The sequence below is a fragment of the Lepidothrix coronata genome, unplaced genomic scaffold (genome assembly GCF_001604755.1).
Source record: "Lepidothrix coronata isolate B3197 unplaced genomic scaffold, Lepidothrix_coronata-1.0 Scaffold2, whole genome shotgun sequence".
Lineage (NCBI taxonomy): Eukaryota > Metazoa > Chordata > Aves > Passeriformes > Pipridae > Lepidothrix > Lepidothrix coronata.
Window position 1 is genome coordinate 10642822 of NW_016690182.1, and position 144179 is coordinate 10787000.

The 144179-nt window shown below is 37.5% G+C and overlaps 1 protein-coding gene across 2 annotated transcripts; it reads right to left on the reverse strand.

The window, feature by feature from the left end:
* Window positions 1-30210: 30210 nt before the first annotated feature.
* On the reverse strand, window positions 30211-106465 carry KLHL4 (kelch like family member 4). 2 transcript variants are annotated; one of them, XM_017819871.1, is made up of 12 exons: window positions 106375-106465; window positions 66660-67074; window positions 47976-48146; window positions 47400-47536; window positions 46685-46881; window positions 43668-43880; window positions 42485-42671; window positions 39016-39240; window positions 37000-37162; window positions 33979-34191; window positions 32515-32686; window positions 30211-31829 (listed from the first exon to the last, which is right to left on the reverse strand). In XM_017819871.1, exons 2-12 carry the CDS (start codon window positions 66695-66697, stop codon window positions 31770-31772), a joined length of 1776 nt encoding a protein of 591 aa, XP_017675360.1. In that variant the 5' UTR covers window positions 66698-67074; window positions 106375-106465; the 3' UTR covers window positions 30211-31769. The 2 variants fall into 2 exon arrangements, with proteins under 2 accessions (XP_017675360.1, XP_017675351.1); XM_017819862.1 differs by lacking the exon at window positions 106375-106465 and adding an exon at window positions 67715-67833.
* Window positions 106466-144179: the final 37714 nt, after the last annotated feature.

Sequence of the window (144179 nt, forward strand, 5' to 3'; positions counted from 1 at the left end):
TATGGAAGAAAGAAAAATGTGAAAAAGCTCTTCTGACAAAAAGTCATAGGCCCTATTCTGAACATGACTCTGGCATGTCTTTCCAAATATTAAGGAAGACTTACACAGAGCAGAAGTGTTTGGTATAATTTTAGAGAGTGGATGCTACAAAGCTCTCTCTGGTGTCACCCCAAGCTGTAGGACTGATGAGAGAATGCAGGTACCATGGCAAGTGACAGTATTGCAATTACTCCTACTCAGCTGAAAAATTTAAGATGTGACCTTTGCTATGATGTCATCTGAACCAGCAAATATTTATTGTGCTTTGGACAGGCAGCAAGCAGAAACACATTGCAAATTTTAATATGTTAAGGATCATTAAGTTGATTGTGTCAATTTGTTAAAGTGCCAAGTAATGATTTTACAGGTAATTAGACTTTAACAGGCAGAAACAAATTTATGTCCTTCTTGCTTTTATGATGTATGCAATGATAGATATACTATCAAACAAGCTGTTGTTTTTAGGTACACAACATTTCTTAATGTCCTAAAGCAAATGAAATATTACGTGTCAGGAACTGATCAGTGACTGTATAAAACACATTAGCAGCTTTTCTTCTTTTAGCTCCTTTTAGTCGAACTTCATTCATCATGTCATAGAAAGATGGAATGTCTCAGGTTATTCCTGCTGCATGGAGAAATGGCAGTGAACCTTTAAGGTCAAGAGAAGAAGACAATAGTTGCAGGTTATTACAATTGTTTATCTATGGCTGATCCTCACGAGGCTATGGCAAATTTTATTGGGTTTATTTCTCCGTGTGAATAGGGAAAAACACATCTCAGGACTGAGCTGGAAAAGGAGTTTGTGATTTAGTTGTGTTTCCACAGCAGTTTGTGTATTTGCTGTTTTCTGGCCTTTGTGTACCAGAACCACAAAAAACCACTGTTTTTTTTTAAAATAGCATTTATGATGGTAGTAACAATTAGGGCCTTTTTCTTTCACAGTTGCAACACCCCAAGTGATGATCACAGCTCCTTAGCTCTGGAAATCAAACTCACAGTAATTATTAACCAGTAGTAACCAAGGAATAAATCTGTATGTGCAGATTCCTTTGCAGTTTCTCCTGGACCCAGGAATAGTAGCTCTCAAAAAATGTACTGTAGAAACTGGCCAATTTTTACTCTTTTGTGGAACATTTCAGACTTGATGTTCATTAAATATGGGGCAATAAGCTTTGGCTTTCAACTATGTTACTACTTTTTCCTACAGGAAGACAACATGAGGGGAGTGTAGATGGTTCTTATATTTTTCATGGCTTAGAGAAAATAAGGTTTTTGTTATGTTTTGGTTTTAATAGCATAAAGCTTCCTGTCAATCAGCTCTATTGTTAGTTGAATTGATTACTACTAAAATATAGAGCTGTAGTCTGCGTGATGCTGCCTGTTGTCTGACACTTCAGAAATTAGATGTTTACTTCAGTGAATTCTTATATGTAATTACAGTGTGGCTGTTCAGGACAGTGCAGTTAAAAATATGTCACACCATTGAAAGAGCTATTTTACATGGTAAAAACTAGAATGACGATTTATCTGTGACCAAAATTAAGTAAAAGTATCATCTTGGTGCCCTCCCTGTGACAGCTACAAGAACACCCCCCCTCTTTTTCCTTTGTGAATTCAGAAGACAGTGACTGTTTACCTGAGCCTGGAAAAAATACAGTCCAACAGTCTGTCTGCAAATAGAGTTTTTGTGTTTCAGCCCTTAATAGATCTGCATTTTGCTAGAAAACTTTACCTCTCATCTCTTTATAGGGACCTGATTTAGTTGTGCTTTACCATTAAGTTGGAATCCAGTGGTGTAAGCAGTCCTGATACTTCTTTAGTAGAGTCTGTTTTGGAAAAACCTCTTAATGTCCAACATAGACATAGCACTGCTCATTTTAGAGGTGGTTTGGGTTTTGTTTGGGTTTTTTTTGGTAATACACTTTAAATAAAGCAGTGAAAAATAAATTCAATTTAGGTTAAATTCAGCTTCAGCCTGTGTATATCCAGTTACAAACAAGTGTGAGCTGAGCTGTGGCTGTGGTCAGGGAGTTGGTTTTATTTTAAATAAAAAATCTGGGAATAGAGCCTGTTCTATATTAGATACTAAGTAAACTTGTGCAAAATATGGGTTTCATTATTTGCTTTGCCAAATTGAGGCTTTTGGCCATTTCTCTCTTTTTAGCTGTGCAAATTTCTCTTGAAGTTGCCCTATCAAACAGCTTTTTCAGAAAATAAGAACTGAATTCAGATCTTCTATTCACTTGAACAAGGAGATATGCTGAAAAGTATAGAAATAACTGATGTTTTGTTTAAACTTTTTCTTGGCAACAGAGGATGGTGGAAGTATTCTCATTATTCATAATACTGAAACAGAAGCAAGTGTATGATAAGCTGTTTACAAATAGTAATTGAGGTACTGTTTGTCTCCATTACCCTTAATTTGGACACTACTTTTGTCCACAAGAAAGGACTTACATTCCACCTTAGGGGAAAAAAAAGTGCCATTTTTGCCACGTATGCTTAAATGTACCAACTGACTTGTAGTGCATTTTCAATTTTGAAATGCAGGAAAAGAGCAGAACTAGACAGAATTTTTTCTAGGGCTCCATTATGAGTAATTATCTCTGGGATCAGAGCCTACAGCTAAATTCTGCAACCAAATATTACTCAAATCTTCTTGAACATGTTATTTTTACTGTTTTGAGTCTACTCAAGCGAGTCTGTCTCCTAAATAAAATAATGTAACTCTGCTTTTGATCATGCTGATGTCACCTGATTATTTCATGAAACTAAAACGAATGATATTATTAGCTGTGATCACAGCAGAATGTTGAATATTTTACTCTGTAAACATTGATGCTTGCATGGGTTCACAAATAACCAGGGGGACTGTCCACAGCCCTGCTCTTCACTTATTTGTCAGGCAATATTACTTGAAGTTTACAAATACCAATTGTTTGGCACTAGATAAAATATTTGCATTATATGAATTACATTAGCTTGTAACTAGCACTGTGTTATTCACAAATTAAAATGTAGTATCTGGAGCAATTACAGAAACATCTGTCACTGAAGGTATGGTTAAAATCTGCATCCTCAGAGATATTCTGAATTCCTGAAAAACTTGGTCCAACTTTGGATCTACCTGAAATTGCTTTAAATAAGTACAGGACCCAAACCTACCTAAAGTGTTCTCTCATTGTAAGTAAATAAAAGCAAAAAAATTCCCATTAAATTGGAGGAGAGGTGTTAATATCCACAAAAAAGGCTGCTTATTTAAATGCAGTTATTTTATCTGCTGTCTTCCACACTGCCCAGACACCAAATACCACTAACAACCTAAATTAAATCTAGAGGTATTTGAAAAGTGGTTTAGATCTCTAATTTTAAAAATCGTTGACACTGCTGCTCTAGAAATGTAATTAGATTAGTTTAAGATTATAAAAACATAATTCCACGTGAATCCAGCTCAAAACAATTGGTTTGACCCCAACATCCTTTGCAACCTCTCTAGTGTCCCTAAAAAAAACCTGCTGTCACCAAAGGAAGCTGAAGTGCACTGTTATTTTAACTTTTACTTTTGTCTGTACTATTACCCTGTAGCAATTTCCAACAGCAGGTCTGAAAGGCTGCTGCTTTCAATTACTCATGATTTGAGTGAGAACATGACACCAAAATGGTTTAGTTTAAAACAAAACAAAACTAAAAAAACTCAAGCCTGCTCCAGCCATTTGCTGACTGTTGCTGTACTTATAATTTTTCCTATCTGGTTTATCACGAACAAATTACATTTTCTTATGGTGATTACTTTATTTTTTGAATAGGTTGTTTCAATATACCAGCCTATTTATGCTGTTAATGCTCTTAACAACATTAACATGTCTGGACTTCTATGTAGCAAAGATCTTGACTACCGCATATAATCATGAGTTCTTTTTCTTTGCAAACATTGAGAAGCAAACTTTGTTAGGTTGTTTTCTGGCTTCTTTTCTTTTTCTATCTTTTATCCAGTCACAATCAAATAATTCATAGTCCTATAACTTCCCATTATTCAACAATGTGTAATGTACATCTTCCTAGGATTACAGAAGAGAAAGTGCTTTGAGTAGTTACAATGAGATTTGTACTTTTCTGGTCATAAATGGTTGTATTTAAGTAATACTTGGGCAGTTATTTTTATAACTTAGAAACTCCTGTGTTCAGAGACACTGTTGCAGTGTGTTGTGTGTATCAATTAATTTATATAAAGTTCCAATAAATTTTGCCAAGTCAATGCCAGATTCTTGCTTATCCCTTTTTTAAACTATGAGAGAGTCAGTGTAAACTGGCTTTCACTACTCCATTCTTATCAAGTTGGTTGCTTCTGCAAATTGCATTTTGAGGATACAACCCTTAGCCTTTCATAGTTCAGAAATAGTTTCAAAATCCTGAGAGAATGTGGTAATTTCATATTCTTGGTGGTGGGAAGTGGGAAGACTCTTCAAATGACGATCCCCTCGCACACACGTCAAGATGCAGCGAGAATCGGCATTTGGAGAGCAGATGCCTCTAAAAGCTACAGCCTGGTTTTCATAGTCAATTTAGCTAAAAAAAGAGGCAAAAGGAGGAAAAAGCCTGCTGCCTTTGGTCACAAGTGCAGTCAGGCAACAAAATGTAAGGAGGCTGTGATATCTTGCTTTAATTTATGGCTTTTAAGTTTAATGGGTTTGTGAATGTGTGTTTAGCATTTTGCTGGAACATAAAGTGGTCCAATATCTTTTCTTACATACTTGACCTTTGGGCTAACAATGAAGCATTGCATGAACTCACTGCCTTTATCTGACAGGTCTGACTTATTTTCTCCTTCAATATTCTTTTCTTCTCGCTGTTACAAATTGTTGCGTGTCCTGGGAACAGTCTGGGTTCCTGGCGCTTAGATTTTAATCAGTCCCTTCTCCCTTTTCCTGACAGCACCATTAAGGGAAGATATTCTTCCACCTCTGTGTTAATGCTGCCCTTTTTAAATGTTCTTTGTTTACCGAGTGGGAAAAAAACAGTGACCTGTGTTTTTAATTGAGCTGACACTTGGTAGGTGTAACAGCTCCTACAGCCTCAGTTCCTCACCGACAGGCCAGTGCTCCTTGGCAAGAAGTTTAATTTGTAAGTTGGTACACACAAGGGCTTGCAGTTTCCTCCTGGTTTGGGAAGATGATAAAATGCATAGATACATTTTTTGTGATTTAAAATAAAATTTTTGATGTTTTATTTCTTGTATTTTAAGACATTTTGCTCAGTAATGATTAATCTTATTCTTTATCATTTCCACCAAGCAAGGCCTTTCTTAGGCACAGTGCAATCAAAACACCCTGTGGTTAAGAGTTTTTAATGATACAGAGCTTCGATTTACTAAAGAAATCAGCCACTTATTTTAATTTTTAAATTTAAGAAATCTACAGTTCAAGGAAATCTGAATTTTGAAAAAGTAATTTTTATGGAATCCTCTCTGATTTACCCATATTTTCATATTAGTCAGGTTCAGCCTCTGCTTGCTATTTTAGATAGTAAAAATGTTTGGTGAAAAAGACAGTCTGTAAGGAAATTTTCTGTATTTAATTTCTGCTTCTACAATAACTAAGACAGCTGAGGAAGGGGGAAGGGATGGACTGTTACAGAAGCCTTTCTTCACAGCACATTTCTTTGTAGGGAATGTGAGGGATAAACAGTTGTAACAACTACTGTTGGGTTGCTTTTACACATGTACAATGTACTCATGTTCTGCTTTGTGTGATATAAAACTTGAAAATTAACTGGAGACTGTGGAGAGTGGGAAAGGCTTGTGTCAAATATCCCATAATCAGTGGGATTGTGGCACTCTCCAGCAGCACCAGCAGGGTGGTGTGTGAACAGACCCTGAGTAGCCGTGGTTATTTGCAGTGTTATAACTGCACCAATTTTCAGTCCACAATCAGGGCTTTATTTTTCTAGTTCCACCAAGTAATCAGCAGTAAAAGGTCTTAGCAACTGGTGATGTGTTACAGGAAATGAAGAGAAAGAAGCACAAGGCAATATTTCTATAGTTAATTTTAAAAAGGGCAGAAGAACCTTTAACAGTGGGTTCTACTCAAAGACAGAAATCCTTTGCATATAAATGCAGATGTTATGAAATGTAGAGGAAAAGCATGTTTTACTCAGGAAGTAAATTGCTTGATATTGGAAGATTTGTTCACTAAACATCAGGGGAAACACATTCTGGGGCAAAAAAAGATATAGAGTTACTTATAGTCATCTTTCAAAGGTATCACACACAAGGTGATAGGTACCAGATGCTAAATAAGGTTACTACTACTTCCACCATAGGTACCAGAAACTTCCATGTCCAGCAGAAATGGCTGTTACCACCTCTAGCAAAACAATCGTTCACAAGAGACCTTTATGTCCACTTTAGAAATATTATTTCTTTCCTTAAGCTTGTGGTTTATGAGAGGAAAGATTCTATGTGGTTAAACAGATACATCGAGAACATAATCAGAGAATGATCCAATGTTTTGCTGTCTGAGATTCCTGACTTTCCCTATTCCCTTCATTTAGGGCTTTCAGAGTCTTGGACTTCAGCTTAAGCTCCCATCCAAAGCTGGGGGTTTTGTTTTCTCCAAGCCCAACATAAGAATCTGCAGCTGTTTCTCTTTGCTAAATCTCCCAGAAAGGGTTGTTAAAAGGATTATGATTCATAGTCCCTCTGCTGTGCTTCGTGGACTCACCACTGATTTCCAATAAAGAGAAGGATGGGCAAGGGAATATTCTGGAAAGGGATTGCTGTTGTGTGTTTTAATTAGTGACAGAAGAGTGGGAAGAAAAGGTAGAGCTGGAACCAAAGAATTCCTAGAGGTTATTTTCAATGTTGTGATTTGAATTTGTAAATTCTTTTTGATTTTGTAGCTGTTATGCAATTAACCAAGGCACTTCACAAGCTCAGCACATGGAAATTGTCTGCAGTTCTCACTGTCTATGGAGAGAATCACTGTGTTTTCAGAGGGAAACCATAATAGCTCAGAGAGCATATAATGATTTCTCCATAATGCTTCCAAAGGATAACTGATTTCAGATTTGCAAATTAGAAGTTATCTTCTGGATTGCCCTACTGAATGTGAAAATAAGCTGATTTTAAGCATTTCATGTCACTAAATTCATCATGATTACAGCTCTTACTAACTGACTGCGTGTTTGGTTAAATGAGTTATTTGTTATATTTGACTGAAATTAGCATCAAATTGTGACCCACTCGGTATAAAAGGAAAGCTGCCTGCCAGGAAGGTGCTCACATGCCAACTGCATCTCAAATGCAGGTTCTGCATATGAAATTTAAGCTTTGATCCATTCTGTAATGCAGCTTCAGCAATTTGTGTTCACTGTGGAACTGGTCTGAATTGATTAGAGATAAATCCATAGGTTGTCTACTCACTGAGTAAATCATCACCTCAGTGGCCTGGTAGGTAGATCCCAAAGACCTTCTACTGCTTCTCATGGTACCAACAGCACTGATTTTACAGCAACTGTACAAAACAAGTTTCAAGGTATTTTAAAGAATTTTTATCTGGGCTTTTTGCCTGAATGTTAAAAGAGAAAGCAGGGAAATTCAGTCCATTATAGAACACTCAAAGATAATTAGATATTATAAAGGAAAACAGGGATAGACTTATTTACAGGAAGTTATTTAGAAGAAACAACTTCTTAGGTAGAGGCATGAGGGATGGAACAGGAGTGTGGTAGGCATTTGAGATTAAGGCTATTCAAGATTACTGAAAACATTAATGTCGCTGTCCTGCTCTTAGAGGTAGCTGAGATTGTTCACACAGAGCATTCTAGCAGAAATTATTTGGAATAAACCATTCTGTGTTTATCACTTGCTAATGCAATATACATTTAAATAATTAGAGAACACTTTGTCTCAAAGAAAAATGTAAATAGGCACTAGTTATCAGTTAAACTTGTTGAGAGAGAAACAAGAGATGATTCATGCAGAAACTTTTGTAGGTGTTTCATTTTGTAGCCGTTCCTGTTGCTGGAATTTCGGAGAACGTAGAGTTTTGTTGGCAGAAAAAAGATGAAGTGAAGAGTTTGTACACATGGTAAATGTGTAGATCAGGGAACACACCACAGAAATAAAGCCTGTTTGTCACTGAAACCTTGTGCAAATCTGCACACAGGAGCAAGACATATACTGTCCAGGAAACAAAACGTGTCCTCTTTTAAATGTGGTTGTTATCTCCAAGGGAAAGTGAGTTATGGTGTAACCAGGGGATTTCAACTAAAGGCATGAAGTCACTGTATAAGCTAAAGCACATTAAAGTTCTTCACGGTGCAAGGGCAAGCAGTAATCCCCAAAGAGTACTTCCAAAGAACTGCAATATCCATTACTTTAGAGCAGTCTCCCTTCCATAAAAACAGATTTATAAAGTGAAATGTCATTTCTTTGTGTAATTCTTTTAAAATATATTTTAAAACAGTCAACTCCTAACAAGTCACGCTCTCAGCATAATTAACAAGTCACCTTATTTAGCATCTGACTGTTGCAGACCTGCTGCATTAAATCCAGTTTGATACGTGCTTTTCTGACAACAGAAGTGGAAATGTAGGGGTTGTATAACCACAGAATGTGGGGCTGAGGGAAATCTTGGGAATCATTTATGCCTGAACTCTCAGTGCCACGTAGCCCTCGATATTTCCCAGCCTTTAGCAAAACTTCTCACAGATTACATCACAACTGACCTGGAGATCCTTCAGGAAAGAGAGACCTGTATCTGCAAAGCGTCTCAAAATGACTGGGTGGATACATTTCTGCAGGGAATCTTTGTGATAATGCTTAAAAACAATTGATCTTTTTCATCTGGGTCATATATTAAGCAAAGCATGGGGAAAACTATTAAATCAGGCATTTACTAAAAGGCCCCCAGAATTAGTTTAAAAATTGAGTAATTAGACCCATGCTGCGATGGCATTACTTGGCTGATATTGCTTCCAAATGCAGCCCAGTTTCACTGCAGCACTTTCATTAGTTGCTCTATGAAAATTAGCTGGGAAAGAATGCCACATGTTTTCAATTATATTTTAATAGAAAAGAACAAGTTATTTTCTTCAAGACTGTAAGAGTTAGAAGGAGAATATGTAGCGTGCATAAAATCAGCTTTGCAATCATTTTCGTCTGCAGAAGATTGGTTTGCAATAATTTATCTTTGTGAAGGGTTTATAATCAGCCAGATTTTGGATTTACATAAGATTAGAGTTATTTTTAAAAGTACCTGTAATACAAAGTACATCCTAGCACCTTTTGATGAGCACTATTAGCTAAATTCTGTACCCTGGATGGGAGATGCAAAGAGGCTCTAATGAGAAAGATACTATAAAAACAAATTAACTGATGTCAGTGACTGACAGCAGCTAAAAAAGATTTCATCTTAAATATATTTACTTTGGTACCACCTGAAATATTGAAAGACATAGCAGTTAAATTGTGTTAATATTCAAATTTTTAAAAATAAAACTAACAAAAAATCCTACGGAAAAATAACCAATTACCAGAAATACTTGTGAGTTCTTAGCTGTCTAGGGAGGTTTAAATAAAAAAAAAATTATATTTCTTTATTTATAAGTGTTAAATGACTGTTTTGTGGATTTTCTTAATTAGATTGGGAAGTGTTCAATTTCTAATGTGATTTACTGTCTGTTATTCTATCCAATTTCAAATCATTACCCTGTTCCTTTTCTATACCTGTTTGCAATACAGGAGCTAGATGAGATTTGGAGTTAGACAACAAGTTAAAAGCTGATCCTGTCCAGGCTGTATCCACATGAACTTTGATAGGTCTCTACCCTTTCATAACAAGTTCATGAAATTTAGTGTCAGCACTGGAATGCACATGACTCCTATGAGTGGCAGGCCAGTGGTGAGTCTGTAAAATTTGACAGCATTACCTGCAGATGTTTGTCCCATCCCACAGCTGACCTAACAGCAGGATCATTTCTATACAACCACAGTATTATTTTATATTTTCATATATAACGTGAAATTCAGTTGTGTATCGAAAAGAATTCAGTGGATAACCTTTATACTACCTCATTTCCAATAGTTATCACCTCTTGTTCTCTATTTCTCTGCATTAAAAATTTCTGTAATCCTTTCTGGTTGGCGGCATCAGAACAGTAGAAATGTTTTCTCACTCTTAAGCACTCAGATAGAAATATTGCCATTTCAAAGGAATTGTGCATTCTGTGTCCAGAAATTGTGCCGTACCACTTGAATTAATGGTGAAAAGTGGTTGCTTGATTATCCCATTATTAACAAAAGGGAAAAAGAGAGAAAAATGCAGCACTTACTCAGGAGGAATCACTGGAATACACAGGGAGATGCAGCCACCTTTTACTTTATTGAAGCCCTTGTGTCAAAACATCCAAGGATAATAAACTCTCAGCACTTAAGTAAAGTTGACAGATTACACATTTCTGTTGGCACTCAGATGCTGCAGAGCATCCATTGACCTGGGAAAAGTGTGTGTGGGGAAAGAGCACCCCCTGCAAAATGAAATGGGAAGGACAGAGTTTAATGGCTGCAGCATCAGAAAAGACAATGATATTTTTTCAACTTGAAGAATTATTAGATGTCAAAATAGAAGTATAAGATTGGTCATTTACTGGAGATAGGAATCTGTTGTTTTAAGAGGAAAGCAGACAGGCTCACTTGCTCAAAACATAACTGGGCAAAATCTTCTGATTTCAGGACAAGGAGAAATAAATCCAAGTACTGCAGAGCCTTAAAACCAAAGAAGAAATGGACAAATAATTTCACTTTTGAAATCTTTTTGATAACTTCAGTGGTTTGGACTTACCTGGAAAGATCTTCGAGCTAACAAATATTCACGTTGTTTTGTTTTAAGAGACATGTTTCTGTAATGTACAACTAGCCTAGATAAAAAAGAAATTTAAAAAACTGGTTTTTCCAGGGACAAATCAAAAGTATAGATATTTGTGTGTGTTTGTGTGTGTGTGCCAACACACAGACACACATATCACAATTAATAATAATGTTCTATCATTTCTGTTCTCCAGCAGCTGTTGCTGCTCCAGTAATTATTCCATAACTGCCTTTGTTACAAGGTGGTGTATTTTGAAAAAGTACCTGTGATTGTTAGTGCTGGTTGTAAATTAGCCTCTTTAGCATGGCTTTGCCAGAGAAGCAAAGGCATATTTGGGCTTTTCCTTGCTGCCCCACGAGCTTCTGCTCCTCAGTTTTGGGCTCCTGTGTGGCCACCACCCCTCAGTGTGGGTAGAGCTGACACAGCTCGATGTGCTGAGTGTCCAACACTGCCCCTCCCAGCAGCCTGTTCCCACCTTTTCCCCTCCATCCTCCCCACCCAAATGGCCATCCCTGCCCAAGGTGATCCTGTGGGGTGGCACCTTCTCACTTCCATGGCTTTCACTAACTTATTCCAATTAACAATTTAAAAATATGTAGATATCAAATCATTTAATTCCACCACCATTTAGTAACTTCTTTTCAGGAAGTCTCGTCCTCTAAAGTGAATATCTGCAAAAAATATGTAGTGAAACCTCAGGGATGGAAGAAGGTGATTACTGATAATAACTTTGTCTGGTTCCCTGTCAACATTTAAGTATTTCATCAGAAACTTGCTGGAATTTTGTTAGCTCTAACTTGAAATAACTCAATGGATCTTTTTCCCTTGTGGACTGTTGAGGAAGAATTCCACACTATAGAAAGTCAAACATACCCTTTTTGTTTAATGTCACTGAATACATGAACATGTCTGTAAATATTTCCCAGCTTGGAAAGTCTTTAAAACACTTCCACTGTTGTCATTGTATTTTTGTTCATTATTAACTTTTAAAGGAGTTCAGAATTTTCTTTCATAATTATCTTTATTGCTCCCTCACTGTGGGCTTTTTTTTTTTTTGCAATTCTTCCCAGTGCATGTCTTGTTTTCTTTTTTTATTTGTAGATTTCTTAGTTGTTTGAAAATTTCAAATGTATTTACTTTAAAACTACTGAAAAAATTCCACCATAATCCTTCTCTGTAAGCACTGACATTATAATTACTCCTCTCAATGCTGTTAATCAGAATATAAATGCAGACTTGTATGCATCTACATGTATATATAGGTAAAAGGAGGTGTTTGGAAGAAATTTTAAGAACTAGTTAAATATTACTGATTTGATTCTTTCTAAATGGACATACCTTTCCTTTCATGTTTAGATTTTATATCCTGGAAAACATTACAATAATCCCGTGAGATTATTTTGTGGAGTTGTAAAGGTGCCTTGCCTTTAGGGATCCTTTTACGTGTTTGGGGGCATGTGTGTCTTATTTCTTAACTTGTATATGGGCATAACTGAGAAAAGGCTTTTGATTTTAAATTCGAATAGTTCTGCAGTCATCACCTTCCTTTGGAAGTGACTTCTGCACTGGAAGTCTGGCAGTAAAAGTTCTTTCTTTCATGGTTGTAATTAATTTTCTTAGGTAATTCCATGAAGCAAGATCTGGAGCTGCTTGAAGCTTTGAAGATATTGATATTAGGAAATTTTGAGCCTGAATACTGTCAGAGAGGGCACTTCCTGCATAGTTGCAGTGCTGTGCCTTGCTGACAGTGCCCAGTGTTTTAGTGCCTGCTCATATCACCTTTTCTTCAATGTTCTTTGGAGTTAAGCATTAGTACAGTTTTTGCTGTGAGTGACAGAGACAATGGATGGGCTTCGTTCCTGTTCCCTTTGGCCACCAGGTAACAGGAGAGAGCACAGAGGTGCCCTCCAGTTATTAGATCCTTCTCTTCTTTCTGATGGATACTCTGACAAATGGTGGTAAACTCTGAAAGCTCATTTTATCTCTGCTTACATCTCGCCTTGTTCCACCTAGGCAGCACTTATTTAATTCCAGAGCCAATTTTGCCTTAATATTGGGCAAACCTTAAAGGATTCTTTGTGCTCTCACCTAATAGAGCTGCTGGGACAGGTGCTGACGGAGGGTTGTTGTTGCTCCAGTCTCACCAAATCTATCAGTTCCTTCCCAATTGCTACGAGTCCGAAATGAAGAACAGCAAATTGCTTTTGTTCCTCTCGCTGTTTCTTGGTATTGGAACAGGAATGATTTATGAACCTCAGTGTGTAACGCTATGGAGCAAATACCTGCAGAAAAGTTCTTTAGTTGCTGCTGTTGTTGTTCCTTTGGCCTGTGATGGAGCCTCAGGGTCTATTGTGTCCCGTCCTGCTAATGCCTAAATCCAAGCTAACAGTGGTATTGCTCTTTCTTAATTATTATTTCTGAATTAAATACTTTAAATTAATAACAAACTGAATAATCAGGAGTTTTAAAAGCGAAGGCTTTTTCAGTCAGTAGAATTGCAACATAAAATATTATATCAAAAAACATGAAAATTTATATTTGATAAAACAAAATAAAATGCACCTTTCTCTCCAAATTTAAAAAAACTAAACAAAGACAACAGTTGGAATAAAAAGAACAAAGCAGAAAGAATCCTGGTACCAGGTAAAATATCTGAAGTCTTAGTAAAAACAAAACCTGTAGTTTTATCAGTGTTGCCATCGTTTTACCGAATACTTTAGTATTTTAGCTTATGCCACCATCTACTGGTCACAAGCTGAAAGTGTTCAGTTCACTCTCCTGCAGATTCCACAAGGTTCTCACGTCTGTTTCAGGTCTGTTCTTGACCTGAGCTTTAGGAATAGATTTTTAAAACTTCATTTTGCATTGACGTAAAAGTGAAAATTGGAAAGAGTTACAAAAATTGTTTCTTGATCAGGCAGGTGCTTCTGAAAACTTCAGCCACTAATATTTCCCATATGCAATTTGGGAGCTGGTGGTTGTCACCTGTTGCTGGACACTTTGATGGTAATTTTGAAAGTTTTAATTAGTGTCCTGAGTGTGTATTGCAGGTTGATAATTCATAGGAATTATACTTTGGCATTAAATCACATACTGAAAATGCCACATCTAAAGAACAGGGTTCTGGTGTTAACAATTTATTTTGCCCTTACCTTCTGGGTTTTCAATAAAATGAAACAGAGAAATGCCAAAACATAAATCTTAGAGATAAATTTCTGCAGAATTTCCAATCCATTACTATGAATTTGTGTGTTTGGCAAGCATTTTCACTCACTGCATGTGAGAAATTGGATGATACAGTAGCAAGTTCTGCACGACTGGGGAGGGAATTAGGTAATTCTGGTGATGTATGGATGTATTTCTTGTAAGCTCTGAAGCTCACACACACATACACACACCCCCATGCAAATATAAGTGCCTGTGATGCAGTGTCACTTCATCCTTTTGACTGGTGGCCCAGAGAGTCTTCCCCAGTTTTGGCTGTTTGGCTTTCCTTTTCCTCCCTTCCAGAGACAGACCTTCCTTTCCAGAAGGAGAAACAGAATGAAAGCAGTAATCAGCCTTCTGGAAAATCTCCACCAGCAAAGCAGTTTGTTAGCCAGAATGAGGTACTAATTGTGGAAGGAATTTCTCTGTAAAATTTGCCTTCCTGTACTGCTTCTCCATGGGTTCAGCACGATCAGAGGATGTTCCTTTGCCCAGCACAAGTCCTGGGTGCTATTCCTGTGTACAGCCTTGGACATTTGTCCTGTAGACTCTGATATTCCTGAAGAGTTTGAGCACTAGGCTTGAGTTTGAAACAGCCCCTTCCCTTCTCATGAGACGATGTGAGCAGCTTTACAGCTCTCCCTGGAGTTCAAGAGTGGGTTAAATTGCCACCACACACAGAACCACTCTGGCTTCAGAAGGCCCTCTTGAACTTGAGTCAGTAATTCATTAAAGGAAATGGAAGCCTTTATTACAGACTTTAATTTCCATGCAGCTCTAACCACAAATGAGTGTGTGAGAGTCCATTCAGGACCACGCATGAGTGGCTCCTCCGCCTCTCGCGGCTCCGTCCCTTGGCCTGTGCCCTGGCAATTTGTGAAGTGACAGCAGCCCACGAGCCTGTTATCACTGTGGCAGCCTCCCATAATAGTTTCTATAGTGATAACTTCAGGGCTCCATGGTAATGGACACAGCCAATTAATTTCCTGTCTATCCTTTTTCCTTGCTTAGTTTTCCTAATGCCAAAACTAAATGTCAAGTAGGAAAATCTGTTTTGTCCCTCTAGCCTAGAAACAGTAGAAAAGCAGAAAATCTAAGCCAAACATTACATCTCTGGAGATTTCACATATGACTAATTACAATTTGGAAGCATATATGCTTTTAATTAAGCTCCATTTTTTAACAGACAGAGCACACTGAGCAGTGCAGTGGTGAGAACCCTTAGGATGTCAGGCTGTGAATTCCACTGTAGAAGTTGATCTGATGAAAGTGGAGAAGGGATATTTCCTCCGTGCTGTCTTTTGCAGGCTTTACCTCGGGGAGAAAATAATCTGGTGTCACGTCTTTAAGGAGCTGGAGGACATTCCTGCAGTCACACACCTTGCTGGCAATTTGTCCTGTGGCGAGTCATGAAGATTTGGCATGATAATGTCCTGTCCAGTAACAATTCTGAGATTCTGCAGTGGGAAATCAAATCAGTCTGATGCTGAGCCAGATTTGTAGCTGAATTGTTATTCCTTGTGATAACTGCTATTGCTTCCTATTTGTCACTGCACAGGGCTGTCCATGCATCACTCTGACAGGTGCTCTTTATGGCAGTGTGTCTGGAACTAGGTCAAGGAGGTTGATGGGTAATTTGTGCTTGGAAGACCAGAAAGCAGGATAATGGGAAGGGAGGTGATTTTGAGTGGTTCTGTCCAACAGTTCATTGATCTTCTGGTGGGGATTATGATAAAACATTTTCACAGGCACAAAGCTGCCAGCCCCACTTACAGTGGTTTTTGTAAAAAATCCCTATTCATGACTTCAAAATAATATCTTTTTTTTAAACTTTCTTTCAAAGAAAATTCAATACTGAATATAGAAAGCTGTTGAGATTTTTAATCACTTGGTTAAGTTCAAGGATGTTTTTTCTGAAAAAGGCATCAAGATATATTAAAAAAAAAAAAAGAATATTGCTTCATTATTATGAATTTAAGCATTCATTATGGCTACAATAAAAGTAGAGAGATCAGGGAGTATGTGGAAACGGCATTAATGACCCTTAGCAGGGTCTGCCCTATCAGGCTGATTTATATGTGTGAATGATTTGCATATAAGTGACAGTCAATAAAATGATAATTGTTCACTAGTAATTTTGGAATGAAATTAGCAGTATTCATACAATTAAAGCTTTAAGTATGCAGTTGATGAAGTGGGATCAGTTTGCAAAGCCCTCTTGTTTAAAGTGATCAGATCTGAAGAACGAAATCTTTCATCAAATGATTAGTGGGATCATTTGGAATGGCAGCAGAGGTGACTGGAATTTGCAGTGGGAAGCAATGAAATGCAGGTTTAGGAGCTGATGGATACTCTCAAACACTGCCTTGCCTGGAGGGCTGCCCAGTGACCAGCCATGGCTTTGTTTACATAATACCTTTGCTGCCACCCAGGCCCTAATCCCCAGGAAGCCTTGGGTAAATACACAGGGCTCTCCTAAAACTTCAGTCACTGACCTTCAGCCCTCGGGGCAGACAGTGAGGGCACCCTGCATTTAAATGATATGGACCTAAAAGGAGCCATTCTTTACACTCTAGCAGGAGCAGCAGCTGATTTTGTGCTTATTCCTGGGAAAGTCAATGAAGCAGAAATTCACTGGCCTGTCACTTCTTGCAGGGCTGGGCATCAACACAGACAGTGGGTTTAACTGTTCACAAAAAGCTCCTCTCCTTTCCTATTTCTTTTTCCCACCTCAGGTTGTGAATTAAAAATTCTACAGGTCAGAAGATGGTCTTACATGTGGACCAATATCTTGTACTAAGAGTGATTAAAATTCAGAGTGATTCATGAAGATAAAAGAAGCAAATACTTTTTGTCCCCAGCAGGCTTTTAAATTTTCTTTTTCTTTCATTGGCTGACACAGTAATGAAGTGTTTTTACCAAGCAAATAAGACAAACAACCCTGAAACACTGCTAATGAATTTCTAAATACATAAAGAACTTGATCAAAAGTGTGCTATAAATATAAAGAAACATTCTATGAAGATTTTGTTTTGTCTTTCATGCTGCATTTTTGCTCCTGGGGAAACTCTAGACAGAAGAAAAGCACAAAATCCTCAGAATCCTCAGAGGCTCCCAGTGTGCAGGAATGGATTGAACCAGGATTTGCTCTGTTATTGTCGTGTGTCATCGCTCTGTTGGGAGCTTCAGAGTCCAGGTGTGCTTCCCAGCCCCACTGCAACGTGACAAAAGGTGGCAGGGTGTTTGCTGGAGGTGCCTATTCCTCTTTGGAGCCCTTTCCCAAATAGCCTTTGCAATCTTCTGCGAGCAGATGACATTTAACCTGGAGGTGGGTTTGAAAAACACGAGGCTAGAAACCTGTTAGGCAGTCCCAGACCCAGGCTTTAGGGATGCCCCCTCTGTAAGAACTGAGTGCTAGAATAGTTCATGCTCATCTCTATCACCTGAAAAGTTTTAAGATTGAAGGTAAATATATCTATTCTAAATGGGGGCTTGCACTAATGAAACAACATGAGAGCAGATAAAATGCATTAACAGACTGGCACTGAAAAAGTCTCTTAGGCTGCTTTCACATCTTGGTTTATTTGCATTCACCTTTCTGCAGGTTAAACTTAAATCTCCTCTCGGTTTTCTAGTGTTCAAAGCATCTTTTTTCAACAGAAAAGAAGAGATAGGTGTATGGAGCAGAAATAATGATGCATCTTTTGAGCTGACCTGACCCGGAATGCACCAGCTACTCACTTTACAACTATAAAATCTTCCTCCCTCTTTCCTCCAGATCTCTGCTTCAAGACAGTCATGTCCTTTTCCTGTCTTCTAGGAGATCTTTGATTACCATGTCCAGTTTGTTTAACATATCCAGACAGGTGGTTTTGGTTTGGGGTTGTTTCTTCTCTTCTCTTTCACAGGTTTTCAGAAATACATAGGTAGAACTAACTAATAACACCCTTGTACTGACTCTTCTCAGAATCACACAAAGACCAAAGATAAGATCATAAATGTTGACATTTTTCTTCTGAGAGATTTCCTTCCTCTCCTCTACATGCTTTTAAATATTTAATTACCCCAAACAGTCCTTTTGTACCATGCCTGCGAGGCTGTCACACACATGGAAGTGCAAACTTTCAAAGTGTCATGAAAATAATCACAAAAAAAAAAGAAATTTCCTTGTGTTTTGGTTAAAAAACTTGTGTCTTTTTAAGACATATTAAGGGTAGCTTGCTAATTATCTCATGCTGTGTTTTGGTACAAGAGAAACGAATTCATGAATTATTTTTTTTCACGTTAAATTCACAAAACTATCAGTAAAAGACAGAGTTGGGGAGCAATTGGTCAAATAGTATTATCCCCCTTCCCAGAAAATTACCTAGACATTCCCAGATTCTGAAAAAAATGGATATCCTGAATTATTATTACATCATCTACAGATGCATTTTTATCAGAAATTAGAAGTTATTATAAGTTTAGAATAGCTCATGGAAAATTAAAAAGGAAAATTGTGTTACACAAGATTTTTTTTTCAATTGTCTTCTAAGTACATTTGTACATATATATTTCTTTTTGTGTCTCTATCAAGTGTCGGTTCACTGAACCGTGATTTATTTGTATGTATTTTCACTTGAGATAATCTAATCTAATAAATCTTTCAGAAGTGTTGGAATTAGAAGTAATCAAAGGTTTCATTTTCAATCTTAACATAAACTTTTCCTTTTAATCACCAAGAGTTTCAGATTCATGGTTATCCTTTGAACAGAATCAACATTTCCCAAAAGAAAAGCTTCAGAAATTATTATGAAGGAACCATAGGGCATATTCTGAATAAGGTAAGTGGAATGAATTAATCTCTCTCAAACTTTGGTGACCAGAAACTATTTTATTATAACTAAGACACATAGTATAATGCCTGTCAGAACAGAACATAAATTCCCTTGACACAAAATTACAGTGTTTAATGAAAATAAGCTACAGATGGATGGAAACTTCTACTGAATCCTCTGTCAACCCCTGGCAATTCTGAGAATAGCTGGCACAATAAATACAGAGAAAAAGTGAAGAACTCTTACTCAATTTTACACATCATTTACTGTTCCTACACCAATTTCCTTTTAAAAATGGACATTTTCCAATGTCACATGCAGTGGTTTGGAGGAAAAAAGTTAGTTTGTGAGCTGTCCAAAGTGAGCAGCTTGGGCAATACTGGGCCCACCAATCAATAGCTTATCTTCTCCAATACATGAGCATTGATATCATTTATTTTCACCCATATTATTTATTACAGGACACATATGGAAACCTTCTGTTTCATAGAGCAACTCAATAAATAGCCTTCATTTTATTTGTCACATAAAGATTTTACCAGTGAGACAAAGCTTGTGCCCAGCTTGGCTCATTTTAAAAACATGTATCTTATAAGGAAATGTCAGGTAGTTTTTGAGTACATGAAGTATGTTTTTGTGTGTCTGCTAAATCTTCCTTTCATAGGCACAATCTTTAGACACTCACTCCCCTGTTAGAGCTACTGGTGTGTTAACCACCTGCTAGTTCCCAGAGTGCTTGAGGTGTATTCCTAAATATAATTCCATATTTATAGTATAGCTGGTTGAATCCTATTATGTGGGAAGGAAAGCCAAAAGTCTGACTTTCATATGTCTACATTTTTCAGAGCCATAAAATTAAATGTATATGAGAATATACTCATATATAATGAGTATACTGGGTTTTTCACCCAGACTGCTTGGGGTGAGGACTCAAAGACAGCATTTTACAAAGCAGCTAGATGCATTTCATTGCTTCTAATAGAAGACATTTGGAATGTCTTAATACTGAAATCATCTCCATTTTCCACTTTTTATCTCTTAAGGTCAAAATGTCAGGGGAAAAAGAAGGAAGGTCTTAATCTGGGTGCATATTAATCACCTGTATTGTGTTCTAGTTCTCATAGAACTGCTTGAAGCTTTCCTGAGATGTTGATATTTGTATTTCAACTCATTTAGTATATTTTTATTCTTTTAAAAGTTCCAGTAATGCCAACTTGATATGTGTATCAGTATATACTTTGTGAAATCGTTGAGCAGTCTTGGTATTCTGAGCTTGAGAAAAATCCTCTGCCATGTCTGTCTTTGTGGAGGGACATGTGGGTCAATAATTATTGAAAACAAAATCAAACTGCTGCTGACAGGTGGACTTTGAAAAGCAATGTTGGTGATAAATATAAACATCAATAGATATCTCACCATTGATTCACAGAGTCTTTGTTAGCAGCAAAACACCTTTGCATGAAGCCCAAGAGGATTTTTTTACAGCTTGGCTTTGTCAGGTTGCAAAATATATTTACATATGACATTTATTTGAAGATTTAGAAAGCTGAGAAAGGTGAAATATTCTTTTGGATTTAGCTTACTTTCTGTTTGTTGATTAGATTTCCGTTTCTGTAGTACATTTTTGGGCAGCAGAGGGGGGAGGGTAAGGGGGTTTTAATAGTTATTCATTTTTTCACTATCTCCTCCTTTTTAAAGTGCCAAAACAACTGCAATTTAGATTGTAGAAATATAAATATTGTAGAAAAATGCATGATTACCAAATCACCTTACTGTTTGGTGACCAGAGCATGTTAATATGTCACAACCTAGAATTTAAATCTCTACAGAACACTTGGAATATTTTGAGAGCAGAACTGATTTTAAGTCTTCTCACTGCCCAGATCATTCCTTTAGTAACCAACACACCTGCTACAGACACAGATCTACTATGGAAGTTTCTTTTATCTATTTAGTTATTTTGCCACTCAACGTTTTCTTGGATTTTTTTCCGTCCCCTCTTTTTTTTTTTCTCTTCTTCCTCCCATATGATTTTGCAAGTGAATTACTCTGGAAGCTCAAAATCAAATTAGTTTTCTTGCTTCAAGATGTTTAATTGATTGTTGTTGGGGAGGTTTATTAAAAATTTAAAAATCGTATGAAAATTTGTTTGTATGAAAATTTGTTTGTATGAAAATTTGTTTGCATGAAAATTTGTTTGTATGAAAATTTGTTTTTACGAGTGTTTCCAAAATACTTGATGAATTGATGACAGATTTTAATTCACAGATTACATGTGCACATCATATTTACAGCATCAGGCTCTTGGATAGGCAATATTGCACGTTGCCCAACTGATTTTGTTCATCAACGTGTGTTCATGAGACCCGCCAACATCAAGGTTTTTGGTTCATTTATGTTCCTAAGAAAGGAACAGTGGAACTGAATCATGGTTTTGTCTTTCAGAAAAATAGCAAATTTAAAGCAGTTGACTGAGTTTCATTCTCAGTGTGCAGTTCCACAGAGGACTGAGACTGGAATTCCAAAGCACGGTTGTTTCTGTGACTTTTCAAAAATTTGCCATGAAGGAGGGAAGCATTAGCTGAGCACTGAGATTCTGACTGTGCTGTAATTTATGCCACTAGAAGGTCTGCAGGAGCATCAGTGAGCTACTGCTAAGTGCTAAGGTCAGTTGTGCATTTCATACTTCAGCTGCAGAGGCAGAATTTTATTGCTTTTCATAGTCATGGTGCACTGAAAATGTGCTTTATGATGCCACAGCCAATTAATTGAGGTACATTACCTAGAAACTAAAAAGGTCACACGTGGAACATAATTGACACCTCATAACCCCTATTAATGATTACAGAAATGCAAATTAGTGCCTTTCAGTACCCAACGAGTAGCATAACCCTTCTCCAGCTTTGAATTATGCTTCCATTTGCTTACAATCTTTACTGTTTAAAATGTTTAATTTACCTTTTTTTAAAAGTAACCTAAGGCTACGTTAAAAGTTATACACTGTATAAATTATGCTATTCATAGGAAGTCTATTAAGCTGCAATTATTTTTCTGTGTAATAGGCAGAAAGAACTGATACAAATCACTCGTGCAATGCTTCAGTAACCTCCCTTCAAGGCTACGTGTGCTAAAACCTTTATGGGTTTGCAGAAAACTCCTTGTCCTTATGAAGACAGACTTGTAAATCTAACAAAATTCCATGTGCTAAATGATAAATTATAGGTTTTTTTAGAGGTGTTGTTATGTTATTACTGTGTACAAAAGGAGAAATCCCAACACAGATTATGGGGAGGTATTGACTTAGTTGCTGAGCTTGCTCCATTCTTTATGTCCAGTTATATGTGGCCACTTATAAGGTTGGTGCACCAGAGGTCAGATCCTACTGTTTTTACTCTAATATTGTGGTTTATTGGTACTTTCTGGGGTTTGTATTAAAACCTGTATCATCACAGCATGACATCATGATATGTCACCACTGAACTGTGAGGTTTCCTTCCCTTGTAGGCTGTAACATTTTTAGAGCTGACCAAGACCAAAGAAACGTTCTTTGTGGAGTGTGAAAATTCTTTGCAATAGAGTTTCATTTTAATTTTTTTAATATCTTGCTGTTGTTCCATCTGAATCTTAGAACCTCTGCTGCTTTCCTGAAGTAAAGACTCTGAAAGAGTAAGAATAGAGGACTTTAGTTTTGCTTGGGCCAGTTTTGTCTGGTGTATCTTTGTGTCTTTCACAGGCAGTGCAGGTTTGATTCCTTTTCTCCTGCATTCCCAGTGACGCCATTAAACTCCAGCAGACCTAAATGCAGTCCCCAAGCACCTTTATTATGGGCCTGTTGGCACTGCAGACACAGTGAAACAAATGTAAAGACCAATGTGGCCTTTCCTGAACTTTCTCAATATTTCCCAAGAGCCTCTAAGGACCAATCATCCCCATCCAGCTCTCCAGCCTGACTTCACTCTCAGTAATTAAAGAATATGGATTATAGACTGACCAAATTATTCAGAGAATTTAAAAAAGACAAGCATATTTTTTGTGTTGAAACACATTTAACTCTTTCTGAACAGTGCTCTGCTGGTTCCACATGTGGTAAGAACTCACTGCACCAGCTCTTCAGTTCCAGTGTACTGAATAACCAACAGTGCTGAGAAAATCCCCCATTGGGACTGTAAAGATCATCTTCAGCAGTTGCTGACCTTTCCAAATTTTACCTTGCAGAAGCATTTCAGAACAAGGCCATTGATTTATTCTCTTTTGCCAGATGACTGGTATGTTGATTTATAAAGTCATTTGATGGAAGAATTTTTTTCTAAGTGGGTCTAAACTGCAGGGTTGTGCTGGAAAGAATTTGTTGGTTGGAGTTTTAAAAATTGCATGTATATTTAAGAGTTTAAAGCAGGCATAGAGTTTTTAGCCTTCCTTGGTAGTTGTCTATCTTCGAATGCAGTCTGAATATTGGAGGTGAACGATGCAGAACTCTCAAGTGTTGGTAAACAGGCTGAAACTCCACCATAGCTCATTTGTCATTTGATTCATTGTGTTGTTTCCCCTCTTATTTAAAAGCCATGAAAACATGAAAGTGTCATGAAAGCATCAGTTAAGGTCTTTCAATCTTCTGTTGCTAAATGAAATAAAAAACTCTTGGCATTTAGTCACTCTGCGTCTTAACTCCATTGCTATGTCTGCGTGTTAGACAATTGAAATGTGAATATATATACAATTTTCATCTCTAAGGTACCAAGTATAAGGTGAAACACATTTCAAACACCACGTTGCTTCCTGATCTGACAAAATGATTTAGTTGGCAGGAAGAAAGCAAGAAAAAGTCTATAGCAAATACTCCTGTATATACTTAGAGCTTCATTGCTTCTATATTCCTTCATGGTCCTTTTTACTTCTTGTAGTAAATCATTGAATGAGATTTTTATATTGTATTTTATTGTATTTAAAAGATGAAATGAAATTTGACAAGTTCCTCGGAGAATTTCTAATCCATCCACTCTAGTTTATTTTTGTTTCTGTTTTTTTTTTACCTACTCTGTACTGTCTCTTTTGGCTCTCGACCTCTTCTCCACAGTCTTTCTCAGTTTTACAGAATATTGTTAATGAAGTGTGTACAACACTGCTTGGGAAAAATGTGCCATAGTGATTTTTCTTTATTTTTGCAGCATGTTTGATTCCATCTAGCAGCTGCAGGCCCCGGTTTTCACAAAAGAACCTGATTACTGAGCCTGATTAAAATGAATTTTTCTTTATATGGCACAGTGTTTTCCCCAACTGAATCATTCCAGCACATGTTTTTCTGAGTGTCATGTAATACTTAAGGGTGTAAAGACACAGTCATCACAAGACTTTTTATTTACTATTGTTCAATACAAACAGTGTAGAGTGAAAGAAACTAATGAGGTCTTTGATAATCAATTCTTATCAGAAACGCCTTGGGCAGAATGTGGTTTTTCAATTATCATCAGTTGTTCAGTAGCTGTACATTGGCTTTTTTTTTATTTTCATCTAGAAGTGCTGATTTTATCTTTATTTTAAGAAAGATTAACTTACATTTGAATGCTTGAAATTAAAACTGCTCCTAGTTGGACTGATTTCTTGACAACTGGAATTATTTTCTCATGCATGGTTTCACATGTGAGGAGCGTAACATAACCATTGAGCTAAAGCTGTAGGAGGAAAACTCCAAGATAGGAAAGGCAAGTCATTATTGTGTAGGGGTTTGGGGAATCTGAGGGCAGGTTTTTTGTTTTTAAGATATTTTTGTATGTATTCTTTGAGAATAAAGGAGTGGGTAATGCACAGAATAGTCCCTAGGGAAAGGATGCTTCCAAATTTTAGAAGAAAGCTCCTGTTTAGTGATGGGAGGGAGGGAAGGACTGGTTATGTAAAGAGCTGCATCCAAATATTCTTTCCAGCTTTTGAAAGGGACCAGTTGGAGACTGAGCAGTTTGGGCAGCTCAGGCAATGAATCCATTTGGATTTTTGATTCTCTTTCCATCTCTACCTCAGAAATAAAGAGGTTTGCTTTAGGTGTTTCTTTTGCCCCACAGTTGTAATTACTGAGACAATGTCTCTGGTGGGAGGTAGGTGTCCTGAAAAAGCAAAACCAAACTTTGCCATGTAATACTGGTAGTTTATAACAGATTATTGATATGTTTGTGGTGTTTTAGCTTCTCTAGATAGAGGCAAAACTCTCTGAGCTCAGACTTACCCTGAGTTGACAGAAATCAGTCAGGAACAATTATCCCTTCAATTAAAGTATGCAGAGGAAAGGGCTGGTTTCAAGTGATGTAATACTTCACTTTCCCCAGCGTTTTTAAAATTATTATGTATATTTAGATCTGTCTTATAAACTGCATAAAGCTGGTTGTAAACTGCTCTCTATTTTCTGTAAGAAATGATTCATAAGCTGTAATTTTGTAATGTTGTGCTTCAGAACCTCTTTCTGAATTCTGGAAGCAGTATCACTAGACTTTATATTAACTTGAGGTGACAGGGACAAGTATATATGAAAGCAAGTTGCATCTCAGTGTTTTACAGAGAGATGAGATGAGACTGTTGAAGCCTGGAAAAGTTGCATTCAGTATCTGGGAGGAGTCCCTGCTGCAGAGGAAAGATGATGTCCTGCTTTTTTTTCTTATAGAAAAAAATGTTAGGATTGTATGAAGTTTCACTGTATTTCGTGTAAAGCTTGTTGGTTTTATTTCTAGCTCCTTTTCATAACTATCCTAATATGGAAAATGGGGAAACAGAAGAAAAAACACGTTATATTTACGGTCTTAACATCCATGTAGGTATCTTGTACCTTTTCTAAAAGGCAGAGTTTTATAGATTATACCCCATGTCAGGGACTGCATCTTAAATATGTCTGGGTGGTCAGGGGAGGGTGGTTGGGCTAATTGATGGGGCTAATGAACCAGTTGGAAAATACAGCTTTCTCTTCCACCATCTGCCCCTATATTTGGTTTTTCACCCTGAGCCTCTGCAGCCAAAGGAAAGGGTTTCATGATTTGCACTCAGGGAGATGAAAAAAAAGCAATTTTTGATTTCAATGTGCCAAAACCCCAGGACAGGCACGGGACTAGTGATAACAACTGTGGTTTTGGGAATATTTACAGAAGGATTTTTGCTGTAACTCAGTAACTTTGATCCCAAAACTGTTCTTAGGAGGTCAGCAGTGTCTGTGTTTGTGCACGTGGTGAAAATTTACGTAAGGCAGTTCCACTAACAAGTGTAGTGGGCTCCTGAGAGTAATAAACAGTTGATTTATATTTCAGAGATAAATATTACTACAAGGTAGACCCGTGTTCTCTTAGAAAGAGCCAGGATTCTCTAAAAATTGTCACATAGCACCACCTTCTGAGCAGCCCCCGAATGGCAGCTGAGCTCATGGGTTTCACTGTACACTCAAGCAATAGGAGCAAGCTTCGGTGCTCCAAACCTGACTTTCCAAGCACTACATGATGAGAAAAGTTGTATCCAACTTGCTGAGGAAGAGCACTCGGATTATTAAGATGTGGATCTGTGTTTAAGAGGTTCATTTCTGCCTTGACTGAAAAGTTCATGGGCAAACCTCAATTAACCCTGAGGGAACTCGCAATGAGAAATCCTATGTAGAAAATGTAGTGGGTGTGATCCTCTCAATAAAATGATCTCATGTTACTGCACCAAGTAAAGAAACGTTGGACAAGTTCCAATAATATTGAATATAGGACATTCGACCCTTGGTTTATGCAGTTCTAAAATATCTACCACTGATCAGTTGAGACTGTAGTTTAGCAAAAAACTGCTTTATGCAAGAAATTAAAAATTATACTCTATATTTTTGCCTATTTTATTTTTGTTCCTCTTCTATGCATTAATTTTATTATTAAAAAATGTTTTCTGGGTAATGTCTTTGGTGATACCTTTGGCAATACCTTACAGGGATATTGCAGTTTTGCATAAATTATTTGGTCTAAACCTTAGAGTATTTTCTTACAATTCATGTAAACTGAGGCTTTATTGGACCTTGACTTAGATTAAAACAGATTTTCTCTCACCAAAAAGAAGAAGGTGAACAAAAAGTTTCTTATATTAAACTTCCTGCTGGAATAACACACAAACACTTTCAGATATAATTTTTTTAATATTAACTGTGAAAGATGAATCTATACTTAAAATAGCATATTGAAAAGATCATTCCTGGACAATCATTCCCAAGTGAGTAGTCCAAGCAATAAGTGATGGATATATTTTCTTAGTCATTTGTGGTTGGCTGGTGACGTTAGCACCGTCCTCTCCTCTACATTCCATAAGTATTCATGTACAAGAGGACAAGTTTTTTAGTTATCTTTGCATATTTAGAGTTGCAATGGAGCAAAAAGTCCCCAGGGATGTAGATCTGAGGAAGAAAAGGTGTGGAGCCTTTAAGGACTCTGTGTGTGAATGATGTAGTGGAGCTTTACTGAAAAGCAGGAGTGGTTGAACACAGCACTTTGCTGTCAGGTTTCTTTGGCAGGAGAGGAGGTCAGAAGGGATTTCAGAGAGAAAAAGAATACAGCTTTACTGGGGGAAAAAAATGCAGCCCTGCCTCTTTCTGTGAGGAAGTGCAGTGGAACTATTTCTGTTCTGATAAAATTCCCCCCTTTCCTTGTAAGAAGAGATGGGGAGTAAGAGGTGAGGCTCAAATACCAACTGCAGGTACTCTCAGCATACAATCTGTTAGAAATGCTACCTCATTGTGACCACTACAGAAATTCAGTTTAACCTCTTCAGCAATTAACTGTAATCAATAAGAAAATTCACCGTGGGAAGGACTCACTCTTAAATGTACAAATAAATTCATTGCAGTTTATTTAACTGAGGTCGGAGAAACTGAGGTAATTTCAGTGAACTATTTTGCTTTTGAGGAGTCAGATACTGAAACCCAGGTATTTAGTATCTATTCAGCATCTGGAGTCTGGGGTTATGTGGGAAGCCAAGAAATGACATCGTGTGATGACATTGTACAGAAACACACATGTAGGAAGAGACAGGATTAGTCTCACGTGACACTTTACTGATTCCCTTCCAGGAAATTACCTTGGACAATCCTTCCAGACACAAAAACCAAATGTCCCTTTTCGTGTTAAAAGATTCTTTTCACTCTCAAAATTGTTAGGGTTGGAAAGGACCTTAAAGACCTCTTGTTCCAATTCAACCAATTGAGCCTGTACTGTAGAAAAGCTGGTTTTGTAAGTTCCTCAGCCAAGAAGGCAGAAAAAAGAGAAGGTAACAGCCAAAACTATTGATTGAGGTGTTCAAATATGCTTCAAATATCTATGTATCTTGTTGGCATAGTGAGAAGAGTATCCAGAACAGTCTTAGTTTATTAACTAATCTGTGTGTTGAAATAACTGGGCCCAAATCCTTCCCTAATATATTTATTCTACTGGCATCAGGGAAATAATTTATTTTTTCTGTGACAGCTGTAAATAGCTCTAGTACAGTTTTCCTGCCTTCTATCTGTGTTATGAGGAATGCTCCAGTTGCAGTGCTGAAAGTATCACTGATAAAGGGATTTTTCTGGGCTAGTTGGTTCTTATGTTCTTGCCCTAAATATTTCCTACTGGTAGATAGAGACATGACAGTGGTTAAGCTGCATCTTTAATCTTTTCTAGAACTGATTTTGCAGGTAAGTGGTGTCCCTGCTCCCCACACATCGTGTTATATAAAGTATCATTGCTGGTGCAGTTCATGTAGAGATCACCCAGACCAAAGAGGAAAAAAGGTGTTATAAGGACCAGGACTTAAAAGACAAGAAAATACAATGGGCAAAGAAGATTGGGGCTCAAATCTTCTTTGGGCCAAGATTTGGGCAAAGAAGAAATAGCACAGATAATATCATTGTTCCAGCAAGAGTCCTGATAAGAAACCCAGAGCAGTGCAAGGTTGGGGTGAGAGGGGATGGCTCCCTCTGGGAATGGGTCCCCCTGGGATTGGCTCCCTGCCACCCTGTCAAACCAGCCAGATGTGCTGCAGCTGTGAGGAATCCACTGAGCAAAGATGCTGCACAACCATAGCACCCACTCATGTTTGGAGAACCAGGAAATGGGAAGGCAGGACACCTCATCAGAGAATATCTCCAGCACTTCCTCTCACCTAATAATGTCTAAACATCTTCAAATTCTCTCCAGTTTGCTTGTTTTTCATCTCCCTGTTAGGTGTCCAATTTCCTTTTGTGGATTGCTGGTTTCCTTTCACGTGATTTTTCACTGTTGTACAAATAATATGGGAAAAAACCCCAAAATCCTTAAACAAACTTCAGTACTGAAACTACCAAGGAACTTCCTTTTGTAGAAAATTCAATCATGTCACTTTGTTACTTGAATTCAAATATCTGCTCGAATTTTATGTTTATGTTTTCTAACACTTAATACTTCATCTTGTGATAGTTCTTGTCAGGGTTTCATCCTAAAATAGATTATGTTGAATTAATTCATGTTTTGAGTGTGAAATATTCCTCTTACTCTTTACATGTTGAAATGAAGTTTAATATCAACAGCTTCAAACAGCCCGTGCACAACCTGATTCCCAGCTGGTATTTCCAGACTCCCAGTGTATATCTTGACATTAGTTGTACATTGTTTGTATAATTTGAGTTTTAGAGTCTTAAAAACGGGCATTTGATATCAGGGCTTTCCAAACAAGAGTAGAATATATGATGTTGCACTGGTTCCTGGCAGCAGGGATGTGCTCTTATAGGAGAACAGGAGAAAAGCAGGATTTAGAGCCTGAGTGACAAATAATAGTGACCCTCTCTCTCTGTCCATACAAATCCTTATTTCTATAAAAGGATACATGTGGCTGTTGCATGATTGAAGCAGGATGGCCATGAAGAGAGAAAAAATTATGGAATTTTTATTAATAATGCTAAAAGTTAATGTTTGCTGCAAAAAGGTGTTCTAAGTAGGGGGTCAGACAGGATGAGGGGGAGAGAAATTTAACATCCACCCTAAATTCCCAAAGGTCTTATTGTGCAGGTTCACTGTCAGTTTGGTGGTTGGGCCCTTGTGTTTGCTTCAGATTATTGATTTAATGGGAAATTAAAGTGCCTTCCTTCTCTGATGGGAATTCTGGAACCCATGACCCACAAGCTGGCTTAGGGTTTGTCCCCCATTTGGTCAATAGGGTTTTTTATGGATCTTTTGCTCTTTTAAAGTACAAAAAGAGATTGATCCTTCTCTGTTTCCTGGTTTTGAAAGGATGAAAAAAAACCCCACAACGTTGTTAAAATGTAGTCTAAATTTTCTTAGCAGAGAAAGTAAATTTTATTTGAATGTAGCATGCTATATATAAACATAATTCATTTTTAAAGTTAAAAATGTTCTTCCTTTTATAAATATGCTTATGACATTTCACCTTTAGAGGCATTCAATAGGCTTAATACTATAAAGTCTTTAAAATAGCATATTGCTGAATTCTGATAACACAGTATTCCATCAGGAAAGTTACTCTACACATTCAAAGATTTTTCATCTCTGTCCTGAATTTTCTGACAAAAGAACAACATAACAAACACTAAGGTGGGTACTGACCAAGTATTGTGCTTTACAGCATAGAATATCTTACATACATTCTTTTTCTAAAATACACTTTCAGCATTTGAAATTATATATATAAAAAATGAAATTAATGCAAAACAAATCAAAACCTTCCTTAGAAATTGGCACACAAAAAGAAAATATCATGCATGTGGAATATCATGTGGTGTTTTCCCGTTTAATCTTGATTCTTAGCATTCCCCTAATTTCAGATAAAACATAAACATGTTTATCTAAGTGGTATATAATGTCACACAGTGGATGTGGTTTTTTCCTTACCATATTTCTACTGTACATGAGAGAAAGCTGGTAATCTTCAGCTGAGGTCAAAGATTGTCATATCAATATGATATAAAAATTTCATTTTGTAAGTTATATTCAAGGAATGTAATTATGTGATTGTTTTAAAGTTTAATGCATGGTTATTATCCCAAGAATAGTCAAATTAGTTCAGCACATACTGACAGATGGTTGTGGGCAAAGAGAAACCCAGGAATAACCTGACACCCAGAACAGCATTAAAATATCACATATCTGTGCACTGTGAAAATAATTTTAAATTATATCAGCATTGTGTTTTGACAAAAGAGATTTCTTTCTGTTGGCACATATTTAATAGCATGAAGGTACCTTAGCCCTACTATTTCTTAACTTGCATTATTCAATTCAATATACTGCTAAAAATGGATATTTTGTACACAGTACTACCAAAGCTGAATGGTAAATTACAACCAATTCTCTGCTTCTCTGATTTGATCTTAAAGTTAATTTAGTGGTTTTATTTCTGAATATGAAATTAAGCTGCTCTGTAGAGAATATTCTGTTGCCAGTGATATTTATGAGCAAATATTTCCTTCTGTGCAGTTCTCTGCTGAATGTATTTCTTAGTCATTTTCATTTGCTTAAAATATAAAAGCTCTTTTTATAAACATTTTCATTCCTGCTAACATAGAAAGGAAAAAAGATTATGAAATCTGATACACCTGTTTCTCACTTTACTACTGCATTTTATAAATAACAGATACACTTTTTTAACAAACAGGAACCATTTAAACATGTTACTGGATTTTGTGTTAGGCATAATAAAATAATTCAGTTATGCAGGACTGTCCAATTTTTGTGATGCAGGAAGACGCTTTTGTGCTCTAATAGATGGCTCAGTTATTGTCTGTGACAGAGGGTTACTGAGATGTGTGTAGTCTGTGCTGCTCTCTGGAAATGTTTCTTCTGAAACTCCACTCACTTTAGTTTTGGGATATTTATAGTCCTCAGGGCAACTTCACCACAACAACGCATGCTCCAGCCCTTCCAATGTTGACAGGAACTTCCTAAAAATGGAAAGAGAAAAGAAAAATAAAAAGGAGGAAACATAGGACTGAAGAAGAAATTACTTCCAGGTTAATAGGAAAAAAATTGTTTATTCGAACTGATGTAATGCTAAAAAAATTAGATTTACCCAGGGCTCTAAAAAACACAATTTGGGCTTTTTGACAAAATTCAGTAGCTGCTGAGAGTTACAGGAGTGTAGAGTGGTGGTGTTGCTGTTAACATATGTAAAAGACCTTCATGTTCTATGCTCCAAAACAACAGCCTGTGTGGCTACAAAAATACCTAAAGCTACAAAAGTGTTAGATATTTCCTCCTTGTCTCAATTGTGACAATCATAAATAAAGAAATTTGAAAGTGCCTCCAGAAGACACCACTAATGACAAACACACACCAGCTCCAGCCATGGCAAATTTAAGCACTTAAAGCCCCAAACGATTTGTGCAACAGGATTCACTCACCCATGCACAGCCTCCACCCCTTAGTCCGAAAAGTTTTATCCAATTCTTTCACAAGACAGGCAATGATATTTAATTCAAGCCCAGTGTCATATTACTGCAGCCTGATATGTCATTTTTCACAGCACCAGCAATAACTTTGTGACATGGTTTTACTGATTATGTAGACAGCATTATTCCTTGCTGCAGGAGGAATTCCTACTATTTCCGAGGTGATTCTTCCCATTACCTCTGTCCACTCGTTGTTCTGGGCATCGTAGGACTCCACAGTGTCCAGGTACGCGTGGCCATCGTAGCCCCCCACAGCGTATAACCTGTCCCCCAGAGGGCAGATCCCAACTGCATCCCGAGGGACACTCAGGGGGGCCACTGTTGTCCAAGCATCTGTTTTAGGATCATACCTAGGAATGTTTGATGATCAAATGTAGAGAAATACATCATAAAAACATGTTTGAAATTTAAATTACGGTTATTTGCTTATTTTCTCCTGTATCGCAGTTCAGTTTATACTGGGAACTAGTAGAATTGTTATGTGAGTCGATATTTAATTCGGCCACTAGAGGGGTCTTCAAGCCCATGGAAAATGTCCATGTTTTCACTTTTTGCTCTGCAGTCTCTCCATTTCAATCCCATTAAGCAATCAATACATTTTAAGCATAAATGGGACCCGAGGGAATGATAACATGGCCACCAGTTGAGTCAGCGAAGTTAATTTCAATATATTATTTTTCCTTCTTCCATAAAGCTTTTGGTTTTCTCTTTCTTGTCAGAGCTAATGTTTTCAGAAAATTTCACTGCAAAATTTCACTATACACCTCGTGTAGTAGATCTAAGTTTGTCACACAAAATGCATGGCAGGATCTTACATCAGTGTGGATTTTATTTCTGATCTACTCAGTCAACTTCCAATGTCAATTGAAGTGAATTCCAGGGTAGTCCCTGTTTTACACCATCTAACTGAGAACAGAGTCCACTGTTATTCACACCAGGGGGTTGGATGCTCTCTCAGTTTTCATCTTTTGTCCCCAAATGACACAGGAGTGTCAGTGGATACCCCTGGCCCGTTGAGAGCCAGAGGAGTTGCCCTCACTCATCCTGTTCCCTTCTCACCAGGGACTCAAGTGTTCTCTATCCTCCTACAATGTGCCACGTCCCAAAGCAACATTCAAAACACAACACTTCCAAAAAGAAATGTCCAGAATTTGCATTTTTCTTAAGACTCTTCTCATCAGTCTCCTCATCAGAAAATACCTGTGTAGTGAGTACTCCCTGTTCAGCCTGTGATATTAATTTTACTGTAAAATTTACCATCAATATCAGCAAATTATTGGAGGAAAACACAACTGGAAAGCATTTAACTCTTACAATATAGGGCACACTGGGTTTAGGCTGGTTTTGGCATTTTTTATTGAGAAATAGAAAGGTCACATGTTGAATTTTTCTTAATACTTAAGTTGCCTTTGCCTGGCTCTTGGTCAGCTCAAGCAAAAGGGGGGAGTTGAGGGGAATTTGCTTCTGAGGTTTAATTCCTTTGTTCTCACTACAGTATTGGAAACCAGTCGTTCTGCTCCAAATATTGTTTTTAAAAAGCAGGATATGTTTTTTTGCACACATAGCATTCCAATTGTGAAGAGGTTTTATTCTATATTTCCTTCCTGGAATGTAAAAAAAAAAAAAAAAAAAAATTCCTTACCTTTCTACACAGTCGGAAAGTCGGGAGCAGTGGTTGGAAGCAGGTGCATCGTGACCTCCCACAGCATATAAGAACCCATTGTAGGTTGCAACACCGACTCCACCTCTTCTCTTGGACATGGGGGCACACAAACTCCACTTGTTTGTATGTGGATCAAAACATTCCATGGACTTTAGGCAGGAGCTCCCATCTCGTCCTCCAACAGCGTAGAGTCTGGGATAAAAACACACAAACAGGCAAACAGCTTTAGTCTTCAGCCTCTTATTTTAAGAGGAACTTTATTGGGTTAAATTCATTCAGAACACTTTCAAATTGTCATTATCCCCATTATTTGCTCTCCAACAGCTACGCTCTGGAACTTTCTTTGTAAAAGTTTTTTGCTATTTGAACTGAGTTATGTTCCCCATTTTCTCTGCAAATGTTCAAGCAGTCACATGTGAAAATTAAGCTTAAAAATGCATGTCAGCTTCTTTAAAAGTGAGGCATAGAAGGAACTGAATTGAAAGACACTACATATGCTTGAAATATATGGATAATATTCCTTGGCATGGGCTCACGGAGTATTTGACATCTTAGTGTCACATTAAGTGTTTTTTCTGTGCTGCTAATACATAAAAGAACTTGAACAGTAAGAATAGATCTCAAAAACATATATCAAAAATATATTAAATATGTTTTCCACAAACTTTACATTGAAGAAAAGCTGTTGGACAGGAAGTACCATCCAGGTACCATCTTGTCTGTTCAGCCCAAAGACACTTAGCAAACCACTGGAGATTTAAACAGTTGATTCCTACAACACGTAGGAATTAATTGTGGAAACCCACATTATGAAACATGGGGGGGTTGTGGCTTTCTGTCAATGAATTTTACAAGGCCTTAATTTCTTTGTGGTTTCAATGTGTCTTGGATGCTGCTGGACTGTGATAGGATGTAATAGTAGATGTGTTCAGATGTGCTGGTTTTTCTGTTCCCTTTCAAACCCTGGTTATTATTTTCTGCCATTAAATTGAATTTACTCCTTGCAACTACTTAGAGACCTGGGGAACAGTGGACTGGCCCAGAATAAGTCACCTAAACCAGATCAGCTGAATTTTCCTTCAGAAGTTCCTGTTTCGTTCCAGTGAGTGAAAAAACTTTTAAACCACTCTGCTCCATATTTTAACTAGAAGATTCTTGACCACTGCTAGAATAAAACAAAATTCCCAGCTCTCTCTCCCGATGTTCAGTTGATAAAATTGAGTTTGGTTGTGCAGTTTGTTGCCTGATCCATACAAAACTTGAGGCTTTTATTTGTTTTCTTTTCACATCATGCCATTAGATACCGACTGCTTGTTTACACAGCTTTCACAGGGAGAGGAAGTCGCTGTATATACAAACAGATTGGTTGAGTTTCTTTGTTTTCTCTAATGTGTCTATAAATATGGTATTGTTTCCCCTTCTCTAAGGAAAAGCCTAAATATAACATTATTGACTGATGTTCTCAATGAACCACTAATTGATCCAAAAGTGCTGCTCCACAGAAATGTAAAGCCTTTTCTGGTGGAGCTGAATAGAAAAAGTCTTAGGGCAACAGGAAAAGAAGCATTCTGCCTGGTTAGACCACTGAGTGATGGACATTTGATCTCCTGGTATGCCAGAAATGACATCACTAGACTAACAGACGTGATTTCAGCCAGGCTGGAGACAGCTTTGTATCGGGAATGATTGAGAACAGAGTCAAGCCTGGGCTGGATTTCCTCTTTGACAAAGAGGTTTCCTGCGTGTTGCTGTGGAAGGTACCAACAGGAGTTTCTGGTGGAGTTTCTGCTGAGAACTTTCCTCTGAGGTACAGCAGGCACTTGGAAAGGTGGTTCTGCTTCTCTTGGACTTGGGAGTTAAAGATTTGAGTCATACCCTGTTTGAATGCAGAATCCTGACCTGTATGTCAAGAGGTTTTGCATTTACAAATATCCCTTTGCTGACAACTCTGTTTCTGCTCTTTATCCTCCTCTTTCTCTGGAATTTACAGTGATCAGGGAAGCCAGTGAAAGATGTTCAAAGTAAATGCAATTCTCTGCCTGCATCTGTGGCATTCCTGACCCCTACAAACTCTCATTGCTAAGAGCTTCCCACAGATTTAAATAAGAAGGAAGGTTGGTTCAAGCCATGTTTTCTAACATAGGGGTCTTTCACAAGGCTTTTGTATTTCCAGCACAAGACTGTGCTACTGAAGAAGAAAAATAGAATTTTGATAGGCATTGATTTGGAAATTGTTCTTCCTCACTCTGAAATACAACTACATTCAAATAGGGATTTACAACAAAGTGTAACACTGTTCAGTACAGGTTGCACAGTAGATTCACACAGGTGTCTGTTCCCATACAGGAGTGCTTGAAAGGCCTTAGCATCTTAGGAGAGTGTTTAAATACATTAACACACAATTTCAGTGTATTTAACAGAGGGAAGAACAAATCTGGGTAGGATAAGACTTACAGAGAGCTGTTTATTCCATACCTAATTAATAAACTTGTCTTCCTTCCCTTAAACACACCATACAGCCTTAACATTTTAAAAATTATTCTTGACTGTGAATTTGTATCTAAAAGTTGTAGATGCGTGCAGGAGATGCGAAATGACAGAGGAATGACTTCATTTCTGTACATGTTCTTTCAAGTGGCACTTCCTTAGACACTCTGGTTTTAAAGTGTAAATATAAATTTGGAATATTTTTTAAAGTAGCTGATTCTGTATCCCCATAAGTTATGTTCTAGGTAAAACTCTGATATGCATGTAATAACATTTTCACATTGCTGTAACTTAAAAGGTCTGAAATATGTTTAAAACATGACTGCAAGTTGGAAATCAATTTACCAGGCAGCAGAGGAAAAACCTTTCCTCCCTTATTTCAGTGCATTGTGTTTTCTCTTTGTTTTCTTGAGGTCATTAATTACTATAAGATGGAAAAGCAAATTGAAGAGACTGCATTTCCAAGGAAGGAAGCGAGTGAAAATGCAAAGAGAGGCTTTCCTGTTGACATACTTGCTGTTTAATGCTGCAACCCCCACGGTGCTCCTGGGGGTCGACATGCTGGCCACGTAATTCCACTGCCGTGCCTGGGGGTCCCATCGCTCCACAGTGTTGAGGTAACTCCACCCATCGTGCCCACCAACAGCATACATCGGTCCTTCAAGCATTGCTACTCCTTAAAAGATAGAATTAGGGACAAGTTATCTCATAATTTCAGTGACCAGTAGTGTCTTCATACTTCAATCCCCTGTGTGCAGATAAGCAACTGCAGCTGGTATTAAACTATCTGAAAGCTGCCTTTTCACTTGGCAGAATAAACAAAGATAAAATACTTCATGTTTTCTAAATAACCATTATCTTTTGCCAAAAGATTAGAGGAAAGCTGCTTTAGTTCTGTTGTTCTCTTGGACTTTTATCTCTTTTGCTTCTGCTGACCTTGTTCTGAAGCAAATTTGAGACCCTAAATGAGAAACTATGCTATTCATTTAAAGAAAGGCAAAATTTGACTCAGGCAATAAAAAACATGCCCAAAACCAATGACTTGTCCTAATTCTGAGCCTGCTGAAGCTCTGTAGTCCTGCCAGCACAAAGCCTGAGTGGGTGGGTGTCTGGCTGTCCTTGCCAGCAAAAGGACCATAACACATTAATGCCTTTAAGGGGAGCACACTTTTGGATAAGAGCTGGTTGGTGTCTGCTGTCCTTGAGGCCCAGGAGAGTGAACTTGGCTGTGTCTGCAAAGCTCTGTGTGGACATATCCTGTGCCATTGTGCTTCTCCAGAGAGAAGGGCTTTGGTGCCTCCCCTTTGGGAGCTGCTGCTGCTGCCCTGCTGTTTGTTCCCTTTGTTAGGTAAAGCAAAATGTTGGAGTCTGGTTGCTTAAAAGTTTTCTAAATCTGTCTTTCAGGCCTAAATATACATGTCCTGATTTTTTCAAAAGCTCTAACTCTCCCCAGGATCACACTGAAGTTAATAGGGGCTGTGAGTGTGAGGGAGCTTTGCAAACTAGGCTGATGCACAAAGAGAAGCCAAGCTTTGGACACTCAAATTTACTGCCCTGACCTACTTGTTGAGTAGAATTTTGTCCCTGAAGTTGGTAATTGTAAAGATTTCAATGAAAATTATTTAATCTGTTTTGTCTTCTTTCCCTTTGCTACCTACTAGTATTTGGTTTTATAAATTTTGTGGACTAGCTGTTAAGAACCCTACTCTACACTTACCCCACCAAGAAGTGGAGAAGGTGATGTAGGCCACAAGGGTTTACCAAGTAATTCTGGGTTAGTCTTTCTCTATTATTCATTAAAATATTCCACGTCATTTGAACTTATCAATGATTTCTGTAAACTTTAAAAAACCTAGCTTTTTCATAAGAACTGTGATATATAAATCCTTCCGAAATCATCATCTTCCCTCCATTAGTTTCCTCAACTGTAAACTTGGCCTTATTTTTTATAGTTCCAGAAATAAATTCTAGATTTCATATTCGTGGTATTCCTTCATTCTGAATCATAATAAGGATTACTGTGCACTAAAGACCCACAGATACTAAGCCATGGCAGAGCTCCTAAAAATGTCTTGTAATTACAACATTAAAACTGGTGAAGTCGTACTTATTTCCATGCTTCAATGTTTTCTTCAGTGTGGGCAATGCCCTGACCTGAATTAAGAGGTGCTTGGTACCTATGGGCTTACCTCAAGTCATAATTGAAAAAATAATTAAAATCAGGTTGTTATTGTATTGTAAATGTATCTTTTGACCATTAAATCACGTGAAGAGTTGATTATTTTCATTATTGCTTAGCTTTTGGAGTTTTCTATAAGCAAAACTAACTCTGGAAAACCAGTGTCAGGCGAATACTAATTAATATCACTGTCATAAAATTATGATAATAGACAACCCTGTCTTTGAAAAATGTCTTTTACAAATATTTCTGCATGTTATTCAAGGCTTTAAAAAGTTATGCCAGCATTTATGGCAACCAAAATTCATTTGTATGTGCACTGTGAGGCATTTGCAAAGAGCACCTCTTACCTAGGCCATGCCTGTGTGTGGACATGGGAGGCATTATAGTCCAAGCTTTGGTGACAGGGTTGAAACATTCCACAATGTTGGAAGTTTTCAGCCCATCTCTGCCCCCCACGATATAGAGCTTGTTGTCAATCACTGCCACCCCGAACTGCAGCCGTCTGCCGTTCATGGTGCCAATTTGTATCCAGCTGTTAGTCCTGAGGTCGTATTTCTCAATTGTAGTGGTACCTGTTAGAGATAAAAGCATTATGGGATAGCCATGAGGGGAGCTGTACCCAGCAGTCAGTACAACACAAAATATGATTAAATTACAAAATATGGAAATTCTGTGTGTGGAATTTTACTGGCACTCCCTGGGAACTTCAGTTCTCATGTGAACCTAGTGAGGAAGAAGCTTTAATTGCACGCATACAAGATGGGGAAATCTGTGAGGGTATGCTGGGGCAAGAAGATGGAGAATTAAGTTATGGCAATTTTTTGTAGCATTGAAAATTTCAGAGATAAGTTAAATCTCTTATTAATTTAAATATAATGAGAGTAGGGATTTTGTGATTTGGTTTTGGGATTTTTTTAATATTCCTTATGAATATGGTATCTCACAACAGTCTACTCTTTAACCTAAGAGTTTAGGCATTTGTGCCTAAACCATTACTGATATTAGGATTAGATATTAGGAAAAAGTTCTTTACTGTGAGAGTGGCAAGAGACTGGAATAGGTGTCCCAGGAAAGTTGTGGATTACCCATTCCTGAGGGTGTTTAAGGCCAGGTTGAATTGGGGCTCTGATCTAGTGGAAGGTGTCCCTCCCCATGGCAGGAGGTTGGAAATGGGTGATCTTCAAAGTCCCTTCCAACTCAAACTATTCTGTGATTCTATGATCTCCAAACCAGAAAAGGTTTGTATCTGTCTGTCTGAGGAACTGGACATGCATCTTCAGTAATGGGTTGGGTATTTTCCCTTTGCTGATGGAGTCAGGCAGAGCTGTGTGCGAGTACACGTGTTGTTCCCACAGGTGTCCTCCCTGAGGTTCCCCTTTGCAGCAGCCCTGCAGTAGCTGCTTGTCTGCTGTAACATATAAGCTGTATTTTCCATTTCTTCAGGTCACTGAACTTCCAGTAATGCCTTCACAAGGCACCAGGTCCCTGCCATTCAGAACTGATGCTTTCCCATGCACTGGCTCCCATCATCACCCAGCAGCTGTAATTGCTCCTCTGAGAGCTGAGAGCGCCCAGCAGGGACAGGGCTGAGTCAGATCCCAGGCAAGAAAGGCAATTCCCAGGGGCATATCCAGTGCACCCTGGAGCTCAAATTCAGCTCAACCAAAGGCAACCAGACAAGGAAAATAGGTTTTCTGATTTCCTTTTCTTTGGTTGGGATTTGAGACTGGAAAAGTAGTATTTTGAAGATAACAATAGGCAGTTAGTGGCTAAGAAATTATTTATAACAACAAAACAACCATGCAATAAAGATGAAAAAAAAGGTAGTGTTTGGTTTAGAGATCTGTCAGAGATCACTTGCTAAACTCCAGAAATATCTGATATCTCATGATATCTTTTCTCTCTTCTACGTGCTTTTGCACATGCATAAACTGGAAAAGAAACTACCAGCTCCATCTGCAATAAAAGAAAGTTCTACTTTTTCCCCTTTCCTGTCATCTTTTATTCTGAGCTGCTGGATTTCTTTGACTGTTCTTTCCATCCTGTTAGTCTGTTTGCTCCTCTTCGCTTTGATTCCTTCTCATTTATTCTATGCTAATGTGAGAGTGCCCCAAAGTTCTCCACTTCAAAGGAAATATCTCACACACTAACTCAAAAACAGGAGAAATGCAGTAAGGTATAAATGTGTTCAGACATACCCTGTGGGCTGTAAATTTTACAGAGGCTGGAAGATTTGAAAGTTTCAAAACTTAATGTGGTTCAGGCACATCCACATGTTTCAAAATTCCAGCCCAAAAGTAGCTCTTTGATCTTCTTTTGATCATTTGAATTTGAGATTTGACTTCACATACCACCTGAGATAAGCACAAAGCCTGGCATTGCCTGGAACACTCAACCTGGTGTGTCTGCCTTTATCACAGACAGCGTGTTATTGCCAGAGGTGGAAGTTGCTCCTCCTCAGAGCTGTTTTTCCAGTACATCCCGGTCTCTTTAGCCGCTGTTTCCTCTATCTTACAATCCAGGACAGGCTCAAAGTGTGAGTCAGAGCTGTAGAGGACAGCAGGGAGGAGAGGAAGTGCTGTTCATCCTACCCATCAAAAGGCAAAAGTTCAAACAATTGGCTTTATTCCAAGGTAAGGAGTAAAAGAGGCACCAACAGGAAGTGCAGATGTTGACTGAAATAGCCCTTTCTTTGGGCAGCCTTAACTAAGAAAAGCCCATTAGAAAATATTACTCTTATTTTGGTAGAATTTAGCTTAAAGATTACTTTGAATTTATGGTTGTTTTATTCCTAAGTACTCAGTATCACTAATGAATCTCCACTAATTGCTCCAGTTAACTTCATTTTGCTAAATTGTCCTAGGAATTAGTGTTTTTTCTGTTGTGGTGGTTCTGAATGTGTATTTCACACTTTATTTGATTGCATGGAGATAGTGAGGCAGCTCTGCAAGATCTCAGATGGGAAAAACCAGTCGTCAGCAGCTTTTTGCAAACCATGAAATGGATTAACTTCTTTGTGATTCTATTAAAAGTGAACTCACACAGCTAAAAGTAATACTGTTCAGCAAGCTGCAAGACTTTAAACTAATTACAGGTCTCTGGCTCCAAGCTCTGGGTTTGAAGTTAAGGTTCCTGGAGAAAATTATTTAATATTCTGCCTTCTAAAGAGAATAGTTCAATGTGTGAAGCTGTAACCTGATTGCAGTTGTGAAAATCAAATCATAAAAACTGGAATACAATTATAATATTTACCTTTCAACTACAAACCTGAAAAAAAAGCTGCGTATGAAGTCTTGAAGAAAAGCTGCAAATATTGTTCCACTCATGAAAAATGCAAGTCTTTCCATTTATATTTTATAATAAGGATTGATAAGCATTAGCTGAGTTCTCTGTAGTTTAGTTATGCTTATTGGTTTTATTGTTTTTCTTCTTTAAAAGTTTTTCCAGCCTTCTAACTTTGTCATAAAATAGACCACAGGGTTCAGCACTAAATTCATCCTGAAATATTTAACTTTTCTTCTGATTCATAAAGTCAACTATATGCACAAATTCCTACAAAACTTTATTTTAAAATCACCACCTGAATCAGACTTCTCTAGTCTGCACTTCAAGATATATATACCATTTACAAACTTCAGATTCTTCCAAGGAGAAAGAACTTCTAATACTAAGAATGCTGTTGTGTGATTTGCTTTTTCCTCTTTTTCGTCCCTAAATTGCTGCTTCATGAAGGGAAATATTCAAACAATTGTCATATATTCTCTGTATGTCTGTAATACAATTAATTAATACAATGACACTAAGTCCTGAACTTACCTTTAGTGGCATCCATACCTCCCACAGCATAGAGTGCACCCACGGTAGATTTTCTAGGCTTGGTGCGAGGACTCTGCATCATGGACCGTCTTTCTGGCAGCAGATGGTACTTCATGGCCTCCATGAGAAGTTTCTGACACTCAAGGTCGTCTGCAAACATTGGACTGTTTTCTAGATCGGCCAGTAACTAAGGGGTGAAAAGTGAGGATCTTGACATAGATTAAATCATTAAAATTGCAGGTATTTCAGCAATAAAGGTATTGGTAGCTTGAAATGTTAAGTTCATCACTTGAGCTTTGCTGGAAATTCTGCTTTAATGAAGCAAAACTATATAAAGGTGGAGGGGAAAGGTCTTTGAGTATGAGGTCTTTGTTTAATTTTTTTCCTACCTCTTTCTTTTAACTTTTAAAAAGAGTTAAAATTGCAAGTGTAGTACTGCATCCTCTGAATGCAGAACTCGTCTTGGTGTGAGTAAGCAAGTCTAAGACAGAGTGCTGGGCATTTCTGTGAGTATTAGAAGATACAATTTGCATTTAAAATTAAGTGTGTATAGTACTTTTTTACTTTATCCAAAGTAGAATATTTGCAGCTTCAGTCCAACCATTTCTCCTCTCTCCAGTCATGGAGATTCATGAAGTGGCTGTAGTGACCTTACTGACAGTCTTGATATTCCTGAATGTCTTTCTGATGAGGTATAAAAATTCTTCTATGACACAGATACTTTAGTGACACCTTTCTATAAAACAGTATGTCCACCTCTGGAACTTCATTGCTGAAATGTCTCTTTCAGTCTGAAGGGACAAGTAATGTCAGTGCTCAGAATAGTCTGCAATAATTTAGGCCCTTTTACATTTGTATTGTCACTTTCTATGGCAATAAAGAAATAAGCAGTGGGTTTTATTTGTCCTGCAGTTTGATAAATCTAAATAGTTATCTTTGCATGGTATCTAAGTCGCTGTGTTATTAGAGAAAAACTATTACCATTGCTACCCAACAAAGAAAAACTGCTTTTGGAATACACTGACATTTTTTAGAGGTAATTCTGAGCCAAGTAATTACACTGGCATTGTGGGATTTCTCTTTACCTGTGTTTAAAAATTATAAATATATAGATTATGCAGTTTAAAAAAAAAAAGAGAGAAGAAAAAGGCCACCAAAAAACTCCAGCCCTTCATGTTCATACCTGGGGTGGAAGCAGGGGCAGTCTAATGTAGGAAAGAAGCATTCCCAGGTCTCGTTGCCTGTTTTCCAAGTCGTGCCTCACCCACATCATCAGTGCCTGGAATATGGCTTCTTCATCTGGCACGTTGATGTCATCACTAGACAAGAGCTTTGCAATTTCATTAGCTGGGAGCAAAAGAAATTCCTGGTTTTTTATTACTTCTATGAAGTGCTCCTAAAAATAGAAGAAGATTTCAATGCACTGATGATTTTCACACATAGAAATAGCTTTTTCTAAGATAATGTAGGCTTTGCATATATTTCATTCCTGTTCCATTTCACAGTATAGGGAAGTGTAATATATAAATGTCCTTCTACCATTTAAGGGAGATCTTGGTTGCTTTTTGCTGCCTTACTCTTGCAGAACTGAAGAATAATGTTCATTTCCACACTACCACGCTACAGTTGTGTTTGTCAGGCTTCTTGTCAGTGTGTCCTGGCTTAGGGATTTGGCACTGGCAGGTTTGTCCATCAATATGATCTTAATATGCAGCTTTTGAACATATAATGTGTATTTTAAGAATGAATGCCAAGTGGGCATTCAAAGAACTGTGTACCCTCTATCACAGATTCAAAGGATTTGGGCCAATTACACTGAAACCCTCCAATCCTTTTGGAACGAGCTGTGCCAGCTGTTGACTGTAAGATCTGCTCTTAGTAGCAGAAAATACAGCAACTTACTGTTCTAAGAGTACTATTTGGGCAATAAAATTTGGAAAAGTCCCAACAAAGACCTCTCTTAGCTAATGCTATGATAAAAGTCACCAGCTCCAGAAATGGCCACATATATTAAATTCCCAGAGTTTTCAAAGAATTATTTTTCGTAAAAACAGTATATTGTAGAGTTGAGTTACAACAATAATAGAGTTGATATTAACATTTATTAAGTGTGCTTACTTTTCTAATTCAAAGGCAAAAAAGAAATTTGGTGAAGAGATATGGCGGTTTAAGTTACTTGCAAAAAATTGAATATAGGAACTCATGTCGGAATTTCAAACATAATTTCTATTTCTGCACCTGGAATTAATATATCTTCTTTGGGAACCAGATTGAAATAGGGCAGATGAAGATATTTTAGTAATTGATAATGTGCTGTTTGTTTTCAGTGGTTTCTTTGCTTTCTGTATCTCTTCAAAGATGTAAATACAGAAGCGATTAAAGGAGATGTCAACTTTGCTCTGCTGTGCATATCCTGCTTTAATATTTTGTGACATTCAGAGGATAGGAACAGGAAGGCCAGTCCATTCTTAGTTACAAATATAGCACAAGATGTTTATCAGAACCAGCTCTATCTGCACAAAAAGAGACCAGGCAGGAAACTGTTAATACTTCGCATCAGTGGTCAAAGTGGTTGAAGGGGAAGGCCTCCATTGTGTCTGGTTTTGTTGAATGGGTCTGGTGTTTATAGCTCATCATCTTCTAAAAATGTACCAGTCTCTATATTTACAGTACAACTTTTCCTAAGGTACACATTTTCAAGTGGTTGAGGTTGACATGAGACAAAACAGAATGTTTTATTTATCCTCCTCCACAACACTTGTGTGTTTATGCATTATGATCTCTTATTCTCCAAAGTTATTTGTAATTTCGCTTCAAGGGTTTGAAAGAAAATTTTCTTTACATTTATTTCAGATTTCAGGTGCAGATTTCCTCTTCTGTCTCTAAGCTGTCAGGAGCTGCAAACTTGGTGAGTGGGCTTATGGCACACAAGGTCCTGTTTCACGGCAGCATTCTTGGTCTGTGTTGCATGAAAGGTGCAGGAGGTGGTTCTAGAGGTGGTAGAAGTTGATTTCAGGAAGAAGCAGTATAAAGCTTATGCTCAGTGCTGCTGAGTGTCATAGATTCATCCTGATCCTTCATACTAGAGAGTTCTTACAGACCCAACTGTCATTTCTGTGACACCCTGTTTCAAAGAATAGTAAAGGTTTCACTCCCAGGAAAGACTGGAGGATCCAAAGGGTTAAAAAAAATAGGAACAAAAAAGGATCTCTTATTAAGTTATTAGGTTGTTAAGTCTTAGCATATGAATTTATTTCAGCTTTGCAGAAATCTGACCCATCAATTTTAAATGTTTACAGCTGACACTCGTGCTGGGGCTGCTGGGGGAAGAGAGGCAACAGTAAAGGGGGGAAGTTTCTGATTTTGGTTGGCATAAAAAGGTGTGGAACTGCAAGGACAACACTGTTATGGACAGGCTGAGTGAACATCTATCTTAAATGCTTTTTCTCAAATTTTAAAATATAAAAAGAGAGTAGATTGCTGATAAACAAACCATTCATTACTGTGACAGGAAAGAGGACAACCAGTGCCCTCAACCCCCACACACCACTCTCACTGCAGCATGTGGACATGTACAACCTCTTGCTGGAGAGCACTGCATATTATGGAGCCTCTAAACTTGTTTTGACATACTACACTAATATTTCAAGCATAAAGCTGCCATGTGTCTCCTAACAAGTAGTTCTTTTTATATCTATTTAGCTGTGGCAGTTGCTATTCTTCTTGTGTTTGAAGCTGTGATAGCACATCTTGTTGCCCTGAATATTTATCCCTCGATTTGGTTTCACAGCAAGTTATCTCGCTTTTCTGTTTCCCACACTCTGAATATTCATTTCTTGCTTTGAGCCAGAGGAGGATTATGTTCCAGTCAAGGATGTGCTGCTTTTTAGCATTCCAAATCTTTCCAATACATTCTTTATTTTGACTTTTTTAATGTCTGTCTCACCTTAAAATCAGCTTTAGAATTTTCTTTGTGTGGAATAAAGAGCGTAAGAATGGCCCATTGCTGTTTGACTCTAGAAAATAGCCATTTTCAGGCCCCTATTACATTTTTTGGCAGAAATAGGTACCACTCATACTGCAAATTAAAGTTCGCTAAGTATGTCTTTACACAAGGCAAAATTCTGAAAAGGGAAACAACAGAAGTGAATATTTCTTTCCCTAATTATAATTGGAAAGCAACCAGCTTGTTCCCCTTACCATAGTGTACGTGTGTGCCACCTTCAGGAGCTCCGTGCAGCCCTGGGCATCTCCAAAGGAGCGGATCCCCAGGCAGTTGGAAGGATGGAGCTGCTTCATGAGGAAGTTGCAGCACACCTCAATAACCTGGGAGAGCTGGAGAAGGCACGCTGCAGACAGCAAACTTTCTATAGTGTCTTCTTTTAACTCCAGGATACCTGTGCAGTTTCCATACAGGGGAAAAAAAATGTTAAAATGTTAAGTCATTTTCCTTGTATTTTCATTATTTGAAAGTTTGTCTCTCCATGGTTCTTCTCTGGAAAGAAGTGTCCTGTGGTTCACAAATTCATTTTCCTTTCTTGCTGAAGGATTCTCTAAACATATGTTTTAACAGACTTACAGGATTTGGTGGATTTTGAATACAGCAACTGGAACTTTTTTGTTGGAATTTTAACAGTGTTAGATCTGATTTGGTTGAAAAAAAAAACTAAGCAAAAAAAAAAATAAAGGTGTGATTAGAGAAAAACCTTTCCCAAAATGGGGCTCTGAGTAATGTGGTGTAGTAGAGGGTGTCCCTGCCCACAGCAGGGCATTGGAACCAGATGATCTTTAAGATCCCTTCCAACCCAAACTATTCTATGAAAATTTGTATATTAATTCATAAAAATATGTGTAATAAGTTTGTATAACTTCAGAACCAGAAGCTGGGAGATCCCAGGGAGGGAGGCAGAATTACCAGTGTAGGCGTAGCGCACCAGAGCTTTCAGTGCCTCGGGATCCACTCCCTCCATCTTGATCTCCTCCTGCTTTGCTTCTCTCACATCGTTAGTGAACATGGCAGCAAAGTAATCAGACACTGCACTTAGAACCAGCCTGGAAATAGAGCAGTTTGAGACAGCAAATGGCATCCTAATCTCAGTAGCAGGCAGAAAATTCAGTGTTGTTATGTCATAAATAGTGCGTGCAATAGAAACATTATATTTAGCATAGTATTCAAGTCTTATAGCAGCAAGTAATAAAGTTTAAGAGAGTAATTAGTAATCTAATTTTCTCCCAAAGTGCTTGTTCAGGCAGATTTTCTTCACTGATCTTGCTGTAGTGTGACAGCAGCAAGAAGGGAGGACAGACAATGCCAGCGGTTTGTACTTGAGTTTCTTTCTATTGAAAATAAGAGGTATGAAACGTTGATTACATCAGATTGTTCCACACTAGTTGATGTCCTAATTATAGCAACTGTTCACTCATGGCTAAGCAGGGAAGGCATAAGCTGGAGATATCATGAAGCCACATCACCCATCCTGGGGGAACGTACCTGTGAGCTGGAATCTTCTGGTCGCCGGCGATGAGCAGCACGTCGCAGAGCTGCTTCTGCTGCAGGTAACTCTCCATCTTGCGGAACGTTTGCTCGGCGTGGTTCGTGCACTGGAAATACTCATCGGAGCCATTGGAGGGCATTCCCAGGGAGCTGCTGGTCGTGGACAGCCTGCCAGGGACAGAGGCACTATAAAGGCTCGTTGCATTGATTTTTGTTCAAAAGGCAGCACAGAAATCATTAAAATTATAAAACACTCCTGATTCTGGTCTTACCGCGCCTTCTTCCACCTTTTTCTGCTTCATGTCTAGAAGTTTTCATTCATAAGGCTGCACATAAACTGTAGTTTACTACACTTATCTGTAGTAGGTTGTTCCACTGACTTATTTTAACAGTTTTGCATCAATGATCCTTCACAAACAGAACACATCAAAACCAAACCTATTTTCCTGTGGTACTAAAAGCTAAAATATCTTTTGGTAGGAAATATTGGATATTACATGTCCCTGAGTCTTATTTCTCTTTCTCTTCTTACTTTGTGCATTAAATTACATTACTAAATAACAACGAATCTAAAGATAATTTCAGGAGGAGCATATAATTCTAGACAAATCACCAGACTAGAGGTTGATGGAATCATTTCATTGTATGGCCTTTAGTGTCTGAATGTAAATAATGAAGACAAAGTTCTCTGCCTTTCATGGAAATGTACAATATAAATATATTCCTCCCACTCCAGAATTCTGTTAGCTCTTCCATTTTTAAATACTCATATTATTTTTTTCCAAACACGATTCCTTACTGCCTTTTAATATGGATCAGGTTGCACATTGAAACATCTTTTTGACATTCTCTTAGAAAAATATTTCTTTTTCTATTGATCTGGTTTTTGTAAATAATGCATTTTTTATATAAATGTATATCACACATCTTGAAAATTCTGCAATATTCAACACTATTTTAGCTAAAGATTATTTAGAAAAACATGTTGTCACTTTAATATTGTTTTTAGTTCAAATGTGAAGCACTTGTATTTTTTAAATTTCCAAGCCCAACTAGGATATAATGGTAGCTGGTTGACTAAATTTCCTGGTTGTCTTTGATACTGTAAATGCAACTTCATAAATGATTAGAAAAGATCTCTTAATGAAATTAATGTATTAAATTTAGCAGAATATTGGATTACATCCACAATTGCACATCTAGTACAGAAAACAGAGAAAAAAAATGGTAAATAAAAGGGGTAAATCAGGTTGAATCAGTATTATACTTTTATTTACAAATACATTAAGATAGACCAAATCAGAGCTAGAAACTCACTGTCTTTCTTGTGAAGCTCTTTATTAGCAATTTCAAACTCATTTTATTTTACTTTATTTTTAAAGAAAAAGGGGCAAACCAAGTTCACCTATAATGTGTTTCCTTTGTAGTTTATGGCTTACAAAAATTAATTTGTCTCAGTGTGTTTAATGACTCTACTTTCTTATTTGTTTTCCTTCAATGCTTCATTGAAAATGAAGAAGCTGCAAAATTGGATTATATGCTCATTAGTTTTGCATCAGCTACTTGATGCCAAATTCATACTCTGTAACATTCTTGTTTTGCTATTTTTCTCTTAAGTTTTCTGTAATGATTCTCAGAAAATTATTTTTCTAAAAAATGTCTCTTTCAGATTGATTATATCCACTCCTAAGTGTTGTATCTAAGCCTTGATGTTTGCAGAAATCAACTAAAATAATACTCAACCATCCCTATTGCAACTAGACAGGACTAGTTGTGTGAAATCAATAATTCCCAATAGTCTGTATATATCTGAGGTTAGAGAATCATTTTCAGGGGCCTGAAAGTTTAATTATTTCATTTAGTCCTGGGTACTTTTTTCACATGTTTTGTAGAGTCACATTTAACTACAGCAGAAATACCACCAATATAATTAATTATTTCAAAGGCAATGGTCTTCAGAGACTGAAAAATACTGGAAGCAAAAGAAAGTGCTCAATTAATATTAATAGATATTAATATTATAATTGCTGGTTTATCTTCAGCAGCTGGTTCAAAATGGTAGGTAAAATATGTTATGGAAGGGGAAAATTAAACTCAAAGATAAATATTTATTCTCCTTAGTGTATGACTGTCAAACTCAAATATTGACCTTCAGAATGTGGTAGTGGGTACCAGTGAACTAAAGAAGTCAGAGATTAAAGTATCTTAAAGGAAGAAGCCAGGAAATGTATCCTTGAGTTTTTATGTTGAATTTTATTAGTGGATGTAGCACGAAGACAGGTAAGGGAGCTCCAAGTGGGCAGGTAGGAATCCCTTTGCCTGTCAGATTCTGTTCTGCCTGGGATGGATTAATGTACTCAAGGTTTCCTACTCATAAAAGGAATCGTGTGGCAGGTAGAGAAATGTCTGTTTCTATGAAACGTGTACAAGTTTGGACAAACAAAATCTGAATAAATATGAAGAATAAAAGTTTCCTACAGTACATTAGTGGTATGATGACCAAAGAATTAGTTATCCACACAATCAGGAGGGAAAATTATCAATGAATTGTTCTGAAGAATCAGGAACCTAAATTTCTTAATGTCATTTTTGCCTTAGTGTTCACTAGAACACGGAGTTGCTACAACACCATCAGCACTGGTAATAATGGCTTAAAATGTGGTTTAGCCTAGAGAGAGAAATCTATATTTAGATTATTCCAAAGTAGCCAAGTTCTATGAATTTCATTTTAGGCAGAGAGCCAAGTGAAATAATTTCGGAGTTTTCCTGTAAGGGTTTGTGAAGGATAGTGAAAATACGGTCCCATTTTTAAAAAGCAACATGGATTTTTGAAACAGATGATATAAACTGAAAACTTGAAGGGATACTCAAAAAGCATTAAGCATCTAGATGATAAGAGGGACATAAATACTAGCCAGCATGGCTGGTCGAAATGAATCATGTCAGAACATTGTAGGGTTTTTTATACAAAATACCAAAGCTTACTGGGAGAAAAAAAAGAAGTTGTCAAAAGTCATCTCGCCTTTTGGATGACTCCTGACACTATTTCACATGACATTTTCAAAATCGAGCTGGGATGGCATGTTTTAAGTGTAACAAATATAAGAGGGATGAATAACTTGTTTATCCATGCTTGAAATGTCTCAGGGATTCACTTCCAAAGGCAGACAGAGTGCTGAAAGAATTCCAGGCAAATCCTGCTCCTGATGCTGCTCCATAGTTTAATACAGAAAATCATATGATAGAAACAGAGTTTAGTTGTTACATGGATATATGATAGCAAGGCATTTAAATTCAGTGAGACATATTTGCCTTTGCCTCATTGACCTTTAGGCAAATTTTTACTTTTCCAAGACCTGCTCCCACCTGTGTGTGAGTGTGTGAGTAATTACTTAAATGAAACACAGGTGAAGAAATGAGAGGTAACTGAGATTACACTGGACCTTGAGCAAGCTGGGACTCAAAAGTGGTGTGAGGAGGTAAAATTTCACCTTTTCTTAAGTCAGAATTAATGTAATAAGTTTTTTGATTCGTTCCAGGCCTACAATTCTTTAAGTTTCTGAATTATGTAAAATTTATCTTCTGTCTTTGTGAAGTACTCTTCATTAACCAGCAGAGCACTCTTCTTTAATCAGTCTATAAAGGATAAATTCACATTTCCTCATTATTTAATTAGAACGTGATAAAACATAAATGCCATTTATTTGCCATGTCCTTTTTAAAATTCAGTATGTTCTAAAATGCCTCATTCGGTGTGACTGGGCCCAAAACCAGAAATTAAACCTGATGATAAGGAAGCTTAGAAGCCTAATATGGCAGGAAAACTGGGTGATTTGTTGGAGTGTTTTAATTTTGTTTTTGTTGATAAGGCTGTTATTTATGTTTTTACGGTGACCACTTCTCTTCTTGGATATTTGTTGAATGGGTATTTGTTGAATGTAGCTTTTTAACCTGCTATGATGTTTGTGAAATTCACTTTGATCAGATAACAGTTCAGTTACTGGTGTCACTTACAGATTTGGGGTTGGGGTCACCTTCCCTCTGCACTGTCAATCCCACCAGCAGCACATGGGTACCAGAGAGGGACATGAGACATCCTCCAGACTTTATCACAGCTGGAAGCTTCAATGTGACTCCAGCACTGTGGGGCACTCTTTGTGCTTTAGCTGTGACAAGGCCTGAGAAAAAAACTGCACCTTCATCAATTCAGTTTGTTTGTGCAGCAATATATACAATGCAACTCATCATTTTCCTTTTCTCTCCTTTATTTTTGCTTATATAAGAAAAGTGCAGGCCCTCCCTCCTCCCAGACAGCTCTGTCTGTGCAGCTGTGTGAGCTCTGACCCTCTGTCTGCTGGGCAATGTCGTGGGGCTGGAGACTCAGAGAGTCTGTTTTGCTACATCAGTGATAGAGCTGCAGCATCTGTTAGAGACAAACCAGCAGCTAGCTGAGAAATAAAATATTCCAGTCAGGAAGCCATTTCTGAACACAGGAAAAACAGTGGTATAGTTGATGCACCCATATTAATTGATGTTGATAAAATTATACCATGTCAGTAACTGTCCCAAAATCTGCCTTGACATTTCTACTGCAATTGTCTCCTTTATTATTTACTCATTGCAGTGTGAAGGTTTTAGGGTACAGACAAAAAAACTTTGACCCAGAAGAGTGTGGGAAATTGTACTGTGTGTTGACAACTGATTTAACCATTTCCTGTAGAAGCCAGAAGTGTTTCCCTGCATGGTAAGATTGTGTGTCTGGCATGGTGAATCAATATTAGGTCGTTGTACACTGGAATTTACCGTGCAAGGAACGTAAACCCCGAGGAATACTTATTGTCTTGGTTAGCAGAGATTCCAACAGCACAACAGCAGTCATCACTGCAGTGCATGATTTCCACTTTCACATTTGTATGACATGAGTGTGTTGGAGGAAAATTAAAAGTCATGAAGTAGAAATTCAGTAAGGCTGAGCACTTCTTGCTCAACTTCCTTGTAGCCAGTGATAATCTTTCCAAAGAACAAAAAAAATGACGTGACCAGAAGGCATGATATAGCACTATTTGGAGCTGTCAAAATGTACAAAATGAAAAATAATGGCTAAATGCTGGATAGGAGCCTGTGGCGTTTTTAGTTAGAGGACATAGAAAACAAAATACAAGCCAATGGCAAAAAAACTTTGGTTTTCACTCCAAGCCTGAATATTGACAGATGAAACTAATTAACTCTGAGTTTCTTACTTCATTAAGCACCTTTCAGAAAGACTCCTGATGGGAGAGATTGTGGGGAAGAAGACCTGCTTTATGCTCTCCCCTTTTACTGCTCTTGGCTAAAATGGAACAAAGGGGAGCCTGAGAGATACATTAAATGTATCCCCACCAGCTGAAGGCACCACTTCAGGTTTTACTTTATGATGCTTATACAGTTGAAAAATTCTAAGGGCTTGTTCCAAAATATCTCCTCACCTGATTCAGCTGATCTATACCTCATTCAAGGCTAAACACTACTGCAATGGGGGAAAAATGTGATTTTTAACCTACTTAGCCAGTGTGCCCTGTCCTAATTACAGATTTATTAGAAAAGAGTGACAGAGATGTGTAAAGGTCTGCTCAGTCTCACAGAGAACTCACAGAAAGAACATGTGAGAGGTAAATGAAGTGTTCTATTCTGAAAGGTTTTGTTTGCTACATAATTTTATCTGTGGTCAATTCCTTCCTTCTCCTATTTGTGTAATTATACCCTGTGTTGCCCTCTGTTATAGCCAAATATTTCTATGTGTTCATAGGTACAGACAACCTGATAAGTATCCTCCAGCTCGTTGTTACCTTCTTGTTTTCTGTCTCAGAAAACATAAATATAAGTCTGGGAAGATAATTGAATGACTTACGCTGTTGTATTCATTTCTCGCTCGGTTGAGGGGATTTTCTTTCAAGTCAGTACAATCCAACCAAAATTCAGTGAATGCCCTGCCATATTTACTGGAAGGAATTGTTAATGTTATAAAGACTATTGTGCTTTATCTTTTCTTCTTACCCTTTGTCACTGACCTTCACTTTTTTTACTAGCTGAGAATGTTCATTATTATGTGCATTTTTTCTAATGTCAGGACTTAATATCCACTGAACATCTATTGTTCTTGCTCAGAAAAGTAAGTTTTTGAGACAGCAACTTACAGAAATTTTTTAGTGAGGAAACCTCTGTTCATGAGTCCACAGCACCTTTCTAAGACAGAAGGAGAAATGCCTTTGCAACCTTTACAGATGGGATTTTAGGTCTGCTTTTATTTGACAATATCAAGAGTATTTAACACTATTTCTGACAACATGTCTTAGTAAAACTTGTATTCTTGATGCCATTAGTGGCATTTATCCAATAATAGTGATAACTGCTCCAAGGAGCCAGTTCTGTGTCAGCCTCAGCTCACTGAAATTGAATTGGAATAAAAACATGAAATCTAAATAAAAGTCATACACTAAATCAAAAGAAAAATAAAGGCTGAAAGTCTGTTACTGATATGAATTGTGGAAAATATTGTTTATAGTACTATTATGACAGACTTTTTCCTGGAGTGGTATTCATTATTCTAGGCTGGAGAGAGGCAAAATTGCATTGTAATGTGATCTTGCAGAAAATAACAGAGCAACTTCATTGCATTTCTTCAATAAAATATGTCTTACAGCTTTGCTGAGGTTGTAATATAGCAATAACTAAATGAAGCATGTGATAATATGCTATAATATCTAGTCTGGAGAGAAGACACAAATCTTCCCTTGGATTGGTTTTCTGCCTCCTGAAGAAGGAATTGATTATTTAGGCTGCTTGCAATCTGTGTTGTTTCAGTGAAAATATGTTGCAAGATATGCCTCAGACTGTTCCCACGTTGTAGGATCTCCATCCTTAGAGGCTTATCAAGACCCAACTGGACAAAGTCCAGGGCAACCTGGGCTGATATCACAGCTGGCTGTGCTTTGGGCAGGGGTTGGGCTGAGATCCTGAGATCCCTTCCAGCCCGAATTTTCCTATGATCCTATGGTCATGTGACTCCCAAAAATTTGAAATCTGAATGAAGGTATTAATAAATTTAATGAGGATTTCAAATCTAAAGGAAAAAGTCTTTAAGTAGATTAATGTAGACACTTATCTGTTCTCATCTCAATGTTTTAAGGGTGGTCTGAAAGCATTGATGCTCCTTTCTCTGGAAATTATGATGTTCCAGCTTCTCCTTTGGGAAGTTTCTGATACAGTTTTCTCTTATGGCTGTAGGAAACTACTAATAGTTATTTAATCTTTGTGCAATATCATATGTTCTATTGTGTTACCACTGACTCTGTTTCCCCCGGCAAGATGAAATGAGAGCTAATCAAATATTTTAGAGGTACTCAGCCTTTCCTGCCACCTTTTCCTAAAAAGTGTCTTCTGAGAACCTCTTCATTGAATAAAATTGATTTTCCCTCCAAATTCAATGTGAAATTCAATTGTTAAATTGAACAGGCAAAGCTGTGACTGTATTTATGCTACTTCTGGGTCAAGAGCCTTTTTTACTGGGGTTTTACCTTTCTGTCTTGCCATGAGCGTACAGACCACTTACTGCATTGCAAGTCCTTCCTCCAAGTAATCTTCATTAGAAATTGGTCTTCCATTAGAGAGAGTACTTGGGATATAGGAAAACTGAAAGGACCTCAGCAACAGTTTATAGAATAAAAAAGTAACAGATGAGAAAATTGTAAATCTATAAATTAGAAGTTTCACATTTAAGCTATTTCATTCTCCAAAATTATTTTAAATTATGGTTATGATTGCAAGCTACTCATTAGAAAAGGTAAAAAATTGTAGCTTTTACCATCAATTGATTTACGAACTGTCATAGCAGTAGCCAGTAAAAGTGGAATCACAGCCTTTATTTGATGGCTTGACATATGGGGAACAACAAAAGATGTTTTAGGAACTCTAGAGACTCAAAACAACTTGTGAAAATTTCAAGGTGACATATGAGCCTACTGTATTTTGTTTAAATATATAAGGAAATTATTTCAGACGGAGAATGAAAGCTCAGTAGTGTGTTAGTAAACACAGCAGAGCTCTCCTGCTCCACTGAATAGGCCAAACTGTCCCTCCAATCCTGATTTTGTTCTTTTATTGGTTGTGGTAAATTCAGCTTCGGATTCATTTATATCATCAAGTGGAAAAGTGTAAGGAAACTTTGAACAGCCAACGAGTAACTGAGCTCCATTTGAGTGAAGCAGTAAGAGACACACAACTCTCCTGCTTTGTGGCATCCCATGGGAGCTTCATGCTGAGCGACTTTCTCAGCATATTGTACCAACAAGCCATCCTAAATTTTGTTTATAGGTGAATTTGAGATCCTTCCAGTGAATGAAAAAACAAATAAGATGAAAAAAATTAGTCCTGAGTTACAACTTTGTTCCGTTCTGTGCTTGTCTCACTGGTTCAGTGTGTTCTGACTGAACAGCCTGGCTCCTGCAGGATCACCAGGCTGGAGCTTCCCAGGAATCTGTCTTGCACTGCTGCTAAATCCACTGTGACAAGCTCTACCAGCAGACTGTGTTGGCTGCACTGCTGGGGGATTTTACTGGGTCAGGCATCTCAGACAGAAAGATCAAAAGTCCATCCTAAGCCTCTGTCCCAGCACACAGAAGGGGGTGAAAGTAACTTATGGCACAGGAGGGAATTTCTGCCTTTACAGGGAGCTTTCTGTAAACTGAATAATGAACTGGACAGACTGGAGACAGTTTTCTGTGAGTGACCCCTGTGAGACAGTCCTGAAAATCATGACCCAGAACAAGCATTTTCATCTTTAAGTGCTTTTTACAAAGTATTGCTCTAACAGTACATTTGGTTTAAAACTCTTGATATAATCATGGTATAGCGTTTGCACGTGTTTTGACTTGCATTTCAGGACCCAGAAAAGCACAAAATTCCTTGGTGTAATGGGCAAAATAGAGAACTTTCTGCAGAAAGCTGTAGCTGGGGTCTGAGCCCTCCCACCCTCTCGACAGAGAGGCAGGTGCATCCCTGATCCCAACAGGCTGCAGCTGCCCCCCATGCTGGCACCTAGCTGGGCACTGAGGAGATAAAGCAGGGCACTGTGACAGTAAACCCTGCATGGAGCAGGTTATAGGATATGTTTTGGCAAGTCACATCTGCCCTAGGGTCAAAAGGGGGGCCAGAAATTGTGGTATCAGAGCTGACCTTTCTCCTTGTACTTTCACTGCGTAGATGGCAAAGGCAAACCTCTTGCTCTGTGTAGATGACTGTCTAAAACATGAACTCAAATGGAAAAACATTAAGGTAATGTTCAAACAAACATCTTCAGTCTAAAAACAGGGATTCGATTGCAAAGCTTTTGATTTATCACCAAAGTCACATCACAAGCAGAAAGAACAAGCTTCCACCAAAGACACTGAACATGACTAAGATAGAATTACAGGGATATTTTTGTCTGCCTATGTGTATATGTGCATCTCTATTTCTTCACCTTCTACAGTGCTCTGAAATGGTATGACATGGAGACACAGAGCTTTCCTGAGCATCTGTGCTAAATGAACACTGTAAAAGAGGTTTCCCTAGCAACACAAACCATATGTAATAGCTTAAAATAGCTTTTCTCCAACTCCTAGGATTTCTTAGTGGTTTGCTCGCAATTTCCATTTAAATCAAGGTGTATTTGCCCAGTTCAAAAAGGTTCTTCATTTTCTCAACTTCTATTAAAACGAGCAGGCTTTGAAAACCCTTATTTCTTGCAAGAATGCCTCCCTTCCTCTTGACTTCTAATTTGTCAGGTAAACTGAAGCATGGCAAATGGTGACAGTTGTAGTCCACTTTCTCAAATCTATTGCCTTTGTTTGCTGTTCAAAACATTTTATTATAAGGATATTGGTGTCTACTTAGTGTAGCAGGAAAGTTCCAGTTAAAGTAATAGACTGAATTTTGTGATATTAGTATAATGAGAAGATAAATTGTGCAACTATATAATATAATGAATCAGTCATACTGCACCTGAATTCCACTTTGCATCTGTGTGGCAGTTTGCAGTCAAATTCAGATAACTGAAAACCCTGCTCAGTTCTTACTGTGTCCCTTGGAAAATACTCTCTTTAGCATGAGCAAACAGTGATACCAAGAGGTTGAGTGATTTCTCCGAGTTAACAGAAGAAGCAGGTGAAAATTTTGGGATATAATCCATGGATACTGATTTTCAGATCCTTGTCATAAAGTTTAAAAGGTAGAAATTAAATCAATTGTTAATATACAGGTAAGAAATCTAGATTTTTGTCTCAAGGTTTTCAACTAAAGAAAGGATCAGGTATCAGGTATGGCTTCCTTTTCCACTAAATATGTTTATTTAGCCTAAATGTGTTTTAGTTGAGAAAGCAAAAGAGCAAATTTTTAATCCTGTGCACTCCACGTGCTGTTTCAGTGCTGAATTAAGGCAGCCTCGTGCAACTGCAAACCACAGCATGAGAATACAGTTCCCATTTCCTGCCTAATATTTTTAAACTCTAGTCATTTAGATGTTATATCATATATTTCAACCTCTAATGAAGGCAGGGTGTTCCTTTAAATCTTTTTAGTTCTCCTCCTTGTTCCCTGTGAGCAGCAGGCAGGACAAATTCTGATTTGTCCTATAGAATGGAACCAGTTACTACAATGAAGTCAAAGGTGTTTTATGCTCCTAATTATTGGACAGGCAGAATTGCTGTAAAGAGCCAGGCTCTCTGCTCTTCTTCTTTCTATTCTAGTTCACTTTGAACTGAGCTCTCCCTGTTAAGTGTTTGCTTCCAAAAGGAGGGAAGGGGGTGGGCTGGGAGCAGATTTGCTGTCAGAGCTGTGTGGGACATTCCTGTGCTGGTCCATCTGTTGGTGGAGTCACTGAGGTGGAGTCTGATGTCACAGAGGAGGAAATTTGGATAGAACTTTGTTTTAGAGATTTTTTCTGAAGTTTTTCCTGTGCTTATATTAAGCTGTTTCTGTGAACCCCGACAGTACTTGAGCTTCATTTTTGTATCTATTTTACCTGCATGACAACAGGTATGCCCTACACAAGCCATATTCTTTATATTATCACCTGATATAGTCATTCCCTAAATACAATATCATTATTTTATCCTAGCGCAATGAAAGGAGCTAAACCAAACTGGTCTATATTGCGTTAACTTTGTTGTTTGACTGTAACAAACAAATCCCTTTAATTTTGAAAAGTGAAAGATTTCAGTAGTGTTCATTATTAGAGTATTTCAAAGTAAACAATAGGCTCTTCCAAGGGTGAAAATAAATAGTTCCTTTCTTTCAGAACTCTCTGGCTACGACTTTCAAACCCAGCAAACCCTGTCCCCCCTTTTCCAAGAATGCTTCAACAGCCATAGATTTTTTTGTTGATCTTTCAATTGCATGTGCTCAGTGTGTCTGTAAAAACTGCTCTGCATGGGGCACATGTGTTTAATCATCTCCTTAACTTTTTCTGGAGACATTAAGAGGCGATTTTAAGACCAGTAATAACTCTTTAAAAAGTAATTTAACAGCTGTCTTTGCTGAGAGGGAGCTCTATGGAGTGAAAATGAGAAGATAATTGAATCATAAAAAAATTGTTTTGAAATGAATGGAATTGTCCTACTTTCTTAAATTACTATTAAATGGTATTTTTTTCCCCTTGCCTGTAATAACTCATCTTTGAAAGCTAGGCATGTTAAATGTAGGCCTGAAAAATATTGTGTGTTTCTAGTAAGCCATATTATTTCTCATTTTAGCTTTCTTGGTGGGTGAACAGAGTTAGACTTGATGACATTCAGAGGTTCTTTTCAGCTTAAATTTTTCTATTATTCTATTTATGCAGCTATGAAAAAAAATATTTTCAATAAATATCCACTCCTTCTACAGGGTGAATATAACATTAATTTCAAAATACAAACCTACTTATCCCTTTCATCTTTAATAGTGTTTCAGCCCACTTAGATTTCACATACTTTTTGCTTTTTCAAGTTCTTCAGAAAATGTCATAATAGAAGATGAGAGTAGGAATAAAATCTGAGGATGCCTTTGAGACATATTGATTCTAATTTCTGTAGCAAAAGCTCTTGTATGAGGCCAAAGAGTTTGTTAAGTCAGAATCAATTCATTGGTCACTGTTCATTGATTACTAACTGCTGGGAAAAATGTGATTCTCCTCTTAGATTTTAATGCTGCATCAAATACCACTTACTATAACTTTATAGATTTTCTACAGTTAGCAAACATTAGATAACAAATTTTCTTGGTTACTCTTACCCATAACTTTCAACCAGTTGGGAGTGGATTTCCATATAATTCTATTAAAACTCAGCTTGATGTTCGCTGAGTATCTCGTGTGCTACACATGCCTTAGTTCAGTTCATACCTGCGACCAAAGGGATCTCTGGCACTTGCAGATGCAGCATCACAGTGATGCCAGTGGCTGTTCCCCAGTCACCATTCCCTGGAATGTCCCCTCAGTCCCTGCTGCCATCAGTTCTTCCACCCCACTAAAGCCTTGCAGGGCCACGTGGACTGTTCTAGCAGCACCTCTGAGAGATCAGCTACAAAATCTTGAATAATCCATTTCAAATGTCTCCAGTTTCAAATTCATATTTTGACCTTCAGCTAAAGATCGTTCCTAGAAGACAATTAGTTTTTCCTTGTCCCCTGGGTAGCATTGAAGCATTTTAGTTATCCACAACAGACTTGCATAAAATCACCTTTTATAAATATACTCCTGAAATAGGTATTAAATTGCTATAAGTACTAAAGAAACTGCAAAATTTTCCTCAAGACACAAACATAGTTTCTTTTTCTAGTTGTTAACTCTTGCCAAATTCTACAGTTAAAAGTAATATAATTATTATTTCTAAGCACTGAGAAATAAGAGAGAAGATTAACAGTCAGCAAGAATTTGCCAAGAACAACATGTCCAAGCAAATTGAAGTGCCTCATTAATAGGTTTTAGTAGACATTGTGGAGAACAGAAAAGAAGTGGTTGCCATTTATATCTTGGACGTGAGATTATTATTTGACACTGTCTCAGAGAGGACTAAGTTCAACCTGAAGGATTGTTTGGAGTAAACCATTATGGAATGACTGAGAAACGGGTTTAAAATCATGCTACTAAAGTAATTATCAATGGTTCATTGATAAATAGGGAGGTAAATCAAATGGGGTTCCTAAGGAACTTAGCAGTGAAGTTCCACTACAACTTCTCATAATGTTTCTGAATTACTTAAAGGGAGGAAGAAATAAAGAGATATCTCTGATAGGAACTGTATTACAATTGAAGATCCTGCCAAACTAAGAGCTGCAAGTGTATTTGGGCATAGGATCAGAACTGAATATTAAATCAGTAAATAAGAACTGGATATTAACTCAGCCAATTGGAGATATTATCTGAAACATGAAATGGAATCCATTTGGGCAAAGTACTGTTTTTGGGAACAATAATTGCAAAAATGTACAGATGGTTTGGGAACAGGTCTTTGGTACATGGGCAGGAGTTTCACATGAATCACAAGCCAGTCATGAGCAATAGCAGCATGTTGTTGAGAAAAAAACCCAGAACAACAACTGAACAGGATATTCAAACAGATTTTTAGTCAGGATGACACATAAGTAATCCAGCTCTGCACTAGAATTGCCAGACTCTGACAGGAACACATCCAGATCTGTCCCCAGTACTGCAAGTGCAGGCAGACAGGCTGGGGACACACAGGACAGCAATGAAAATATCCTGCCTGTCAGACATGGGGCTTCTGAAAAAAGATTGCAAGAATTGCAGCTCTTTAGACTTACAGCAATTTTCAAACATATGAACAAATTGTGTAAAGAAGGATAGTGTGGGAATAAAAGGCATAAGGGGAACAATATGCTACCTATGTCTATCAGGGAAAGACCAACGAAATAAGGAGCTTAAATTGTATTACAGATAACCAAGGAAGCACCTAAACATAGCTGATCCAACTTTGTCACAGTGCTGTCTGACTAGATGTCCAACATTATTTACATTTTTAAACCTTTTATTTGTTAAAGTTGAGATTTTCTGAAAGCTTTTTTTCAAAATGCTGGAGGTTCAGTGAAAATAAATCTGAAGTAATTTTGTTTTAGCAACAAAGGCTGCTGTGCTGTGAGATTAGGAATCATCAGTTCTAAACTTTTACTTTGCGCATCAGAGATGGCTCATGGAACTGAATTCTTACTCATGAGGGGGAAATAGTGTCATGATGTTCCACTGAATGCAGCACTCTGTCATCTCCTCTGCACAGGGCACATCACAGTCCTTCCAGTCCCTGGGGCCTTGTGATTCATTGTCAGTCATTCTCATGTGTAGGTGGTAGGACTGTTTATTTGGATACCCAGAACTGTGCTCGTAGTGCCAAAAACCTGCTTTGACCAGTGGTTTCGTAGAATAATTCACACATTCCATTCTCACCAGGAAAATTATCACCTGTTTTCTTTTTTGGAAGCTGTCTTTTGTATTGAAAAATTAGGCAGGCATCGCTTCAATGAGCATCTGTTGCAAACTTTGGAGGACTTGGTGAGTGTGGAGTGTAATGACTCTCCCCAGTAAAATACTCAGGAGAAAAAAAACCTTGACAACATCTGTACCCTGTGCCACATTAGGTAACCAAAAAAACAGCAGCCTAGGAACAAGAAACTGGGGTCAGGTACTGCACACTGATTTTTTTTTTTTTTCATTTCCACATTTTCAGTATCTTCTAGGATACTGCAACAACTAAAAGGGTATTTTTCCTCATGGTACCTTCATTTCACACTAGAACGTGAGCCAAGACTGTCATCTGCTGCTGGAATTAAAAATAGAACTCAAGGGAAAACCCTCACATAGGGGATAACACCCAAAATAGTCATGCACACGTATGTGTGTGTATATGTCTGTGAGAGACAGTGAGGGAAATAGTCTGATAGCTATTTTCATATGGCTAAAAAAAAAGAAAAAACAAGAGTTTTCAAGCCTTAAGGTGAGCTATCAAATAACTGTACATCAAAAATAATGACCACAGAAAAGCATTGCCTTTGGGAGGATACTCCTCCCAAGTTCTCTCTTTCCATGTGCATCAGTACCAACTGCTTGGATTATGACATCAAAAGATTCTATGACAATTAATTAGAAGTATATTTTGTCTCATATGGGAAATTAGAAACCATATGTCTTTAGCAAAACTGGAGTTTGTCCCAAACTAGAGTTTGTCAGCAATTTTTCAGCCATAAAATTAGGGGGAAAAAAATGCATAAGAGAAAAATGATGAATGGATGATCCATTCATTAGTGAAATCTAGCTGCCTTTGGGCAACTAGGAAATGAGCCTCACAGATACTTCACCAGCACACATGGTGTACAGTAGTATAGTTATGGAATCACAAACCTAGCAGGGACACAGAAATGGATGTGGCAGAGTAGCATAATGTAATAAACGCTGGGCACAATCTCACATGCAAAGGTCAATACAGTCAGGCCTGTGAGTCCAGACTTTATCTAGGGGAGTAATCAAAGTAATTCATTTTCATGATTCTTCTTGTCAGGAGGCTCCAGTTCTCTGTCAGTTTGTGTGTTCAGTGTGTGTTCAAGTGTTGCACACAAGAGCAAAGTTTTTGTCGACTGTCAAGCAAAGTCTAACACTCAAATCCTCCCAGTTCGTGCTGATGTCTCTGGACACTGTCAGATCACTTTCTTTGAAAGAAGTGGGAATGCTTCAAGGTCTCCCTGATAGAGGAGACTGAATCTCAAAAGGTTGCATCCAGAGATGGTCCTCAACAGCTAAAATGCACAACCCTTCACAGCTCGGCCCTCTGAACCAGCAGTAATTCACAGGTTGTCTTCCATGTGCTCTTTCAGAGTTCACTAAGCTCTTTCTTTAAGCCAAATCTGAGATCTTTGAAGGTTTTCAATCTTTGTTGACATGACCATACTCTGCAGGTTTAGCTTTCTGATCATCCCAGTAATACCAGAACATCTTATAGTGGGAAATATACTGTACAAATAAACAAAATTATCTGGTAGCTATTCAGGTTTTAGGCAGTTTCTGTGTTTTTCACCTGTGTACAGGTCCCAATCCTCATTCAAGGAGTAGATTAGTGAGAATCAGGTCAGTAAACATATCTTGTCCACTGCTCATCTTTTTTCCAAACTATAGATGCAACTTCTATAAGGAAGCAGGTCCTGTCATTTTAGGTGCTGCTAGTTTGGTACCTGTTGAGCCTGTTCCCTGAGCAACACTGACAAGACAGTCCCCAGGCACACTGGGAGCTGTCCTTACTCTTGTGCCAATAAGACATTTATTCATCTGTTATGACCCAGCAGGTATTGGTTAGTCACAACTGGCTGCTGTTTGGACAAAACTAAGGAGTTTTGGTCACTTAAGCCCTCATTTATTTGTTATTTGTCATGGGATATTATTCATGAGCAAGCCTATGGGTCAGAAGGGTTCCTTTAAGTCTTGCACTATTTAATTTGGGTACAGGAATGCCAAACTGGATTGAAGAAAGCAGAAACAAGCATATTGATGATCACGTATGCAAAATGGAACTGTTGTCTGGGACTTTTTCCTCCTCAATCAACCCTTATTTCATCAAACCCCGGGGTGCTCTCTCTGTGTCACTGGCAGCACTGAATCCTAGGGCTTTTAGAGAAAGACATCTCAAGTTTTCTGAAGCAATTCAGAATACTGGTTTTGTGTTTCCAAAGTTTTTTCCTAGGAAGCATTAAGCTGTTAGGAGAAATTCCTTTCATACTCTGCTCAAGTTGAGATATTGGCAAGATTTTCTCTCCCTTTCTACTATTTTCAGTGTCCAAGTGACACACAGCAGTGTCCTGCTGTAGAGTCCACCTGAAAATGAGACTTGTAGAGGCAGAGGCCACCTGTCTGTATTGGAGACAACCCCTTTGAAGGTACAGTGCTTTCATGGCATAAAAGGCAAATATGTCTTTGTTGACCTCAGGTCTGGATGTGAAAGAGCATTTGGCTGCAATACCTGTAATAACTCATTCTGTGGTGGCTTTAGTGGTGAGAGAAGAAGGATTCAGGGGATCCTGCAAATGCCTGATTGTTCAGGTGTGTTTTAACGTACAACACACACAGCAAGCTTTTACTGAAAACTTCAAAACACCCCTTATTTGAATAGAACAGTATATGATATACACATTCCCCAAAACTATTCTAAAAGCTGCACATTTAAACAGCCCGAGAGCAGAACTTTAATTTGGATGAATATGAAGGCACAAAATTTAAGGTCTAAGAAGAAACTTTATATATAGCTGGAGAAAATGTCACATCTTACTTTAGAAGACAGTGGTTTATTATTACCTCCCAAACTGAATTGATTAGGCTTTTTATACCTCCTTCTTCACCTGATATAGAACCTTATTTTGTTGAATAAGTGTTCCTTATTTTTCTGTTCCTTATTTTTCTTCAAGCTAAATTGACTTTCTTTCTAAGGTGGTTAAAATTACCTTTTTTTCAGGGAGTTTTTACTATCATCCAGAATGGTGTACTATGAGAATGCTGCTTACACATTCCAAACTAGTACTCTTGTAAACATACAGAACTCCCACAGTCCCACCTCGCTGCTTTTATTCTGTAATGATTTTATCCAGTACATATTGACTGCTAGGACTGTTTTCCAAATGACATTTTGGAATGCAGATTTTTCTGTTCACTCTGCAGATGTTCCCTACAGCAGATGCACAACTTGAAAAATAATAACTGCTAAAAATACACAAGCTGCCAGCTTGATTTGCACTGAGAGAAACTGTAACTTCAACTAAGATAGATTTGTATTTAAATGCAATGTAAGAAATTTGAATTATTCCCGAAGACTAGTGGTAATCTCATCAAATGGTGCAAATAATCACATTATAAATGCTTAATTTGAGTCCAAGGTGGGGTGAAGGTGGGGTAAAGTTGTTGCTGTATAAGCTAAAAATGCCAAAATAATTTTGTAAAAGAAATCATAAAAAATGCTTAATCAAACAGCTGGTGTTAATATGTTATTCTCTGGTATTCACTACTTAAAAATAGCTCTTTGTGCTTACACCTTTAAGGTCTCATAGCTGTAATGTTTTTTCACCTGACCTTGCAGAAAATATTTGTCTTAGTATACTAAACAAGCTGTGAAAGTACTGAGATTTCAAACAAACCTTTAAAAAAAGCAAATAATGATGCTTCCTTTCCACTTAGTTCAAGGTTAATTTTACTTGTCAGGAAGGCAGTGAAATAAAAGCAGTGAGAATTCTGAGAGATGGTTGGCAACCACACACCCTGTGCACCTCCAGCAGTTCCCATTTGTCAAAGTTGCACCCATTGATAAAGTCAGAATGAGGACAGGATTTCAGGAGGCTCCCTTTTTCATTGCACTTACACATAATATATCAAGAGAAAAAATTAGTATGCTAATTTGACAAACTGGCAGATTATATTTTTATGGTAGAGTTATGAAATGAGGTACCTTAAGCAAAGATCAAAATTTCCTGACAATGTTTCCGTTCTTTTTTTTAACGTGAAAGTGTTCCTATTCATTTGAGTGTGGGTGTGCACATATATAAAGTGAGATTAATGCAGTAAGGAACTCTGGCTAAAAACAAAGACAGTTTCAGGGAATAACTTGGATACGAGTCTGTCTTTCTAAGAGCAGACTTTAAAACTCCTACCTCTCTGCAGATTCATCTGTATTTTCTTCTGTGATCATCTGCAACTCCTGTGAGGTTTTACTTGAATCTTCTTTACCACAGTTTTCCTCTGTGCCTGTTTTGGGAATATCCTCATTTGCTCGGAGCTGTTCTATGAGGTTTTGTTGATGCCAGGCTTGAATAGATCGGTGGTGCACCGGGGTTGGACCTGGCACGGGGGCCAGTATGTTGTGGTGGACAGGGCTGCTGTTCTTCTTCAGCCCATTTCTGTCCCGAGAGTGGTTCTTCAACCTGTTCTGCACCGGTGTCCCTCTGTGCTCATATCCTTCCTGCTGATGGCAGCCCCCCGTGCCTGTGGAGCCTTGCGAGGGGTGACTGAACCACCTCCAGCGGAGCCTCAGGATCTGCTTCACATCAAACTCTTTCTTTCCAGATACTGACATTTTTTTCAAGGAAGGAAAAAAAAAAAAAAAAGGACAAAAGCCTATTCTTTTAGGAAGGAAATGGATTCTTTGTTATCTCTTGTGTTTCAACTCCTCTTCTTAAGAAAAGGCAACAAAAGAACAAATACCGGTAGCTCTCTCCCTCTCTCTTCTGATTAATACACTGCAAGCTCTCCCGGGCGATGCTGAGCTGCTGCTAACTGTATAGGTGGGAATCCATACTGACAGGATGATGAGGTCAGACCTTAAACAAGTAAATCAGCTTAGCACAGGAAAGCAGCAACCATAACACTACCCAGCTGCCAGGCTTACACACTCCCAGCACTATAGCGCGGCTCTAATATATAACCCAGCCTCACATGATCCTCAGGGATCCGGAGCTGCAACTTAAGATGCAGGGAAGCACATCCAAATAAAGTGACAAGACTTTCTATCTACCTCACAGCGTTTTCCATCAAGCCCGCTAATGAGCAATGCTGCATTCCACAGAAGATTTGGAGAGGATTCTTTCAGGCAGATTTTTGGTAACGAGTCACTGTGGAACTATCCTGCAGCTCGTTTCCTTAAGGGTTTGCATTTGTTTGTCTTGCTATGTAAAATTCCTACAAATGGCCTCAGTGTGGTAGCACTTACCTAAAGGAGAGGCAGCGTTTGAATACATGGTGCAGAACTGGATGTATTTTCTCACCTACAGAAAGATTTCTCAATATAATTGCAGGGGGATGAGAACAGAGGGAGGGAGCTCAGGAAAATCGGAGATGTGCTCCCTGAATGACTGTATCTGTGGAAAACACAGTTTCCTGGCTAAGTGCCTGTGTAAACACCCTTTCCCATCCTGCTCTCAATTTCTCACAGACACTGAAATGCTTGTGATATTTTTTTGAAAATACCTTTCTTTGCTTTCTTTTGATAGCGTACACTGTAACATGTTTCCAGTAAATTTACTAGAGGATATGTATTCCTTCCCATCCCTTGGTTACTAGGCAGAGCTCTGAGAACTGTTCCCATTGTGTTTGGAAATAATGTACACAGAATGTTTGCATGTGCAAATTGAAGATAAATAAACGAACTGGGTTTTTTTATTATGTTATATTCTCCAAGGTTTGCTACTGGTGACCTACCCAGCTGCAAGCAGCAATAGAAAAAACTGCAACAGAGTCAATAGAACAGGATTCAGAGCTAAAGGAGGGAAGTAAGATATCTTCTTACTTCTCCTCTTCAGATCTTTTCATGATAACTTCCTTTTTCTCTGTTTTTGCTGTGAATTTTTCTTCTTTTTTTACCTCAGCTCTACTGACAGGATGTTGAACCTTGAAATAATAAAATCTACCTTTCTTTTCTTTTTTGGCTGCACATAATGCAAACAGAGAAATGTGAAGTAGAGTTTTGAGGGGAAAAAAGAAAGTGTAGGACTAAGGAACCATCAGCCTTTATGCTGGGCTCTCCAGCTCCTGTCCTATTCATGGTTTTCAAGCAAATGATATGCAGCATTATGGACTGGATGCATGTGAGAGAAATTGCAGGATGAGGGAATAACAGTAAAATAATTGACAGGTATTATACTAAATAGATACATAGAGGGAAAGACTTTGTACAAAAGAAAACCTCTTTGAAGCAGTTGCCCACAAAAGGCAGAAAGGAAGAAGTTGAGGAAAGGTTTGACAGACGTAGTCAATTCATATTTGTTGCTAGAGAGAACATTGAGGCTGAGCTGTGCCAATTAAATGTACATTACCCAGACTTCACTTTATGTGTTATGGGAACAGCTAGAAACTAGAAAACCTGTTCAACTTCTAATAAGTCATATTAAGAAGAAGGTATATAAAAACCTGTTCATGCATTTCGTAGGGGGGTTCTATTTAAGCTTGTTGAGAATATAAGTTAATAAAGAAGGCACTCCCAAACTTCAGGGATTCAAGAGAATTTATATGGAGTGAATGGATAAGTAAAAAGTCTGGGCATTGGGTAAGAGAGATTACCATATGTCCAGTAGTCAGTGTAAAATGTTTTTGAGAGGTAAGTGTTTCAGGTATTTTTGTTGCTTTATGACTGTAGGTATTTAATGCAATGTTCCCTGACTTTTCAATTTCAACCTACACACCTATGGAGGTTATTCTTTTCAGCTTCATACAAGTAATGAGACAGTGGTATCTATATATATTCCTCAGGATTGCCTACCTGGCAATCTGACATCTATTTTAAGGAGGGAATCTCTATATACCAAGTTAATGAAATAATTTATGATGAAGTCTTGTAGAGGTGGACAGAGAACACGGTTTCTCGCTCCTATTTAATCAGGTCATTGAGCTATCTCAGCAGCTCTGTCAGCTCCTCTTAGCAACAGCTCTGATACATTTAATCCATATTTTTTCACCATGTCACAAAGCTTCTGTCATTTTCCTTTTCTTAAATCCCTTTTGCAGAAGTCATCTTTTACTCCAAGATATCATCAGAAGTGTATTTCCTGAATTTTACTGGAGAATGTACAAACAGCACTTCTTTTTGTTGAATTCCTGCTAACTCAGTACATGTTTTAGCAGATGTAAAGTGTGTTTAGCTAAAATTAATATAGTAAAACTGGACATCTGCTGAAGAGACTGTCTTACTCAAACAGTCAGCTTGAGTCAGCACAGAATATGTTTCAGGTAGAGCATAAGTAGATTATTTTTCACTCAGCTTTTTACTATTCTGGCTAAAATTTCAATGTGCTATACTAGGACAGTATAAATTATTTGATACCCCAAAACTTCAGGCCTGAAATTATTAGAAGTCGGTATGTGGCATATATATGTAGAAACCTGGTGCACACCTACTTTTAATCATTTAGGTCTATGTTCTGGTGAGCAAACTAATTCCCTGCAAACTGAATTCAATGTGAGTGTTTTACTTCTTGGCAATTTCTTTATAAATCTGTCATACATTTAGGTGTATCTCTGACTGGGTTCAAGCTGCTAAATGGGAAAATTTATATGATTATTCTGTTTTTATTATTCCTAATTCAATAACTTTGGTCTCATTTAGATGAATAGCGACCATAACAGTGTTAATTTTTCCCCTCGTGATTGGAAGTTTCCAAAGAACAATATTTTTCAGGGCTACAGCAAATCTAGCCAAGGCCACCAAGAGGGTGAGGCAGCTGGAGCATGTGATGGATGAGGGGAGGCAGCTACAACAGGATTTGTTCAACCTTATGAAGAAAAGGCTCAGGGGCATTTTATTGTTGCCTCCAGGTACCTGATGGGAGAGCAGAGAGCTGACAGAATCGGGCTGGTTTGGAGGTGCCCACTGACAGGACTAGAGACAACAGACATGTGTTGGTACATGGGAAAATCTCAGTAGGTAGAAGAAAACTTTCTACCTGTGAGGGCATCAAGCAGGTGGGAGGAGGTTGCCAAGAGAGGCTGTGGCATCTCCTTCAGAGAAAGCAGGATCTACTTAGGGTGGTGAGACACAGGCACAAATAAAAGCTGTGGCTGCTCCACACCTGGAAATGTCCAAGGCCAGGTTGGATGGGGCTTGGAGCAACCTGGGATAGTGGAAGGTGTCCCTGCCCATGGCAGGGGGCTGGAATGAGATGATCTTTAAGGTCCCTTCCAACCCAAACCGTTCTATGATTCTATGACCCTAAGTGGACTTGGTTACCAAGTTATCCAAGTTAATTGGTGTTACCAAGTTATCCAAGTTAATTGGTGTAGTTGCTTTAACTGGGCTTTCTTTGAGTAGGTGTTCAGATTAGATGAACTCCAGAGGTTCCTTCCAACCTGTTATTCTGTGACTATGTGACATGCCAGAGAGTTTTGGAGATGTTCATCTCATGGCTAAGGTAGAGCCAAGTAAAACTCACACCATTGTCAGCTGTGAAAAAGAAATACATCTCTAGAAATCTCAGCTCCAGTTGGGGAGCAAAGTAGCAAAGCATCACCACCTGCCAATTGTTCATCCCATTCCTGGCAGTCTGAGGAAAAACAAGTCTTTATTCTCTGAAAACCCTCCTTTCCATTCAATGGGTACAAGCTCTTGAGGAAGATCTTTGCTCACATTAGGAAAACACATTAAATATGATGGTAGACTGGCACCCAGCAGGAAAGTGGGAATAATTTTTAAAGGTTTGTGTAAACATGTTGAACTTCCAGATATTTTGAATGATGTGTATTAAAATTAAAGGTTTAAATAGGTTTTTATAATCATTTTAATCTTGCAAATGTAAATACCTCATGCTTCCCTTGATTTAGCAAATTATAAAAGTATATTTGTCATAAACAACCTATTGAGAATTCTGTCACAAATCATGTTTTAAATAGGCTTCAAAATTTACTTTTAGCTACAGCAGCCTCCCAAGTACATCTGCCACCAAGATATCTGACAGAAAGAAGTTCCCTCTCTACCCAAACCTTTTGTTCCACAGTTTGTGTACTGAGCCTCTGCACTCACACTGCGTGTCAGGCCAGACACAGAGAACAAGAAGTCGAGTATTTTTATTACCCTGTTTTGAAAATAATGCTTCAGGAGAACTCCCATTAGTCCATCCTTTGTGAAAGAGATATTCCAGGAAACATCTGCATAGCACAGCACCAGCATTACAGGAGTCAAAGTTAAGTGGAAAGGACCACGAGAAAAACAAAAACAAAGTTATATTTAAAACCTGCAGGAAAGTCCAGCTTTCTTTTAAGAGAAACCTTTGAATTCTACAAACACAAATGAGTTTAAGACAATCAGTTCCTTCAGATAATTCCAAACTAAAGGAGGCAGGAGAGATGATCCACTTAAGGGAAAGTGTTGACACATTTAAACGCAGTTGCTTCCTCAAATAACTGGGAGCTGTACTACAGATTGCAACCCACCTACAAAGCTGGATGCCAAAATTGGGAAAAAATCACAGCATTTCCATAAGATCCAAGGAAAAGGAATGTGAGACATGAGCCTGGTATAAGTAAGTCTGATTAACGGGAGCAATATCATCACCCTGAAAAGGAAGCCAGAATGTTAGAGTGAAATAAGAAAGAGAAAATATCCATTTTACAGCCAGATGGGAAGGATCTCCCATGAACAGGGGCTGGAAAGTGATGCCACTAATGCAGCAAAAATAAGCTTAAACACAATTTGAAATACCTGTCACAGGTCAACAACAAGATATAAAACAATGGAAAAAATGTGGATTGATGAAAAGATGTGTAAAAATAGTTTGCACTGATTTTTATTCTATTTAGTAAAATTTGAGACATCTTTCTTGATCTTTTTCAAAACAGATGTGCTCAAGAAGAGTCAATTCTTACGTTAATTATTTCATTGCCTACTGGTAAAAACCAAGACCACCAACACAACATTTTAAAATTGGAGAGATTAAAAAAACATAATAACAATTAAGAATTTATTAGGGGGGTGGGAAATAACCTTTGATCATACTTGTTCTGCTGTATACAAAAGTATTAAATCAGTTGCCCAAGCTGTCAAGTGTTTTCAACCCACCAAAACACACCTATTTATTGGCTGTCAGGGACTGAGACAGGTGAGAGAGAAAAGATAATTGCTGAGAGATTTGAATAATGAACAAAGGTGTCAAAGGGTTAGAGGCAGGATTTCTCACAATTATTGCTTATTCTGGATGCCTTATTGGAGAGATATGAGAAACACAAACAGCACTTCCCAAAACACAGTTATTTAAGGGATATTGTGTTGAACAGCTAAAAATACTGTTCAGCTTAGAAAATCTCATCTAAATTTCATCTTTTCCCTTTTTACCATGGACCAGCTGACCCTTCCAACCTCATCCCTTCTGTGATTCTGACCCTGTCCAACACTAACAAGGAAAATGAACTGTAAACATGCTGGCAGTTTGCAGCATCCATCTTTCCCACCTGCAGGGAGGTGGGACAGCTGTACCCAGCCCTTCTGCTGGAACAGGGACTGTTCCAAATCCCTGCCAGTTGGGAGAAGAGTTTGGAAGCAGCTCTGCTGGAGGCGGTTTCCCTTCGGCACCTTCCCTGGCTCCTGAGGAAGTCTGCAGACTTTCTTGATACAGCACATGGATGAGCACATGGAATTTTTATTGGGAGGAATTATGTAGAACTACTGCTTTTGTAGAAAATCTGCCCCTTATGAAGAGCAACACTCCCAACTATCAAGAAAGATTAGCAGAGGCAGAAAAAGGCAATCTATAATTTTACATGTGTTATATGTGGAGTAGAAACCCAATAGGGGCATTTTGACTTCCTAAGAGCCCATTTCTAAGAAAAAAACTTTTCAAGTGAGTTAAACAAGCAACTTCTCTTTTAAAATAACTTTAAATGTACTCAAGATGAAAAAATTCTTACAACCTTTCCAAAGTGAAATTTCAATCTTAATACTGATCTTCTTTTGAGGCATAAAATTACATCTCTTTACCCCTATTAGCCCTGAGTAGCACACAAACATCGCACTTCCTAGAAATAAGTGCAGAGTTGAATCATCATGTATCTACTGCTGAGTCAGAAAGGGTCTGTTTGCTTTTGGCTTCTTCGTGGTTTTGGAGGTGTATTTATTTCATTGTTCTTGAAGTATCCTTTTAGTGCAACTACTCCAGAACAAGTTGTTTTCATTCTTCTCTCTCTGACCCTTTGTTCTCTTCTGCAAAGCATTTTCTATAGAGTTTGGAGTAAGCCAAGCCTTTCTACTTTAAGAAAACTGATCTGAACAGGTCATTGGCAAGTAGCATGAACAAACTTGTTAGTCCCTCATTGCAATAACCTTGAACCTAAACCTCAAACCCAAGGTAGGCAGCTGTGATCTAAACATAGTTTGTTACTGCTCATGTCAAATGCCATTTCTCAGTAAAAAACAAAAACAGAAACCCAAACAACCAAACAAAAAAACCCCAAACAAAAAACAACAAAAAACCAAACAAACAAAAAAAACCCAAACAACAACAACAAAAAAAATACACTAACCGAGCAATTGGAAATGTAGAGATACACTGTGAAATATAAACTGTTGTATGTCTTAATTTGAATGCCATTCTCCTTTCTAACAGCACGTATGAGGTCAGAGCAGGTCACTCAAGGTTTTATCTACTTTTGTCCTGAAAGCCTCTAGGACAGAGATGTTGGAACACCTCAGGAAAACTTGTTCCAGTGCTTGACTGTCCCAGTAGTAAAAACAATTTTCTTATAACCAGTCTGAAACTGCCTTGTTTTGATTTATGCCCACTGCCTGATATCTTTCCTCCTCCTCCCAAGCTCTGGGAAGAGCCTTGATTGGTCTTCTTGATACCCTTCCTGTAGGCACTGGGAGGCTGCTGGAAGTGCCCCTTCTCTAGGCTGAGCAAGCCCTGTTCCCTCAGATTTTATTCTCTGGGAGAGTGTTTTAGTCCTGAACCACCTTGGGGACCTTCTGCTGAACTCACTTCAGTTTATCAACATCTTTCTTGTGCTGTTGGGGCAGGACTGTTCAAACCCAGCAGTATTTATATGTTTACACATATAACATATTTTTATATGCTCTGCTCACCTAATAAGCAGCAGAATGGTTGATGCAACTTGCATTTATTACATGTAACAGCTGTATCAAACAATAACTGATTCCTAGCATATGATGACATATATTCTGTAACTGTAAAAGGATCATGACAGTTATGTTCTTATAGGAAATATTTGAATTTTCTGCTTACTGATAATAACTCCTATTTAACCATTGATTATTGTCATTGGGTATGAAAGAGAATGGAAAGGATCTGGCATACCCTCAACAAAACCCAGTATTTAGATTTGACACTTGTCAGTATAGGTCTGGATCATCTACCATCTCAAAGCCTTGACAGAATAAGGACTTATGCCCAAGGTCAGTCTTCTCTGGTAAGTTTTTGAATGTTACTCTTGTTCATTGTCTCCTAAAAAGTAATAAATGATGCCTTTAATTTCAAGAGAGGGAAATCCTTGAGGCATTTCTGTGCATTGTAGACTATAATAGTTCTTGAAAGTGGTTTTTAATCCCACAAATGTGTTCTGAGGCTCATGAAAGGTGCTGCATGTCAATAAAGGCTCATGAAAGGTGCTGTATGTCAATAAAGCCCCCTCAGAACCTGTGGTCCTGCATCTCCCCTGAACCATTGACACCAGGGATTAGAGAGCATTTCGATTATTCATGAGGAAATGACCAGCCTGGGGCAGGTGTTGGAGAGGGTTGAGACAATCATTTCGTGTCCTTCTCCTTAATGACTTTTCTAACTTCCAGCACACGTATTGATTGGAACACAGACACACACACACAGGTTCACACAGGGGGGCTTGTTGTATCTGCAAGGGTGGAAAGAGGCATTCTGGAATCCTTGTGTACCTGCACATTAACACAGGGAAGAGTACAATCTTTTTGCAAGTTGAGGTTCTTACTGTTGAAGTTTATAATAATCCATCAACCTTTTCCCTACCTTCAGTTTTCCCTCAGTTGTCATCACTTTCCCTACCAATTTCCCCAGATGTTTCTCTCTCCTTTGTGATTCTATAAGAGTACAAGGGACAGAACACTTTTTAAAATTATACTTTATAAGCATCACAGTCAAAGCTCATCTGAAAAAGTGCTGTGAACCAATATACTTGTGATCAAACTGTCTCATAGCATCCTAACACTGTCCTTTTGGTCATGTCACCTGTAAAAGCACACAATAACTCCATTTTTGCTTTGACAAAAAGCCATACAGATCCACATCATGATATTATTGTTGTTCAGCCTGGCTCTAGCTGCTGTCAGCTGCCAAAATGCCTTGAGGCTGCACTTTCACTCTGTGATACCAGCCCAGAATATAAAAACACAAACCCACATTTAAACCACTCAAGTCCTATCCTTCTCATGAAAAAAAACTTTGATTCTGTCATGTTTGCAATTTTTAGAATAGTCAGACTCAGCATCTCTATTTTGGTGTGTAAGAAATTTTGAGGAAGTGTTTTCATATTTTCTGGGGAAAAAACATAAATGTAGGTATGAGCACTGCACCATGAGATGAAAACTGAAGAACTGATATTATAACATAGTATGTGTTGTCTTCATATGCATTTCATAATAATAAAAAAGGTACTGAACAACACAGTGATTGGATTTACAAGTGAGAGAAAATTTCAGGGAGAGAGGAATGACACAAAACCTCCAAAAAACACAGATTACTCAATAGAACATACATTATTCTGAGGCAAAGCCTATTAATGACAGAGTCCCCATGGACAAGAGATACACAGCCTGCTGAAGGGAAACAGAAGAACAGAACCCAACACATTAAATCTGATTATTAAGTGTCAAATGGTTGAAAAATCCAGTTATGGCCTAGGAGAGGGGTGTGACTGAGAATAGCATCTCTTGTTTTAGTGCAGATTATGTTGTATTAATGTTTTTCAGAACTTCACCCAATTGTCTTATTTGACCCAGTCTCATGTCTCTTAATCTTGAACCTGAATTTTGCTTTTATTTATGCCTCCCCAAACACCAATGATGTTTCTGTGGGGGTAACAGTCAAGGTTTCTGTGTTAAAAGCTGTAGACAAAAACTTTAATTCCATTTTAAGTCTGCAGCTGAGTTTTGGGTGTTGGAGAGAGATGCAGATAGCCAGACCTGCCTGGCTGGGAATGGAACAGCACTGAATTGGTCAGCAGGAATTTCTGGCACTTGGGTGACAATGTCAAGTAACACCATTTCCTGCAAGGTCCATTGATGAACAGCAGAAATGGATGCAGGACAGAAACACCCATCACTGCTGGGTAGGTGTGTACTGATGAGATCTGGCAATGCAAGGTGGCCCTTTTCTCTTTAATTAAGGAAAATACTGGCAGCTGCATACATTAACTATAGAAATTCTATAGCAAAGACAGCTCTGCTCTGATAAATTAAATCATTTTGCAAATACACTACCGGAGAGCTGTTTCAAAAGAAATTAAGCCTAGCAAGCCTCCTGAAATTAAGCTTCTGCTGAAATAAATTGGTAATATCTAACTAATATAGTGCAGCATATGTCACAAACAAGAGAAATGCTCTTGGTTGATTGTGCCAATTTAAAAGGCTGTTTATATCCAATAATTTTGAGGTCTCAATTTGTGCATCAGGGGTTATAAAGTACTTTACTTTAGAACACATTTTAAGGTGCTTGGCACAGTTGGAGTTACAGAGTTTGGCATTTTGTTTTACTGAGTTTCCTAAATTAAGTTACTGCTTATACCTCTTGTTAGTGAGTGGCTGATGGCTTTTTGCCTTCTTAACATTTAGGAATACTGGATGCTACCACCATTTTCATGTAAAATACAGTTGGCTTTAAAGAAAAAGGTCTCTAATTGAAATGATGTTAATGCAGAATTAATGATCACAGGAAAAATATACCTGCCAAATTCCACTGCTTTAAAATACAAGATTCAGCTAACCATGGAAACATGCAGAAAAGCCTTGGACACGTGATTATGTCTTAATCACTGTTAGCAGTTGATTATTTTTAGTGCTTTATTTCATAATTTTATGTCTGACGTTAATGAAAATGTTATGGGAGGAAGCAGTGGGAAATGAAAAGCTATTTGCCTGTCCTTACTGACTCCTTGCTGATCCACTGAGGTATTTTTTTCCCCTCTGAAATTGCTCTCTGTATGCTGGAACACACCTCATTGTTCTGCTGGTGACAGTCTAATCATTCTGGCTTGCAGACCCCTCAATAACATACCAGCAAGTACATGCCACAGAAAAGGCATTGCTGTATTACTGGGACATATAGTCCTCTTGAAAATAACACATATTTTACCTCTGAAAGGAAACTATACAGAAATTCTGAGAATCCATGATGTGATTCACATCACTTATATATTAGGATCTTTAATCACGTTCTTTTTAGGGACTCGTAAAGTCCAAGAAGATTTAATAAACAAGTGAAGATTACTGTGCCTATTTTTTTTTAATACCAGTACAAGAATTATTTTCTTTCTGCAACAACTTGCAAAATTACAGTTGCCTTTTCAGCTCAAAAATGGAGAATTCTTTAACTCAAGTATGTTATTTTTGTCAATATTTTGATTAACACTGCAGAAAACTTTATGTAACACTGTTGATTTTTTTTCCAGTTTTCTTTTAGTTTTTAAGTTCTACATATAATTATATGCTTATAGCCCATTCATATGAAGCTTTAAATGATCACAGAATCATTAATGTTGGAAATGACCTCTTAGATCATCAAGTCCAACCATCAACCCTGCACTGCTGCCATGTTCCCCACTAAACCACATCCTCAAGCTCCATATCCAGATGTTTTTGGAAAACTTCCAGCGATGGTGACTCCAAGACCGTCCTGGGCAACTTGTTCAAATGCTTTACAATTCCTTCCATGAAGACTCTTTCCTAATATCTAATTGAAACCTGAATCCAAATCTAATATTTGAATGTTGAAGAGACTTGTCCCCTCCCGGTAAGGTTCTGTGGCCTGTGTCCACCTTGCTCTCCCCATACATTAGTGACTGGGCTGATGCTTTGACATGACCCCAGGTGTTTTCTTTTAGATTTTATTACACATCTGAGTCTGACATCATCCACCTGAGGCCTTGTGGCTGGACCAGCCATGGCCTTGCAGCCCAGAGCCTTCCAGTTCAGGGAGTGTGTGACAGCTTCACTGCTCCTACACGGAGGGAGGGAAAGAGGCTTCTCCACTCCTGCAAAAACATCTCTCTGTACCACCCACCACTCACTGCCAGCACACGGGTGACTCATTAATCTGGACACACAAATCAGCTTTGCAGGACCGAGAGCTAAACCACGAAAAGCTGCATCCTCGGCTCCGGGCGTGAGCAGGGACACCGTGAGGGCTTTAATGTCAGAGGTTGCCTCCTGAAAGCCAGACTGTAGAGTCCTTCCCTGGCTGGGTTGGAGCAGGACAAAGAAGGATATATTTAGAACAAATACAGTATTTGAATTCTCAGCATGCAGGTACTAATAGTTTTACTCGGTGCTACCGTGATATTTAAGGAGAGGCTTTGCTTTGTGTCACTCTTCTTAAAGCTGTTCTCAGAGCTCTTTGGAAACATTATTCACGTGTGATGCTGGTATATGTCAGCAATATATAAAAGTAAAGAGGGAATGAGGCAAAACAATAGGTCTGCACTAGTTTTTACTGGTTTTAATTAGTGTTCATCAACTGCTGCTGGTCCTCAGCTCAGCTCAGGTTTTGTGAATTAGCCCATAACACCCACAGAGAGCTTTGCAGTGAAGGACACATCCCAGCTGAGCCTCTCAGAAGGAGGGAGGTGGGTTTGAATGGCACAATAAAGACTTTTCAAACCATTGGGCACGGTTTGTGTGGCACCTGAAGCCGTCACCATGCAAACAGGCTCTGCCTGGGGGAATGAATTGTGTTAGAAGTGCTGCCTGGGCCCCGCCAGGGGAGCTGTGAGGAACAGGTTTGGAACCCTTTCAGCCCAAGGATTAAAAAAACATGCTTAGAAAAAAGAAATGAAAAAGAAGAATTGGATTTTTTTGTTGCTGTTGACGCCTGTTTAAAATGCTGTCAGCAGTGTAAAATGGATCAGAGCTGCCACCTCAATCTTTAATGAGATAATCTGAAATGGGAAGATCTCGGGTACCTAGTCCAGGTCAGTGCAAAATTGTCCTTACGTGATGTTCTCTTTAGTGAGCTTTAAACTACTTGGAATAGATCACCCATTTCCCTGTAAAAGAGACAGCATTGAAGTAATTTTCATCATTTTCTGTGAACAGGCCAGCTTTAACTGCAAACTAAATTTTCTGCTTTTTTTCTGTGCACAGTTGTGCTGCCATTGCTATAAAGAATTCAGTGCTGACTTCCATGGCATGACTAAAGCCTTTCCCCACTTTATTTTGTTTTTAGCTAAAGGCACTTTATTTTGTTCTTTATTTTCCCTCTCCCTGATATTCCTCAAAGCCAGTTTTGCTATTTTCCCTGTATTATGTACCCCTAGGCTGAATACACATTTCCCACCTTTTTAATTTAGCAGAGAAATAGGAACACAGGTAGGTGGAAATTCCTGTGTTGTGTTATAGAACCCACATAGTTCCTTCCATAGCCTACCTAATATAAAGAGGGCCATTTTGAGTTTGGGAGTCTCCTCAGTTCCTTCTTTTTAAATCAAATAAACGTAATATAGAATGTTTTTTAAAAATGCCTTAGTCAGGAAATCATATGATCCACCAGTAGAGTCAATAAGTTTGGTCAATTCTTTTTCAGTCCTGTCAAAAACCTATTAGGTTTCAGTGGGTTCTCCCCAACACATAAATCTTGCCAGGCATCTTATTTCCTAATTACACAGCCCAGACTGTCAGTTTGCAGATGCTGTACAGTAAATTAAATTGTCAGGAATATACAGTGAATATTTGTGCTGCTGAAGCTGTGGTATGAACTGTAAGTGCTTTTTTGGCTACTTTTTGGTAGAGCTTTCATTACTTACAGTTGTGCAAACAGTTTTGGGTGGAGAGAAATAAGCATATTCAACAACTATAGACTGCAATTTGCTCTGTTTTATCAGCCATAAAAGCAAAAAGTAAAGATAACGAGATACTTCCCATACTTCCTGGTATTTTTAAGTATTTGGGGTAGATCTCAAAGTCACTCTTGTCTCCTTGTACCGGTACAAAGTCAGGTCTGTGAGTGTGGGCAGCTACAGATAAGAAACAATTCAATTCCTAATAAGCAGAAGCAATCTATCTAAAAAAAAATGGGATTTTTCTGACAAAAACTCTCACAGTATTGTCTAGAAGTTACAATGAGATTATGTACTGGGTAATTTTCCTTATCTTTGATCTGAAGCTCTAAGAACTTCTTCAGAAATCTTTAAATGATTTCTTAGAAAAGCAATATTCCATTGCCTTTGTTTTACCATATATAAATTAACTTCATGCTCTCTGTGACTCTTCTCTCCTTAAAGCAGGGAACAGAGAGCAGATTAACTCAATAATTAATTTGGCCTGACCATTTTCCAGGTCCAAGTGTGGGTGTCATCCAGAAGGAATTATCTGGGACAGATAATATACTGACCATACCAAAAAGTGTCCATGCTCTTATTCCAGATTCACATTCCAAAGCCAATCCTTTTCCATTCTGCTTCACTGGGTAACCAATACCCAGCAAGGCTACACCCCTGAGTAGAATAATATCTCAAAAGAAAGGAATGCAGTGCAATATTTCTGTCTCATCAGTACACTTTGGTCGTGGCACTGGGGAGAGTGACTTCAGTGGAAAGGTCTTTGGGCAGGATATTTGATTTACTGGAAAATAACGCAATGAACCAGAATAGATGAGTGCAACTGTTAAGCTCCTTAAATTTTATTCTTAAACAAAGATACTCAAAGAAGTGTTCATTGCTTTTCTTTGACTAGAGTATATTTACCTAATAGATTTTTGTATTTCAGAAAATTTTGTTGCCAATCAATTCATCTGGGTAAATATCTCCCCTTATCAAAAACGTGTGTTCAGATATTTTATTTTTTTTTAGTGAAATGTCAGAAAGTTGTGCAGCTTGTCAGGCTCTGTGTGTGCTTTCAGAGATGTCAATGGGAAACACAGTTCTCTAAACACTGATTTAAAGTCACTCTTAGGTATGAGAGAGCAGAAATTCAAAGGTTTTGTGTATTTCATCAACTATTGAACTGATTCAAGTAGTTAAGTAGCTACATTGAGTAGCTACAAGTGGATCTGAGATGCATTTTTATTGTCTTAGATCAGAACCACGAAAATAGAAGAGGTGTCATTATTTGTTTGTCCTAAAAAAAATTAATCTAATTTATTGTTAAATCTCCAAAGATAGAAGATGCTTATTTCCTTTTGGAAATGTGTCTTTTCCCAGCACTTACACTGCATAGAATTTATGTATATTTTAAAACTCTATATCTTAATCACTGCTATACTTTGTCAATGAGACACTAGCAGCTGATTGCATCAGTCATGGGAGAATTTTCAAAAATGCCACAATTTTAGTTCTGTTATGGGAGAGAATGGAGAGGTTCTTGCTTTGTAAAGCCAAGAATGAAACTGCTGAAATTTCTACGCATCTCTGCTCTGGAATTAATTTTTTAAATGACACTGCAGGAATTTTTTTTTTGCTTGCACTCCAGATTATATTCTGGGAGTTTTTCACAGAACCATAGAATATCCTAAGTTGGAAGGGATCCATAAGGATCATCATTGTCCAAACACTCCTGGAGCTCTGGCAGCCTTGGGGCCGTGACCACTGCCCTGGGGAGCCTGTTCAGTGCCCAACCACACTCTGGGGGAAGGACCTTTTTCTAATATTCAGCCTAACCTTCCACAGAGACCAAACAAAGCTTGTATTTACAGTCACACTAGTTTGCTAAAACACTCAAGCTGAAACCCCACTGTCTTTGAGAGAATTTGGCATAATTTCACCAGTTTGCTGAATATTTCCAGCCTTCTAAACTGCCACAGACTCCAGCAGCACTTGGGATAATTTTTTTAACTTGCTGTGTGTCAATTTAAAACTTTCTCAAGAAGATTTAAGAGATAAGGAGGAGAGGAGAGAAGAGCAATTTAGGTTTTTTTGTGAATCTGTTCTTAAAAGTTCATTGGTTTTGAGCATCCCAGGGCTCCTCTCAGCCCCTCTGCAAAACCAGACCCAGACTCTTCCCCCAAGATCCTGAAAACCCATCAGAGCTGTGAGAAGGATGGAGGTGGAAAAGGGATGCCCTGGGTGGGGGATTTACATCAATCTGTCCCAAAGACATTTCATCCCTGATCTAAATCTATAATTAAATCTAATAATTAATTATTTCATCTATAATTAAATCTATAATCTAAATGCTCAATAGCTTGCAGGAACATGTGGAAATTGTGAGCGCTCCTTTGTCATTGGGATTTATAAGTACCTAAATATTTTACAAAGGTACTAAAGACAGAATCATTTCTTTAAATTACTGCAAACAATGGGTCTTAAAAAGTCTTCTGTCATATTGCTTGTGTGTTTGGAATGTTATCCATGAACTTTCCCCCAACCATTCCAGCGTGTTCTATAATCTGTTCACAATAAGCACATTTGCAGATGTGCAGACATATAATGATAGGAAGTACAAACAAGACCTCTGTGTAAAGCACAGCACAACAGGGAGCCAGGAAGGTTTATGATTCAAGTAGTTTAAAAGACTTTTTAATAGCAGATGAAGGAGATTCAGTTTGCTTTAGGAGAGTACATACAATAATAATGCATGCACTTAGTGCAGAAAGAGATGAAGCAAAGCAATTATTCTGCTCTTAGCTGATGTTATTTGCAAAGTAAACCACCTAGATGAGGTATTTTATCAAGATACTTGTTTAAAATATTTTGTCAGGCAATCTGAATTGTAATTTATGCATGAATCAGCCAGACTTGATGAGCTTTATGAGTTTTTTTTTTCCTCCCAATACATTGCTTTTGCAACAAACAGATTTCCCAAACATTTGCAGAAAGCTTTATGTATCACAACATGAAAACCTTAAAGGTATCTTCCTCATGCTTCTTAGGATTTCACCATTCATGTAGTGACTAAACTGCATTTATCACAACCAGAACACAATTCTGGCCTGTGCAAAGGTGCAACACAAGTATTTCATTTCTAGCATGGAAAAGTGAGATGTGCAAGGCAGACCCTGTGTGTTGAAATTCTGCTTGACATAGGGAGAATTACATATTTGCTTGGCAGAGAACATTTTGAGAAGATCCATAGGCATGTCCATCATTCAGAGAGGTTTTGAAGATCTTTCTTATCTGAAGTGCCAGGGACTGTTAAACTGCATCTTTTATTTTTAGCTGATTCCAAGTGTAGGTCCTTTTTGAAGACAAAGTGGAAAGAGATTGACGTTCTTAGGGAAAAAAAACCTTAAACCTTATGTACTGTATCTCCTGGCATTCTCTCTCTGTACAGGATGTGTGAGTTGTTGCAGATTCCTGGGTTTTTTTTCATTGTGATGCAGTTTAAATATATTTTATCTGTTTGAGAACTTGAAGCTGGGAGCTGGAAACCCAGATTCAAATGCTCTACCAGTTGGAATATAATGCTAGAATTGTGCCACCACTGCAGTTTGTGAATGACATTCAAGCTCTCTTATAAATTTAACTCATTCCTGTGTTACCTTCTGTATTAATAAAACCTGTTTGTTAGGTCTAGAGTTTTTTCACAGTGCCCTAAATTTCAGAAAATTAGGGCAACCATTTTTACTGCTGTTTCAGATCCTCCAGGGAGGTGGCAATTAGTTATTGGGAAAGTCGTGGTTTGAGTTCACAAGGTCCTGAGGTTCACGGGGCAGTTACTAAAGGTGATTTGAAAACCCACGGTAACAGAACTACCTTTTAAACTCTGCTGCTTGCCTAAGAAAAGGCATTATTATCCTCTACATGTTTGATCAGAAGTATATAAATATTGTATGCTTGATCTTAAGCCAGGCAAATTTGTAGTGGAAATATAACATTTTAATATAAGAGGATCCAATACTGAGGTCAGGAGGGCTCTGGAAGTAAATGCCAGAGCAAGGACTGCCTCCTTTTATATGTGGGATGGATTTCTTCAAGAGGAATATGGTGGTGTGTTTGCTTTTCTTAATAAGAGCTTAGAGATTTTTTGGAAAAGGACCTTGGTTTGAGATCAGCTTTTAAACTTGAGCTCCAGAATTTGGCAGCAGGCAGGAATGTTGCCACGGCAACCCATTATCTAAGGCAGTGTTACTGAACCTCCTGCCAGTTCATCCACAGTTGAATGCTGAAGGCAACCTTAGAGGGTATTATATGTTCTGTCCTGAAACAGTTCAGCAGGGCCTTCCAAAAATAGACTGGGACTTGAGAATATGAACAGCTATCTGGAAAGAAGAGAGGGGAAGACTTTTCCCTTTAAATGCTGAATGAATACATTCTGTCTTGATGGTGAGTTTTCATCATCTCAGGGAAACTGTTGGATGTGTTAGGGTGAGTGAAGGCAGTTCACAGGCATTCTAAGTTAGAAGGATGATTATGAATTTTGTTCTAGAATAGCCTCTGAATTCAGGATGCTGTCATCTTCATTTCTTCTACATTGAGAGTGCTGATCTGGGAAGTGCTTCCTTAAGGAAGTGCATCCAGACCTGTCTCTCAGGGTGCCAAGCAGATGTGGAAGATGCTCCCTGAGTTCCCTGTGCCTTAGAGGCTGTGTGTTGGCCACCCCTTTGGTACTGTAACTGAGTTCTGTTTATAAAATCAGCCAGCTGGTTTCAGTGAAGCATCCTCAATCCAGCCAATTTTTAATATCTACAGGCCTCAGCATCATCTGTTCATTCTTACATTTTTTCACAAATAAAAACAGTGCTGATCACCAAAAAACTCCATAAAATATAGAATTAATTGCACGATTTGGGCTCGTATCCTCAGGTTCCAAATCTCACGGACTGTTTCCTCTGTATTTATTATTGCTTGGGAAATATTTGCCTCAGTTTTGGCATTCCACTCTCCAGACTTCTGTGTGAAATTAGCCCAAACACCTTTCTGCTCTGCATTTCTCTGACTGCTTCCCAAACTGTTTCTAAACTGAAATACTTGTACCGTGATACGTTTGTCAAAATGTGCTTAGAAAATAAGCCCCAACTAGAAATACATGTCAAATAATGCAAAACTGACAGTTTCAGTCAAATTAATGATGACTGATATCATTTGCCACAAGCATCGAAGCTTCCAATAACATTCTCTTGCTGGCAGCCAGAAAAAAAAAAAAAACTATTTTATTTAATTTTTTTTTTTTCCATTTGGTAGTATGAAATGAAAAAGGTTTGGTTCATATTTCCACAAATTCTTTTGTTATTTATCTCGTGATCTAGTTAATATTTTAGTTAATCTGTTTAACAAAATACTACATCCCTCATGACAGGAACTTGTCTATTTTACATCTGACAAGCTGAAATATTTATATGTTTATGATATATATAATGTGTATATAATACATTTCATATTACATAATGTATATATATAAAAATCATATATATATATATATGTTTTATATATGTCCATATCTATAAATTTCAATATTTTAAAGTAACTTTGTGGGTGATTTGTGTGTGGAGAAGTAGTGTTGGGAATTTATCTTTCAATCCCTACTACAAGATCACTTCTTAAGGCTGAGAGAGAGCTGTGTTATGTGTCTGAGACTGGAGCAGAGGAGATATCAACCACAATTTACTGTCAGAATTCCTGTTTGATTACAGGTGCTGTTCACAAGAAGTCCAAACAAACCTTGACTTTTGATGTGAAGGTATTGCAGTAGTAGGAGGGATAGGAAATTTCATTGGATTTCACTCTTCTAAAAACTTTTAAACTAATGAAATATTAATTCCACTTGAAGTTCATTCTCAATTTACTTCTGCTACTTGGAAGCTGAAAACCTCAGTGACGAGCACTCCTTGCCAAAACTGGAATATTTTCTCTGAGCTATTGAAGAGCAGGTGTGTTTAGTGTAGTCTTAGTTTTAGATCCTTCCTTCTGCAGGAGAAACAAAAACTGGAAGAAACATTTTATTGGGTTTTTGGGGGGGTTTTTTTAATGTGTTCTGGAAAATAGTGTGAAAATAGAACTTTATCTGCCTCTAAGGTACAGAGTTGCACCTCAGCTGTGCTCAAAGAGTGCTGAGCAGAGGCATTAAATCCCCCTGTGGCTGCAGGGGTTTGAGCCTGCTCAAAGCTCAGTCTCCTGCTCTGGATTTGGCCAGGCTCTGTGGGATCCCAGCAGTCCGAGGGACACGCTGCCGTCCTGCAACATCCACGCTGAGAGTGAGGGGCTCAACAGCCAGAGCTGCTTATCCAACATCAAGGAATCTCCAGCTGACCCAGTAAGGCTTCTTACACTAAAGAAAGCAGCCAAAAGAGAAGCCAAGGGCTGGCAGGGTATAAATCAAATCACACTTCTCACATCAGCCTTGCTTTATGGTTTTTTTTCCCTTTTTTCAAATGATTTTTAAAATGGGCTGTTTACTACACAGCTGGGGTGGCTCAACTACCAACTACCCTCTCATAAATTCTGTTTGTGCCTGTTAGGAAACTGGATGTATGGATTTTTCTTGCTCCTTTGGGCAGCTGGGGATCTAAAAGAAAGCGACAATCCGTTGTAAGCTTGTCTTCCTTTAGCCTCTCTTAAGGGAGAGGTCTTTTGTCTTAGTGAGGATTATCATATAGAGAAATACATGGAAAAAACAAATGGACTTACTGCCCCATGGGAACCAATGCAAGCCTGCCAAATTCAGCAGCTTTCATAATAAATTTAATGTATGTGTGGTAAAATGCAATATAAACCCCATCAGGTATTTTATCTTTTTAAAAATTTACTCTTTCAGATTCTGTAGCAGTTTCGATAGCTCTGGATTTATACCCAGGGCACAGCATGTGGTGTTTGGTCTGGGAGAGTCACAGCTGCACAGATGGAAAGTAAAGGACATCTCAGTAATTGCCAAGGAGCAAAGAGCTTTCCCTCTGCACTGGGGGTGAGCAAAACACTTTGAAATGCCAGCTCCTGTGTTAGGGGGTGTCCTCCACACAGCCCCCTCTGATTCCATGGAATCACACAAAAGAGGTGCTGAATTCTGCTGGGCATGGGCAGTTTGACACATCCCATCCCTCCCTGTGCAGTTCCTGGCTCCTCGTTTTTGGAGCAACAAAAAGGAATTTTGCTGTTTCCCTGCTGAGGGGCTGAGCCAGCTCTGACACAGGGAGGATTTTCAGGTGCAATAATAACAGCTTTTAGAGGAGAGAAAGGCTGAGGAAAACTTTCCTCTCCTCTTGCCCACTAAGGCAGAAGGATTGTGTGTGGGTGTAATATTTGCATTTCTTTGTTTGAATAAATTCATGTTTTAACCCAAATGCCCAAGGATGTTTCAATTATTTCTGCAATTCTTACATTTATTCAATACCTATCAGGAAAACTCCTGTTAAAGACAGGAGTTAATCCGGGGTAAATGTCAATTACTGCTGGGCTACTTTAGGTCTATTATTTGATGCATTTGTAATACATTTTAATATTTAACATTTGAAAATTAGATTGTCAGATTTTTAATGATGTTACTTCTAGTTCAGCTGTTTTCCTGTTGTCAAAAATTAAAAACATTTCAATATTTAAAATAGCTATACTGTTCATTTTTGGGCATATGTTACTGCATATGTTTGTAGCTCTGTTTTTCTGAATGTGTAAGATTTTTTGGCATATATTAGTATTTCATTCTGAACCTGGGGGAATTAATGTTTATAGTCATGGTTTGAATTCATTTTAGGTCTGATTGTTAAGAGCTCCTCTGGGAGTAAGTGAAGGAATCCCAAGGAGGTATAAATGGAAACAAAGGTAGGAGAAGAAAGAAAGGCAGATGGTGGAAACAATAGCACATCTTTTTTTAGATCATTGATCTAGTACAGAGGAGACTGTGTGTTATAAATCCTTTATATACTCCACACTCATTTTTTGAGATAGAAATACTATATTTTTTCAAATTTTTAGCCACAAAATTTAGCTAATATAAAAACTGAATTAATTACTCCAATTAAAACTGTCTTTCATCATCTTATAAAAACATGAACATCTGAAACTCCACAAAGCAAAAGTAAACTGAAAGTTTTTCTGCACCAGCAGCAAACCTGTGATGCTTTTGAGAGACCTTAGATTATTTTGTTTATTTATTTATTTATTCATAGCATCTTTCATTTCTGTGGCTTGTTATTAAATTGATTCTGTTTCTGTGTTTGAAACGTATCAGCTCTTTCCCAAATGAACAATAGTCAACAAGCTCAGAAAGGAAGAAAAATAAGCAGCCTTAATGGTGAATTGGTGAGCACTGAATGAACTGGATTGGTTTTGCCCTGACTCCAGTATTTTTTCACCTGTTAAATTCTGGTAAACCATCTGGTGATGCCTTAAAACCAAATTATCAATGCACTTAACAGTTTGTGTAATAAATATTTTCACCATCTTTTCAAAGTGACCTGGCAGGGGATCACTACTCAAAAAGAGAAAGTGCCCTGTAATTAGTTCAATAGGGAATTATTCCTTCTTACACCCCTTCAGAACAGAATTAAAATTTAAAACATGTACATTTAGCAAAAATATTTTGATGTCAATGTGTCACTCAACATTCCTTGCCTGTTAACTGTATTTTTTCCAAGATAAAAGAGAAAATCTCATAGATAGCCTTTAGCATTTAAAAAACAGATTTCAGTTTTTACTTTTGCAAGCCACTTAAATAACTAAATTCCATTTTCAACAACTACATCTATATTCTGACAGGCAGAAAAGCTGTAGGTTTGTGTGTTATTTTTTTTCCCAGATTCTGCCCGTTCAATCAAAGGACCTCATTACTGAAGTTGATATAGAGTGGTTATTAATACTAAATGTGTCCATTTCATATTAAATGTATTATTCTGGCACAAGAGTATTTTCATCTCCAGATCGTAGTAGAAGCAATTAAAATTCAAGGCATTAATTATACTTTAATTAAACCAAACCATATTTCATAGGATTGTTTTGGCAGTGTGAGGAAGAAGTCTGTCTCCTCAAGAGCTCGTGAGCTGGTTATGACAAATTATAAAGTCACTGAAGCCAAGTAGAATTGTTCCAGTCAATTAAATGTGTCTGTGAAGGAATATCTGCCCTATGTAAGCAGAGGGAAGAATATAGTGGTATTTTAAAGTTTTTTCAGACTTAAGCAGCCATTGTTTAAAATCACAAATATTGAAATTTGTTCTTATTTCTCGCCATGCTTCTTAAACTTCTCATACTTCCTAAAACTGTTAAGAAGTCTGTTGGTTTTGGTTGGGCCAGTAATTTTGTTACCTGCTAGACATTAATGGCACATTCAGTGATCCGTTAATTTAGGTTTCTGTAAATTGCAATGGCTCAAAACTCTGTTTCTCTGTATGAGAAAATGTGTTTAAAAGCAGAGAACATGCCAAAACTTATGGCACACAACGCTTTGAAACTTAATGGACCTCTATTTTGTTCTTCTTTGCCTTCATTGCTTTCTTTTTAAATATTTTTGCATCCAGATGTAGATGTGATCTATAAATATCTGTGATTTTGTGATTAGAATTGAAATTATAAGTTTCATTATAGCTTCAAAAATATTAGTTAGTTTTGGGAGGCTTTGGGGAGGGGTTTTTTTGTCATTTGGCGGTTTTCTTAGGGATTTTTTTTTCCAGAATGTGAGCAAGTGTTAATTGCAAAGCTTTATTATTATTATTATAGGCCAGATAACACAGCAGGCAGACAGATTTCCCAGGTCTCCTGCCATGACACAGAGCATTGGAGCAGAGTTATGCTGTGTGCTGCATACAGACAGACACTCTAAGGGCTTTCTCAGGTGCCTCTCACCTCCATCTTTTCAAATGTAAACTTTCGTGAACAAGAGATATAAATATATGAATTTTTTTTGTTGAGATTTGTACTCTCTTTGGTTAGTTGTGATCTTTGTTTTTAAAAGACTCCTGTAATGGTTGGTATACAATGGTGGGCACAGTGAGCAGACCTTAGTACAGGCTTTGGTCAGTAGTGCAGCATTTCACATCTTTTCCACAGGCTTAACTATTTGTGGACAAGACTTGGGATCTGGTAGTTATCAACCTTCTATATTTACTGAAATCAGTGAGGTGAATAATTTATAGTCAGGGGGCTACTCAAGGGGAATATCTTTCTCTTGTATATTAAAGAAATTAGATGTTACCAAGGCAAATGTTAAAATGGCAGGTTACACAAAACTATGTGAAGTGTGTGAAAAGTATTGACCAGGTATCGGTCAGGTCGTGCTTGAAAATCTGAGTTGGAAGAATGTATTTAACTTTAGTAAATAGGAATATTTGAGTCAGCATGGGCCTGTTGGGGCATATCCAGCATATTTCAGCTTTCTTTCTCTGTGGTGTCAGTGAAGTTATGGAGCTCAGTTTGGTGCAAATGACTTTTTTAGTCGTGTGGACGATGCTTCCTGCAAATTACTTCTTCGTGGGAAAAAGGACTGGGCACTGCCAAAGGTATTTCTTATTAGATTGGCATGGATATTTTAGAACTCTATATAAAATGATTTGAGGGTGTATCAGCCACATGTGCAGCCCAGTATAGCTGTATGTAACAGCTCAAGTCACGTCTGAACTTTAGTCTTCAGTGCATGATCCAAACGGATCCATACCAGGGATCCTTCTGTAGCTGCATGAGAATAAATAGTCAGAAAGTCATGGGGGAAAAGGACAAGTGGCTTAGCAGAGTGTTTGTCACAGCTCACTAAGCGCTTCCTGTTCCTAAAACTTCCAAGAAATTTCTAATTAACATTTGCATACAAGTTCATTAGAAGCCCTGCATGATGTATGACAATGGCTGCTGAGGGATTTGAGCACTGATGCTCAGCAATATGAAAGATCCCATATTATGTCATTGTAATTTTTCATAATAGTCTCAGTTATTTCCCAAGTTTCTCATACCTGAAAGTACTTAATGAGTAAATCTTGACTCTGTTCAGTGGAACGAGCTTTTTTAAGTGGAAATTGCACAAAAGATGCAAATTGAAATAAAGCTTTGGAATCTGATACGTTTTTTTTTTCTGTGAACCTGCTGTGTTGTTGAACTTTGATTCAGTCCTCTTGTATGAGAACTAGACTCTTAGTTTTTAAAAAAAATCTATTTTTATTTTGGAAAAGGAATTGATCAGCTCAGAAAGGCCAACGTATGCTTTGCAAACTGATCAGTTACTTAATCTGTTATGTTTTAAGCTATACAGCTTGGAAAAAAATCATTATTTTACATCATATAAATGCCTTCTCACTGCCATTCCATCCTGCTGTTGTTAATTTAGAGTATAGTTAGTGAACATTTAGAATCATAGAATCATTAAGGTTGAAAAAGACCTCCAAGATCACCAAGTACAACCTTTGCCTGAATGCTCCATTGCCCACTAAACAACGTGAAGTGCCACATCTCTTCATTTTTTGAATCCTTCCAGGAATGGTGACTCCACCATCAGATTAAAACCACCCTGTTTGAAAGTCCTGGTTATAGAAAATTCTCATAAACTTTTAAATATCACCAGAGTGAAAATCAAAATACACGAGTTGATTGAACATTAAGACTTTTGAGCAAAGCTTTTTAATCATGCAGAGTAATTATGGGAACGAACTTTTTGGTGGCTTAGTTTACTATTGCTGGCTGCTACTCTTTCAAGTGCTGTTTGTCTGCTGGAGATAACTCCGTATTTATCACTGACTTTTAACAACTTTTTCTCTAATAATATTGCTTGTAAAATGGAAACACACTTAGTGGATTAATTTAGCTATGGAGTAGTTATTCTGTTCAAGTCCTGGGCTTTTTTCCCTGCAAAATCTCACATCTCCCATTTAATTCATACACAGAACACAAAAGTTCCCATGAAAGAAAATGTTCGGGGTTGCTCTTCAAGCCTCTGTGAAATATTGAACTCAGGGTTAAAGGGGAATCCTCAAAAAAGAAACACAGAGAGGGCTGTGAGGTCTTTGGCCACGTGAGAACAGATAAAAGGCTATTTTAGAGTGAAAGCCTTTCCAACACGTGTGTGAGAGTGCGTTAGCAGGACTGCAGTGCCTCCTTGGATATGACTCACAGAGCTGTTTCTATTTAATTAGACAGGAAAATTGTGAGGCTTTGCCTTAGAATAACAGGAGTGTGGAGCAATTTGCATTGAATATCAGAGCTGTTGCAGAAGGGAAACTGAAGCATAAACATGAAACTATTTATCTTTTATCAGAAAATAGCTTTTTTTTTTTCCTTTTTTTTCTTATAGTATATGAACCTTTACTATTTGTTATACCATTATTTCAGTCCTTTCCTTCCTTCTGGTTGTCTCTTTCTGGCCAAAGATAAAACCGCCTGTGAAGTCAGCAAAGCCTGTTAAATAAGCTGTCAAAACACGAACCTGGGAGCTCAGTAAGGAGGACAATTTTATACAACTTAAAATTAAAGTCTTTCAGTGTCACCTTGTCGGAAAGCCTGGAGATAGATTGCATGGAGCTCCTGTTCATTATGATGCACCTGTAGGCTATTCAATTCAAATAAGAAATGAGGAGAGAAACATCAGAGTCACAGCAAAGCCAGCGTGATAAAAGGGAGGGTTTTTCTTCAGGAACATGTTTTAAATTAAAATGAAAAGATTGCAAATGGGGTTCATAGTGTTATAGCAGGATTTGGGTAGAATCATGTCAGACATCTCTTGGTGTGGTAGAGAATCCTGAGTTTCAGATATGTGAGAAAATAGCACTTTGAGTGAAAACTCATGTACTTCAGAGCAAGTGTTCGACTTGCTATCTTAGCACTTCTAGCAAGGGCTCTCTTCTGAAGTCTGACTAAAGTTAACTTCTTACTTGATGAGAATTTCATGTTAAATCAATTCCATGTGTAAGCTGCATTTCATTTGCACACATGATAGTGTGAGAACTGACTGAAAGGTACAAAAATTAAATACTGGTTGTAACTAGAAGAAGCAGGTCTTATATTCATTTCAGTAGGAATAGTTTCATCTTAAAGCTAAGAGCTCTGATTTTCTTTAAAATTCAGCTATTAAAATCTAACCCTGGTCACATGGAAGTCGAAGGGCAAACTGAGAATAAGGCTGTCCTGAGTTCTTATTTACATGTTTGATTTGAACAAGTTTGCTCGAATGCCTCCAAGCCAGAGAATATTAACAGGAGGTGATGTGTAAATATGTTTCTAGATCAGTAGTTCCTATGACCAAAGGAAACTGTTTGGATAATGAAATACTTGCAAAAGCATTATCACTTGGAACTGTGATAGCTGGAGCAGTCTGTCTTTGCTGAAGCACTAATGAGTACTGACATCCTAAAAATTATCTAATTATAGAGCAGGGAGTCCTTGTAGAAGTTTTGACATTTGTAAATACAAATTATGTCATTTGGAGTAAAAATGCAAATGGTATTGACTTCTCCAAAACAAACTTCTCAATAGAAATCGATATTGATTTTTAGGAGAGAAATCTAATAAAGGGAAAAAACCTTGCTGTTGGCTACTCAGGGAAATGGCAGTAGAGAATAAGGGACAAAGCTGGAAAAGAAATAATGAACATTAACCCAGTGGTTAGGAAGTGGAACAACTCAGCTTTCTAAAAGAGCCCAGAACAAAATTCTAGTTGGATTTTGCTGTTTTGCTGTTCTAAGAGGCTCCCAAAATCACTTGATACTGAACTAATACAGACTTTCTTCCTATATGGGGCATCATAGCACTGAAAACAGCTCCCTTTTAGTAGTTTTGTCAGGTATCTGGATGCCAGAATTAGGTATCATCAAAACAAATGTGGCAAATGCTCAAATGTGGCAGGTTTTTTCCAGAATATTTTTCAAGGAAAGGCCTAGGTAGGCTTTACAAAGCAGCAGAACCTAATTCAAGATTAGATTTGCTTTGGAAATACATTAATCTGATGTTGCACCTGAGGTGAGAAAAATTATAATGTGACTGATGAACAGCATTGAAAGTCTTATCTTCCATCTCTAACCAGAGGAGTCTCATTTCCCATGTTTTCTTATCTGCTCTGATCTGTCATGCAGCACAGTTTCTGACTGATTACTCATTTTATCCTTACATTAAGCATGAATACAAGCACCAATAATTATTGAATCCCTGTGTTTTCAGCTCCTGCTGTTTGTTCCCAAGTGCCTCATCTGGATGTTTCCTGGTCTGCATATCCTCTTGTGACATGTGATGAGAAGGAAGGTACATAAATGGATAAATAACTGGCTAAAGTGAGAAACCAGAGGTAGGAATGCAAGGTCATCTTTAACCTTGAGGGAAATCATTAGTGGAGTTACATGAGGCTGTGTGCTCAGAACTTTGTGTCCAGCATATTCATAACAAAGGATTGAATTATAAATTGGTAACATTTCCTGATGATGCTGAGCAGAGAGTCAGGGCCTGGCAGTGGAGCAGAAAATCAGCAAAGCCCAGTAACTGGGCAGCAAAATGGCCTGTGAGGTTCAATACAGAGAAATGTCAAATTTTGCAGCGATGGAATGATGGGCTCTGAGTTGTGTGTAACTGCTCAGGAGCACAATCATGGGTTAGGATTACAGTCTCATAAAAATTTAAAAATTAGCCCCCACCAAAAAAGATTAAATCTCTGAGTAGTTCTGGGGATGTTCAGCTGTGTGCTTGCTCTGCTTTTCCAAGCTTTCCAACCTTTGGTCAGTGTGGGAAGAAACCTTTGGTCTCCCCCCAATAACCACCCTCATGTTCTCCCACTGGCAGTCCTTGCTCTGAAGGTAGACTTGAATACAAGAACTCTAAAGCAGTGTAAGACAAATGAAAAAGAGTGTAAGAATACAAGTAAATGAGCAAGTCTTACGTTTCTATCTCGTTTCAGACTGAATTTATGGAGTGAAAAGAGGAACTCACAGCAGATTTCTCTGTGCAGAGCTATTCATTTAACAACCAAAAAAAACCCCAAACACATGCTGAATTCTTGTTTTAAAAAAAAGGACCTTGTAGTTCTCAGATCCCTGGGTGTAAGCCATTTACATTTTGTAAATGCACACTCTGACAGAAAAAGTAATTAGATTGAGCATAAAGATCTATGCACAGCCTCAATAATACATCCTAAAGCAAGAAATATATGTTAAAAAACCCCACACAACATAGCAAAGGAAATATCAGAGGTTTCTTTATTTTTTTAAACCCTTCCCTCCTTGACTTCAGAAATAGCCTTTATAAATAATTTCCCAGTTATATTGACATTGTTCCAGCCAACAAAACCAAATGAAATAGAAGGCAAACAGAATAGCTTGGAGTACTAAGGCAAGAATTCCTGCTATTTTATATGCCTTTCAGCTGAGTTCAAAGATTAATGCTGTAAGCACAGCTAAAATGTATCAACTGGTGGAAAATTAATTATGAATGTATTTTAGTAGAGATTATTGAACTTCAACAGTTTTTAATACAGAACAAACAGTAATGAAAATTATTATTATCATGAATGCCAAAAAAAGATATTTAAAGGACCTGAAAACAGTCCATGGCTGTGACATGTTCTGTGGGTTTGCCTAAGAAAATGAGACCCTTTGGTTGCTTTTCAGGAGTAGAAAACCATTGGTCCCCCATGGAGCTAAAAGTAGATGGGACTTTAAAGGCAGTATTTTCACTCTGAGAGGTTTTTTTTAAGTTAAATTTAGTTTTCAGTTAGGTTCTGAGCATCATCTGTAGTTGATCTGCTAGTTGGCCTTGGTCAAACCCCTTAGGGTTGAGATTTTATTGATCTTCTTGATGAATGTCCTCCACTATATGGTGAATTGCTGTTTAACAAATAAATACCTTTAAAAATATATTCCCTATAGTGAGGGAAGAGTGACTTTAGGGAAGACTAAAAAACTCGACAGCTTGAATGAATTTGCAAGCGTTTGTTGCTATGGCTGTAATTAAAATCCTGAATGATAATCAAGCTTTTAGGCCAACTCATGCCATCCATAAAAAAACAAATACCAATTGATTTCAAAAAATAGTCTTCAGTTGTTTATCAAAACAAATACTGATGTAAACACTGAATTGATTTCGTTAATTATATTCCCACCAATATACCAGAGAACATTCTGTCAGAATATTAATTTCTTTATGTAAATTAGGAAAGGGATTTAGAAGTAACTTTGCTGTTGCAAACCGTTAATTTGTTCTATGGTGTACAGAGATCCAATTTCAACTGATTTCAGGATGATAATCCTGGGTACTATCACTATTAACTGGTTCTTTAGAAGGGAATAAGTTTTGTGGCCTGCAAGACATGTATTTTCAAATGGAAAATTTTTGTGTGGACCTCATTCAATAAGTGCTTAGAATTTCCAATCAGAATCAATTCTCATTCTTGCTTTCATCAGTCCTGTGCTCACAGGACTCATTGTTGGGCTTGTCATGCACTTTCCCATTCACATTCTCTTCACAAAAAGAGAGCTTTTGGGTTTTTTCAGACCAAAATGGAGAGGTGGCTAAAACATGGTCTGATGATCAGTTCTTTTGTTCTCTGAGAAACAGTTTTTATTCTATCACTGGGGCTTTCTGTGGGCATTCATCTTGTGGGCTTATGGGTTGGCACTGTTTTAGCCCATCAAATTCATCATGGTGAGAGGAGGTTTTGCTGGGTCCATTGCCAGGCCTCTTCCCAGACCAAAATATTCCTAAATGACTTCAAGGTAGAAACCAGAAGAAAATGTCAGCTTCTCTGCCCCCAAACAGGTTACTTTATAGGAAATCCTACAACTCCTGAAACTATCTTTCCTTTGGTCTTTATGTGGCAGCAAAGGCCTTTCTATTTAAGGATCTCTTGAACTGGAGGCTCCTGGAGCTCCACTGGCCACCTCCTGGTGTGGGAATTGGATGAAATAGGGGACAGAAGGGGATGGGGATGTAATAACTGAACAGTCCTGGGGTTTCATCTGGTTCTCATAAGGGTCCTTCTGCAGTATTTGTAGTACTGAAATATTTCACAAAGTCCTAAGTATTTAAGGAGGAAAGTGTGTCATTCCCCAGAAGTCCCTAAGCAGAAGACCAGAGGTGGACATTTCATATTCATATGGATAAAACAGAGATAAAATTATAAAGAACAATTAGATCTCTGCACTTATTTGTTAGTATTTGCAACAAGGAGGCAAACTGTTCTCTTGGCTTCACTCCAGTGACAGATACAAACAGATTTTAGCTCTACTGTGCGTTTCAAAACAATAACCTGCAGATGCTTCATCTTTAATAACTGTACTCTAGTTTATAAACACAGTTTCTTGAGGATTATGTGGCTGTCTACATAGGAAACACTGCGAGATCAACTTGAAGAATTTTTAAAAACAAAAAAAATATAATCTAGCTGTTAGTATTTGTATTCATGCCTTTGGAACAAATACAAAAGCTTGTCTAAGTTTCTAGAAGTAATTAAATAGATAGCAAGTAAAATAGATAAATATTGCATTTTAAAAACTATTTTTCCCCAAGTTATTACATTATATTCCAAAAATTACGTATCTCTGACAAGAAGGAAATAGCAGTCTATTTTCACATGGTTCAGGTTAATCATTCCAAGTTCAAAGGTGTGTAGTGCACAGTACATTGTAGAGAAATTGTTGCCAGGTTTGTACTTCCAACACAGTGATGATGTTTGTTGTGTAAGATTTGGTGGAAAGCAAATCTATCTAATGAAACGTTCTTGTTTGAAGCATCTGTATACAGCAATACAATCAGTTCAGAAACAAATCTACAAAGCTGCTGAGACAAAATTGGAGAAAGCAGAAAATTGTTCCAAACGAGCCGTCAGGAAGCTGTCGTGGAGCCTTCGAGGGAAAGTGTAAGAAACACCTCAAAGGGCCACCGAAGCACAGCTTTGGCTCCAAAAACAGGCCAGGTTGGAGGAGGCACAGAAACCCTGTCAGCTTAGAGACAGGCAGGAGGAGATTTTAGGGCAAAAGGATCTCCAAGGTGCAGGACGAGGTTAAGTTATTGTAGCATCGATGCTTTACACCCTTGGCCAAAGCAAGGGCGAGGGCCCAGTGGGGTTGTGTTTGCACCGCGAACAGCGGAGCGGCTGAAAGGCTGGATTTATGAGCTCAGCCACGAGCTGCTCACAGAGCTTTGTGTGCAGCACACTGTGCTGTGAGCTCAGCAGAACAGAGCACATTAATTCTGGGGGATGGTAATGAACTCTCCGAGCAGGGCAGGAACGGGATGAGGGGAACCTTGGGACACATGGTAATGGTTTCCTAACCATGGCTTTCCCGGGCCTGCACTGTGTGTCACAAAGACATTAAAAGAGATTGGTTCTCAACAATGAGCTTTCTGCAGTGAGCAGATCTCTTTGAATATAAACTAATTTTTTTCCTTTTACAACTTAATAATACCAACAAACCTATTGGTCCCTCTTAAAATATAGTTATAACATTTATAAATCTATTGTGACATAATGCTTCCCCACAGCAGGAACAGCACTGGCAGTCAATTAAAACGCTGAAAGAGAAATTAACTGTGGGAGCAGATGAACCAAACAGATGAAAGATGTGTAATTATTCCTTATCTAGGAAATACTTCTTCAAACAAAATAGATTTGAAAGAAGTATCACTGAGATGTTTACATGGAGAGAAAATGGTTCCTTAAATGACTGACTTCGTATTTCTTGGATTTTAAAATAAGGCCTCCAACTGTTTGATTCCCCTTGGAAGCTAATTCTCTTTCAGCAATTCAGCAAGAGATACCAGGAAAATAATTTTCAGTATCTATTTAAGTAACACGAGACTTAAATCTTCTTTATGAAGATGCTTCTAAACACTAAATTATAACAAGGAAGTAAATTTCATATAAAAGAGACTCCTTCTACTTCTGTCTTTTGGTGAATAAGGAAAGACAGCTATATTTTCATCATTCTTTAATTGCTGTAATTTTTATTTGACTTTGAATGCAGAGAGCTAATGGCTTAACAAAACAATTCTGGGATGAGAATAAGTATCCAAGAGCCAAGGATAATTGTTCCTAACTTGCTGTTAAAGCATTTAGTGACTTTAGTAGGTTACATTATGACATGACTTATGTATTTGATCTCACTTCTAGGAGGAGAGTTTTTGTTACTAGGAATAGAAATGGAGAGAGATAGTGTTTTTATTTCCCATGTTTTCCAATTCTACCAGTTCTGCCCAGTCCCAGTTCTGTCCTTTTGCATAAGTCTTTGTGACTAAATAAATGAGCTCTTGCCCTGTGCATAGTAAGAGATCTCACTTTGTATACAGGTTTTCTAGTACATTAAAAGCATGTTCAAAAATTAATTATTTCAAGTCGGTATATTTAAAGATACCTGTCATCAAATTATGTCAGTAATACCAAATTCATTTTCGTGACCCTTTTTTTCTGACCGTCTCAAATAATACTCCAAAATGCGTTAGGATTTAAAGGAATTCGGTTTTAAGCCTTTTGCAGTCACGTGTTTACTATTTTTAGACAAATACTCAAGTTAGACTTCATAACTTAATTGCTGAAATAACTTCTTTGAAGCGTGACCTGAGTTTACTTCTATCTATGAATATTATATGAAAGGATTAAGACTGGCCTGTGGAAAGCAATCCTAGTTCTCTTACAAGACACCATCCTTTTTTCAGGCAGCTTTGATCTGCTATTCTTAAAAAGCTTTTTCTTTCTTTAATAGAGGTTTTGTACTGGATATCTGCTTAGGAAACTAAGTGATATATTCAAATTCTTAATTAACATTTAGTGAAAGACTCTAATCCATAGAAGATGTATAAACAACCACATATGAATAACTTAGAATAACTCATAATGATAATAACTAACTCAGAATAACTGAATAAAAGATGAATAATAAATGCTGTGCTCCAAATGGTACAAATATTGCTGTCAGCAAAGAACAGAATTTCTGAAAAACTACTCAAACCATGTTTCAAAAAAAGCCTCCAGACTTTTTCTAGGGTTATGTAAGAATTCCTGCTTCTGTATTTCTCCCTCTGCTCAACCTTACTGTCACATTGCAAACCACTCTCATCATCTCCATTCCCTTCACTCACATCAAAGGCTTTACTGTGGCCAGGAGTTTGTAAAACTGTGAAGTGAGCAGAAAACATGGACTTTCTGTCCTGGCTACTCCTCTGCAAGCTGCTTGTTCTCACTGAGGGGCAGCTGGAAAGAAGGAAAGATTTTGCAGGACTGATAAAGAGAGTGAGGCAGGTAAACAGAGAAAGGCAGCAAATTGAAAGGTGTGACAGCCAGGCGTGTTGAGGGAAGGGACGTCCTCAGGGATTTGGGATGACAAGGTCCTGAGTCGGTGGAATGGAAAGAATTTTTGTAAAGTCTGAATGAAGAACAGTTAGTGAAATGCTGAGAAAAAAGGAAATAGTTTAACTGGTTAGGGAAAAGGAAATAAATAGGTGTATCATTGTGACTTTTACCCCACAAAGCATTCGAGTGTGTTTAGCCCAAGTCCCACTGAACAATCATGTAGATAAAATGAAAAAGCATTTTGATGACTTACTGACAGGTGGATTAAGTCAACATTCAAAAGTGGCATAGGGAAAAATTTCTAATATTCTAAGATACTTTTTCATTATGTCTTCCAAAGCAATAATGGAAAGTAAGACAGGATCTAAACGTATTTCAAATGACTTGTAGGGTACATCCTCAGAGGGGTAAAAGTTCTTATAGCCATCCCAGATTATTTATCTGCTATGGGTTATCTTGTCTGCTCTACACCATTATCTCTGCCTATCACTGCTCCCTGCTTTATGACCTACAGCATAGAGTTTACTTGCTGGATTACATGAGTAGCTTCAATATGCTCCTGGTATCTCTAGAGACTCACTGTGTGTGATATCAGCTCTCACAAGCTGATAACGGTGTCACATGTTCTTTTCCATTTTGATGGAGTGTAATACAAGCTGTTATACAAGTTTTCATGTCTCAGGCTTTTTGATACAGTACATTTATTTTGTAATTCTAAGGGTTCTCAGACACCAAAATGAACCAGAGAAGTGTTGACAGCGTGAACAGTAGGCACAGGGAAAAAAAGCAAAAACTGGAACCGAAAGGGAGAATTGGATTATAATTACAGTTTTTAGTATCTGATTTTTTTAAAAAAGACATTTTTATAAAGTTAAGATGCTTAAATCCCTCAAACTGAAAGTTGAACTATTATCTGCATTGCAGTTGGGTTTTCTCTTTGGATTTTGCTGGGGTTGGGAGGTGTTGGTGGTCCTTTGCACCAAATCATTTCAGACAGTAAATCCACACTGAATCCTCATGTTCCAGGTTGCCTGTGAGTCACAAACTGTTTTCCTCTCCAAAATGTATGACCTGTGGTAGTTCAAAGAACAGGGAGAACATTTCCCTCTGGTAGAAATTTGTCAGTCTTGTCAGCCTACATCCAAATTGTGATATTGTCTAGCTATTTTCTCTACTGTTGATAAACCAGATTCTGCAGGTATGTGTCTGGATCAGATATACAAACCTTGATGGACTAAGACCTCCAGAGGACATTCCCAGACTGAATTATTCTGTAATTCCAAATTGTTACACGTGTAATTGCAAAGATCCATGGAATAGACTATGACAATCCAACTTTGCCCCAAGAGACAGGACCTACAGAATTGCTGCAGTTAAAGGAGTTTATCCCTTTTTCAGTGACTTTCGAATCCACTCATTTATGAATATTGTTATTGTTTGACAGTAAAGTTTGAAAAGAGCCTTAAAGATTCTGCAATCTTTAATCATGCTTTATTTACTTTTTTTATTTGTATTGATCCAGTCAACTTTAAATTGAGTTACAGAGTAAAGTCAACCCACTGCTCAGTTCAGAGAATAAGAATTCCTAGAGTTTCACCAAAACCAAGCAGACGGCTGCCTTAAGATGCTGACTTTTTATTTGCTGCATATATTTGCAGGTTATTTATAGCACAGTTATTTGTGGTGTACACTCAGAGAAGGTGCTATGTTGCATTTGCATACAGGGAAAAATGACAGCACCAGCCAGACTCTGCTGCTCTGCCAGATGTGTGTCCCTGTGCTTTGGAAAGAGAGAAGGGAGAGAGGTGCCAGTTCTTCCATCTCACTGACCTTGTTCACTGAGCCTCAGCTAGATCATGTTATACCAGTCATCATCCACTTGGATCTGGTTGTAAATATGATATGACATACAGACTTTGATGGAGCTGATTTCCCCTCCTGGGTGTTTACACTCCAGTCTGTGGGCTAAATTTGGGGGCCTTTCTGTCTAAAAATTCTCTACACAGGATTGGCGGTGGAAAGAGAGAGGAAAAAAACCCACCAAAACTCCTTCAAGGGGTGGTGTTTCTTGATATTATTATTCCTTGGACATTTTCCATGTAATTTATAGTATCTTCAGCTAGCTAATGGAACAGAACTGACACTGTGTTATTATTTGACAAGCTAATTATCCAGCATGTAGTAAACAAGATTTTATGTAAGGACTTCATATTTTGTTAAAAAAAAAGAGAAGTAGACAGTCCTGTTCTTTTTCTGAGCAAAATGTTCAAACATTGCACACTTCAGACTATGCAATTTTATTTCTTGATATTGTAATCAAATAATTAAATCCTGCCTTTGAAGATCTATTGCATCACCCTTTTGAATATAGCTGCTGAACACATAGCAAGTATTAATTTATCCTGGTATGTTTTGTGGCCAAACTGCTAAACTTCTATAATAATATATAAATTTATAATAGCTATATATCATATATATGTGTGTTATATAGAGATAAGTCACCTTTTCTGTGCCCCAGGAGTAAGTTGGATTTTGTTCTCTAAAATAGACATCTGTGGATTCAGTTGTTTCACATATTGTGGCCTCACTGCCTGATTTATCTTCCATATTTACAGAGAGTATACTTGACCCCATAGAGCTTTAAATCAATTATGTCTCAGCAGAAGAGGCAGAGTGTTAAGCAACCTTACTCTGCACGGCTGTAACTGTGTTAAGAAGCAATTTCCAAATGGAAACTGGACAATTCCCCAGGAGTTAGACACTTAGTTCCTGTTTCCCTGCCTCAGAGCATACTCTGTGAGTACAGAATACTTAGCAGACATGGTGTTTGCAAAAAATCATACTTAAAATGATGCATTATCTTGCTTTGTGCTGAGTATTTTCTGAGGAGTATTTTTTGTTTGGTAGTTTTTTGACAGTAAACTCTAAGTGTGAGTAAAGGCAATATGTTCTTGTTGCAGCCTGAAATTGGTCAGATTTTAACAAAACCAGTTAAATCTCTTAATTCTAGGACTAAAATGCAATAAATATATTGGCTGTTTTTCAGTAGGTGGCACAATGTATCTACCAATAATGATAAGTAGAAATCATGAACTGTTTAAAAACAAATAAAGTACCCAGACTGGTGTTTCTTACAATCGAACCCCAACTTTCTGGATATTCATGCAATATTTACAGGAAGAGGAGGAGGATTAAAAACTTCCTCATCACTGTGATATTCCCAAACTTATCCTCCAAACCTGATCCAAAGGGGGTCAGCTCTCCTGCGTAAGGGAATTAGGTAAGATTAGTGCTTTTTATTTATGCTGCCAGCAAGGTGGTGGAGGTTTTCAAAATGAACCCTCCTAAAGAAATCATCTGAATCTGATCTCTCACTTCACATATTTAGTCAGCTGTCATCACTACCTACATAGCTGTAGGATACCCAGTGCTTAAAGCATGGAACTACCTAATTATATATAAAAGTCATGAAAGTCGGAAGTAACTGGATTGTTCTCTACATGTATAAAGCTTCTCCCTGTTTTAACTCCTTCCTCCCTGCCAAGCCATTTGACTTGTCTAATAAAAATAAAAAGCACAGTATAACAATTACTTCAGCATCCTTTTCATTCATCCTTTTCATTCACAGCAGAGCTGTGATACATGTTGGCACCAGACTTTGGAGCAGCCCCTGGGGCTGTCTGTCACCACTCTGCTCTCCAGGCATCCTTCTTCCCTATGGCAGGAAACTGTGAGGTGTCCTGCTCCACTGTGCACTCAGGTTTCCTTTCAAAGGAGCTGTTGGAAAACAAGCTGGAATTATGGTAGTTCAGCCAGTCCCCACCATGTGCAGTGGGCAGGTTCAGGGCTCTCAATTCTGCTTTCGAGGTGTCTCCAGGAGGTGTGTCCTGGAGCCAGGATGCCAAGCCCTCTGCAGAGTATCCAAACAGGATCAGTGCATGCCCAGAGATCCAGCTCAGGGAACTCCTCCCAGTATTGCAAAGTGGAGCACAATGAATTACAGAAATAAGACCAAACCTACCGAGAACATCTTTAATGCTTTCTGGTGTGATCACGTCTTGCAACAAATTCGTGTAATGACTTTTCTCTTTCAACCAAACCCAGCTGAAATTTCTTCTGTACTTGTGTCCTGCTCTGCAATTCTGTTGCATTCTCACTGTTTTACTCTCACATTTATCTGCATCAGCCGTGGTCACTTTACCAGTCTTGTTGTTATCAAGGTTTTTGAATGAGATACTTTTAAATTGTTTTTTCCTCACTGAGGAGACGCTTTGTAAAGATCCACTTCCTCTGCTCATTTACAATAAATTAAAGCCTACTTCAGAAATGTTGTAAGCATTTAGGCATGTGAGTACACTATCTAGATGAATCCTCTTGGTGAAGTCATTTATTTATCTACATTATAAATTAAGGAAATGGTGAGGAACACATGGTGCTGTAGTTTAAACCAGAAAGTAGCGTGAGGGGAAAGATATGGAGAGAGAACAATGGAGACAGGAGGGCAGGTAGACAAAGACAAGCACCCAACTGAGAGCAAGATTGCAATCATGCTGATTATTTTCCTTGTGTATTGCTTCTTCCTGGCTTGAAATTTTTTTATATACTCTGTTCACCAGCTCTTGTAGGACACAGTCACTTTGGTACCACGAGCCCTCTGAGTGCAATCAGAACTATGGCTCTAATTTGGTTGTCCCAAATCACCCTCTGGAGGAGCCTTTCTTTTCTGTTGAAGCATCTAGAGAGTATTGTTTCATAATACTGGTATCTGGAATTAAACAGTGTGAATAGTCCATATAATGAACTTCTCTCTCTTTCCCACTGTGTTTTCAGACAAGCCTGGAAAGCACCTCTCAAACCAAGGGTATTACCTCACTTTCAGTAATATTTGATTGAATAAGAACTCAAAGGCGCCAGAGTGCAAAGGATAATGCAACACTAATTGCAGCAGTTATGATTTCTACTGTTCATTTTTAACTTTGAGAAAGCTTTTTGTTTTAATCAATATGAAGGATATAAGATATGGCTGAAGGAAGGATTGTTAGTATATTCCCCTGTATAAGGACTTACTGTTCTATTCATTTGACATATATTATTATGGTAAAAGTATCAGTAGTTAAATGTCAATAAGCATATATTTTTCACTCATATAAGCAGGTTTATGACATGTAATGAAGGTATTCTTGTGATTAGGTGCCTGTATAGCCAAGTATTTTGAGGTTAAAAATGCGATGTTCAAAGCACAATCTCTTTTTATTCCCCCATACAAGTTCAGTGTTGCATATGAGCAGTAGGTTTCCTCATTGCTCCCAAAAGCTCTGCTCCACCCCTTGTCCAAACTCTGGCAGGCTCAGAGGTGACACCCTCCACAGAGGTGAACTCTGTCCTTCTGAGACTTCTCCAAAATTTTGGCTGAATCACTGGTATTTTTCTACAGACTCTAAAAAGCCCTAAAGTCAACTGCTACAACATTTCTGAGATGTATTGTTTCCGTGATAAGCTCATGGTTTTCCTATGAGTTATTCCAAAGGCTCAAATAATAAACATGAAAATGATAGGTCAAGATAAGAACAAAATTAAGCTTTTTATCCTACCTTTAAGAAGTTTGGATTGGATGTAGCCAGCTTTCAGATAATGGCACAATGCTGCAAACAGATCTTGACTTGTGGAAGGCTTTAAAATAAAAGAAAAGCCAACACACGAGTCTGTTTTCTCACATTTCAGTGACAGATTATTTCAGAGAACTCTCTAGCCCATTTCCTATTTCCTTTGCCCTTGGTGTGCTGAGTAATATTTGCATTTTTCCCTAAAACAGCACATCTCCTCTCTGGACGGAATTTTCTGATAAATGTTTTCCGTTGAACTTCCTTCAGCATCTACATTAAACAAGGCCTTTGCCAAGGACCATTTCCTGAGGCCTCTGCTTTCTCCTTGCTGAACAACACGTGGCCTCAAGATTGTGTCGTGCCTGCCACTACCACTGTGAGGTACTTGGGATTGCAGGGAATTTTCCAATCTTTAAATATATTTATTTCAAATATCACTCCAGAAATTTTTATTTTACTATTCCTTGAACCTAACTAATTTTAACTTTAATGTCATTTTAATTTATGCTTTTAAATAATCCTATAATACTGAACGAAAAACCAGTGGCAATTTGGGAACTAAGAATGGAGATACTTTCATTGGAAAATGCTGAAAAAAGATGATGCCAGAAGGGAACTTCCACTTATTTTTCATTGCATGTTTCCAGTTTGGTTGGAAGCATGTTCCACGAGGATACACTGGTGTAAAAATTTATCCAGCTAGTTTTGGTCTTTGGAATACTGGGCTGTAGAGGTTTTGACATCATCACTGTGACTTAATTTCTCCATGAGAATATGGCACCACTTTTCCCTTGCTTCCTGTGGGAGGGCTGTAGTGTTGGTGTGCTCTGTAAATTAGTGTGGCTTCTTCTCAGGAGCTGAGGTAATTGTATTAGAAATGTGATAGAAAACTGTGGGTACCTCTGACCTTTTATATCTGTTTGCTTAAAATTTCTCCTAGATTAACATAGTCAGGTGAGAAAGGTAAATAGAGCCTTGAATTTCATCCCTGCTTTCTGCAAAGCATAAATCTAAAAAGTAAAGCAGCACTGGTCAAGCTCAGGATGCCAGATACCTTAGTTTAGAGTTATCAGACACAAAAATGGACTAGAAAATCTTACTGGAGCTTGTAATTTGTTTATTTATTCCTAAAATTGCACCAAAAAGCCTAGTGAGGTGAGGAACCTTTCTACAAATTTTTATTCTGAAGCTTCATGTGTAAACTGAATTTTGCAACAGAAAATTGGTGGAAATCAGAATGTAGGCTGCCTCCTTCAATTTTCATTTCCTTAAAATATGAAGAGAATTTAAATATTTATTTTTAAAGTGAGGAGCCATCAACTCCATCAATTATTGAGTTTTGAAATTGGGATGTAGATGTCTAAACTCTGTCGATTTTTATTCACATTTTTATTTTCCAGAAATCTGAAAATTTTGATTCTGCTTTCCCTCATTTGATGTCAATACTGACTTACATTCAAGTCTCAAAGCAGAAGAGACTTTTATTAAACTCTCACCTTTTGGAGGATATATTTTTGGGATATTTCTTTGGTATAGTCTTCCTGTTTGCAAGGAAAAAGTCAGTAAGCTCTTGGATTTGGACTTGAGGGATCCTTGTCTGGATTGAACTCACAGTCAGTGTTGAGAGGAAACCTTGAAGAAATGTTAAAATCTTGGTAGAACATGAAGCTTTCTGTCAGAGGAGCACTTGCACATTCCATGGCAGTTCAGAATATCAGGATGACATATGTGTCCAGGGGAGTTACTGTGTAGGGAGCTGACGTGGAAAAGCTCATGGCAGAGCCACTTACTCCTCTGTGGACACTCTTGGTGTGCACTGGGGAGCCTTGGAAAGGTCACACAACCCCTTTGAAAGGTTGGCCAGGTTCTGCCATCATCACATTATCCAGTAATTCATCCAGGAAAAGTTGAATTGAGCCATGAGATGTGTGAAGTACAACACTGGCCTGTGTGAGTGGAAGAATTCAGTTTTCAAGTGAAATTGCAAAACGCCTTAGCAAGGTACTTCCAGTCTCCTTGAAATGATGAAAATATTTCCTACCAGATAGTTGCAAGTGCAAGAAAGAATAATTCTTGAGAGTTACAGATGGACTTTTTTATTTTTTGGAAAATAAGAATGTCCTTTGAGGAGCAAGATGAAGGTAAGATGTTCTGTTATTTTATGCCCTGTTAGGTGATTTAGTATTTTAGGAGACCAGTGAACACACTGAGATGAATTATAGCGAGGCTGTTTGGTAGCACTTCCATTTATTTTACAAAATAATATTCAGCAATATCCCACCACTTCCAGCCTGCTGGAACCACTTTCTGTTTAGGCTCATAGTCCTCTGAGTCAAATGGTTTAATAACATTTCATTTATAACATTTAAGATTCAGGTTTTTATGAGCACATTTCAATGGCAGTTAATGATTCATTAGAGTTTTACCGTGAAAATAAAGTTGCTAAGTGAGCCACATCCATAATGGAATTAACTTTAAATTTAAAAATCTTTTAAAAGTAATCTTTTCAAGATGACATATAAAATAATTAATACTAAGGTGGATCTTACCTGTACTGTAATATTCACTAAAAAGGCCTGTCTTGAAAAGCTATTTTTTGCTTAAAAAGAAGCATTACCTACAGAATAACTTTTTCCTGTTCCTAAATTTCTCATTTCTCCATATATTGCCCAAGTTTTGGAGTGTCATCAATGAATTTTATCACGAAACTTGCATCATTTTCCTCTACAGGAAAAAAAATATGAAAAATTCACTTTTAAATGTTGTCTGTGAGCACATTTTTCATTGAAGACTTTCACAAAAAATGACACCCAGTGTAATGTATTTTAGCTCATATATTGATGCACATATTCCCTCAAATTTGTGAAAACTGATAAAAAAAATCTGTAGTGGTGGCTTACCAAGAATTGTTTTCAAATCTCGGTAATTTATCTTGAAAGACTCTATAATCAATATTATATAGCACTGTGAGCCTGCTGCTTTATTATCTTTTTTATTCAAGTGTGGAAAGATAAAGTATTGATTTTTGTTTGCTTTGTGTGCTGTAAAAACAAAGGAGAAATGTCATTTCTGAATGCCAAGGGTATGTGAGTATTGTTTTATTGATTTTAAATTAAATAAAAGTTATGTAAGGCAGCAGCTGACATTGCTTTGGGCAAAAAGAAATGCCATTGAAATAAATTTTAAAAAAGTCAAGCAATACTATTGAAAATAATTTATTGAAAGTTCATCTCCCCAGCTGAGCTTTCAAACACGGTTTTGCCATCAGATTCAGAGTAGTGTAGTCCAGGTAATAGTGCACAAACCTTAACATCAGTCAGGGTTGACACGACTAAAAAAGAAGAGTGTAATTCTCTATTTTGTTTTTTTTATGGTTTTGATGCCTTATTGTGATGACACAACGCATTGCAACTGACTTCTCCAAGAAGCAAACTCAGATTTCATAGTTCCTCTACCCCGTTTTTCCCTCCCAGTATTAATAATTTATTCTAATATTTTTATTTGCTAGTTAAAGCAAATTTTGTCCATTCAGAAAGGCCAATTGTTGAAATCCTTGGTGTCTTGTAGGATTAAGCTCTTGAATTTTTAATACAGGAGGAAGGAAGCCACCTGCTGATGAAAGATAGAAAGTAGTGTGCTGGTGTAAAGGCTTTATAGTAGGGACAGCTTCATAGTAAAGATAATGTACAGGGAGAAATGCTATATTTCAATGCATTTGGAAGTAAATTTGTTATGCCTGTGCCATATGATCTCCAAGCACCCTGATGTACTGTGAGTTCAGCTTTTAGCAAATGAGGTATATTCTATGTCATATTTTCTGTATCATAGAACTATTCCAGATCTGAAATGTTCAGCACCGAAGTGCAGTCAGACCATAAGCTTTAAAAAATTAGAAAGCTTTTTTATGGACCTATCCTTCTGAATTTGTATTTTCCTCTCTTTAACTGCACGCTCCAGAAATGTCACGTACATTTAAATTACTAGGGAGGAGTCTCTGCAATCCCAAAGAATTTAGCTGCTTTTACAATGGAAGTGGTGTAAAACTTCAAGAATTAGAAATGTAGATGGACATTTTTACATATATGTAGTTATATATGTAGTTACATAGTGAGATATATGCATGTATGTGTGTGTATATATATATATATATATATATATATATATATATACTATTTAGAGATCTTCAACTTTCAAGTTTTGCTGACCATATGCTTTCTGCCCAGCAAATTCTGGTCATCTAATGAGGTTTTCAAACTAACTTACAAGTTATAGTGCTTACAAGTTATGGTGATCAAAAACTCACTGTGTGTCAGCTGGGTAGGAATTAGCATCTGCCATCTGTCTTCAGTGTGATGGTTATCAGCACGGGGGGGAATAAAATTCCTGTATTGTACTGGTAGATACAATTGGATTTCACTTCTTTCTAGCAGTGCTTTGGAACAGGATACAAAAAGTACTAGGAATGTGAAAAACAGGGACTGAGAGAGCCTGTGAATAAAGAACATTTATTTTTAATGTTTTAGTTTTGGTGAAACGCTAAATGAAAATTTTATCCTGACAAATTATCAAAACCGTCCTGTCATAAAATAACTCTCTGCAAACTGTTTTCTGTTATTTCCCATGTTCTGATACACTTATAGACTTCTCCAACTTGGCACATGTAATGAAAAAAATATTTCCCCAAGGGTTTTTTTAACTCTAAGTAAATTTTTATATGTCCATCAAAAGTTATGAGAACTTGAAAGAAATAAAATCCTTTATTCTGACATCCTGACAATCACTTTATGCTGCAAGGCCATGCAAGTGTAAGAATGTTTGTAGGAGAACTTGAGTTCTTCAGGTGACATAAGGGAATGGGTGAGAATTGGAGGTAAAGAAGGAAGGAGCTTCAAAACAACCTTGAAGAGTAAGGAGATGAATTTTTAGACAAAGGGTACAGTGAAAGTATTATTTTGTGTGCAGGGAAATGGCTTCCCTGTGTTTGCTGTTATTGTAATATCACTGTTACATTGACAAAAATTGGAGGTTTTATATCCTCATTAATAAACAGGTTCAAAGATACACCTGGCATCAGTTCTCTGTCTAATCACAGTAGTTACTGGATTGAGGATTTTGTCCACCTGTAAAGGTGAGAGTTTTACAGATTCCAGGCTACTTTTTGCTGTGCAAACATCATTTATGAAACATTAATAATGACTGTAATACTTTTCCCCACAGCTATTTTGTTTCTCAAAACCATATTGAGTGTTACTAGGACACACCAAGGAAATACAACCTGGTTAAATTTGTAATAAGTAGAACCTGATTTACTTTTTACCAGAGCTGTGCTATTGCCTATGTGGTAAAATAGCCTTTTACATGTAATTAGTACCTTAGAGCATTGTAAAGCACAGGGAAGCAGACAGCACAATAAGCTCTTTTCTGAATTTGCCTTTCCAGAATGCAAATTCTGGAATTCAGCTTTACCTCAGAGCTTACCATTTTTTATTTTAGAATAAATGTTCTAGAAACTTGGAGGTTTTGTCATATCTCAGTGTGAATAAGCACTGGTTACAATAGTTTTACCACTTATGAATAGGTAGAAATAATATTCTGGGAGTTCACAGAATCGAAGAATAAAAAGCAGAAAGTTATAAAATACCAAGTTCCTGTGGAAAATTAATTGTTTCTACAACAGCATGACTGGGTAAGCTGCCATGGCAACAATTGGAACAGACACACTCCCTGATCACATTTTCCCTCAAATTCAAGATGCATTTAGGAAGTGTTTGCTGCAGAACTGTACTTTCTAAATATATGTGTTTCAGCACCAGTCCCCGACAGGCTTCAATTCCAATGTTGCAGGATGAATTCAGACATTTTCTTCAGTTTGACATTGTTCTCGTATGGTCAAATTCCCATGGACCTCCTGTTTAACTCTGAGGAAGGCAATGGTTTAAATAAGGAAGAGACAGTTTGTGAGATAAGTTTCTGCTCCTGACACAGCCTTATTTCCTATTTTACTCTCAGGTAACATGGCACAATATGACTAGATCATTTTCTTCACTCTAATACTGACATAGTGCTATTTAGCAACTTGGGGACAGTGCTACCAGTCAGCCTAAATAATATGTGATGAATGGTAATCTTAAAATATCACATCTTATCCTTTTATTGGAAATACAAGAAGACAAAAAGAGATATCATTATTGTGTTTTAACCTCTCTGTCTTGTATCAGAAATATTGCTAATTTGTGTGCTCTTACTATTTAGACACTATCTCGGACTGTACCTAAATAAAACCCTTGTGGGTTTTGATTCAAGGGTTGTTTTTTGGATGATTTTTAGTTTTTGACAGAAGGAGTCCCTCTGCTGGCTCGTTTCATAATTCCCTGCAAAGGTTTGGAGGGGTTGGCATTATGTTTAAAATATAAGTGCATCATTAGTGACACAAAGCATTTTCTAATGATGCAAACAAATACTCATTAAATAGTGAATATAGCTGTCTTCACGTGTTTTTAGAAATTTAGTTTTATGAAGACATTTGCAAGAAAAAGAGTGGGGTTTTTTCTAATGATATTTTAATGATAAATAAAATATACTACAATAAATAAAATACACTATATTTGAAAAAAAAATATAAGGAGGATATTGTCTCTCTTTTAAATGTTAATGATTTTTAGTATTCTTTTAAAAAAATCTATATTGGAAGCAACAAAAAAGGGTTTACCTGAGTGAAGCAATATCCCTGTCCTTGTTTCGAGCCTAATGCCATTTATGAGTTAGATTGCCTATAAATCTGTCAAAGATATTTAGAAGAGTAACACATGAAATTTTAGTGTTTATCCATATTATTTAGATTTTCATTGAATATGAGATGTCTGTTGTAAATATGAATATTAGCACTGGGCTGGGATTTTGAAGATGTAGGTTCAGTTTTCAGTGGGTTTGATCAGAATTTCTGTAAAAAGCGTTGATAATAATAAAACCAATAATAATAAATAATAATAAACCAATAACAATGCTTGAAATTATAGATAATTAGATAATGTTTTAATAACATAAGGTTATTGTCACTTCTTTAACTGTTTTATGGATTCCCACTACCTATTAAGAATTTGAGTGCAACTGCTTATAATGGAAGCAATTAACTTTTCTTGAAAAACAAGATTATGGAATTTTGAATGAATCACACAGCAGCTTCATCCTATGTATGAAATATATTCAGGTAAAAAAAAATATTTTTCTATTTAGCTCAGCAAATTGAACCCTAATTGCTGTTATTCATAAATGTTCAGCCAGCAATACAAGTGGTGCAGTTCTAAAAAAAAATGATATTCTGGCTCCATGCACAGAGTTCATTGGGACAATCATACACTGTCCCTCTGCAAAGACTTATCTTCCTGCAAGCGGGTTCTCTAATCCCCTTCCATCCAGTTTGACAGCCCGGTGTGTTATAAACCTGCCATTCCCTGATGGAGCACCCGGAGCTGGGTGTGCTCAGGACACCCAATTCCTGGCTCCATCCCTGGGGGTTCAGCTGGGCCTTTGTGCAGTTTCCCTGTCAGAGCTGCCACTTCCCCAGCAAATGATCACTCCCCAGCCATCACTCTTCTCTTTGGAGGTTTGATGTAGAGTCTCAGGAGTGTGTCAGATATATACAATTATATCCTCCTCCGCTGATGAGAACACTCACAGTGAACGCATTTGTCAGAGCTCAGACGTCTCCTCAGACAAGCAATTGGATCAGGTCAGAGGGCTTTGAGTAGTGTTTCCTTCACATCAGGGTGTTCACACTTTGTTATGTCCACAGTGGCTGTGAGGTTCTCCTGAATAACCACACAGAGATGATCACAGACATTTCCACCATCATTTATTACTAAACTAATAAGGGAAAGCAAGTTCATTGGAGTCTGCTGAGAAGACAAGCTGTGAGTGTAAAATGTCACCAGCAAAGCCCAGTTCTAATCAATTCCCATACTCATCTCTTCCAACCCTCCTGGGAGCAGTTGCAACAGGAATCCATGTCCATGTGAGCAGATCTCTCCCACAGCTAGTCAGTCTGCTATGGGTTTGTTTGCCCCCAGGATCAAAACTAGGTGTCACAGATCTTACCAAAACACAGGGTCAGGAATTTCCATCAGATGCCATTCTGGATGAAAAAATTTGAAAGGTTTCTACATGTTTTCCCTTGATTTTCTCTCTTTTGCAGATATGAAATATGTAGAAATTGAGGGTGCATGTGATGATTGGTTTTGTTTCTGTATCCCAGCCTAGAAATACTTTACAATATCATGGTAAATAATCTGCTGGTTACTGTAGAACATGTGCTTCAAGATATCATCTTGCATGGATAATCTTCACTCTGAAATTACTTATTATACTCAATATCATAAATATCTAACAGGAACCCAAACATAGCATTTTTACTGCTCACTGCTTGCTTACAGTTTCAGTCAGGAGTGATGCTTTAGAGTCAGTTGTAAACATAATCATTAAAGATAAATCAGAATAGGCATCTTGAGTAAGTATTTATTACTACTATATATATATTAATTACTACTATCATTTTCTTCACAATTGGAAAAGAAAACCAAGCCATCATGGCACTTAGGAAAAACTTACTTTGGCCCAAAACTTCCAGGAGGAAAGTGCTGATCTCTCTTTGTTTAATCCCAATCACAAATACTTGGTTCCCCCAGTTTTAAGTGTTTGTACCTGAATTTACTGGCAGGGCAGGAACATACCAGGAGGAAAGAGCATCAAATTGCACAGCTGCACCTGAATCCCATTCTCCTAAGTCTCCTATGAGTTTAGATTTAGAGCTGGATCTCAAGAACTAGTTGATGCTCATTAAAATGCTCCTTTGAACACTCAGCAAAGTATTGTGTGTGTAAAGATTCCTCAGCATTGTTTAGTTACACTGGAGAATGCTGCCTTTTGGGGGAAAAGTTGGGCTGGAACATCAGAGAGTACTTCTGCAAATTCCCATTGCTTTACTGATTGTTGGGTATTTCAAGCAAAAGGTGAGCAACTACCAAAGAAAATTTGTAAATATAGTAGGTACTGCCTGACAGCATTTCCTCCAGCTTACCAATGAGCAAACCAGACTTGAGTGAGGGAAAAATAATTTACTTTATCAGCAATTACAATAGATTTTTGTAGTGTGAAACGAAGGCAGTGCAGAACAACACTTTCATACACACCCAGGCTCAGCCTCACTCCTTCATTTCCAGCCCTGCTACTTTCCCCCACCCTCTTAGCGGGGCAGGGGCAATGAGGGGTTGCAGTCAGTCCTCTGCTGCTCCCTTCTCCTCACACCTTTTCCCTGTGTTTCAGTTCCTGTGAGGAAATATCCACCCGCTGTGGCGTGGGATCTCCTCCAGGCTGCAGTGTGGGTGTCTGCTGCCCCATGGTGCCTCCATGTCTCCAAGACCTGCTATGGACCTGCAACACCTTCTCTCCCTCCTCCTTCTCCCACTTTGCTGTTCTTCCCAGAGTTGTTCCACACCCTTTTCCCCTCACTCCCAGCACCTTTCCCCCATTCAGAGAGACACAGCAGCTGGGAGGGTGTTTATTTATAACCCTGCCTGCAGTGGGGAGAACATTGCCCCTCCAGCTCTGCCAGGTGTGGGCTCAGCACTGGGGCTGAGCAAGGTCTGCTTGTGCTCCAGAGGATGGGAGAACTGTGCTGAATAGAGACAGCTCCAGGAAGAAGACTTTTCAGTGAGTACCAGTCCTGTTTGTGAGATATTTATTAATTGTTGGATCCCTCAAGTTTATTCTCTCATCCTTCTCCCTGCTGCTACAGTTTTATTGTTTAAAGTTTTGGTAATGTTGGGGTTTAGTAGTGAGTTTTGTCTGTGGGGCTTCAGGGAAACAACTGTTTCCTCAAACTTCTGAGAAGATCTCTGAAATCTTAAAGGGAATTGTTAAACCCTTTACACTGTCATTTCTGTAGCCAAGGTCACGTAGCAGAGACATCTGAGGAGATGGGGAGTGGGGATATAGAAACTGTCTTTTTAGAGACTTGTGATTCTCATTAGACTTTGCAAAGCAGGTAATTACATAAGGAATGGCAAAGAGTGACTAACAGTCTGCATTGTGTGGGTTTGCCTTTGATGCAATGATTTTTGCCCAATTAACTGAATTTAGAGGGGCCTCTCTGAAGCCTCAATACAACGAAGAACTTGTTTAGTTTCAATCACGTTCTTCAGTCCCTTTACTGTTTGTGTACGTCAAAGTGCTAGTTTCAAACAGAGTTTCAGCACCCCATTTCAGACTTGAGCATTATGTAAAATATAAAAATGGTCTGGTATATGCCTTGCAATCCCAGGCTTTTGTCACCCCCTAAAGAAGCTGGGCACTCGAGGCAAACTCCTTCCATTATCCAAACCCACTGTTGTTGTCCTTGCCTTAGTCCTCTCTTGCTGACAAAAGAATAACAAACTCTGACCCAGAGAGGTAAATAGGTTTATATGTCTGAATCAATACACCTAAGTAAAATATTGGCATTTAGATTGAGAAAGTAATTCATAGTAAGTTTGGACTGAAGCTTTAAGTACTCTGTAATGAGTTGCCATTTATCTGTCACTCATAATTGAAAGTAGTGACACTTGTTTTCTTCTGTATTATCCAAGTGGAGTTGTTAGTTGTCATTTCCACAAGGGCAAAATTATTGAGCAGAAAAAATACAGCAGAAAATTTGTTTGTACAGAATCAAAGTTGTATCTTTTTATAAACCACAACAGGAATAAAATTGCTAGGGATAAACTACTTCTGAGATCCAAGGTTATTGTGGTCTCTCATTTCTGTTAGCAGCTTCATTTTACACAGACAGCTGAAGTTGTAAAAAAAGTATCTGAAACCATTCAGTGCTTTGCTTCCATTAGAATATGGTGTGTGATCCTACAGTAACAGATGGGATTTGATAAAGGAATTTCAGCACTTGCTGCTCCATGGTTACTATTTTATAGGAAGTGGGATCCCCCTAAAAGTAAATTCCAATTGAAAAGTTCACGTTGCTTGAAAAGACAACTTTCTCTTAACACTGCCCATTATATGAACAGTGGGAAGCTTTAGAGATTTGAGCAATTTAAGGTCTGGAAGTTATCACTGACTGCAGCTTGTCAGGACAATACTCCTTAGTTGTATTGCAAGTTGTTTGCAGGTACACACTCTCTAAAAAAAAAGTTCACTAGTGTCTTTTTGCCAAGAAATATATTATACCTGCTTGAATTTCTTTGAAAAAAAATAATTCTTCACTGTTGAAGACAGAAATTACCAAGATGGGAGGACAGAAGCACAGTAACAAAGTAGGGAAGTATAACATAAAAATATAAGACTTCTCTGATAATAGATTTGAAGTAGAAACAACAGAAATGTTGCTGAATCTGTTGTGAGAAGTTGGTAAGTGAGGAAATGTGAAGGTCAGGAATGAGGAAAAAGATACTTGTGAGGGAGCAGTGGCCCAGTTACCAAGTGCAGAAGTTGTTGGAGGAACAGCAGAGCATCACAAAGACACAAAATGAGAAACTGAACTTTTTTTCCCCAGAGTGGCCAAGTCTAGAGAGCCTTAGAGAAAGGAGTTCTGGCTCAGAAGAACTGACTTTGTCAACTATTTCCAGGTATGTCCTGAGAGCTGATGAGCTCCTCAGCACAGATATGCAGCTATTTGTAAAATGCTGCCTCTAACAGAAATTATATACCATAGTATCTGCGATTTTCCTTGGTTTTTCGATGTTCTGTTTTGTTTGGATTTTTTTCCATTTCAAATAAGGCAAGAAAATTTTATGTGAAAAAAAAAATACAATTCAATACCAAACATACAATGAGGGAGGGAATGTGAGGAAATGAGCAGCTGACAGAAGTAGTTTGCTGTGATTGAGAGGAAACATTTATCTGCTTGTGAGAAGAGCAGGTTTGTAGTCATATGTCTCAACAGAAGGAGAGCAATAGTGGAATATCCCCCAGAGCAGGGCCACTGGAGCATTTTGAGAAAAGGAAGTATGGTCTTCCCAGAGAAGTGAACACTTGTTTCTTGGCCATTTCACAGCCTGGGTTGAAAGTGATACAGATGTTCAGCACAGCTGAATGGTAAATTAATAAACTGTAAAGCAAACAGGTTTTATGCAAGACAGTCTCAAATATCTATGTGTCTTCTGTGTCTCTGGACTCTTGCAGCACCAAGGCAGTGCAGTTCTGGCCAGGCTTTGTGTCTCAGGCTCTGTGCTGAGCTGCAAGAACTCCACAGAGACCCTTTAGCCTGTACCAAACTACTGAGCACATACACTGGCTTCATCCTCATTCCTCAAACGTCTGCCCTGGTTCTGCAGGGGTCAATCTTTTGGGATTAGGTGGCTTTCCTTTTAATTTTCTAAGATCTGAACTATTTTGGGGAGATTTGAAGGCAGATGAAGAAATACCTTTACACCCTGAAAATTCTTTCAGCTCTTGTCCATCTCACATTCGCCACTAGAGGGGGGTAAAATATTTTCAACTTTTCCTCCTCTTATTTTGCTTTTTATTTTTCTTTTTAATGTTTGAGCTGCTGTTAAAACATATACCGATTTTTAAAAAGGCGATTTACACAGTACCCTATTCTTTATGTCCAGATTTTGTAAGTTATAAGGATTTTTCCTTTTTCTTAGTAGGTCTCTCTTTGCTGCCCTTGTATATAGGAACTTGTGGTCATGGCAGGGAGAGAAAAAGAGGCCATAGCTGATGGTCAAACATTTATTAAGCTTTCCACGGTGGAAAATCTTTGATGATACCATTGAAAGTGATGTATTGGCATGGACAGGTGTCAGCTCCCACTAGAGGATTTAAAAATAAAAGAAAGCTTTTTACATACCGTGTTTCTATTGATGATTTTCACTGTCCGTCTTCCTTAAATATGCTGTTCCCTGAACAGTAAAAAGGACTGTGCTCTGCCCATGCCCCTGTCTGCTAAAGACTGCATGAAATAGTAGCTCTCTTTTGGGTAGATTTGTGGTGCTCCTCTCAGGTTTCCCACCAAAACCACACCGAACAGTAACTTTCAGGGGTGGGTACTCAGCAATTCAGAGTCTCCAGGAAACCAAGCCCAATTAAGATACCTCAAGGTGGGTCTAAGAAAAGGAAGACCTTGAAAAATCACAAAGTCTCTCCCAAAAATCTACATCATGCCTTTATTTAGGTTCCTGTGTGTGTCTGAGCATTCTGATTTTTATTAGGTGTCAGAGGATTAATTTGGGAATGTATCTTTAGACAGTGGTATTCAATTTTTCTGGCTATTACTTCAAGGGTATCCAACATGCCTTTAAGTGAGTTTAATGTCCCACTTAACTATTTTATAAAGGTAAATAATAACATCATTGAAGAAAACATTTATTGTAAACTATGTGATATTCATATTTTACCTATACTTTAGTTGAAAAAATATGGAAGTATGACTTGATGGATAGTTTTAGCTCCAGTAATTGCAAGCTGTAAGGTACTATCTGATTTTTCATTCCTCTTGGATCTTCTGTATTTGCATTTAATATCAATTATTCAAGTAAGAGAAGGTGTCCACTTCCACAAATATTAGATTTCTTAAAATGCATGTAAAATCTTGTACACTCATGAACAATATTTTGGCTGTTGTAATGAGTTTACATTGAAGTCTTGGATAATATGAAAGGCATTTGCATCTAAGAAAAAACATTCCACCACTCAGGTGTAATTAGTCTGCTTACAGCACGTAGGAAGAAACACTCTATGGTTCTTTGTTACCATTTCTGTGGGGTTTGGTAGCTGGGCACAGAAGCAAAGTATTCTTGTATTGTAAATTAACTTACCCTTTTTTAACCTTCACCTGCCAGAATTAGTTGTTTGGGCTTTGCTTTTTTGTTTTGTTGACTGACCGAATTTTCTTTTCTCAATGACTTCTGAATTATTTTGCAAAGCTTTTTTGACTGCTTTATCTCCCATTTCATTTCCTTTAATATCTACACCGGCTGGAATCCATACAAAAATGACATTGTTGCTGTGACATATTACCTTATTATAGACATCAATAATTTCCAAAGCTATTCCTACTCTAGTGATTGAAATTTCTAGGATGATATCTACGGCACTTAAAAGATCTGGAGAAGTGACAGATTGTAAAGGTTGTACTTCAGCAATCTAATTCAGTGCCATCAGGGTAGCAAATAACTCCACAGTATAACCAGGTAACTAATCTAACTGGCTTCTTCAACCTAAGTCTACACATAGGAGGCTCCTAAATCCCACCTCACTGCAATATCTAGAATGAAAATGGAAAACAAAATAGGAAAGATTAGGTTTTTAAAAAACCACATTCATTAAAATTAAATTATTGCAGTGAAATTTTTAGCCAAGTAAGGTTTTGCAGAGAAGGCAAAACAGTGCAGCAAAACTTCAAAATAAAATTAAACTCAAATGTTTGGAGGCCTGGTTGTGCTGACGTAGTGTTGTCACATCACCAGTTCTAAGAACCCTCGAAAGTTGGGCTGAATGATGTTTTCACCTCTTGTTTTGGCTAAGAAAAAATACTGTAGAATTTCTACTTTATGTTCTTCAGAAATTAAAGCCTTAAGTGCTGTTAAAAGTAGTTCGGATTATGACCAGCTCAAAAATTGGACTCTTACACAGCAACTATTGCTAAGAATTCCAGGAATCGTTTGTCAGACAAGCAAGTTTCAAGTCTTGAATTCCTCCCCCGATATTACTCACATGGGACATGATGAACATGGTTGTGATGCTCTCTTGACAGTTGGACTTGATGATCTGAAAAGTCTTTTCCAATTTTAAGGATTCTATGATTCTGTGGATGCTTTCTCCACAACTGTTCCAAATCCTACCAAACTGATCAATGACCCCTCATCTCTTCCTGTTTTTTCCACTGCACTCTCCTAATCTTTGAACTGCCAACAATGAAATTTTCAATTTCCTTGGGAGCATGGAACCTGCAGCTGCTCACATCACTTTATTTGTCCTGCAAAGATTTTCTGAAGCCTTTAAGTATCTGATTTTCCACCATATGAGGTTCAAAATCCATCTTTATAGTACCACGAGGAGCTCTGGATGGTTGAATCCCACAGGGAAAGTCTCTGCTCAATAAGGAAGATGTCTGTGCTTTCATGGCACAATCTATAAACTCCTATCCAATATTCCTACCCCTGCAAATATTACACAGACATGATCATGACAGTTACTTAGAAAGTTCTGAGGAATCCTTTGGTTTACTGCTATTTAAACATTTATTTTAATGCTATTTCTTTAAGCTCTTCCTTAGTACCCAACCTCTACTCAAGAAGTGATAATCGAATGGCATGTCCAAATCATGAAGATCAACAGAGATCAGCTTGCTAAATATTTGACATTTGCAAATAATTTAAGTCCAAATTTTAGGTTTTAGAAAGTGAATTCTTTCTCTATATCCCAGAAGCCTCCTGATGTACTTCTAATTCTTTTTTCCTTCATTGTTCAATTACAAAACTGAATTTGATGACCAAAAGTCATTACTCAGTCATTCCTCTAAATATTTAAATTCTGCAGTAAATGTCATTTTTCCTTATTATTGGAGATATGGAGGTAATGAATTTTCAGGAGCTTGAAAGAATTCATAGATAATTTAAATTACCCACTTCTGTGAATACCTGACCTGAAAATTACCCTGTGCTTGTGCTGAAGTTCGACTGGGCAATGTTGTGTGTTCTGCAGGCCTGACATTTCATTATCTTGTCATATTATGATATATACAATGGAAGAAGAAGAAGCAGTTTTAAAGCAAGGCTTAACTATATATGCTCTTCCACATTAATCCTTCTCTTTTTGTCCTTGTAATCTAAATTGCTGTCTTTGGGTTATGTAGGAACATTAGGATATAGAGGTATGTTAATTTTCAAAGTGAAATACCATAATTAATTTGCACAATGTCCATTACTTGGTCTGCACCTTCAGTTGACCATTGTCCTCCTCACTTGGTCCCCTTTATTTGAAAAAGCATTTCCAGCAAACTGTTGCTCTCTTGCACATAAAACATACTGGAGAATTAAGAAACTCATGGCTATGTATGTTAAACTTTATTTTAAAACAATGTCACAGGTGAGATTGTCCCCTTTTAAACAGGACATTATAGTATTTCTCTGTCTATAAATACAACACATAAAGCTCCTTATTACCAAATGCTTTATTAACATCAGCAGACAGTCTTATGACATGATCTATGGTTGATTGATTTGCCTGAAAGCCACTTTAATACTGAGGAAGAAGATTATTCATCTCCAGAAAGAATGACAGTCAACAATAAATCATTTCCTCCATTTTCTTACACAGTGATGAAGTTAAGGCTATCAGATGATAAGAACCTAAATCAAAGCATGATCTGTTTTTTTTTTTTAATAGGAAACGCATAAGATTGCTTTCTTATTTTTTGATCAACCTAATGCTACAAACACAATCACTGATGAGCTTTCAGAAATTTAACACTTAACAAGACAAACATGAGCTTTTTCAACCTGAATTTTAATTTTTACTTGATCTTTAGGATCATTTTAACTTCTTTTATAATCTAATATATTTACAAAATTAACCAAATTGAAGAGTTTTTCTATAATGTCAAGATTGAAAGTATGGTTTAGTAGGGATTTGGGAGTTTTACAGATCTCCTTCTCTGAAATATTTTGCTGATCCAATAATTGGAATGTTTATGGAGTGAGTTTATTCCTTTGTTCTTATGGTATTTTCCCATATGTGTATTTTTCCCTTTCTATACTTGTAACACTGAGTTGTGACATCCCATAAATTGCCAAAGCGGGAAAAGTGCAACAACAAGATGTTTTCCAAGAACATCCAATGGTGGGGATAAGTCAGCTGAGTCCCCTACTTTTTCTGTCCTCAGGACAAGTGCTCAGTGGTGATTGAAATCCTGAATTTCAAATGGATTCAGGATTTTTAAGTCTCATACAAAAGCAGGAATATTCAGTTTTGAACACTTTGACACCTGGCTGGCCATGAGTGTGTGCAAACAGCGAAGGGATGAGATCCAAGAGCTGGAAGCAAGGTCACTAATTGAATGGGGATTTTCCAGACCATGAGGATCCCTTGGGTAAATCTGTTCATGCCCTGTTGGGGTTTGGGGAATTTACAACGTGGATTGTAAAAGAGACAAAGAGAAGTATTATATATATATTAAAATATATATATATATATGTTTCTGGCAAAATTATACCTGTGATACATCTCTTTCTATTTTTTTGTTAGGTCTTTCCCCTTGCTCTGGAGTTTAGATGATCCAATGAATTAGGGACTTCTTGTTCTGGTTTGCTTTTTAATAAATCCTTATTGGTTTCAGCATTCTGGAAGCATTATTGAGGTTTTGATTTTTTCTTCCTGTGCTGCTGTAAACCCGCTTTAGCATTGCCTTATCAAGTGCAACTAATTAACATCAAAGGGTTATTGTTATTCATTATCACTCTATGATCAGTCATGTGTACCCTATATGCTGAATTGGCTCTTTGGAATCTCATTCAGTATGCTTGCTTTAAGTTTCTTATAGATTGCCTTCTTCATTTGCACAGTATTACACAAGTTAATATGCATATGCATTTAAGTGGAAAATTACCTCTTCCTGAAGGACCAGCAGACCTGTCTGTTGGCATTTTGTACAAAATAATACTCAAATATTTCACTGCTAAGGGGTAAAGCTTGCCTATGCTTCTTTATTTCTCTCTTCCCTCTTGACTAACAAGGTCCATGATCAAAACACAACCTGAAAATTTCTGATTGATTTAAATTAATCTCAAGGGGTCTGGTTTATTTATACATGTGAGAACCCACAGGTGGACAAAGGGCTTCAGAGATACCCCAGCCATTTTCTATTTTCCTACCTTTTACAGTCTTCTATTGCCCTTCTATCTGCACAGAAAATGCTGGAATGAGGAGGGAATTTCATCAATATTGCAGAAAATGTGAAACAAAGCCCTCAAACTGCAGAGCTATGGGCATCTTGAACCCATCCTTTCCTGCTTGGAGATCTTTCCTTACAGTTTCCCTTTGCCATCTGCTTTTGGTGTCATGGTGTTAAATTCCTCTTGAATATTCAGGAAAAAAATAAGATTTATTGTATAATTTACCTAGCAGTATCCTCCTTAAGACATCATTTCTTTATCAAGTATTGTTTAATTGGCTTTTATTATGTAAGGTCAATCTACCTGGTGTGTATGGTGTGTAAGTCATTACTTTTTTTAACACCCTGTATGTCTATATAGTAAACCAGGAGGTGTCTGAAGTAAAACACTGTAGAATAAGTTTAGAATTCATGCCAAATCATGACTAATATTAGACTCATATTCTTATTTTTCATATCAAATCTTCTTACAAGTTGGTCATACATGTGAGTGTAATCACATGTTCTGGGAAAACAGATGAACCAGAAACAATTTGTGACGTATAAATGCCTGCTCCTTAGGCAAGCTGAGTTCATAAAACAAAAACAAACAGAGAGAAAATGGACAAGGAAAACAAATTTATAGCAAATTCAGCACTTAGGTTTAGAATCAGCATGAAGGTTGAATTTGGAAGTGTAAAGTCATGTAAAGGACTGCAGGTGACTTTTGTGACATTATTGCAGCTCCTCAGGAAATGCACACAAGGACCAGTACATCTATGACAAGTTTTAACATCTGCAGGAATTCTACATCATCATCCCTGGAAGTGTTCCCTCCTGAAGGAGTATGGAAAGGTCAGGATGTAAAAGAGACGTTTCCCTGAAGAGGGATAAAAGCTGGTGTGATTTTGGAGAGGGTCACAGAGAGAAGGAACATGCGTGTCCCCAGCTGAACGTTCCAGTGGCACTGAACAGCCTGGACAAATGTGGGAGATGAAAATGGAGGAGGTGCACTTTTACCTGGAAGAGGTGGCATGACTGGAAGTGCAGTGGGGACCAAAGGAATCAGACTTTGTTGCTAAAATCACATGAATATTTGATTTAAGGGGCTTTCAGTAGTAAAATATGATGAAACTAAGCAGAGAGTAGCCTCTGTTCATATATAAATATGTATTTATACATACCTACATATATCTCTCCAAACTTTCAATGTACTAATGTTCTACTTAGGCATCTAAACACAATGTCTGATTTTCCATTAACTCCCTATTTTCTCATCTTTTAAACAGCCTTAATCAAAGCCCTGGGCTTTGGGTACGTGCAAATCTTTGGAATACAGTGGGCTTTCTGAATTGGATGAGGGTGTTTCATAAAATTTAATGCTTGTTTAAAAATACATGTTTTCAGTGGCTGTTTTATTGAATTGTTTTATTTTCTGTATTTCCATAATTACAAAATGGCCTAGATAAGGCTTGAAAAAATAACATACAGGGAAGTGTTACTGGAATTATGGAGATTTGTACACAATGACCTTTTCTTGTTAGAGCTGTCCACCTTTGCCAAATTTCATCCCTTATAAAAATCGATATTTAATACAGCTTAGTCTAAAAATGTCACTTAGTAATGCTTATTAACATGAATATAATGACTCCCTTTGGCTAATATATGCTTTTGCAAAAAGGTAGCACCTCACAGCAAAATTGAAAGATGGCAGAAAACTCACCTCTGTCAGAAAGTGTTTTAAATACATGAACAAAACCATTGCGAACTGTCTTTCTGTAGGTCAGCTCACCTAATAGTGCCTGGGGGTGGAAATAAAGACGCATAAAGAGGAAAAAAATATCAATTTCTTACTATTCAGTATAAATTTTACTTAATTTTTATATATATATAAATATGGACTATCAGAACCTGCATTGGAATTTCAATAGATTACAGTAAGAGCGAACATGTGAAACAGCACATGTGGCATCCCTCGTGGTCACATCCTCTGTTTAAGGCCAGATATACCCTTTTACACTTAAAACCAAAATACCTTCCTGACTCCTAATTTGGTAACTCTTTCGCTTTAGCCATGCAGAGTCTGACTGTATTGTTTTTTGTAATTGCCACGTTGAAATAATTCTTAATAGATGACAAGAACTCCTCCAGCCCAACACTGTAAACACCTTTGTACTTGGTCCACTCACAGCCTGTGCAGGGACTGCTGCTGCTTAATATGGGAGAAAGAAAAAAGTGAATCAGTTCCCTTAAAGATTTTAGTTGTCATAAAAATCTTTTATTAAACCTGCTGCCTGTTTAGTCTTTTTGGGTTTTTCTTAAGTTTGGAATAAGTCATCTTGTATTTGGTACCGACTGAAAAATGTAATTTGACACTTTTAAAATTAAAACCGTCATGGTATTTAAAGATGAACTTAAGCTCTGCTAATTCTATTAAACTGCAGGCTGCCAATGAGTTATAAAGTATAATTAATCATTTTGTCAGCTTTGCCTTCTGAAGCTAGTCAATATAAATTTGAATAAATAGGAAGCTGTTGACCCAGGCACCTCTGGATGTTCTGAATAAAGATGTGCCAGTAGTAAAATACTCTAACTATTACCTACCTTGACTGCACCAATGTGGAAAGGAATTATGTGCTAACCACAGGCGTGGTGTTAGTCTTAATTTAAATTATTTATTTGTGGTGATAAATAAAGGAATATGTGTAGTCATTTCTCATGTGTTTTGTCTAGACAGTGGTTTTAAAGATAAAAACTTTTTCGCCCAAGTTTGTCGCTGACACTGCAGTGTGACATGTCACATCAGGTTGCATCAATAGAGCCATGTTATGTAAAAGTAATGAAATGTGACTGATAGAACCCAAGATACTGTAACATACTGTAACATAATGTGTCAGCATTTCTTTAATGGAGCCTTTCAGGAATGCTTTTTTTGGTAAAACACCTTAAAAAATCAGTTACAAAAAGTGATGAGGAGCTAGAAAATATCTGCACTCAGATACTGCAACGAACGCATAAGCTAAATAAAAATTATTTCCAGTCATTTCTTAAGATATATATCTCATCTGTAAAGTTATAATAGTGAAGCATATGCATCATCTCAAATAATTCTGTAACTGTATTTTGTGAAACTGATTTCCTGATCCTGCACAAGAGTAAAAATTTACCTGTGTTTGACACTGGATTATCAAGATGTTCTGCCCATGGTCTTGAAAGTTCTCCCTATCTAGTAAAAAAACTTATGTTTCCCTAATATATTCTAATGATCTGGAAAACCTCATTTTCACCTAAAAATCCCTCTTTTCCTAAAAACAAAATGATTATTTACGCTTAGAGGGGTCGGATTGCATCTGTGTCTCAGTACCTCACTATGCTTTTGAACCTGAAAGCAGAATTGCACCGTGTGAAGGATGTGACAGATAAACCACCATTGCCACAGACATCCTTCTTCGGGGGAGGAGAGACAGTGAACTGTTTGTCTTCAGCAGATTAACAGGGAAGGTTGTTTTTGTTTGTCTGACTGGTCAAGGACAATTTACAGTTCAGTTACTCTGAAGGAAAGACTTGTTGATTTGAGAGCACTCCTATTATAGCTCCAGGTAGAGGGTGATGGATTCAGCCGTCACCGTGATAAACTGCAGCCTGTGAGCCTGCAATGCACAAAATAAATAAAACACTGGTACATCTGGTTGGTTCAGCTACTTAACAGCAAGGGCTGGCATGGAGGTGTCGTTTCTCTAGTGAGGGCAACAAGGATTTCAACATTCCCTTTAGTCCAAACGTGTCTTGGGCTTTCTGAAAATATATAGACTTGCTAAGAGGAAAAATAAGAAAACTAAAAAAAAAAAACCCAAACTTTCTTTATGACTCTTCAATCCCATATAGGTCAAAAGTAAATTTTATGCTTTCTACAAAATACTCTTACTCTCTTTACGCAGTTAAGCACTTGTTTTCTCAATTTTTTTTTCCTTATCTTTGGATTTCTGAGACAGGAGTTGTTACAAATCTGATTCATCCTTTGGCTGTGGAAGACTGTTCTGTGTAGAACATCCTCTCTTGGAACAACCACTGTGACAGAGAGTGCACAAATTTTCTCATAAGTTTAATTGATCTGTTAGTTCAGTTGCTTATTATCTGGTTGGCCATTATCCTTGATAGCCATTATCATTCCATTAGAGCAGTCTTGTCAATTTTTAATTGCTTATCCTTTCTTTTAAGGCATATTCAATATAGAGAGCAACTCCTGTTTTATTCAGCAGTGGGAATTGTTCGCTATGCTACTAAGCTTTTAACTAAAAGGAATTTTTCTGCTATGTATTTTTCTCTTGGTGACATGAGATAAATCACTGCTAGCAGTACTAATTCCGCCATATCCTAGTCAATTATACCACTACAAAACTATGTTTAAAATTAAAAATCATACACCTAAAAAAACCCTATTAAAACTGTAGAAATAAATCAATAAAAAACTATATTTACCCTCCACTTTCCTGCATTGAATTTCTTTCTCTCCAGTGCAGGGGGGCTGTATAGGCTGATCTCGAGTTTTGCAGTATATTGCAGTGCAAAAACACTAATACTGACATATATTGTATGTACAGACCTGCTGATTTTTAATTCAGGAATAGAAAATTGGGGAAAATGTATGTCTCAAACCAAAAATTCAAGGTCCATTTTCCAGTAAAAGCTGGTGCTGAGTGTTGCCTGAGATAGCTGAGTGTGGTTGTTCCATATAGTGGTTAGATCAAGGGTTGTCATATTCATATTTCATATTTCATATTATTTTCATCTTGCAGTTGAAGCAGCAAAGCTGAGATGTAGACTGAGAGGTCGTATGTCCAGTGTCAGTACACTTTACTTCCAAAAGTGGTTCCATAGTTTTTTTGTTTTTCAAGATAGGTTTGGCTTTTTTTGAGCACTCAGATTGGCCAAAAGACCTCAGAGGCTGATGAAAGCACCTAAAGTTTCCTTCTGTAAAAACACTGCACAGACCTTTTGTTATCTTGTGTCCTTCCCATGGTGTGAATGTTATTCTTGAGGTGCACTTTTATCTGTTCAAATACTGTGAAATAATAGGTGTCTGAATAGGACCTTTAAAATACAGGGGACTGGTGATGCTGCATGAAGGACTTTGACAGACAAAAGGCACGTGGCATTCACCTCTTCTGTCCTCCAGAAAGGAATAAGAGCAGAAAACAACCATTCTGCTTTGTTCCTGTCTGAGCCTTGAATGGAGCAGATAACATTATTAAAGGAAATGTTGGACAGTTCTTTCAGCCAGGACTCTTTGTTGGTCCTCTGAGATCATTCTCTGCTTAATATTGATATTGCATTGGTGGTCACAAAATACAATTTGGTAAGTCTTCTTTTCTTTGTTATCACGAGGACCCACATGGAAAAACACCTGTCACTCATAATAATAGGGACTATTTTAGGGAAAAGCAGGAAGGGGTTATATTGCAAGTCAGCCAGTTTGACAGTGAAGAGTAAAACCAGTGTTAATGTTTTTTGTTTTGTAAATTGTTTTTGTTTTTTAAACAAGTGTTTATATTGAAGCAGTCAAATTAAGAAAGCATTAGGTCTACATAACAAATTAATAATTAATAATCTGATATAAATATAACAGTAGCAGGCAATAATATAGGAGATGTCAGAAGGGCTTCAGTGAAGATGAGCTCAACTCTGGGACACAGAAGTGTGACAATGGCTCTGGTTTCTGCAGGTGATTTTGCTGCCCTCTGGCATTTATTACAAGGAGGGAAATGAGGACCCAACATTGTAACTTGTTTTTATCAGCCAATCCCTACTCTTTCAAATCAAAATTTTGTGTGTAGAACACTTAGAAAGTTTTAATACTGGCAAATTCAATCTTTTCTTGGCTTTTTTTAGCAAGTTTTACACAACTCTCTTCTTCTTTTTGTATAGCTTGATTTTTTTTTTTACCCTTTCCCTGTTTTTTATACTATTTTTGGCTTATTTCATTGAGTTCTTAAAGTTTTACTTATCTGTGCTCACAGTAAGCTTAATATGTTGCACTTGCTCTGCACAACAGGACAGTAATTACTGGAACTGCCAATGAAAAAAACAGCTACAAAACAATAAAATGCATGCTATAAATAAGGTATTGAGTTCTATTTGACTGCACAGGGCAATAAACTAAAAATTGCTGAAGAGTCCAATAAACAAGGTAAATGAAGGTGGTGTGTCTGTACAGATGTGCACAGAAACACAAGTTGCTTTGTATGAATGTGAAATGAGGTGAGGTTTTAAACTTGCAAGTATTTGATAAATACATTATGACTTGTTCTGAGAGTAATACAAGGGAAACATCAGGGACAACCCAAAAATGGGCTTTTTCTTGACCATGTCCTTCTTTATAGTGAGAATGCACGCAGAGGAATTTTTAAGTAAATTACACAGTTCACACATGAACCATTCATTGCCTATCAGATATTCTTAAAGACTTTCTTGACCAGTACATCAAGTTTTAATGACAATGTTGAAGAATGGAAACGGTGAATAAGAACTGTGAGTAGGTCTAGAGCGTGTGACTAAGCTTTGTCTCTCTGCAGTTCAGCTGCCAAACACGTATTTAAGTATCTGACTCATAAAATAAACGTTCTGAGCAGCCTTGAGTGTCAATTCCAAATTTTTCAAGGCATTTTTTTCCACTGAAAATTTTATTGCATTTAAATTAGGAGACAGCTGAAAATCAGGTAGTCCAAATGCCATTTGAAACAGAGGAATTTCTAGATGTGTGAGAATCATCCTTGGAAGTTCAAAAGCAAATCAGTGTGCAGTTGGTGATAGTCAGGCAGGTTTCTCACAGTCCAGCTGACATTGGAGAATTCCCACTGTCCAGTGAGACATTTTGATTGCCCCTCCAAAAGCAAAACCTGTACAAATGACAAGATTCAAGAACAAGGCAAATTGGTCACACTGATGTGATTTTAATGGAAGAATTAACCAGAAATGCACGTGCTGTACCAATTGCATAAAGAGACTGTAAATGCATTCTGCCTGTATATAATTTATTGCTTTTTCCTCTGTGATTAGAGAAAGCAAACAAGCCCATCCCTGCACTCAAGGATATTAGGGAATCAATGTCATGGAAGAGGCAACAACAAACAAACAGAGCCTCTACATTAGTGCAGGAATATTCACATTTACAAAGTTGTGCAGGTTAAGCAAAAAAGTTTCTTCTTTTTGTACAGCGATTTTTCATTTTGCTCTACAGGCTTTTAGGGTTATTAAATGTCTAGGTTTTAAAGTGTATTTCATCAACCAAAGCAGAATAGAGGAGCCAAATTTGGGTTTTTGATACGCAAGCAACACTCTCACTAATTTCATTATGAACTTCTCATTTATATTCAAGAAAGCAGTGTTTGCCTCTACAGTGGTCTCTTGTATAAAATGGAATAACCATTGGAATTCTAAATTTTTCAAAATAATTTTAATGTCCAGAGTCTCTGGAAAAACCCTTTCTCCCTAAAGAAAAAAAAGATTAGTTATTAGCTAACCAAGACAATCTATACACTTCCAAAAAGGCATCCAAAAGCATCTACAGGGCACAACATGTTCCAAAAAAGACCTGCAAACTGTAGAGAGAAAATGGAACTCAAAGCAAATCTCTCAAGTCTCTGAAACATCTCAGTCACTTCTTGAATTGGAGGAGAGGACTCAGATATTTCCCCTGTTTCTCAGCATTTTAAATTCCAAGTTTCTCTCTCCATAAACTTGCGGGCACCTACCAACTTTTTCTCACTTGCAGATAAAGTGATTTTTTTCTGTCTTCCATTGCAGTGTTGTGCCTGCTTTCTCTCTAATACATTAGCATATTTGGAAGAAAAATTATAAGAAAACATCCTGTTTTCTTGTTGTTGTTTTTTTTCTCTCACACTTCATGTTTTCAAAGGGACAATTTAAAAAAGAAATAGATGATACAAGCAGTCTTTGGTCATCTCTTTAAATCTCCTTTACTGTTTCAGTTTTCACCATGATGACTGACTGTCACAGGTTTGATAATATTCATTTGAAATTCAAATAATCTTGCAGCATAGCTATCAAGAATGCAAAAAGAAGCAGTTGCATTTGGGTCTGTGTTCCTGTTGCTTTGAAGTTTTGAGTTTGAGTTAAAAATCAAACCAAATAACAACAACAAAAGAAAAGAGAAACAGAAAAAAAAACAAGCAGGAGGAACTGGACAACTTACAAAATAAACTGGCAAAAGGGCATCAGCAGGTAGCTGGGTACACATCTTAGTTCACTTGGTGCAAATGTATTTATTCGGTTTTATTGCAATTCCTGACTTGTCCAAAGCAAATATAAACAACTGGGATTTTAAATTGTTGTCACACATCATCAGTTTATTAATCTGTGGTCTCTCTTCTTCTGAAGGCAAATAATACCACCTGTGAATTTTAATAGGGAGTTTTAATCCATGGTGTGAAAGGGTGTTTTTCTAGATGAAATTGTAGCTTTAAATGTCTAAATACCCTAAACTGATGTTGCAAATAGTTATAAGTAAATGTATGTTCCCATACTTACTTAAATTTTCATTTTTGCACCTCAGAAATGAGGGCCATGTGACATTGGGTCAGACCTTCTTCTCAGTAACTGAGATTTCCTTATAGCTATAATTTACAAATATAGAATATTTGTAAATTCCAAAATTTACAAATAATTGGTCTTTGGTGCTTTTTTTTCCCCTCTTGCTCTTCTTAACCTTGAAATTATGTTTGATCTCCACTAGGGAGCAGCAAATGACATAGAAATTACTTTACTTTGTGTAATCCCACTGAAAGTAAGTGTAGAAAACTGGACTGAGACTTTTTAATTGAATAATCTGGCAGGTTTTTAATTTATTCACTTTCAATTCTTGTTTGAACAGTTGTGTGTTTTTTTAAAGCTACATAATAGCCTCATCTCTTTTTATTTTTTACCTCTGTTCTTTGTAATTCCTCCTGTATAGCTCATATTTCAGTGGATAAAATGGGTTTTCTTTCATGTTCAAGATGCTGTACAAGGGTTAACAATGGGCCTGAATGCTTTAATTTGCCTCAGAGGGGAGCTCAGTGTGATTTCTCTTTTATTACATAATTTTTAAGTAGTATCTTTGTTATAAAACAGTTTGAATTAAGGAATATATACATATATGTATTGTGAATATTTAAATTTAATTTTTTATGCTATTAAATTCCTTATCTCCTTACTTGTCTTTGCACCCTGAAAGAGAAAATGAATATTCATTAGAGAGTGCACTAAAAAGAAGTACATCACAGTCACCATTTTTGGGCTGGTTAAAGGCTAAACACATGAGATAATATAAGAAGAGTCTATATACATGAATTAAAAGAGCAAGCATGTGGGATGACACAGAGTTTCACCTGGAGTAATGGGATAAAACTTAGGAAAAATTAATTTTTTTTTTTTGTGGCTGTCAGCCACTAAACTAGGGAATCATTTTCCAATAAAAGTGATGAATGCTCTTTTTTGGAGTCGTTAAGAGTGGACAGAGAAAAGGTCTAAACAATATACTACAGAAAATACTGCAGTGACAGCAAGAGAGGCTCAGTGACCGTATTTCCTTCTCTGATCTGTTCTTCCTTCTTCTGCCACTTAACTGGAATATGTAAATGCAGGATATTAAAAACAGGAGAAGTTTATGGAACAGGTGCATGATTTAAGTTTTCATGTGACTCCTTGGTTTGAGAAAGACATAACTCTGTAGAAATGACAAAGGCATGGGTATACAACCAGTGCTCTTTATATATTTACTTTTGCAGTGGATATTGCTAGATGTTAAAAAGTGCCCCCAAAAACTAACCACCTTCCCAGAAAAGCATGAAATGGTACTTTTGAACGATAAAATTTTTTTGGTTTTTATCGAATATATAAGAAGGAGGGAAAAAAAAGCCACAATAACTTTGGAAACTGCTTCCTTTTAATTCTTTGTGGACTGGAAAAACCCCGTGGAATGCATGTTTTGAGTATCAGCACTTCAAAGGTGACGTACCAGTCCATGAGGCAGCGCTGATGGCACATTTTGTCCTGTCTCTTTGGTACATTAGGCAGCCCTAAGGCAATTGAAAAGCTTCTTAGGATCTCATCCACCTCACCTTCCTGTTTCTACTCCTTTCTCGTGGCTGTCATACGCCCAGGAAAATCAGATCATTTAAATGTTTCCAAAGCAATTCCAAACCACCCTCTGTTTCTATCCTTTTCTGCCCAGCTTAACTACTTTGACTTAACTAGAGTCCACGTCTTTAAAATTGCTGAACATATGGCAGGAGCTATATGTAGAGATCTATTTTGTCTCTGAGTAACGAGCTGCCCACCAAAACGAGAGCGCTGAAGTGGTGAGGATGCATCCAGTTTTACAGAGGGTGCAGACAGGGATCACAGCTTGGAGACTGTCAGCTGAAGTCCCCTGGGAAAATCTTAATCAGCCAGATTGAATCCAGCATCATCTCCCTTAATGGCACAGCTCCTCTCAGCCTCCACAGCTGTGAGCTTTGCCTTCTTCTGCAGGAGGGCTTTGCACAGCACGTGAACCACGGGTGGGAACTCCAGGGTTGGGTCTATGGGATGAGCGTTATCCAGAGCACATTTCCTTGGCTACCTCCACCTTGGATGTGAAGAAAGAATGTGCTGCTTTGTCTGCTGCGAGCTTATTCTTGTGCAGGCTGGGGAAAGGGACAGACAGTGGAAAATGAGAGTACTGGGGGTGAAAAAAAGAAGTAATGAGAAGTTACTGAAAGTATTATGAGTTGATTCTTCACTGACAGGAAAAAGACATTGGAATTTCTCAGTTTTCATAAGCCATGCAGGAAAGTGATTGGGATAATTTACGTTCACACTTATTTTGATAGACAGTGACTAGATGGGTAGTGAATTAAACTTTTTCTCTCCAGCCATCTGTATCCAAAAGCAGGAGCTTTAGGAGCATGGCAGATGATTCTGTTTGGGATGCACCTGTATTGCAATAGAAAGGTAAATACCTGGAAAATACCTGGAAACTGACCTTAAATTTGTGGATTCATTAGGACTGCAGTGAATATAAACTATTAAATTCCATGTAGTCCATTGAATTATTTATGGAGTTCCAGGACATAAGATTTCTGTCACTCTGTTGACTGTGTTATAATTAGAATAACTCTGGCATCAGCTTCAAGCTGCACACAAACCAAAAATAAATGAGATCAATCATAAGATCATGATATGGAGTGAAAGAGCTAAAGTATGAGTCCCTAATATATGGGAAAAAAAAAAAAAAAAAACAAACCAAAACCAAACTTCAGCTGCTCTGTTAAGACAGAATGTTGAAGGTGTTGGAATTTTTCCTGACACAATGGTACAGATTTCATAACATATTTAAATATTTTATGCTTCTTCCTTGTAAATCTAACATGGAATCATCAGTGGCTATTTTGGTCAAACTTACACATTTGTCAGTGCCTCAGAGTCTCCTCCATTACTAAGCTGCTCAGTCTGATTAAAAGCAGTCTGGACTCTCAGGTTCTTCAGTAGCAATCTGCTTTAGTCTCTTGGACCTTACTCTGTAACTAAGGGTAGAATTTTGCCCCAGCACACCTAGTAAAAGCAATCTGCCATCACCTTTTTTAATGGTTTCTAAGTTTCTTTAAGTTTAGAAACTAATCTTGTCAAAAGCTTTTCTAATGCAAACCTCTGGCCTCAAGAATTTGAATGGATTTTTCATCCCTCTTAAGTAGTCATCAGTTTTCCTACAACCAGTCTCTGTGTTTTCCAGGATTACTTAGTGTCAGCAAATTTCCATTCTTTTGATTTGCTTTCCTAAGTAGAACTTCTAGTAGAAATAAATTACTCTATAACTAATCCAGCTTGCATATTTTATCAGCATTCTTTCCATCATTTGTTTTCCTTGCATTTATTTTAATCTTGCCTGTTAGAAATAATATAGTGATTTAAAGATCCATCCTGTGCAGAATTGTTTGTGCTACTGAAAGGTAATATCTGTCAGAATATGGAAGCAGGATGGGAGCCTTTTATGCTTCATTTTACCTGTGGTTATTCCCTTTAAAAAAAGAGCATGGAAAATAATTTGTGATACACACCAGTGAACCAAACCCCAGTTCCTTTTTGCACCATGTAATCCATTACTGTTGTTTCATATTCTAAAGAATAGCAAACATGGAGACCTTAAAGTGGGATTTTTAGAAGTGCTTTATTTTGCCCCAGTCCTATTTAGGACCCCAGTGATGTGCCTGCAGTGGTAAGACCGTGCTCTGAGTACTTATATGAACTCAATATTTTTGTCCACATAATGAACATCTGGTGACAAGACGCTCAGAGCAACAACAACAAAAAAGAAAAGGGGGGGTAAAAGAAGAGGAGAAGGAAAAGCAAAAGGCAGTAAAATCTTTTGCATGCCTGCTACTTTTATGGCTTAAAATATTTTTCCTTCAATCAGTGCATCCAGGGAAACTTTTTTTGATGTAACAATCAATTTTTAACAAGGAAAAAAGTCTGAACTCATAAATATTGTATGTATTAATTGTGAAGCTTAATGGAACACTTTGTGTTTCTGAACAACTCGTTTACATAATTAAAATCTCCTTTGATCTGTGAGTAAATGATTTAATCTTAATGCTCATTAGGCTAAATGGGTCTTCTATTCAATTGTATCAAGATGGTATGGAAAATTCTCAGACCTTTAGAAAATATTTGTTAGTTGTTAGGTAAACAGCAACCTATCTGTGAACAGATATCTTTTATCTCTACAAAAGAATTCGACTCTAAAACTAATTCAGATTAAAGGGGTTTTTTTTTCTTTTATCTGACATTTTGGTTTCAAGAGCAGTTCAATGAAATATGGGAAGGGGTTGTTCAATTTATATTCATTAACCACTTCACCACAGAAAGAATTTAGCCCTTGAAAATAAAAAATGACATTAAAAAAAAAGAAAGTAGACCTCCAACTGAGGTATGAATTTTTGTAACTATAGATCACTTCAGGGAAACTGATATTTTCTTGTGGGTCTTGCTCAGAATTCCCTGTGGGTGCAGCAAAGCTCAGTAACATCTGGGAAATACTCAACAAGATTTTTCATCTTCTTTAGGATTCATGCAACAACTGTAATGCCATGACAGTCTTTATCTGCCAAAGGTTGTCACCTTTAAGTGTCCAAGACACACAGGATCCTTTCTTCCAATCCTTTCTCTCTTAAATAATAAGTACAAAAGCTCTCACCCAGTACAAGGTGCTGGGGAACTTCTTGGAACTTCAGGCCCTTGTCTGACAAACCCATTTCCTTATGTCCTAATTCAGACAAAGAAAGCTCTCAAATTGGACACCAGTGTCACTACACTCATTTTCTTCCTCAAAAACCCTAAACCAAATAATTTATTTTGAAAATAGTCTTTTTTCATTATCCCATCTGTAATTTTTTTTTTTAAAGCCACTTCTCATTCCCACAGGGAGCTTTTTTCTTTTTTAAAAAGGTAAGAATTTTAATTAGCTCAGGTGGTGCAATAAACACAAACATCTGTGTCCCTTTATTAAAGGCTGTTCTCAGTCCCTTCCCTCTCTCAAGAACAAATGTATGGCACAAAAATACTCCAGAGTCACCTTGCTGAGAATGGAATGACTGGTGTCCACGGGCTCTGCCACTGGGTCTCACCAGCCTTTCCCTCCAGCACTTGGACCGGAGAGGATGTCTTGGAATACTTTAAAAAGCAAAGCAAGCACACAGACACTCCTGCCTTGTCCCCAGAGACACTTCTAGCAATCTGCAGTTTAGGGACATCTTGAGCCAGAAGGTTGTATCCATATTTAATTTCTCTTGAAAGTGTTATTTTCCGTGAAGTAATCCATGGAAGACACATTAATTGTGCTATTACACAGATGCAAGGGCAGTTGGGATGAAATGCACTATATTTAAATATTGGAAATGAATGTTTGTTTAATACTTCCTATGTAAAATTTGTTTGATTTTTCTCTAATAGGCTTTGAGCTGCTGTATTATTTGTTTCATTTACTAAAAAAAACCCCAACCCCAAACAAAAAAGCCTGTCAGGATTTCATTTGGATTTTCATTTTCAACAGTGTTGTCTTAAATTACAATTGCCTGTTTTCAAGAGTCACCTTATAGCAAGGTGAAATTTTGGGTTTATGATACTAATTCAGTCTTTAACAAAAAAACAAAATCCACCTTGGCTATAACCTTGAGTTAATTGAACTGTTGCTGAGCTGAGTTCAGTATTCAATTTAGATTATGTTCTACTGAAATTTCAGATACAGTATTTTTTAGTTCTAGAAAATGTGACATATCACTTTACCCAGTATTATCTCATTAGAATTCTTGCATATTTGTAAAAACTACGGGCTACAATTCAGTCTATACACAAGCAAAATACCTATAATTTAGTGCAACTTCTGCCTATGTAAATAATTAAGGCTCAGGTTTAACAACTGAAAGGTTTTTTTTTCATAATCAAAACCAAAATCATCGCTGTGATATCAATTTCAGCTGAAGGAAACAGGGTTTTTTTGGCTGTGCCGAGCGTTGAGAATTTACCCAGCCAAGCGCAAACATCCCAGAAAACACACCTCTGTCCCCGGAAGGATTGGTGTAATACATGTGCAAACAGGGCAGGAAACACGGATTTGGCACGGCTTGCTTTGGCAGCGCCGCGAGGATGTGCAGCATTTTGGGAATCACCCAAGGGATTTGGGCTCCCGGGAGCTCTCTGTGGAAAAGAGCACCAGTGATGTGTGTGGATCTGCAGCAGCCAGGGCTGCTTTGCGGCTGACAGAACCCAGGGCGTATTTTGGCTGTTACTTGCTTTTAAATTTGAAACAGACAAAGAATTTTAATGTGGAAAATCGACGTGAAAGGGGTTTTTTTTTTTCTTCCCTTTCATGTTTTGGTAGCTTGATTAAGCCTTTCCTCTCTCACTCTATTATCAGTAGTTTAAAAAAACGTGAAAAAACTGCTTGAGCATCCCTCAAATCATCGTGTGGACTATGGGGTGGGTATTTCATTTCAGAAATATAAACACAAACGTAGCCACAAAGACGGATGAAGTTCAGTTATCCCCAGTTACTGCCTAGGATTTACTTGCAGGGGGTTATAATATGATAATATGATCATCATGTAACTTTGGGAAGAAAACTAAAGAATTTGAACTCTATTAGACTGATAAAACCCTAAAAAAAAAAAAAAAGTGAAAAAGGCTTTTCAGCAAGAGTTGGTCAGTTCTTAATTTTTGTGCAGATAAGTGGGATGCAGTGCTTTTTGAAAGATTTTTTGTTGGTCAGAGGATTTTGCAGTAAGACATCTGGGGTGATGAAATGTTTTTGAATAATGACATTGAAGTTTAGATTTCTTTCCACTGATCTGTGTGTGGTTCAGTCTCCGTTTCAGATGCCAAGTTACAGCACATCTCCCATAAAACCAGCCTAATGCTTGTTTTAAATGCTATAAATGCTGTAAAAATGTTACAGAATTAACACAAAGACATTTACAATCAGCCAGTTGAAACATTATCTTGACTGATTTGGATCATGGAGAGGTTGTTCTGGAGTGTATTTGTGCTGAAGTCTAATGACCAGATTGGAATATGTTTCAAACTTTAAATAAGTGCATAACAAGTAGTATATTTTATTAATGCTGTATTGAAGCAACATCCACAAGTTTTCACTTCTAGCAATTATTTTTCAAATCATATTTCTTCTTTTAGTCTCACTGAAAAGTTGTCCATAGTTTAAAATTAAATGCACTTTGTAAAAATATTCTGAGTGAAGTTCCACTCAGTGCACACTGCAGAGATGGAATTCATGGAGCACAAATTAAAGAAATGTGTGTTTCAGTAAAATGTTAATGTATTTTCAGTCTGATTATATTGGTCTGAACTGAATTCAGTTATATTTGTAAAGAATTTTAAATATTTCCACTATTTTACTGATTTTTGCTTACCTAAATTTCCTGAACAACCTTACTACATGATGGATGATTGTCAGAATAATGGCTTGCTTTATTGAAAATCCTATGAAAGATAGGCATGCATGTTATTTCTGTGTACCAGATGCTGGATTTGCTTTGAAAGAGCAAATTAGAAATTTTCATTTCTGAACAACTGTCTGTTGGCCAAGCTGTAGACACATCAGTAGTTTTAAAAGATTATTAAATTTATTTTATAAAATTATTACGGTTCCATCAGCAAAAGAAAAGACAACTGGAGAAAACCATCCAGTCCTTCAAAATAAATTAGTATTTCTACATTTTAAGAAAAGAACGTGTAAGAATGGGTAAATATGACAATATAAAGGAATGGGTAGAATTTAGAAACTGAGCTGCTCCAGAGGTTATAGTCAAAGACTGCCTTGTAAATAAAGTTGGAGATCAAAGGCGTTCTTTTCCAAATTTGAAGGATTCCTGCAATGAACTTACTTTCTGAAGTATCGAGGCTAAAGTGTTTTGGACTTTAGGAAAATATTTTTACAGGAGATTATGACAAATTCAATTTTTATGCTATTTTATAAGCAGTCATTTGAATGCTTGCTCTTTGGATATCTAAGGCCAGGGTTTTCCCCTCAAGACCAGAAAAACAAAATGGCCCTTTATGTAAGAACACTGGTTCATTCAGGAAGAAACTAGATATCACAGGGAAGAGTGTCAGCAAGCTGGCCAGTAGTCACAAGGAAAATAGTAATAGTAGCAGTGAAATATCTTTTATCTACCTTCACAGTTACTATTTAGAGGGATTGAGACACATACTCTTAGTTAAAAAAAAACTTAATTATTGTCACTAAAATTTCTGCTTTCCCTCAGGATTTTCCTGTTTCAGAACAGGTTTGTTATTTGCAAATGAAGGGCACTTTGGAAAGTTAGAGCAGTGTCCATAGTGAGAATACAGCAAGCCCACACTGACACTTCTCCAGAGTATTTTCATGTACCAGAGACTGACTGTGTCAGATCCACATTGTAGCAAATTCTCATAGCATGGCATGTCCCACATTCCTGATCTGCATCATTCCCAAATTGCAATGCCAGCCTTATTTTCTAACATCTTTAGAATATCTCATCATGTTATCTATTGCTGTTTATATTGAAGTCCAAATTCTGATTAGTGATATAAATGTTCTGATTGCTAAGTTTGAATTTAATGCTTCCTGAAAGAGCTAAAGAACAATGAAGCTGCTCAGCTTCAATAACCAGAAGAATATTAGAATTTAGTGTTAGGAAAAAATTGTTCCAGTCATTATTTATTTACATTATTTCTTTACATAACTTTTATTGTTAAATTTTGGACTGAAATTATGGAGCAGATGTTCAGTAGAGCAACTGGTAAATCTTAGAAGAGGAATGTTTTAACTTGCTTCTCATCATTCCCTCAAGAATGTTGGAGATCTAACAAGGTACTTCAGATGTTCTTACCTCAGTGGGCCCATGTAAGGTACCTGCTATACTGATGTCCCACCAGGTCATCTGATATCCAGAGAAAACCTCTAAACTGGCTCCTGAAGTCATTCCAATTCCTAAGTATTCCTACCCTATGTGCTTTCCTGCTTGCACCCTACAAGATCTGCCTTTTTATCCTTCCATCCACCCCTTATTTTCCTTTAATTACTCGTAGAAGCTTATTTTGGCAAGATAAGAAAGGATCTTTTAACAGTATTTTAAGGTTTCTAATTCCCAGTTCAGAATTAAAAATCATAATTAGCATTCTGAAGTAATTTTTATGGCTCCTGATATATTAAAATCAGTGATCAAACTGTGCTTGTACACTGCACTGTCAGCCAGACTTTTGTCTCTGGTAAACAGCTCAGTAATTAGGATTTCATGGATCACAGTAAGTCCCAGACTTTACTTATGCATTTTGAGGCTGATATTTCTTCCTTTGGTTATAAACTTATGTGAAAGGAAAGTGTGGCATTACGGGTATAAAATTGAAAGGGGAAATCAAATTTCCTAAGACTGCAGAGTCAGGTGTCGAGCCCTGACTCAAGTACAGGAGGTCCTGACTCCCACCTTTGATGATTCCACAGGCTGCCTCATGATCCAATTGTTCCTTATAAACTGTTTAGAAGCTGGAATTGCAGACTAGAATTTTCTCTATTCACTTGCATTTCAAAGCTGATCAAATATATACATAAAGGTTTTCTTTTATTACCTCGTGAGCTGCATTTTGGTCTCCAGACTGTGGTGTTCCAATAGAAAAGAAAATTTTTTTCTTTGTATTTTTTTTCATATTAATGTAGTTTCTAAAGCTCTTTAAACTCCCATATATTAGAATTTCAAAGTCTCTTGTCTTCTTCAAAATACCAAGGACACCAAGAAAACTTTGAATGTAACATTTTTCCTGAAATGGAACTATGTATTTTTCTAATGCATAGCACACTATTAAATGAACTTGCAATATTTTTGGGATATTATGATAAAGTATGGACTGTTTTAGATAAATTACTGACATATCAACAACTGAAACACTGGATTTCAGATTGCTTTTGAATATACAACTATTTTTAATCCATAAAGGCAGGGATTATGAAGGACAAATAGCTCTAGTTGACACTGTATCATCATAGGTTGCTCCTATTACCTCTCCTAATAATTCATTCTTTTACAAATGACACCTCAGACCACAACCGTGTCTATCACTCAACTTGACCAGCAAGGTTCATTTCTCATGTATGGATGGAAAAACAGGAATTAGATTACAAAATGGTGGTAGGAAATGCTTTACTAGTATGAGAACCTTATAAAAGCAGCTGCCTGGTAAAAGCAGCAGTGACAAATCACAAAATAGAAAATGGGTGATAATTTGCCATAAACGAATGGGAATGTGTTGAGACACTTCAGGAACACACTGCAAGATTTGTAGCAAAATTACACTAGCACTTTTAGCTAGCAGGGGATGTTGTTTAAAATGTGACAGATAACCAAGAGGGTTTGGGGCTTTTTTGTGAAACCAATATATTTGTAATCACTTCCCCTGTTTTTAAATTTAGTCATGGTAACACGATTTCTTTTCCAGGCAAGTTTGCAAGGGGATAGAGTGCTGTTAGTCCCTGGAAATATTCAGAATAGTGTTGGTGCAGGCTCTGTTTGTAGCGACAAAGAAAGCCTTTCCCTTTGCCACTGGAATACCTGGAATCCCCCGTTCCTGAGCCCCTCAGCTCCCACCCAGGTAGTGTGTGTAACACAGCTGTCAGTGCTGGCAGAGGGATGAATCACCTTGACACTTCCACTTTACTACAAACCCTAAATCAAAGGCATCTGTGAGGGGAGGCTGTAAACTGTGTGTCACCTCCTCGGGAGAGATGGGCAGTGAGGGATGCAGATGGCACTGACATTTCCCTCCTAAGAAAAAGGAACCCGGGTAGAACATGTTTAAACCAACATGTGGGTGAGACTTCACCCAAGTTTCCTCCCAGGATTCCTGCCTGCTGAACAGCTGCACTTCTCCAAAACTGCTGCCTCTTTTGATTCGTCTTAATGCTTAAATAAGACTTCATTATAATGGCTAATCTGTAAATTACTTCAATTCAATACCTACCATTTTACTTAAATCAGAATAAAGGAGCCAAAGGGAAAGAACATCAATATTTTAACAGGCGTAGAGCACAGAAATTTCATAAATAAATGACCCCTCGGTACACAACAAATCCCTACAGACTATATGCTGGTGTACAGCTTTATAATTTAAATAATTGACTGAAAGAGCGTTCCTAAAATAAAACAACCTTGCTTAGAGGAGTCTAGAAGCAGAGATTGAATAAAAAAAAAAAAAAAAAAAAAAAAAGTTTGACTGCAAGCTGTTTAATTTAAAAAGAAAATTTCTATTCAATCAGGCTTCAGAGACACATTGAATTCCAGTCTAGGTTTATAGACTAAGATTATCTGTGCAAATTCCTATAGTACAGGATGTATTTCTTTTAACTGTGAAGTATTTC

What these genes read in the sequence shown, in the direction of transcription:
- KLHL4 (XM_017819862.1), bottom strand. Translation starts at nt 67,742, where the DNA reads ATGTATTCAAACGCTGCCTCTCCTTTAG. An exon ending in GTTGCAGCATTAAACAGCAA is followed by an intron (nt 34,192 to 36,999) that starts GTATGTCAACAG and finishes TTTTTATCCCAG; the next exon opens with ACTCTACGCTGTTGGAGGAC. An exon ending in AGAACAACGAGTGGACAGAG is followed by an intron (nt 31,830 to 32,514) that starts GTAATGGGAAGA and finishes TTCCATTTTTAG; the next exon opens with GAAGTTCCTGTCAACATTGG.